The sequence below is a fragment of the Agelaius tricolor genome, unplaced genomic scaffold (assembly GCF_023055355.1).
Source record: "Agelaius tricolor isolate 1412-34295 unplaced genomic scaffold, bAgeTri1.0.p SCAF_14, whole genome shotgun sequence".
In the NCBI taxonomy this organism is placed as follows: Eukaryota; Metazoa; Chordata; class Aves; order Passeriformes; family Icteridae; genus Agelaius; species Agelaius tricolor.
Genome location: NW_027269274.1, coordinates 20406201 through 20528096, shown reverse-complemented (window position 1 = coordinate 20528096; position 121896 = coordinate 20406201). Strand labels below are relative to the sequence as shown.

The 121896-nt window shown below is 47.2% G+C and overlaps 1 protein-coding gene across 1 annotated transcript; it reads left to right on the top strand.

The window, feature by feature from the left end:
- Nucleotides 1-7498: 7498 nt before the first annotated feature.
- On the top strand, nucleotides 7499-44110 carry WNT7A (Wnt family member 7A). Its single transcript, XM_071440088.1, has 4 exons — nucleotides 7499-8072; nucleotides 8950-9176; nucleotides 20031-20302; nucleotides 41110-44110. The coding sequence occupies exons 1-4, from the start codon at nucleotides 8002-8004 to the stop codon at nucleotides 41587-41589; spliced, it is 1050 nt and encodes a 349-aa protein (XP_071296189.1). The 5' UTR covers nucleotides 7499-8001; the 3' UTR covers nucleotides 41590-44110.
- Nucleotides 44111-121896: the final 77786 nt, after the last annotated feature.

Here is a 121896-nt window from a genome sequence, read left to right as displayed (position 1 = left end):
GGTACAAGGTCTTTAAAGTATCCAATTAAGAACTGACACCTGGATTATTTCCCCTTTTAACCCAATAACTGATCCCAAAGAGCCTGCAATGGGGACTTTTCTGCCCAATTACAAAATGCCACCCAAACCCATGGAGAAGTAGGAAGAAGAAGCATGAAGAAGAAACCCAGGACAACACCCTGTGCCCTCCATCTTGCTTTCATCCACAACACACTAAAAACCCCAAAACCTAAATGTCTCACCAAGTGATGCACCTACACTGCTCTCTATAATCTGTTTCACACTTCTGTGGATTCCAGTCTATCTTGCAATCTGGGAAACTTTCTCCATGAGTGAGGGTCAAAGTCAGTGCTGCCCTGGGGGTCAGGGCACCCTGGAGCAGACAGAGAAATGTTCCCTGTGCCCTGGGTTTGCACATGGAAGTGTCTGCACAGGCAACCTCTCCAAAACCAGGAATCAGCCCAGTCAAGTGCTTCCCATGAAGGCATTTTTAACAAATTGGTTAATGCTGTTTACATCCTTTAAATGTTGAATGCAAGATTGTTTTGCCCTTCATCTGGACATGAATTTTTTCTCTGCACAGGTAGATAGGGAAATGTTCCAGCTTTGCAGGAGATAGAAGATTATTGATAAGAGCCCTGATACCTGCAATAAAAACCACTTTTATAGGGTTCACAGAATTGCCCCAAAGCTCTCCTATTAGCAAACTGTTTGGACAAACTTGGCTGGAAAACAAAACCCAGTTCAGTACTTTTCCCTTTTTTTTTTTTTTAACCAGCAGTGCTATTTTAAGATTAATTTTATGGTTCCAGTTTAGGCACTGGCCAAAACGGAAGGGAAAAAAATGACAATATTTCATAAAGTTTACGTGCGTTGCTCGTGACTCTCTCACACCATGATATCACCATGGCCTCGTGCATTTCTATTGACATTTGACATCAGCCTTGTAAAAGTGCATCCCAAATCTTTGAATAGATGTAAAAGGGAAGTTTTGTTTTGGAAAAAGACAGGGTTTGAGTTCTGTCATTTTAATTATAGTTATATAGAGATATTAATCTAGTCACAGTCTCAAAATGTCTTCTTCTGATTGTCAGATTTGTAAATATGCTTTAGCCCAAGGTCAGACTTCGTCACCACACAAAGTGGACCCGTGTCTTTCTGTGCCCTCCTCCCCATCATTCCACTTTCTCCACCCTTTCTCTCCTTCCTGCCATGAACATGAGTTTGCTTCCCCTCCTCTCCACATGATTTCCTCATGCTATTTGTTACCCCTTCCACACAGGGCTGTGGGACTCCTCCCTGCCATGGCCAGGGAATGGACACCACCCTTGTTGTCCAGGCTGGTCCCCACCCAGCCACACGTGCTGGGCACATCACCCGGCCAGCCTGGGCAGCCAGGGACAGATCAGGGTGCTGCAGTGCCCAGTGCCCAGCTCTGCAGTGCCCAGTGTCCCTGCAGCGCCCAGTGTTCCTGCAGTGCCCAGTGCCCAGCTCTGCAGTGCCCAGTGTCCAGGACAGCTCTGCCTCCCCTGCCCCCTGCTGGAGCAGCTGCCAGGGCTCAGCTTTTCCCGTGGCCAGTCCCTGGTTCCCAGCAGGTTTTGTCCCCAAAGGGCTCCTGCAGGAGTTCAGGGCTGGGCCCAGCTGGCCCAGCAGCAAGGATCCCATCCACAGCCAGTTGTGCAGCCCAGCTCCCTTCCCTCCACACGAGCTCTTGCTGCTCCACCTCCCTGTAGCCTTGGGGAGACCCTGATGGCTTTGGAACCTCTTTTAACAGCATCCACAGCTCTCTGGATCTTACACTGCCTGCAAGACTGTGTCATGTTTTCTGGATCAGACCCACGGTGTTTAAGACCTTTCTTTGGCAATGGGTAGTCTGCTTTGACAGTTCATCTTTTCATCCTTGTGTCCATTAATAAACATGTAAAGGAAATGTCATGTCTTAAAAAAAAAAGAAAAAAGCAAAAAAGCAAAAACATCGTTTGTCTAAGTGCATGTTGTGATAATGAAGGAATACTATTTTTGTGCAAATTCCAGATATTCCCCAGTGTGTTTGCAACAAGTAACACATTATGGGGTGGAATCAGGAAAGTCTCCCAAAGCAGCTGTGCAGGAAATGAATAATTAAAAAAGGTCTGGATGAGCATCATCCCTGTGAACAAATAGCTGAGTTTATGCCTGTCAGGGAATAAAGGGTAAACAAAAAGAAAGAAATGAGCCCCTGTAGATCTGGCAGTCACTGAGTGCAGTGGGCACCTGGTGACACTTGCACGTTGCTTGAGGGACAGACAGTGAAGACCAAATGACTGGCAAAAAGTTTATTTATCCAGTTCTGCTACTGATGTTGAGCATTACTGTTGGAGAGAGAAATTTCTTCACCAGTATTAATGATTAGCTCCTTCCCTGGTGTGTGCAGCAAGGCAGGGTCCAAACTCCAGGCGGTACCAGGGGAGGGGGACCCAGCCTGCAGGGCAGCAGGGCTGATCCCAATCCCAGTTTGGGATCCAGCCCCAGCACCAGCCCAGGGTGAGCCTGGATGTGCCACAGGAGCCAGGGAAACCAGGGGGTGCAGCCACAGCTGCTCCAGAGGCAGCACAGGGACAGACAGAGGGACTGGGAGAACAGCACAGCAACAACCTCCACATTCTCCTGTGGGTTTTGCCACTGGTTTTAGAATTGATGGTCATGGCTTCATACAGACATCCTCAGCTCTCAGACAGAACCACGTGATCCCTTCTGAGAAACCAGACTGGATGGAGCTCAGCAGCTCAGGCTTGGAATAGCTTCACAAGCCATGACTTTGGTTTGGATGTAAGGTATTCCTTTGTGGGTACTTGGATTAAAAAATCTGAGCAAACTCAAACCCAGGGAAACTCTGGACTCACAGACCATATTTTCAGGAGCTTCTGAGGCCATGTCCAGCTCCAAAAGCCACAAGATGTGTTGGAGGCTGTGGCAGAGGAGAGCCTGCCTGCTGCTGGACAGCCCTGCACCTCCCAGACCACAGAAGAGCCAGTAAAACCCTAACTGCTCCAATCAGAGCAGCTCTTTCTTCATCCCAAATCTTCTACTGGCTTCTGATCATCCATCCTCCTCCCCATCCTGCCCCCACAGCCCTCTGAGCCCATCAGTTGCTAATTAGATGAAGCTGCAAGTAATGAGGTGTCAAGCACCTGTGCTGCCCGAGCTCCTCCTCCTCCTCCCTGGGTGCAGTAACTGTGGGGGTGTCCCTGTGCCTGCCTCGGGGGCTCCCCTGGCTGGGATGGGGGTCACAGCTGCCCTCTCAGGGGGAGCCACCCTGTCCTGGGCCCTCTGACCACTGGCCTGGGCCCAGCAGCCTTTGTGTCACCAGAGCAGGCAGTGGGAGGAGATGGATCACAGTGGGCACTGGGCACTGCCACAGGGCTGCCAGGGGCAGGGCAGGAGCTGGGCTCATCCTGCCAGGGCTGGGCTCATCCTGCCAGGGCTGCTCTCACCCTGCCTGGCTCTGCCCCTCAGGGGCTTCACCAGGGAGCAGCTCTGCAGCCTTGGACGGCTCCTCCTGCAGCCCCACGGCTGAGCTGGGCGCTGAGCAGGCACCCGGCTGCTGATGGCGCAGGATCAGCAGTGGGCCAAGGAGAGCTCAGGAAATTACCTGGCTTTGTGAATGTTATTTATTTATTTATTGTATCTTTTGTTCCATGTGCTTTTAGGAGGCAGGAGATTCTTAATACAGGGAGAGTTGGTATATTAACCTCACATTTTTGCTACTGAAAGGACTCTCTGGTCTGGCTTCTACAGGAGATGTTTTGACGACAAAACAGTGCAGCTATGATTAGCCTGATAAAAGGGAGCCAGAGTTGGAGTATTGATGGTATGTGCATCTAGGATCTAGTTACAAAATGGGCTTTTAACCACATTTTCCCTTGTGAATTCCTGTTATCAAAGGCCATCTTAAAAGAAAAAAAAAAAGAGAAAAAGAAAAAGACAGGCAACCTTTCTTTTTCATTTTAGATGGGGATGTTTCTTGTATTTCTTTATGCTTATGAAAAATGAGCCATTAATAACCCTGACCAGAAGCATGCACAGAGCAGTGTGTGCTGTGCACATTTCCTCACCCAGCTCCATGGGAGCAGAGCAGCCCTGAGCAGCTCCTGGACCCAGCTGTGGCTTCACGAGGGAGCTCAGCACTCCCAAAGGATTGTATCCACACCAATGGACTTTCCAAGCTTTTTTTCTTTCTTTTTTTTTTTTTTTTTTTTTGATCTAATTTATTTTGAGAATACATTTTCAGAGCTGATTAGCTGCTGTACTAAATCACTGCACTGTCTAACCCCAAAAAGCTGCCCTGACAAACAATTAACAATAGAAACACCATTGTGGCAACAAGTGATGGATGGCTCCAGGGTGCAGCTTGGGCCCAGGCTTTGTTCAGAAGAACGTTGCTGCTGCTAAATAAAGACATGGGTAGTAAAAGGTGAGAGCAGAGAGATTGTATCTGGAATAAAACTATTTGCCCTGCTTGGGGTGTGTTTCTCACAGCACTGAACATCTCAGGAGAGGCAGGAGAGCCCCATGGCTCTGGGCATCATCAGAAACTGCCAGGCACCAGGGAATCATGGAATGTTTGGGTGGGAAGGGACCTTAATGATCACATTCCACCCCTGCCATGGCAGGGACACCTTCCACTGTCCCAGGTGCTCCCAGCCCCAGTGTCCAACCAGCCTTAGGCACTACCAGGGATCCAGGGGCTGCCCTGTGCCAGGGCCTGCCCAGCCTCACAGGGAAGAATTTCCTCCCAAAATCCCATCTAAAGCTGGGCTGCCCTTCTTCAGCTTAAAGCCATTCCCCCTGCCCTGTCACCCCCAGCCCTTGTGGAAAGGCCCCTCCAGCCTCCCCCTTTGGTCACTGGGAGGAGCAGCAGAGCCAAACCTCCTCCTGCCACGAGCTCTGGGATTTCTCTTAAATCCTTTTAAGAGCATGGTTTTGAGTTAATTTCTCTTGCCACAGGCAATTTCCTGATTGCTACTGTTCTGTCATTAATCTCTAACTGTTATTCTAAGTTTTGTGTTAATTTACCAACTTGCCTGTAACTTATTACTCTAAAGAGAAGTAGAATTAGTTATCACAATACCTCATATTGATTCTATTATGCAGGTATTAGAATCTATTTATTAGAAGTAATAAATATGAAGACACAGTGTAAAAAAGGAAGCTGGATATGCAGACCCTGTAATGGTAGGTAAGGATTAGTTACTACAGACCACTCAAAAGACATTGTGGTTGAAAGGATGATTTAAGGTCCACAGCATTTAAAAAATTATGAAAAAGCTTGAGAAACTTTGCCAAACAAGCCAAACTACCTCCTGTAATCTGCACAGGAATGTTATTTTATGTATGCTTCAAATGCATCTAGGTCACAACGTTTTTAGGAATGAACGGAGTCAAAGAAAGTCATTGATTAGTCCAGTAAGTTATTTTCTCAGGAAAGTTTGCCATGCTCCACTTTTCCTGAACCCCAAGAAAACAGTTTGCTCATCCTTGACCTGTCCCATAGCAGTGTGCTCTGCTAAACAGCTGAGGTTGAATTATAGTGATCATCACTAGCCTGCACATCAGAAATGAAGAAAAAAAATCAGAAAAATGAAGCATAAAAAGCTGTGGATATGTTTGCTGGAGGAGTCTGTGGTGTGTGGGCAGGGCAGCTCTCAGATTCCCAAAGCTCTGGCTGCTGCTCCCCTGTCCCTGTCGCCCCCTGCTCGCGGCACTGGAGCGAGCGCAGCTCTGTCAGCGCCCACGGCGTGTCCCGCTGCTGATGGAGGGGAGCGGGGCACGGCCTTTCTGCTGCCTTCTAATGGCACTTCACTCTGCTGGGGGGGTTCCCCTCCCAAAGAGAACCTGCTTCAAGCCTTGAATTTGTTCTCATCAATACCTGCTGCCCCCTACTCACCCTTGTAGACTCTGGCCCATCCCCTTGTCCCTGGTGCTGGGTGTGCTCCAGGGCTGGGAGCCTTTATTACATTGGAGGCTGCAAAAGCCTCGGAGCAGCTGCTCCGAGCGCCCCAAATGCCCTGGAGGTGCGGAGGGCTGCCCGCTGCTGCCCGCTTTTCCCTCTTCCCCTTTCCCCTTTCCCCTTTCCCGTCTCCTCCTTTTCCCCTCTCCCCGCCGCGCTGTCCGCGCCTGCAGTTCCGGCCGTGCCCGCCAGGTGCCGCTCTGACAAAGAGGTTGCGGCGGGCGCTGCCCGCGGGGCTCGGGGCTCCCCCGCACCCGAACCGAACCCAACCGAACCGAACCCCGAAGCCCCGAAATCCTGCGCTCCACACCCTGCACCCCCGAGCCCTGCACTCCCCGAACCCTGCACCCCTGCACTCCCACCCCCGCACCCCCCGCACCCCCCGCACCCCCCGCACCCCCCGCACCCCCGCATTTCGCTCCGGGCTCCGTTCCGGGCCGAGGCCGGGCCGCCCGCTGGCTCCAGTGGGAAGCACGGCCCGGCTGCACGGAGAGGCTGCGGGGATCCAAGGTGATGGGAATCATCCGCCGCACCGGGGGACGCGGAGCGATGGAGAGCTGGACTGGGACACTCCTTCCCTGCCCCGGGCAGCCGGCAGGGACGGACCGGCCCAAGCCCCAGGACCGGCTGCGCCCCGCTCGGGCCCCCCTGCGGTGGCTCGGGAGAGCGGGGGGTCCGTGCGGCCGCTGCCCCGCGAGAGGGGCTCCAGCCCGGCTCCTCGGGGGCCTCTGCTCTTGCCCGGCTCCTCCGAGGGACGCTGAGGAATCCTGTCATCGTGTTTCTGTCATCAGAAAAACATTATCAGCAGAACAATTCCCGCACCACACCCCTGTTATCATTTAGGTAACCTCCCTGTTTGAAATATTTTAAGTGGATAATAAAATAGTCACCATATCCGTGTAAATTCCCGCAACGAGGAGCCGGGATCCTCTTCCCGGCCGGGCCGGCGCCCCCGCCCGCGGCAGGCGGGCGGCTCCGCGGAGCTCCCGAGCGGCCGCAGCCCCCGGGCCGCCCTCAGCGTGGGCTCGGACCGCGGGCACGGACGTGCGCCTACGGCCACGGGGACCGAGCCCTGCCTTGTCACTGAAGGATCGCCCACAAAACCGGCGGGGAGGTCACTGCGGGCGCACGGGGCTCCCTCTCGGCCCCCCCCGGCACCTGCCGGTGCCGCCTCGCCCCCCGGTGCGGGCGGGGCGGCGCTCCGGAGATGCTGCGGCCGCCCGGGGCTCACCTCGGCGCGGGGACCGGGAGGCTGCGGGACAGCCCGCGACACGCGGGAGGCAGACCGGGGGGAGGAGCGTCGGGACAAACGCATAAAACCGGCCCCAGGTGCTCGGCGGCCCCGGCGAGCGGGCGGCGAGCGCGGAGTCAAAGCTGCGGCCCCGCTGCCGGCGCGGAGCAGCGCGGGGTGCGGGCCCCCGATGCCGCCCGGCGGGCCGGGGCCAGCCCCGGGGGCGTCCCCCGGTGACACCCCCCGGATCCCCCGCCGCGTTCCCCCGGGCCGTGCCCGCAGGAGGAGGATCGCGCTGAGCCTGCCCGCAGGCAGGTGATCCGTCTGCCGCTCCTGTTCCCCTCCTGCCCACCTCCCCGCCTCGCTTCCCCCCCCGGCTGGACAACTCCCTCCTTTGGAGAACACGCCCAAGTAGCTGAAAAAGAGAGAAAGAGAGAAAAAAAAAAAAAGGGGGGGGGGGGGGTTGTGTGAAGAAGAGAGAGAGCCAATTCACACCGAAGGTGGGGACGCGGCTGGCGCTCGCAGGACCCCGCAGCCCGCCCAGCCCCGCGCTCCCGGACAGCGCCCGCAGCGGGGCCGGCAGCGCGGGCGGAGCGCAGCCCCGGCGGGGCCATGCCCAGAGCCGGCGGGGGCTCGGCGCGGAGCCGCGGGCGCTGCGGGGCGCGGCGGGGGCTGCCCCGCTCGGCCGGGCGGCCGTGAGCGCCAGGGACGGAGCGGCCCCGGCCCCGAGCGCGCCGGGCATCGTTTCGCGTGTTGGTCTGAGCCACGGCAAGCAAGGAATATGAACAGGAAAACAAGGCGCTGGATCTTCCACATCTTCCTGAGCCTGGGGATTGTGTATATCAAGATTGGGTAAGTAACTTTTTTTTTTTTCCTTTCCTTTATAACAATCGCGCTCTCTTTCGCGCTCAGCCCAACCTGCCCAGACCTGTTACTATTTAACTCGAGAAGTCTCAAAAAAAAAAAAAAAAGGAAAAAAGTGATGATGGTGGAGATCACGATTATTTCTCAAAAGACAGGTACAGCGCACCTCGGAGCGACCCTCCAGGGGGGCGAGGCGGCGGCCCCGGCGATGTGCGGGGCTGCGAGGGGCTGGGCGGCGGTCCCTGCCGGGGAGGGACGCCGGGGCGATTCCCGGGCAGCCGGCCCTTCCCCAGCCCGGTGCGGGGTGCCCCGGCCGCTCCCTGGCCGGTACCTGCCCGCGCCTCCCGCAGGGACATCCCTCGGCCGCTGCTGCCCGGGGGGACAGCGCCGCCCGGCCCGGGAGGGGCGCAGGGAGGGCGGCGGCGCTCCGGACCCGCAGCATCCCCGGCCAGGTGCGCTGGGTGCGGGAGGAGGCGGCGCGGCCCCGGGGCAGGGAGCGTGGGTTGTCCCCCTCCCTTCCTTCCCTCCCTCCCTCTCTCCTTCTCTCCCTCTCTCCTCCAACTGCTCGGCAGGTTTGGGAAAAGCCTCCCAGCCCGCTGCCAGTGCGCGGCCCGGGCAGACAATGCCGCTGCACGCACTTTAATTCTGGAAGGAGGAAGTTTGGTCCTGTTTTGGCAGGAGCCCGCGCGCTGCCGATCTCTGCCTCGGCTTGGAGAGAGGGACGGGGAGAGGGCAGCGGCAGGGGAGAGGCGGGCGCTCCCCGGGGCACCGCCAGCGCCGGGGCCGGGCACGGGAAGGCAGCGGGTGCCGCTCTGCCTCCGGGACCCGCCTGCCCTCAGCCACCGCCGCTGTCTTGTCGTTGCAGGGGTTTCTCCTCTGTGGTGGCCCTGGGAGCCAGCATCATCTGTAACAAGATCCCGGGGCTCGCCCCCCGGCAGCGGGCGATCTGCCAGAGCAGGCCCGACGCGATCATTGTCATCGGGGAAGGGTCCCAGATGGGCATCAACGAGTGCCAGTTCCAGTTCCGCAACGGCCGCTGGAACTGCTCGGCCCTGGGCGAGCGGACGGTCTTCGGCAAGGAGCTCAAAGTGGGTACGTGCTCTGGGCTCTGCTCCGCCCGCCCGAGGGCAGGGGATGGTGGTGGCACGGGCACCGGGGGTGGCACGGGCACCGCGGGCACCGCGGGCACTGCGGGCACTGTGTGCACCTGGGCGCTGTGCTGGCACTGCCGACCTGCTCCCTCCCGGCAGGGCACCTGCCTGCGCTTCACTCCCATGTGTGCCAGCTCCCACCTGGGCGCTAATTCACAGCCCTGCTCTCAGAAATCCTCTCCAAAAAGCTTCCCGTTTGTGTGCACAGGACCCGATTCATGTACTTAGGGATGGGAGAAAAGGAGACTGGCTCTTGCTGAAGGCAGCGGTGAGAGCCAGAATGCTGAGCAGAGCTGGAACTGCACTTGTGGGGTGCAGGCACCCCCAGGGATACTGGGCTGATGTTCGTGCCTGGTGGGATCCAGGCACAGCCATCAGTCTCACTGTCAGAAATTCCCAGCACACAAAATCCTTCCACAGCAGCTGTGCCCCTGTGCCACGAGGAAGAGTGGGTGTGTTCTGCTTTGGGATGTCAGGGCATTCGCAAACGCTGGTCCAATCAACTGACAGAAGATCCCACTTCCATTTTCCATGTTTTCAGTTATTGCAACAGTACAAAATATATGCAAATTCTGAACTAAAGCAGCATTAATAATAACTAATGTAAATACCTGAAGAAATGGGGCTGAGATTAAAACTCTCATGCCCCCATTCTGCAAAACACTGTAGTGAAATTTACCCAACGTTTCTTTGATTCCACTTAAAATGCAAAGACCAAGGACTGTGTTTTCCAAATACAGGCTAGTCTTTTTTAGAGCCACCACAGAAAGCTCACAGCACTGCATTCCACGTCCAGAAGGATCTGTGGTTTCCAGTCTCTTCCCCATGTAAAATGAAGTTGCAAAAACCCAGAAACCCCATCAAGCAATACTTAGCATGGTAGAAAATGTGGATGTTTCATGAGGAGAGTAGGCAGCCCAGAGAACAGGGGCCAGGGGAGCCCTGAGCAGCCGTGGGGGAGCCCTGGATGGGCTGGCCCCAGGCACGGCTCAGTCCCATGGCAGGGTCTGTCCCAGGCCCTCATTGCTGGCACTGCCATGAAACACAGAGGTGCAGCCTTGCCACAGTGCTCTGGAGCCCCTGAGAACACTGAGTGTGTGTTTTACCACAGCCGTGCACACTGGTAGGTGTTCTCCAGAACTTTGGTAAGGCAGGAGCAGGAAGAGAGGAACTCGTCTCGGTTTGGAAACCCTGCCTTTCAAAACCTTTGATAATCACAGTGGCTCAAGTAGACGAAGTAAAAAGCTCCCTGCACAACACTGGGGATCATCTGAAAATGGAGCATTAATTCAGGTTAGCTCATTGTTTCTGTTCCTTGAGCTTAGCCCTTCCGGTCAGTGATGCAGGCAAGGCAAGTGTTTGCCACTTCTGTCAGTGAAGAGTCCATTTGGATGGCTGGCAGGTTTGGGCTCTTTTAGTCCAAGAGTAACATTTCCTAAAAGGAAAATGTGAGAAGGAGTTTTCTTCTCCCAGAAATTAGAAAATTGCGGAGTTGTTGTGGTCTGTTGTGTAAACATGCTCTCAGTTCCTTCCCTCCCTCCGAAAATTGAATTATTTAGCTAGCAGGTTATATTTAGGTCCTTTTAAAGAAAGTCAATATCAAAGGAAGTAGACTTTGATCTGTCTTTGAGGTGATAACTCTTAATATGTTCTATCTATCCATTATGAGGCTAAGATGGATAGGGCAAATTCTTCCTTGGTTTCAGAACACAGTCAAGAGTTGAATGGCATCCAAATTACAAAACTCCATAAAAATCGTTTAAGGAATAACAAACCCCTCAAATTTAAACAGGTTACACATGTTATTTTAAAGTAAACTTTGGTAAAAATCATAGGGGGTTGAAATCCAATGGTGATTTTTTCTTTTGCACAGACACTCCTGTGGCCTCAAGGATAAAACTACTTAGGCTCTCAAACACCACAAAATATTTATAACTGTTCCTGTTCAGGTGGTCTCCTTGCTTGGTCTCCTTTCTTCTGCTTCTTCCCTATCAGCGGGTACAGAAACTCTGAACATCTGACACAGCTCATCTTTCTATGGCTATGGGGAAAAGGCATCTCTTGCTCTTTCCCAAGGATCTCTGCCAGGGTGTGTTCCAGGTTACCATCCAGAGAAATAATATTTTCCTTGGTTAAAAAGGGTGCAACCTATGTGCCATAAAGCCGTAAGTCAAATTTGGTGCCCACAAACAAAAGGAGATCAGGTCTGAGTGCCTTACCCTGAATAGGAAAGAGAGATGTGGGACAAGAAGGACCATGAAGCCCTATAGGAAGGGTTTCAAGGTGACAGAGCCCCAGAACAGCCCAGGTTACCATTTGGTGAGGATAATGTACCCTCGGTGCTTTTTTAATTAGCCTTTGACGAGGTGTGTTCTAAAATACTGTTCCACAGCCCCGAGCACACCAGTCCCCTCCCTGGCATTTAAGAAGTGACTGTGCCTTTCAGGCAATGGCACCTGAAGTTATTGCCTGGGGAGTGCAGGGCACCTTTTGTCTGGCCACTTGCAATAAAGTCAGTGAGCCACACGTGAGCTCGTCCCTCTGTCTCTGCGAGGCTTCCTCTGCCTCTGGAGTGGCCCTGCTGGCCCTCTTGGCCCTCTGTGACGAGGAGGTATCTCCAGGGTGACAAAGGTGTGGCTGTCCTGGCCATGGCCCTGAGGGGTGGGTGCAGCCAGCAGGGGCTCACAGCAGCCTGGGAGGATGTGCCCGAGTTAACTCCTGTGGAAATGGGGTTTGTGTGTGTCAGTCCTTACAAACAAACTCCCTTGGGTACCAGAGCATCTTGTGATCTATTTCCCAGCCCACAGCTTTGATGGCACACCAAGCCACATCTTCAGTTCCAGCTTTCTTTGCTTTTACCCCTGCTGGGTAATCTATTCTATGAATGTTATGCAAATGTACTGCAATTATTTAAATTCTCTTATTGCCATTCAGGGCAATTCCCCTCCTGGCCCTGTTGTTGTGTACCTAAGGGTCATGGCACTCTCTTCTTTTTTTCTCTTTTCCTATCTTTAAAATGGCAACAGGAATATTAACCTTATTGAAACACTTGGAATTCTCTAGAAGGAAAGCATCAAACAATATTTCCTTGTTCTAACCTGTAGCATGTGAGTATTTTTAAAAATTCACATACAATCCATCATCCAGTGAAGTGATAGTTTTTTTGTGGAGTTTATTTATAGAGGTACAGTGAGCAACCCTTTGAATTCATCCTAGAGCATTTTTGTGCTCATGGGCTTGAGTTTCCCACTGGTGGCAGTGAGCTCCCACCAGTGCCCAGCACTGACTCTCCATTTCTTGGGTCATTTTATCTGCTTTGCCCTTCCAAAGAGAGGTGTCCCCTCCCGGCACCCTGTGGATGTAACCCCGTGCCAGCTGGTGACAGCAGTGCCAGGAGCACACAGAGAAGTCACAAAGTGCCATCAGACTGCTCTGCTCCAGTCCCAGAGAGAGCAATGGAGACCAGATCAGCACAGGGACGATTTTTCTAGACCATTCCACAGACACCTTATTAATAATGTAGAATGGCAGAGAGAATTTCTAAAATAACCATGGAGATGATGCAACGCTGCAATTATGGACACACTTAAAACCAAATATCTTTGCCACAGTGGTCAGCAGTTCTGTTCCTGAGGACGGCCACAATCAAAACCAACGTTTTTAAAGCAGGATAGGCCAAAACCCTCCTGCCTATCTGTCTTCAGGTGAAACATGGTTCAAGTCTGAGGATCTGAGATGCCTTTGATGGAGTCTGAAAATCAGATTTGGGCTCTGCTGGATCAAGGGAAGAGTGAGAGCTGTGGCAAAGGCTTTCCATCAGGTGCCTCAGGGGCCCATTTTGCAGGGTGCAACCTCGTGAGCAGGTGGCCAGCAGTGACGCTGCTGGTGTCCCAAAGGACTGCTTTGGGACACAACTACATTTCATGGGATCTGGAGGACACCACCACATTGGCATCATAGGGGGAAAAAACCCCATCTCCTTTTGCCACAAGTAAGCAGCACTGGCACTGTTAAAAAAGAAAGTGAAGTGGTACAAACTGTTTGACTGCATTTCCACAGAGGGACATGGCCAAGTGGAGACTCCTCAGGACAGAACTGAGAGAAGAGAGGCACAAGAGCCCTGCAAAGACTGCAAGGACACAGCAGGGGGGAGCATGGAGGGAGTCCTGAGGTGTGAGTGGTGGTCTGCAAGGAGCATTTCAGCAGAACCTTTCAGCCAGGTCCTCATCCTGGCCTTACTAAAATGCATCAATTCTTCGCTCTCTTCTACCCTGGAAAATGCTTCAGTACAATCACTTTGATACTTCACCCACCTGACATTACTCTTGGGAATAAGGAAAGCTGAAATCAGAAGAAGAGTCCCCATAGACAGGCTGGTCCCAAAGCTGATGAGCACAGCAGGGCAGCCCAGCAGCTCTGCAGGCTGTGCCCAATGCCTTTGGCTCAGGGATCATCCCGGGCTGCCCTGAGGCACACACTAAACCAGGAGAGCCTCCTGGCTTTCCTCTATCCACTGCACTCTTGGCTCTGCACTGGACTGAATTAGCACTGATTCATTTGCCAGGTACCAAAATCAACTTTTCTTCTCTGGCTTCAAACAATGTAAGGAAAGAGGGACATTCCCACTCCTGCCTATTGAAGCAAATGGCAACTGTCCTACAAGGCAAAGCCTTCACTAACCTGCTCAGAGCTGTCAGCTCTCCTGCTGGTATGGAAAAGAGAAGAAGATCTAGGACACTTTCCTCTCCAGCTGGGTAGATTTAACACAAAATTTAACAGGAAAGTTATGAGTAAATCTTCATATTGTCACTGTGTTATAGGCAAGCACTTGTGAAAACATCCCAGTAGAGGTGTGCTGAAGAACAGATTTAATCTTCAATCATTTCAGGGAGCATTTTGATTTTAAACACTGCTGTAGTCTCTCGTGCCAGGTTTTAAAGTCTGATTGTTTGAATTCCAGAATAACAGACCAAGTGAACAACCACTGGTGCAATCCCAGAATCCCAGAACCTCCTGAGCTGGAAGGGACCCTGAGGGATCATGGAGTCCAGCTCTGTCCCTGCACAGACACCCCAAAAATCCCACCCTGTGCATCCCTGAGAGTAGTGTCCAAACACTCCTGGAGCTCTGGCAAGAAAATCCTTCTTGTTTTTGTTTTGCATGGAAGATTACCTGCCCAGCTCTGTGGGAAACAAAGTTCTGAGTGCTGCTGCACTATGTGGTTTGGTGAATATTTAGAGGAAAGTTTGAGAAGTACTTTGTTTTCTCAACCACTGCTGTTAGGAAGCTCCCAAGATGCACAGAAAAAAAAATGTAATTAACGGGAGTCTTTCTATCCAGTCAGGTGAGGTCAGAGTTTGAATTTCTGTGCTAGGTTTCCAGCCCCTACAACCAGTTTTTACTGTCAATGTCTTGCAGGAGAACAGTTATTTGCAGGCAAAACAGAGGCCAGGCTGAAATATGGCCTGATCATCCAAAGCTGCTTTGTGCCAAAAAGTCAATCTTTCTCAGCAAGGACTGTCACTACAAGATAAAACACTGCCCCAAGGTCACTGCAGTTGGAATTCCCATCACAAGGTTTTCATACCTGCCTTCAGATGTGTCTTGTGAGTACTTGTTCCAGAGGAACAGAGAGATTGCATCTGACTGGGAAGCTGGGAGATCTGTGGCAGGGAAGGGTCCCCCAGGAGCGCTGGAGTCTGGGGGCTCAGAGCCCCTCAAAAGGGGAGACTTATTTGAATTCCAAAATAATGGCTCTGGGTTTTGCAGTGCACATGTCTTGAGTAGTAACTTTATGAATTTAAAGGGGGTATTTTCAGAAATAATCACTTTAGCTGGAGTGTTTCCTCTGCAAGAGTTTAATGTGTTGATGAAAGGAACTTTAGCTCATGAAAGTGGGCAGGGCCTAAACCCCCAGAGTCTTGAATGCCTCTTAAAGCCCCTCTGTACTTTATTTACTTGTACTAATCTTTGTAAAGCCACAGTGCTGTTTTATAGGGAACCATCCTTTTAAATCCAACTGAATACACTATTTTAAGGCACCAACCCCCCAAACTTTGTACAGAAGGGGAAGAAAAAATTAGGAAGAGAATACTTCTTTTTTTTTAAGCTACCATTCTTATTAATCACTTGTGCTAGATTAAAGAAAAATGAAAATAAAAAATCCTGGCAGACCATTTGTAGTCTACCAAAGAAGGAGGAGGCAAAGCCCGAAGCAGGCAGGGGATGGGTTCTGCTCTGCGTTTTTCCAGGCTGTGAATTATGGCCTCTATAGAGAGATGAGGAGTAATGTTTGCTGTGGCACATAATTGGCAAGGTATGCTGTGTTTTCCATCTTTATATTTTCCCAATCATATTTCAGCTCATGTCACTGCAGATAACTCCCTCTCTGACCCTTTGGCTTTAAATAGCAGAAAATACAACCCATGTTTTCCAGTGAGATAAACAGAAATTTGTCTCTCTTTTATTTCACAGCTTAGTCAATTTATGAGGGGGACTGATAGGGCAGGACAGGCTGTTTAGAAGCACCCTTAGATCCCAAACTGCTGAGCACCTACTGACTTCCTGCAAGTAAATCCACTCTGCATTTTGCAGGCTCAGGCTTTGTTTCCCAAAGGTATTGCACTCCTTTTAAAAAATAAGTTCCCATTTCTAATCTGTGTGAATGAAGTTTTTACAAAGTTTTCAAATGTAAAGATTAAACTTAAACCCAAGTGCCGTTAGCTAAATTAAAAGCAGAATGCAGACCAGTCTGTGCAGCTGGCAGACAGGCTGATCAGCCCAAACCCAGTCTAGCAAACATTCATATCCAAACTCAGGGGCATGCAGTGAGTGTTTGCAGAATGAAGGCTCCGAGGTGTGCGTGGGGTGTGTATAACTGTGCTCAGTGTTAGGAGAGAAGCTGCCCTGCTAATCCCTGAGTCTGCACCCACCTGGGACCCTCTCAGTGCTTCCCCTTGAGACAGCTGGCACCCCAGGGTGGTGCCTGACTGTGCAGAGCTCAGACACAGGTACAGAGAGCCTGGGAAGGTGCCCTGCCCAGGGCAGGGTCTGCAGCCAGGACTCCAGTGCTTTGAGAGAGGATCTGCATCAGCAGGTGGAGCTGCAGAAATTTTGGGAGCCATCAATGCCAAGCTCTCTGCCATCAGAGCAAATGGAGCTGCAGTGTGCTGCACACCTCACTGTAGTCCAAAAAACACTGGAAAAGCAGAAGGATGTTTCTGTCCAACACCTGGAGAGAAGCCCCCGTGGTCCCACAGCACTGAGGCACTGGCTGGGGCTGGGGAGAGCCCCAGGTGAGGCTGAGGGAGCAGAGCCATGGCTGGAACCTGTCAGGTCATCGGCCCTGTGAATGGCCAGAGCAAGCTCTGACTGCTGCCAGATCCTTCTCTGGAGGTTCCAGTGCTTGGAGTTGAGCTCTGGAGTGTTTACCATGGTTTGTCTGAGATAAGGAGAAGAATGTGTGATTTGGGAGCTGAAAGGAGGGCTTGCAATTCTTGTACACATCCAGGGCAGGTTGGACGGGGCTTGGATCACCCTGGAGTGCTGGAAATGCCCTGCCCATGGCAGGGGTGGAATGAGAGGAGCTTTAGGGTCTCTTCCAACCCAAATCCTTTGGGATTCCATGATTCTGTGACAGGTGACTCTCTACCTTTGCCCAACATCTGTAGGAGCAGCTGCCTGGCCATACCTTGGGAAAGCCACGTTTCCCCCTCAGATCCTCCAGGAATTTCAAGTCTGCTGAAATCCAAAGGAGAGGAGTAGAAATTCCACCTAAAAGTGGCAGGAGCACCCCCATGCTCAGGTTACCCTGTTTGGGCACAAACCCCTGGGATCTCAAGCACTGTCACAGAAGACACTCAGGCTGGTTTGAGCTTCCCCCCCATGCTGGCATTTCTGTGAGCCAGGCCAGGGTAATGAGACTTGAAAAGTCAATCATTTATGAGAAACAGGAACAGTTGGATGCAGACGTGACAAATCCACATCACTTTTTCACCACTGCACGAGTGCCAAGGCACTTTCTACTTAGGCCAATCCTTCTAGGCACTTACTTTGTTTACCTTGAAATCTCCAAAATTTGAGTTTTTAAAAGCTGCTAAGATTTTCTTCCAAATAAGACAAACTTATAATTTATGTAATGTAATTTATGATCAGGCTTGACACTGGTTTCTGACTCTGCTTGTACTAATTTTGTATTTTCTACATTGTATTTTTCTCCCCTCTAAAAAGCAAAAGAGATGCTCAGCCTCTACAATGCTGAGTGTGTCAGATTCAAGTGGTTTTTGTTCTAGAACTTGAAAATAACTTGTGCTGAACAAAAGTAATCTGATCAAAATCAAAGGGAACAAAGAACCACACGTAAATTCAACTCAGAAATATTTCTTTGACAGTGTCCTGTTTGCTGCTTTGTGGAGGAGAAACCTGGTGTGATGCACTGCTGCCCTCTCAGAGATAAAGTGGGACTTCTTATTGTACACTGTTTACCAGTGCCTTTTTCATGGTGTTGTGTTTAAAATAGTGAGGGTGTTGATGAGTGTAAACTGGAGGAGACGCTCAACTCCAAATACACCTAAAGCCTGGCATTTCTCTTCCACATTCAGGTTTTTATAAAAAGCCAAGAGTTCTAGAAAGCTTCATCTCCAATTTACATGGTCAAAACCAAAAAATTTTATGGGTTTTTTTTAAAGTAAGGAGAAACAAGGAATCCTTTGAGAAAGTCAGATAATTGACTGTTCCTTAATATTTATTAAGTTCCTTAATAAATGCAGCACTTTGCAGCATTAGGGAATACTGCCTTTGCTAATAGAGGGCACAAAGTTGACTATTAACAGATTGTGATAATGTCATCTTGTTTTCCATTTTACTTCCTCGATATAAGGAAGTGAACATTTGTCATTAAAAGAGACAAGCAGAGAAATCCAGATCATATTACACAAAAGGGATGCAGGCAAGGCTGAAGTATTGTAAGGTTTCTTTCCCAAATGATGGTATTTTTTTTTTGTGAAATGCAATGAGCAGCAGAAATGGGTTTGTTTCATGGGTAACAGACTCCTGCCAGCAGCTGAGGTCTGCCAGGACTCAGCTGAGGAGCACTTGGAGAAGGGAAGCAGATCTTCCCATCTGCACTCCCCTAATTAAGAGCCTGATTCTGATTCTATTGAACAAGGGTGCATTTTGTCATTGGAGAAGTAAGAGTAGGACAAGTTCTTGGTTTGGGAGATCCAAAAAATTTTAAGGGCTGTTTGACATACATGGGCAACCTCTGCAAACCTCCTCAGGCTGTGAAGGGCCCTCTCTCAGCTGACCTGGCCCCCAAAGCTTTGCAGATCCCGTAGGGTCCATGTGTGGGAAACACACACACCAGCATGCAACAAAACTTCAAAAAGAGAAATTAAATCTTAAAGTGAGAACCCCCCTCAGGAAACAGAAGCCTGTCATTATGGCCTTGTTACACAAAGTAATACTGGCCCAACCTCTGTCTCATAGCCCTCTGGTGAGGCTGTTACTTCACCTTGCTCTGGTCATGGTGCCTACAACAGGTCAGGATTTTTTCTTCATTTTATGAGAAATTTTGAAATCAAACCAAGACTTATTTCATTGAGTCAGCATAGATGTCAGTGTTGAAAATGTTTGACACCTACCATGTGAAAAAATCATCCCAGTTGAGTTAAAATGTTTTCAGAACACAAGTAAAACAGAAGTGGTTGTCCTGTAAAAATACAATTTAGTGTAGAATTAATTTTTTGAATAAAACCCTATTTCTGAGCTGAATTTTTAAAAGATTGAATACATGTGCTTTCAAAATTTAACCCCCAAGACCACCTATTTTGTTTTCCTTTCTTTATTTTTGAGCTCTAACATTTTCCACCCCATCCTTCTGGTTTAAGTTTAGTTTGCCTACTTCTAATAGCATCTGGAAATACAGAGATGAAGCTGTCTTGATGCCTTGGAGTGGCCCCCCTAGAACAGAGGCTAGGCAAGGTAAAGAGAATAAAGTGGGTATTTATTGAAGGCCTTTAACAGGGACACCTTGGGCAGCCAGAGGCCTCCCAGAGGCTGCACCCAGAATGGACGGTGGTCACGAGCTTTTCAGACAATTATAAGTTTGGCCCATTTATATATCAGGGGTTAATTCTTCAATTACAGCTGCAGATATTTAAGTCGTTTACCCCCAGTTTCCTCCTCCCCGTTCACTTTTGTTTATACTTTTCGTGGCCTGAGGCTGGAGGATGTCCTTGAGTTTCAGGCCTAGAGGGATTTTTTGTCTGACCAAAACGCAGAGATGGTAACTAACACTCTGTATGGCATTTAGAGTTATACATTGATCAGTACAGGATTTGAAACATATAAAAGTTAAACTCCAAAGGCATCAGCCTGAACAGCCCTTGACCTCCCCATGCCTCATGGAGAGCCATGGCTTTAGGGATGAGGACGCAGCAGGTCAGTCCCATGGAGCAGGCGGTGCTGTGTGCCCACAGCATTGCCGTTCATGGAGCAGGTTTCCAGCATTTCCAGGGTGCTGTGTGCCCACAGCATTGCCGTTCATGGAGCAGTTTCCAGCATTTCCAGGGTGCTGTGTGCCCACAGCATTGCCATTCATGGAGCAGTTTCCAGCATTTCCAGGGTGCTGTGTGCCCACAGCATTGCCGTTCATGGAGCAGTTTCCAGCATTTCCAGGGTGCTGTGTGCCCACAGCATTGCCGTTCATGGAGCAGGTTTCCAGCATTTCCAGGGTGCTGTGTGCCGTTCCCCTGCCGTTTCCCTGCCCGCCGCTCACGGCCGTTCTGCCTTGCAGGGAGCAGGGAGGCCGCCTTCACCTACGCCATCATCGCGGCCGGTGTGGCGCACGCCATCACGGCGGCCTGCACGCAGGGCAACCTCAGCGACTGCGGCTGCGACAAGGAGAAGCAGGGCCAGTACCACAAGGAGGAGGGCTGGAAATGGGGCGGCTGCTCCGCCGACATCCGCTACGGCATCGGCTTCGCCAAGGTCTTCGTGGACGCCCGGGAGATCAAGCAGAACGCCAGGACGCTCATGAACCTGCACAACAACGAGGCCGGGCGCAAGGTGAGTGCTCCGCTGTCCCCGTGCCCGCCCCGGGGCCGGACGGTGCCCTGCGCGGCGCTGCCGTGCTGCCATCGTTCACAGCACACAAGCAGGCACCTCGGCAGGTTGTTGGGCTGTCTGCTCGTCAAGCATTTGTCTAAATGTTACTCTTTGCAGCCGTAAGAAAGGAAAAAAAAATCAAACAAGTGTTTTATCTGGGAAGTCAAACGGTACTTCTGGTAACAAGCTGCCTGCTGCTGTGTGGGTGAGCAGGAGTCTTGTCAGGTTCAGACATGAATGTCTCACTCAGCTGAAAAGGGATCATTTTCAACCCCGCTGTTCAAACGTTGCTCTTTGTGTGAGAGCCGCCCCTGCAAAGGAGGGAAAGGCTTCAGCAGCGAGAGCCCGGCCTGAGCCCTTTGTCACTCCGTGTCCCACTGTGACTCGGATTTGGGTTCAGCACAGCAGCATTGCCACCCACCCCATCCTTTGGGACCGAGAGCAGCTGCTGCCGAGGCAGCGCTGGGGAAGGCAGGACCCCAGCAGCTCCCACAGCCAGGATTCCTGGGGATCCCAGGCGCTGAACACCGGATTTGCTGCCTTGGCCGTGTGTCCGATCTCCAGGGGCAGCTGGGCCAGGCTCAGGAGCCTGCTCTGAGCCCTGCTCCCAGGTCCCTGCGGGCCGGGCATTCCCACGCAGTCCCAGCGGGGCTGTGGCTCCAGTTCCAGCAGCTGGAATAGCCAGGGCTGTCTGTGTGCTCCCCACAGCCCGGGCACAGCCCAGCAGGGCTCTCCCTGCAGGAGTTCTGCTGATCCCATCTCTCAGGGATGTCAATCCTTGCTTCCTCAGCTCTCCTTTTACCTCCTCCTATGCAATAGTCCTGATTCCAGCATCATGTGAGTGTGACTTAGAGGCAAATAGGAGAAGGAAGTTGGGAGCAGCAGTTAATTTGTGGATGCTATTTTTGTTGTGGTAATTACCTGTAGGCTCTGAGACATCTCCAGTTATGCCGGAGCCAGGCAGATTGTATTGAAGAAAAGCCATTTCCACCCCAAACAAAAGCCTAACCCTTCTTTAATTTAATGCTACTGTAGGAGTTCTATAGGTGAGATTCTAGGTTTTACTCTGTGTAGTATCCCAAATGCCTTGTCTGGCTCTGTGGTGGCAAAACTTGTGCTTCAACACTGGCAAAATGAACCCTGAATTCTGAGAATAACTCAATAATTGAGCATTAATATTTGCAAAATGAATGGTTCTGAGATCTTTATTGCTTAGCTTCTGGTAGCATGAAGGCACATCCTGAAAAGCTTGGTGAAGCACCAACCCCCACAGTCTGTTCTGCTGTACAAGCACAGACCCAGTGAAACAAAAAATAGCAGAGGAGTTTCACCTTTGTGGCACAGCTACTTCCTTGAAAGGTCTGCTTGTATTTGATGGGTGCTGGCAGTAGAAGATTCCCAGGAAATGACACAGCAGCCTACACCAGACTGCAAACATGGCTGGAACTGCCTACTGGCCAGAAATTTTTCCCCAAAGCAAAGCTTAAAAATGCAGAGCAATAGAAAAGATGCATTTTTTACCTCGGTTATCCCCCAGGTATGGACCGTGGGCAGAGCAGGGCCATTGGTGCTGGAGGTGGCTGTGGGAAGGCCGGCTCCAGGAGCCTCCCCAGCCTCCCTGCCAGGCTCCTCGTGTTTCTCACCTTTCTGTGCACAATTTGCTGTCCTGGAAGCTTGTGCCTGGAAGGTTCAGCTCTCCACATTGTAATCTGGGAGAGCAGTGGTTTGTGCTATCTCTGGCCATCTGCCATTTTTCCAGCAGGCTCAGGAACTGCTCTGATCTAGAGATAGCTCTGCACTTCTTCCTGCATCCTCACAGAGCAAAATTACCCATCTTTGTTTGAACACATCTCTGCTTGAAATCTGCAGGGGAGAGAAAGAGTAACAGGACTGAGGAGAGGCTTGTTGCTCCACTGTCCCGTAGAGAATGAATAAATGATGTTTTTGCTAGAGAGATTTCTTTCAGGCTTTGCTCCTGTGTGAAAGATCACAGTATTTAAAGACAATTGGCAGGGGAGGCCATTACAGGTATTTGGCATGCCAGGACTCTCACAACCTGACTCTTCCACAACAAAGACAGCCTTGTTGTGAGGTGGAACTCCATCTTGGAGCAGTATGGATCTTATCAGCCTCCAAACAATCTATTCATGGTGGCTTTCCTCTGGGCTACAAATTCTTGTCTTGTTTCACTTGCCCATGGCTAGGTTTTGATGATATTTATGCACTTGGGAGACAGACTGGCACCTACCAGGCTTCCAAAAATAAATCAATTCTTATTGATTTCTTACCAGCACCTGTAGGCATTGCAATGCTGTTCAAAATTCAGTCCTTTCTACTTCTTTGGCTTGCAATGTGAAACTGTGCTGTGCCCACTCACCTGGTGCTCACCTGTGACAGGGTCCTTCTTCAAGGTGACACCTGATGCACGTGGTTCAGGATGCACTCTAGAAAGCACAGATCCATCAATATCGAATTGTCTTCTTGAGAACCACTGGTAAAATCATCCATTCTGTCTCAGTGGGTGAGAATGTTCTGCTGGGCTTAGTGGGAGCACTGGGCACAGAAGGGTCTGCAGGGTATGAACCCACAGAGAACCACCAGGGAAAGCCTGATCCAGGATTTGGGGAGACCTCAGGTCAAGGCTTTCCAGCCTCTCACAGTCCTGTTTTACCCAGGCAATGTCTCAGTGCTCCCTGGGGTGCCAGCAGCAGCCTCTGAACATCCTGAACACACAGCTCTGTCAGAGCAGGGGTACAGTTATCCAGGGAATGGGCACAGCCCCAGGGCTGCCAGAGCTCCAGGAGCCTTGGGACAAGGCTCTCAGGGATGCCCAGGGTGGGATTGTTGGATGTCTCTGCAGGGCCAGGGTTGACTGGGTGATCCCTGAGGGTCCCTTCCAGCTCAGGATACTCTGTAATTCCTCAATCTGTCAGCTCTTGCTGGAAATGAGACAACCAAGGGTGTCAGATGTGGAGGATTTCAAAGGTCAGGGGTAGAGAACATCCCTGTTCCTCTGCTGAACAGCTCGGGTTGTGCAGTGCTGGAAACCCCCAGGCACGCCCAGGATGCAGCCAGGAGCAGCCCTGGGAGCAGAGGGGGGACAGGAGCCATTCCCAGCTGCTCCCACCACAAATGCAGCCAGGGCTGCCCATGGCTCCTGCAGCCAGGCCAGCTTTCCCTACGCTGAAGGACAGGCTCTGACTCTGTTTGTCTGTCTGGGGACAATCCAGCAGGACTCACTTGTGTAGCACAAGTTCCTCGGGCTGCTGGAAGGGCAGGGGCAGAATTCTGAGCAGGGGTCACCAACACCCCCCCAAAGTGGCCCTGAGCAGCCCCAGAGCCTCACCTCATTTGTCAAACCTGCTGGAGAGCAGCGATTCCTGACCTTCAGAAGCAGAGTTTAGGGTGTCTTTCCTCTTTGAATTAGTGTTTCCTGAAGTGCTGATTCACTGCAGGAAGGAGCAAGCAGTACAGTGAGAACAGGAGGAGAATTCATAATAGCTGGGTCAGAAAAGGGAGATAAAGCTTCAATTAATTTAAAGGCATAATCCTTATTTGCCCTGCAAACTTCCATGTGAGGGGGTATAATTGCAAGACTGAATTGTCTGTTAGCAAATTTGTCTTCTCAAATATGAAGTTGATTAAATTACTGTAAGTAACACAATAATGTATGTCTGAGAAATATTTATACTCCAGGAAACAGAAATGTTATTCTCCAGGTTATCCTGCTAAAAAATAACGAAGTAGATACTGAAAGGCTCTACACATTCTGGCTGTAAGCATTTCATTCTGACAGCATGGCAAGGTACATGACCAGACTGCTCTCTCCTCTCTTTTTCCCTGTGACATTGAAATTCCACAAATGGCATCTTGCATCAGCGTTACATCATATTAAGTATAATGCAATATTATGAGTCATTGTTATAAATCATGGGCACAGGCTGCATTTAGAAGGCTTTTGCCTTCAAGAGCACATCAAGGTGGATTTTTATTCAGCATTTCTCTTTGGAGGCATGTGTAGGTGCACTAACTTTGCAATGTCTCTCCATGCTCTGCATCAGGAGTATTTCAGATTTCCCCTTCAGCTCTGAGGCTCCTGGGGGATGTGGAGGATGTGCCTGACAGAGCTGCTGCAAACAGCAAGCAAAGCTGGGAGCACCCAGGAGGTGTTCCTGACATGGATCATGCAGGGATCACAGCAGACTGGTGTGTTTAATGTTTTCTCCTGTAAAAACCTGCAGCAAGGCTGAAGTGACACAGTGGCATTAGGAAAGCAGGGAGCTCAGGGCCTCTCCGAGCTGTCCTGGGAAGCCACACTTACGGGACTCTTTACTTGCTGCTTCTCTGACCTCAGGAGGACATTGCTGCCCTGAGACTTCCTGAACATGTTCCTCTTCTTGTGGGGTGTGCAATCACCACTGCAATTAACTGTCTCTGGAGGGGACAGCTATTTCTACCTCTCTCAAAATACCTTTTTCTTTAACTACCCTTTCACCTGACTACCAGCAGCAGCACAGAACACAACCTCCTGCAGATGAATGACTTAAAAAGCTGTGAGCATCAGTTTGGAAAAAGACAGGGCTGATAAAAGAGGCTGCCAAACAATATAATATTTCTATTTTTCTGAATATAGGCCTGAAATTCTGGAGATGTAATAGTTCTGCCTGAGCTAAATCTTAAAGCACATGAAAAGATGCAGTGAAAGGGGAGTGCAGCTTGTGGGCTTGCAGCCCCACTGGAGTGGCCCTGCCTGGGATAGACCAGTGAGGGACCCCAGCATTCCAGCAGCTCCTGGCAGGAGCTCTGCTCCCAAAGATGACCAGGGATGCTGGTCTGCTTGGCAGGCACAGCTGGGTGCCAGGGGGACACAGAGGCACAGAGGAGCCAGGAGATGCCTTCCAGAGGGATGTGGCTGCTGTAAGCCAGCCCCTGCAGTGCCTGCACACAGCCCAGCTGCCTGAGAGAGCCACACCTGCCCTGCTGCCCCTCCATCAGCAGGAACTGCTCTCATGGCACCCACCAGAATAAAGATCCAGTGTCTGGAGCTGCTCACAGTTGCTGAAGACTCCAGAGAGTCTCAGAGAGCAGCTTTGAGCCAAGCAGGACTGGGAGAGGCTGCCCTGACACTCCTAGCACCAGCAATCAAAGGCTATTGGAGTTCCAGCAGCACAGCCACATTCCCTGGAGTTCGGGATTTAGCAGTGCCTTTGCAATTGCACTTCACATTTTCCAATGTGTTTTTGTTTGTGGTGGGATTTTTTTGGTTTGGTTTGGTTTTTAATTTGGTTTGGTTTGGTTTTTCTGGCATGGGCACAGATGTGTTCCTCATTTTCCTTTTCAGAAACTCCTATTCTTGATGTTAGGGATGCTCCTCAAACACTCAGCTGAATGGTGCCCCTTGGTGATAGTGGCAGTGACAATTCTGCCAGACCCCACTGTCACTGTCAGGGCTGTGACAGGGGAGGTTGGCAGATCTTGAGCTGCAGCCTGGCCATGGCACCCCTGTGCTGGAGACAGCCATGCCCAAAACATCCTGCAAGCCCTGCTCAGTCAGGACAGCACACAGCACTCCCATTCACAGAGCAGGAGTATTAATAGAGAAAAAATTGGCTCCACAAGCCCAGGAAACCTGGTGCTGGGTGCAGCAGATGTGCCTATGGAGGGTCTCCTAGGAGCTCTCCTGGGAGCTCTCCTGGTACAATATTTGGCCTAGATTAAAACCAGGCAGACAGAGAATGTTGAGGAGAAGATTTACACGCTGGGATTGTGTGTCACTGTGACCAGACAGAATGTGTAAAAGTATCTTCTGGCAAACCTCTGATGTGGCTGTGGAGGCAAAGAGGAGTGTCCACCCAAGGACCCAGACCCAGTTCCATCCATCCAAGGTACACCCAGTGCTCAGTGCCTGCCTTCCCTCCAAGCACTCTGGCCCCAGGGCCTGGCACCCCAGCTGTTCTTCAGTGCAGTTAGAAAAGGAGCCTTAAATGCCACAAAGTCTGTCCTGGCAGCTTCATTGGCTGGGGCAGCAGGATTCCCAGAAAGGCCAAGCTCTGAGTTTGGAGAAAATCCAGTTCACTGAATGGGAAAGCTCCCATTGAGGCTGGTGGGAGCACAGGGTGCAGCTGAGTGCTTCCAAAATCCCATCCAGCTCCATCCCAAGGCTCTGCTGGGCAGCCTCCTAGGTGTGAAAAGAAATACACATCCCTTGCAGCCTTAGAGCATTTTGTTTGTGTTTGAAAGGATCAAAGCACTATTTATGGCTTTCCTACTTTTTAGATAATAGTCTTAAAGCAAGTCTGAGCTTGACAGACAAGCTCTGCATCTTCTCAACAGCCCAGAGTAAGATAAAGGAAGCATTAATGTTGGTCTAAATTATGAGAGGGAATTGGACTGCACAAGAACTGTAATCCACAAAAATGAATTTTCATTCCACTTGTCCTCCACTTTCATCTAATCAGAAATGGTGATACATGGTCCTACCTGTATTTTGGCTTTCAGCTCCCTCCTATATCTCATGTAGTTGAAAACTGAATTCCTGATTTACACTGGAGATTAGGGAATGATAAATGCTATCACTCGCCTGGAGTCGCAGTTTTAGAGGATTCTGGCATTATGAGCAAAACATGCATTTCATGTGTGTGATTCCTGGAGCTGACAGTCTGTCATGCTGCTGACAGAGAGCTGGGACTGAGGGCCAGCCTCTCTTCATAAATAACAGAGATCTCAAATTCCAAATTTAATAGGGGGCACCTTTCTATTATGGCAATAATCAGATGCTTGCTTTGGTGATTAATTTGCTCAGCAAAGCCACTGGCTGGGTCACAGGTTTCTGGACAATTTCTGATTTAATCTGGCCTTTCTCTTTGGACAGTTAGCAACGCTTCCCATAGGATCACGCTTGTCATTCAGTGCTCAGAGGGGAATATCAGCTAGACAAAAATAGGTGCTGTGTAGATTATTCACTTCTCTCAGGCTTTTCAGCACCTTTGGAGCCTTGATAGAGTCCTTGGTGTCTCTGCTGTTGCAGAACAAAACATTAATGATTTGAAGCATATGCAGCCTTCACACAGCACAATCTTCCCACAGCAGATTCCTGCTGTGTTTGGGGGTTGTAAAACTTACCCTGGTCATGGAAAAAAAAAGCCTGAGAGGCTGGAACAGGATGGGCTTCAAGGTCTCTTCCAGCCATTCTATAACTCTATGAAAAGTTGCGAGAAAAAAACCAGCACCTGTTAACCTTAACTGTGACCTATGAGCTTGGCTGTCCTGTCTTGTAATGTTTTTATTAACCTGTGCTCCTTGATGTTTTGTTGAGATCAGAATCCAAGATTTTTGAGTTTCATACCTGAATTTTGGCCCAAGTTTTTGAAAAAATTTCAGAAACAGTGGTTGAGAACTGTTCTGTTTCTTCCAGTTGGCATTTGTCGCACTGGAAATTCAGGTTTCCAAACCCAAGACTGATTTCCTTGCCTGATATTGGGATCTTCCGTATCCACACTTTAGCAAAACTCAAAGAAGATTGGTGTTGGCCAAGTCAGCAGGAAACCAATGGTTAGGCCAGTTCACTGAGACCACTTTTAATGCAGAATCAGTCTGTGTTTATACATGAAGTGTTCACCAAATTCTGGTGGAGATCTCCCAGTGTGCAGCCTCATTCACTAAATCTCTGACAAATCAAAGCCAAGACTCAGATGTGGGGCAGGATCTCTGCTCCATGCTGTGTGAAACTGGAATCCTCTGCAGTTACAGCCCAGATCTCCTGAGCCTGAGCTGAAAGTATCTCCAGGAACATTTCCAGGAGCCTCAGTGATGAGTCAGGAACATGAACTCAGTTGCCTGAGCTAAGCCTGTAACTCAACAGAGGTTTTGGTAAAACTGAAAGTTAAACCAAAGTTTGGTTCAAACCTTGTCATTAACATGTGATGGCAGAAAACTCTGAGCTCATGAAGCCCTGAATGCTCACCAAGAGAAATAATTGCCAGCATGTGCTGTACAAATTGAACTAACTTTTGCTTTAATGGAAAGAGTTTCCAGGTATGTTGAAGTAAACAATTTAAAAAATCAATGAATGAAGAACAACCTTTTAGTCCAAGGACACAGTCAAGGCCTGTTGGTACTGGCAGGATGCAGAACTGAGCTATGGAAGGACAGAAAGGTTTCAAGGAACTGCAGGGAGGATGCTTGGCTCTCATGCCCAGTTAGTGCCAGAAAGCACCAGCATTAATTTGAATTAGGGCTGGTTATTGAAAGCAGCCCAAGCCTTCTGGTACTTGAAAGGGAGCTGCACCTAAAGGGTGTCCCTGGGCCAAGCAGCAGGAATGCCATGGCATGGGCTGGAACCCAGATGTGAGGCAGCTCCATCCTGGAGCTCCAGCCAGGCTCTCCTGGGAGCAGGCTGGTGCCTGCCCTGAGGGAACCAGCCTTGCCTACAGCATTCCAGATCCTGTACCAAAAATGAGCCCACCCACAGTTAAGGGACAGCCATACACCCTGGGACAGAGCTGCTCCCCCAGGAGACGTTCCTGAGCCCCAGAACACACTGTTGTGTTTGGGTGGATAAACCCTGCAAGCATGAAACAAATAGCCATCAAGAGGGCACAATAGCCTGTAAATAAAGAAGTGCAACAAGGAGTCAAAATAATGTGTCCAAAAAACATGGATTAAGACTTCACAGAAGTTTCTTTCAATATATCTACACTTTGTCATATTTAGCTGAATTTACTTTGAAATTTCCAGTGGGAAATGAGAAGGCAGAAGGAAGCCAGACACCAAGTGAGTGCTTAGGCTTTACTTCCCCAGGAATCAGCCTGAGAAGTCTGCCTTGCTATACTTCGTGCAAATTTAGACTGAAAGGTGTAGTCAAAGTCCTAAAATATTTTCTAGAAAACTGTAGATTTGAATAACTATGCTAAGGAATACCTTAGCATTAAGATATTTGTTTAATTTGATCCAACAGACTTCTGCTTTATATTAAGGTACCTTAATGAGAGATTTATAAAATTGAGATCAGATTAATACACTGAAGGTGCACTAGGGACATGCATGGTTTCTTCAGCTGATGCTTCATGTACTGGTGGGACTGGTGTTTAGCTCTGTTACAGGCATCTTGTGGCCTTCTGAACTGGAGACCTGGAGCAACTGGTTGACCCTTTGTTAAAAACATCCATCTCAAGGTGAAGACTCACTTGTGCATGGCTTATAAAGAGGAATCATCAATGGCATTGTAGGCTGCTGCTGCTGCTGAACTCGTGCATGAGTGGTGAGCAGGTAGATCAGTCAGGAAAAGCAGCAGCACTGGTGGTGTCAGGGTGAGCTGGCTCAGGGAACCCCATCCAACCACACAGCACACCTCAAGTGAATTCTGTTAGCATGTGATTCCTTTGTAAGACAAAAGCTTCAACTGTTGCTCAAAATGGTGCAATCACAGAATCACAGGGTGGTTGGGGTTGGAAAGGACCTTAAACCCACCCAGTCCCAGCCTGACCTTGGACACTTCCAGGGATGCAGGGGCAGCCACCCTGGGCACCCTGTGCTTAGGCTGCACTCAGCATTACACATAAATTTAGGAAATTCCACTTTCTTCTGCATAGGAGAAAATTTTCATTGAGAACAGGCCAGAAGATCCCTGTTAAAATTCTTGGCCTGGGTCTGGGCGTGCTGCTCTTGGCAGCTGTGGGGCTGCAGAGAGAGGCTCTGCTGGTAGGATCTTATCTCTGAGAAGTGGAAGCTATCTGAAAACGTGGAAGTGTGGACCTAGTGCCCCGACTGCAGCAGGAGGGGGAAAGCACTTATGGATTAAACTTAATTAGAAAGTCATCTTTGTAATATTACAATTAACACCAAAATCATGTTACTTTATGATAACATGAGTGTTTTGAATTGTAAACACAAAATGTGTGGAAGTCTGTGCCCAATATACACTCTGTCATTGTGATCCAGCTTCTGCTTTTCAATAACTAACATAATTGCATGGAGATTATTTGGAGGAATAATGAGACATTTCTTTTAAACTAACAGGAATGGCTCTCACTTCCCTGAGCAGCTGTGGCTTGATGTACCAATCTGGTGAGATCCCACCCAGGGTACAAGCACCCGTGGCAATGGGCTTGGAGCCTGTGCCACAGCCCAGGTTATCCCTGCTATCTCCAGGTGTTATCCCTGGAGAGCAGTGGGGCTGGGAGAAGGAAGGGAATGGGACTGGGGGTGAGGTAGCTCAGGTGCTCTACCCAGATCAACAAATGGCAGGTAGGCAAAGCAGGCCATGGGTGCCTCTCCAGTGCCATTTACTGAGCTGTGAACAGTGTTAGGACTGAAGTTTAAATATGTCTCTGTATCAAATACAAGCATAGCTCATGTTTTGTTCTAGACCAAAGGATTTAATGAAGAAGTTGAGGTAAGAAACTTTGTGTTTTTATAAAGGCAGTACTGCAAAATTGATGGAGAATTACTTTGACATTACCTAAAAAGGCCAGTAGAAAGGAAAAACATCCCTTTCAACTAAAAGTACTGTCTTGGAGAACTAAAATTTATAAACATTTTTCAGCATCATGAATAATGTCCTCTGTAGTATCATCTGCTGGGTACCCTAGGGTTAACTCTCACAGTTTGGTATGCAACCAAATGATCCTATAATTAACTGTGTGTGGCTATTGGTTGAAAATGTTTGGAAGCAATATGAAGTGATAATATTCTGCAGCTCATGCTCCTGCCAGTACCTGGTTTTGTTAGTTTAGCACAAGAGGTGTTTCCTGATTACTTGTCTGGAACCAGCCAGGCTGCTCTCTTGGTTTCCATCACTCTTTGGAAACTTTCCTCTCAACAACTTCAGCATTTGTCAAAATGCTCTACCTGGTGGCTCCCAGCTCTTTATACACAATCCTTTACTGCCAGCACCACTTCCCTGGAGAGCTTCCCCTCCACTGGGGAGGGTCCCACAGAAGGTGAATTTCAGGGGATGAGTCAGGCCTGGGTCATTCCTCTCCCTGTGAATCCACTGTGATGAGGACAAATTCCAGTTGTGTCATTTCTTGTTTTCCCTGCATGGTTTTTATGTGCAGAATGACTCAGGCTCCATGACAAAACCCAAAGCAAGGGGCAGCAGTGACGTCCTTGTCTGAATAACCCCAAGAGTTTAACTCATTGTGTACCCAGACTGAGGAACATAATTAAATTCAGCTCCTCTTACCTGGGGGTGTTTCCCATTTCTTCAGAAATATCATGCTAAAACATAAGCTACAAGCACAATTAGCTTCTTAATGCCATCTTAGTTCAGAGGCCCAGAGAATGGGGGAAGATCACTGTCCCCAGATGAAAACTTTGAGCAGACACTCTGGGTGTAGGATGCTGCAAGGATTGCATTGGCTTTGAAGGGGTCAGGGCCAGCAGACACGGCTCAGCTTGGCTTTCACTGACTTCACTGTCCTGATCCATCCATTGACTGCAGGGTGAGCTTGTGGGGTGAAGCAGGGATTAAGGAAAATGATGTTTTTAACAATGGACATCCACGACGTTTTAAATACATAGCAAAATACCACACAGATCACTATTTTAGAGAATCCTCATTGGAAGTGTCAGTCTTTTAGGGTGATTTTTAATTGGTGACCAGAATGTAAGGGAGGAACATATGACCTAAGAAGAAATGCTATGTGGGTAGCATGTCAAAGGGCAGAAAAATTGCTGCCTCATTTTCTTTCTAAACTTAGTGTCTTAGTGTCAGTGAGCACCATGCTGTTTCTTCATTTCCAAAACTCCTCAATCATCATCTTTTATTCACTTCTGGCATGAACCTTCTATCCAGTATCTTTTTGGAAAGGAAGATATGTACTGTGGAAAACTTATGTAGTGATAGGAAGGAAAGCTAGATAACATAACCAACAACTCTATCTGTAATTCTGTGCCACCACCCCCATTCCAGCCTATTTCAGCTTCATCCTACAAAGTGCTCAGGTGGGCCAGACAACAAGACTGTTCAGTATTTCACAAGCTAAAATCCATCATGTCCACAGTGTCAGTTTTGCTTGGACAGCAGCAAGTAATGATCCTAGATAAATTTTCACTTAATCTCACAATCCCATTTCAGTAAGGGGCTAGGAAATCCCATTTTCATTTAATTATAGAATATAAAATCACATGTTTAATGTCTTTAAGACAATTCAGCTATATTCTAATAATAACAAGTGAAATTACATTAAAAGAAATCAGATTTTTTTCTGAACTATTTTTTCCAAGTTCCTTTTTATGACAGATCTTCAAACTTCCTACATGATGACACTTACTTGGCACTGCATTGATCCAGTCTAATCTAGGTGATAATGTGTCTCACAAGAGTTACTTTTCAAAAACAAGTAGTTTATCAAACCCATTGAGAGTTACGTTTTCAAATTATTTCAATTTTTTTTTCTGTTAAAATATTTGCCTTTCTTTTAAATAGAAAACCCCTCAGAACCAAAAGGCAAATGGTGCTTCAGGCAGCTGTACCCAGGATCCAGAACAATAGTGACCCCTCAATAAACTGCCAGGCCACCTTTCAAATCGTGAGCCTTTGTCATCAGCAGCTGAGAAAGCACAAAGTGCCACACCAGGATCCCCCCATTTCCCAGCTACATCCAACAGATACCGGGAAAAGGCTGCTCTCAGACTCTGTCCTGATGTAAAACCTACCTAAGCATTAATTTGGAAATTTGCAGCTGAAATTTGTAGTTTTCTTACAGCATTTCCTGTGAAAGGGTGGGTGAGGAGGTTTTGCACTGAATGCACCACTGAAAACAGAGAAAACTTTGCAAAGCACGGGAAACCCAACCTGAGGCTCCAGCTGGGCATTAATGGCTTTGGTTTGCATTTTGATGGCCAAAGAGAGATGAGAGTGCAGGTCCTTCCTGTCTGGGGAGAGCTGGAATGGGACAGAGCTGAGCAGGAGAGGGGTCCCAGGGTCCTGCAGCTGTTATCAGATACAGGGAGAGGAGAGGAGAGGGAGAGGGAGAGGGAGAGGGAGAGGAGAGGAAGCACCTAGAGACACCTGAGGCAGGAGGGCCTGACCCCAGGGGCACAGGGGATTTTGGGGGTGTCACTCCTCTCAAACCCCTACAGATGCTGAGCTGTCAGCATCAGGGGCTGCCACATCATGGCCTCTACCTCAGCAGGCAGGACCCTGATGGAGGCAAACTCAAACTCCAGAGCCTCATTTGACTTCCATAAAGTGTGATCAGGTTTGCAGAGCAAACTCCTGAGGGCTGGGCAGGCTCAGAGCCCAAGCCACAGGCACAGGATCCCCTTGCACAGTTACTTTTGTCAAACCAAGAGGGCTTGGGTGGAAGTGTATCCCAAGAGCAGATAAGGTGCTCTCCTAAAAGGACCCCTCAGTGCCAGAAAGCTGAGGAAGAATTGAATTCTCAGGAGGAATTTCTTCATGGATGGCATTGTTAAACACCAGCAGGGGCTGCCCAGGGAGGGTTGGAGTCCCCATCCCTGGAGGTGTCCAAGGACACTCTGGATGTGGCACTCAGGCTCTGGGCTGGGGACAAGATGAGGATCAGACACAGCTTGGACTGGATGGTGTGGGAGGCTTTCTCCTCTAAATGCTTCTGTGGCCCTGAGGTTTTGTGACACCTTGTTTTATTGCACAGAGCAGCTCCTACAGCTTGAGAAAAGGCAAGGGCCAGGCCTTATGTTTGAGAAGAGCATTAATTAGGTGGTGTGAGAATCCATCTCATTAAATCTCACCTTTTGAAACCAGTTATGTCCTTTGTGTCCCAAGTTCAGCTATTCTTTAAAAATAACAACTATAAAAGCATTCTGTGAAATTTACTTTCTGGACCCAGAAGTGGTGATAAATTGATTTAGTCTACAGCAAGTCACAGAGGTTATCAGAAGTATAAGAAAAATATGCAGGAGAAAATATTTTTTGCTGCATTCCTCTCAGCTTTTACTGGTCCTGCTCTTGTTCATTTGCTATTCTGCTCAGTGTTAGGCAGTGGCTGAAGGGCTCCAGCTCTGTGATTTAAACAACACAACTTGCCCAGGGAGAGAGGATCACATCTCATTCTGTTTGCACGTGCTGGCGGCATTGTGTGAGCACTGTGACCATGCAGAAAGTACTTGTTCTTTACTTCTTTGACACACTGGGAAAACAGAAGCTGCTTTTCAAAGATAATTCCGGCAAATGATCATTTTTTTATAAAGATGAAGTAAAGGGCAACTAATATTTCAGGCAGAAAGTACAAAAATAAATATGAAATCCTGTAAAGGGCACACAAGAAATGAAAGGAATCTCCTGCTTTGGGTGGCATAGAGAAAGGTCAGAAATAGGACAAAAAAAGATTGAACTTATGAGAGTATAAAATTTCTGAAGCCTTCATTTTTCAGGGTGTCATGATTTCAAATCTGGAAAAAGTTTTTCTGCTCTTTAAAAGAGGATATCCCTTAGTGAAGGTAGATGGTGGTGAAATCCCAGCCAGCTGTGGTGTTTGCAGCAGGGTGTCATTTATCAGAATGCTCCCTGCATAATCAGCCCTCAGACCAGCAGGTTGCCCAATTTTCCTGAGACACCAATTCCAAGGAAAGTGCAAAGGTGGTTTGATTGATGTAGGTCACGTGCTGTGGTGATTCCCTGCTCATTTTTTATTTAAAACACAAAAATTCTTGTCATGAGGAAAAGGGTTCAGCCTGGGGTAGCAGGATTTCTGGGATAGTTACAGCTCGTGGTGTTCTGGAGCAAAGTTGTTTGATACTGACTTCAGATATTCTGTTGCACGGATTTACTTATCAAAAACATGAGAAAAACCATCTTTTGGCTGTGCTTAATAAGATCTTCATAAAATGTTCAAGTGAGGTGTCAAAGCCTGTCTGGAATGAGTCACTCTGCGGGACACAATCCTTTCCAAGCTCATCCCAGTCAGTTTGCCAGAGGAGTTAGTGCAAAATGTGCTCCTACAGAAGACATCTGACAGCAGCTCAGTGCTTATAACTAGTGACCATCCACTGATGGGAATATTTTCCATCTTTCCTGTTTAAGTATGCCTTTGCTAATTTTAAACTTGCATTTGAGTGGCTTTTACGCAGTTTCTCAATTTCTTAAAGATTCCATAGGATTTGTCTCTGACAGCAGGGTTTCTTTTTTTGTAGTCTCTCTTGTTCTTTCTTTTTCCCAGTCAAAAAGCACTAGGTATAACTTGTACTGCCCTCAGATTTCAGAGCTTTGGTGCTAGAACAGTCCTGCAAGTTACTTAAACAGTAGCATCCTTTTGAGATTAATCTCACACTTGGATAAAACAAGTGGCAGAGACATTTCCCAATAACTTTAAGAGACATGGTCCTTTTGCTGTCTGTCCAGTCAGTGCTACACATCCACCCAGTGCCCTTTCCAATTCCTGGGCTCACTCTGCACATGATTTGGTTCTCACGTTCTTTTGGTGAAAGACTAAATAAGACATGGCTTTATTTTATTAGCTTAAAGCATCCTTTTTATTCAATGAATCTTTCCAATAGCAAAACAAATGTATCTCAACATTATTCCCAAAGTTTGAGGAGCTTTGTCTTATTTAAGGAGCTACAATTGCCTCTGTAATAATATCAATCACCAGTCCTCACCTTCCACCAGCTGAAAGGGGCATCTCCCCATGGCCCTCTCCAAGCCCTGCCATATTCTTCTCTGGAGTGAAAATCTCACTAATTTTCCAATACTTACACTTTCCTTGACCTTTAGTGAAGGTGTGTGTGCAGACATTTGCAGGAGACAGTAATTGCCTGACTCAGGCAGTCTGATGTCAGGCAAAATTAGGCAAGACCATGGCCTTGGTGGGCAGGAGCCAGTATCTCACTAATTACTGATTACCTGGGCTGCAGATGCAGCCTGGGCTGGGGTTATTCTGGCTGCAGCACTGCACGGTGCCTGGCCCTGCACTGATCCCTTGGGAATCCTGCTGGAGGGGGAGTGAGCTGAAGGTGGGATGATCTCCAGATTTGAGGTGTAGGTCCTTGAGCACAGCTTTGGCATCAAGGGCTGCACAGCTCTGGCTGAGCTGGGGCTGGGCACACGTGTGGAGTCCTTGGGGAGCTCAGCTGCTTTGGTGCTGGGAGCCCAGGACTGGGGACAGACTGACACCACTGAGGGACTGGGGACAGACTCTGGGCTGGGAAAAGCCCTGTGTGGGTGTGAGTGCTGTGTCTGAGCATGCCAGGCACAGAACCAGCTCTCCATGGGCCCCCTAGCAGGGTGGGACAGCCCTGGCTGAGCCTGGAACAGAAGCTGGAACAGCCCCACCAGGCTGCAGGGCCATGGAGCTGGAACAGCCCCACCAGGCTGCAGGGCCATGGAGCTGGAACAGCCCCACCAGGCTGCAGGGTCACAGAGCTGGAACAGCCCCAGCCAGGCTGCAGGGTCACAGAGCTGGAACAGCCCCACCAGGCTGCAGGGTCACAGAGCTGGAACAGCCCCGCCAGGCTGCAGCGTCATGGAGCTGGAACAGCCCCACCAGGCTGCAGAACCATGGAGCTGGAACAGCCCCACCAGGCTGCAGGGCCATGGAGCTGGAACCGCCCCACCAGGCTGCAGGGCCATGGAGCTGGAACAGCCCCACCAGGCTCCAGAACCATGGAGCTGGAACAGCCCCACCAGGCTCCAGAACCATGGAGCTGGAACAGCCCCACCAGGCTGCAGGGCCATGGAGCTGGAACAGCCCCAGCCAGGCTGCAGGGCCACAGAGCTGGAACAGCCCCACCAGGCTGCAGGGTCACATGGAGCTGGAACAGCCCCACCAGGCTGCAGGGCCATGGAGCTGGAACAGCCCCAGCCAGGCTGCAGGGTCACATGGAGCTGGAACAGCCCCACCAGGCTGCAGGGCCATGGAGCTGGAACAGCCCCAGCCAGGCTGCAGGGCCATGGAGCTGGAACCACCCCACCAGGCTGCAGGGCCATGGAGCTGGAACAGCCCCACCAGGCTCCTGGACCATGGAGCTGGAACAGCCCCTGCAGCTCCTGGGCTGCTGCTGCCACCCTCCCATGGCCAACCCCACACATTCCCTGCAAAGCTAAAGGAGGAGAGCAAACACGTTGTGCTCCCAGTAGCACTGCCCAAAGGTGCTGCATCTGGAGATAACATCAGCAGGGAGAGCCAGCCCAGCTCTCCCCACACAAACTATTTCCCAGAGGCAAATGGCAAAGGGAGACAGAGGGAGAAACAAGTACTGACAGTTTGCTGTAGAAGCTCAAAGAAAAAGTGGACAAAGCTAAAAGAACTCCAGCTCTTTGTCTGTATTTGATCCAGTTCAGAGCACCCACTGGTGCATACAGATTTACTTCCCATGGCTGGTGGAGCTGGATATGGTCATTTGGTAAGAAAAATGGGGTCTGAAATTTTGTGAACTCCATGCTCTTACCTTTTAGGAAAAGTCAGTCTGTAACACACCTAAAGTTTAAATCTGACGTAAAAAGTATGAGCTGCTGGATAATTCCTTCAAAGAGACAAATCCTGAAATAAAAGGTGAAGAATGATTTCTGGTTTTAACACAGACAAAGTTTTTAATGGAAGGGCGCTGCTTTTGGCTCACAGAAACCAAGGAAAAGACTGGTCTGTGTCCCTACCCAAAGAATCCCACATTACAGGCACTGATTCATCAGAGGGTACTGGAACAATATAATAGTATTAAAATACCACCATGCACATATTTTAATGTAAAACAAATAGTCCAAGCACCTGCTATCAGAGTTCAACAGAACCACCAAATCATTACTGCAGGGTTTGCTTATGCTGAGGCCAGACAGTTCAAGTCCCATGCAGCCTCATTTGTACAGGCTGTGGAGCCAATTCAGCCTTGCTGAATTTGCAGGACACGGCCCTGAAAGCCCAAAGAGGAGGATGGATTTGTGTGCAAGGACAGAAGCAACAAAAGGGGTTGTGAGCCGCAGGTGGAGAGGATGGGTTAGAGGAGGCAGGGCTGGAGGGGACAGCTGAGCTGCAGAGGGCAGGGGACACAAATGAGGCAGATTTGCCAGAGAGATTCCAGCAGAGAGTTTGGAAGATCTGGCACCTCTGACAAGAGCAGAGAGAAAGGGAGAGAGAGCCAGTAAACCTTAGGAAAATACAGAAACAATAAATGGGAGAGAGAACAATAAAGCAGAACTTTCTTACCCATGTGCTCCTTCCCATCCCCTTCCAGGTGTTTTTGGACCTCTAGGAAGGACCCCTAGCACTGGGGCTCAGCTGGTGTTGCTCAAACTTCTGTTCAAAAGCCCTTTTAACCCTGAGTGCCTTTGGCCAGGCTTGGCTGAGAGCTGCAGAGCAGGGCCTGGCTGGGGCTGGGGCAGGAGCCCAGCCCAGGGCATGAGGCCACCCCGAGGAGCCCCCCTCCCTTCTCGAGGAGCCTCCATCCTTCCTGAGGAGCCCCGTCCCTTCCTGAGGAGCCCCATCCCTTCCCAAGGAGCCCCATCCCTTCCTGAGGAGCCCCATCCCTTCCCAAGGAGCCCCATCCCTTCCTGAGGAGCCCCATCCCTTCCTGAGCCCCCATCCCTTCCCAAGGAGCTCCCATCCCTTCCCAAGGAGCCCCATCCCTTCCCAAGGAGCCCCATCCCTTCCCAAGGAGCCCAATCCCTTCCCAAGGAGCCCCATCCCTTCCTGAGGAGCCCCATCCCTTCCCAAGGAGCTCCCATCCCTTCCTGAGCCCCATCCCTTCCCAAGGAGCCCCATCCCTTCCTGAGCCCCATCCCTTCCCAAGGAGCCCCATCCCTTCCCAAGGAGCTCCCATCCCTTCCCAAGGAGCCCCATCCCTTCCTGAGCCCCATCCCTTCCCAAGGAGCTCCCGTCCCTTCCTGAGCCCCATCCCTTCCCAAGGAGCTCCCATCCCTTCCTGAGCCCCATCCCTTCCCAATGAGCTCCCGTCCCTTCCTGAGCCCCATCCCTTCCCAAGGAGCCCCATCCCTTCCTGAGCCCCCTCCCTTCCCAAGGAGCCCCATCCCTTCCCAAGGAGCCCCATCCCTTCCTGAGGAGCCCCATCCCTTCCCAAGGAGCTCCCATCCCTCAGACCCTGCTGGCTCTAGATGGGATGGTAATGAAATAACCAAAAGGCAATTTAGGCTCCTTAGCTACACTTCAGGGCAAAGCCCTGCCTGGGTAGGTGGCACATGATGTGTTTTGTGTTCATGTTCCAAGCCAATTTGGCGGATCCCCGTGGCAGATTGGAAATACTTTGTTGCAAGTTTGAACATCTTACCAGGAGGTAAGGCCTTCTACAAGAGCAGTGATTGAATTAGGGTTGAGAAATGTATCCCTGGCTAGTTTCAATTTCAAAAAAGAGAGCTTTTAAAAAGGTACAAATGAGGCTAAAGGAATTTATGTTATTTTTCCGGTTTCTGTGCTATAACTCCTTTTCCATCTCCTCATCTATCTTCCAAGTGTCCTGCCTTATGAATGAGTGAGCAATAAAAGAAGTATGCAGTGGCTGAGAGAGAAACTCAAGATAACAAGATAAAGCCAAAGCTTGAGCAGAAGTTAAGATGTAGATCAGAATATGGAATTTTCTCACATCTGAGTTTTAGGGCAGTCATTAGATCGTTTGCATGAGAAGCTGATTTAATATCAGTAGCACAAAATGTGACCTAGCATGTGCTGAGTTCACTTGTGTCAAAGGCTTGGACCTGTGCTTTTGGGGGTTGTGATCCTGTCTTCAGACCACATGTGCTCCTAGACTAAAATAAAAATAAAGCTATTTCATAGAACAAAAGAATTACAGAACCACGGAATGATTTGCATAGGAAGAGATCTTAAAGTTCATCTAATTCTGACCCTCATTCCACGGGCAGGAACCTTCCTCTGGGTCAGTGCTCTGTCTGTCCTTGCCACCCCCAGCTCACAGTGAGGATTTAGGCTTGAGGTCCCCACACATGTCCAGCCTCAGAGCTGGACCTGGCTCCTTCAGTGCAGGCTGCTGTTTTCTGCTGAAAATGGCCAGTGACAGTGTCTGCTGTTTCCAAACACCCCAAGCTGAAGGGAGAAGCTGTAACAAAGGGTTAATTCCAATTTCCATATCACTGACTGGCTGCCCAGGTTTGGAGCTGCATGGATCAGCTGGGTTTTCTCAGGGGAAAAATGATGTGACCACTCCCTGAGCCCTGATAATCCCTCTGCCTGGGCTTTCCAGTGCTGGGCTCTGCCAGGTTAGGCAGAGTTTCATCATCAAAATTATTGTGGCCTCTTTCAAGTAAAAGACAGTGGGAAATTAATTGCTGGAATTAGGTGTGTGTGCTTGCGTTATCCCAACGTCACTGCTGCTTGGGGTCAGCTGCAGGGCCCAGGACTCAGAGCAGGGACTAAGCTGGACTCCAGTTTTATTTGGCAAAGACTGGGCTGGTAAACAGCAGGAGAAGATACAGGGACAGAGTTTCAGGGGATGTGAAGGCAGAAGGGAAGATGAGGCTTGTTAACTTCAAAAAGAAAGTGTCGGGCACTGGGCAATCCTGTTGAAGAAAAGCTGTGCCTGAGGAGGGTCCCATTCCAGCTTTGGTCCCTTGGCTGTGGAGTTAGGCACAGTTATCCTTCCTGCTGAACTCAAAGTGCAGAAGGGGAATCAGCTCTGCAGGCTGATGGGTCATACTGATGAGCATTTGACCCAGTATGACTGGGTCATACTGATGAGCATTTGCTGCCTGGGACAGCAGCGTGCCCTGTGTGTGGTGGCAGCTCCCAGTGCAGAGCAAACCCATCCCTGAGTGTCACCCAGCCAGTGTCCCTCTGACAGCCCTGCTATTAATGCATCCTTCTTTGTTCTTCTAACCACAGATCCTGGAGGAAAACATGAAGTTAGAGTGCAAGTGCCACGGGGTCTCGGGGTCCTGCACCACTAAAACCTGCTGGACAACGCTGCCCAAGTTCCGGGAGCTGGGCTACATCCTCAAGGACAAGTACAACGAGGCCGTGCAGGTGGAGCCCGTCAGGGCCAGCCGCAACAAGCGCCCCACCTTCCTCAAGATCAAGAAGCCCCTTTCGTACCGCAAGCCCATGGACACAGACCTGGTGTACATCGAGAAATCCCCCAACTACTGCGAGGAGGACCCGGTGACGGGCAGCGTGGGCACGCAGGGCCGCATGTGCAACAAGACGGCGCAGCAGTCCAACGGCTGCGACCTCATGTGCTGCGGCCGCGGCTACAACACCCACCAGTACTCCAGGGTGTGGCAGTGCAACTGCAAGTTCCACTGGTGCTGCTACGTGAAATGCAACACGTGCAGCGAGAGGACAGAGGTGTACACCTGTAAGTGAGCCTGCCCCGGCCGCTCCCGGCCTGGATACATTTGCACATGCACTCCACGGAGCTGAGCGGAACTGCGGCAAGAGCTGCTCTCCCCAGGAGATGCTCACCAACGGAGCCCTCTCTTCTCTCCTCACCTTTCGTTGCTTATGTGGATACACATTTCAGACTCTTATAAAGTCAGCCAAGAAACAAAAACAAGCAAACCCTTCCCCGGGCCACCAGAGACATGAAAGAGAGAGGAAAGGATCGCCTCAGTGAGCCTGCCCCTCGGGAGGAGGGAGCGCTGGCTGCCTTGCGGAAAGAACCGGCCAGGGAGGCATCTCTGGGGCTGGCAACAACTCTCGGTTTGGGAAAGGGGTGCTCAAACACCTCTGTGTACGAGGAGCAGGGAGGGGTAGGGGAGAAATCCCTAGAGAAGGGCTTTGCACAGGATGGGATGGACAGAGCCTCCCCGTGAATTGCCTGTGGGAGTGTGTGGATAACACAGATTTAGGCTCCCACACTCATGAAAAGCTTCTACTGGTCTTGCCCATATTTCCACGTCACAGCACTTGCTGCAGCAAGAAGAACTGTGGAAGGTTCTGTAGACACTGCTTTATCTGCCTTTCTCGTGTGTGTGTGAGCTGCAGATTTTAGCACAGGGATTTGGGACACTTGGGCATAATAATAACAATATTTAACAATTTATTCAGATAAAACTAATATTAATTTATTTAATTAAAAGAAGAACTTTACCAACCTTTCTGGAACTATTCTGCAATTAAAGTAGATAGCTGGCTTTCTTTGTGGAATAATTTTGTAGGATCAGCAAGGAAACACTGGAGCTGTACATATTATTCTTGACTAGGATATTTCTATTAGATGGACTTGCAGGATATGTTCTACAGTACTGGATGTTTAAGGACAAAAGCTGGAGTCTTTATATATATGTACATACACAAACACACTGTATTTGGGGGTTTTTGTTTGTTTGTTTCCTCCTGTTTGCTGCTAGTTGTCTGGAACAAAAGTGGAGTGGTAGGGGTTACAGATCTTTACCAGTTTTGCGTTTTGTTTTTTTTTTTTTTCTTCAATTAAAGAAAGAAACATTAATAAAATCCTGTTTGGAATATGTCTAAAAATAAGAAAATCCAGACAAAATTCCATCTTTTGGAAAAATCAACCATAGGATAAGAGAGTATATTTTGTAAGAGACTATTTTTATATAAATATTTTATTTATACTACGTCTGCTTGTTCAACCTGTACTTTTTCTCAAAACAGGCATACAATTTGTAATTCTTAGGCTATTTAACAGAGAAAGGGTAATTAGTTTGTGAACACAACAGCAGCAAGCTGGATGCATTCAGCTGCAATTGGTGGATGTGTCAGAAAGCAGGATGAACTTTCTCTCCTGGCTCTTTTCCTGCAGCTCAGTTTGCAGAATATGCAAAACAAGAACAGGGTATGTAGCATCAATTTTGTCACATGGCTTGAATTCATGATTGGTATTAACTGGATGCTCATTTATCCCATTCAAGAAAAAAAAATCCGAATTAGCTTCCCACATGCATCAGTCATTAAACTGTGGCGTTATGACTCGCAAATGTGCTGTGTGTGCTGTCAGTTAAACCTCTGCTTTGTGCTGCTGTCAAAGCTGATTCCCATCAGGGCAAGACTGTAGACTGGGACTGTAATAACTTGCATGACACACATCGTCTGATTCTCATAGATAGGATACAAAGCTTACTTTTTGTCCAGCTCCTTTTGGCATTTACATTATTCTTTCCCCCCCTCCGAAGGCCAGAGCCCAAAAATACAGAAAAACATTCGGGCGAGTTTAAAGAGGCAAATTTAAAGACTACTCACTTGTTTTCCTGAGCCCAACTAAGCTGTTTTGCATTCCCTTTGGGGTATTTCCTTTTTGTCACTGCTGATTTCTTCAGACATTGGAGTAGTAAATATTTCTCTGCATTTAGAATTGTTCTGTTCCTACTGCTTAACTCATTTGTGGCTGATAAAAAACCATGTCTAATTCTAACGTTGTTTTTCACTGGGTAAGAAACGTGGCCCAGCATTACAGATGATATTGCACATTGTCTGGGACAGATCAGGTTCTCTGCTCCTTCCAGACTGCAGGATCTCCCCAGTTAATGAGGTATCAGTGATGGGAATGTGTCACTGACTCCCTGCACAGCAGCAAGTGCCACCAGGGCTAGGTGAGACACCTCTGTCCTGTGTGCACTGGTCCTTCTCAGGCAAAACTCCCACCCAACACTGTGAAAACAGAGAATTTCTGAGAAGGGAAATAGAAGCATCACAAAAGATGCTGCAAAGTTTGACAACCTACCTGTTAGCACTTGGGTTTTAACTCATTCCTTGTATATATATTATTTAAGAACACAAGCCCATGCAGTACCTAATCCTAGCAATGTATATCAGGGGTTAATGCACAGTTTCTTTGCAGACCTGCCACTTAACATGAAATAGAATTTTTATTCAATTCAGGCACCAGAATGGGGTATCAAAATAAAGTTATTAATGTAATTTACTTCCAATCTTATGACTTGTCAATTCTCATTGAGTTATTGCTCTTAGTCCTCCTCAATTCCACACAACTAGATTTAAAATGCAGCCACATACCATAGGGATGTTCATTATAACTCTGTATTATAGTAAATAATTCAGATCTAACATTTAATATTGGAATCTCCCCTCCAGTTTGTAGTGGGCTTTGATTTAGTGAATACCATATCATAGTTAAAATTGTGTTTTCCTCACTAATTAGAGTTACTTTACAAGTTATTACTTTTGCAGCATGTTTTTACCGTAGAAAAGTAATGTGCAAAACTCCTGCTTCCTGTAAATTTCCATATGCAGTGATGTGCCATGTACAGCTAGTGGAATAATTATTGAAGGACAAATATCTTTAAACAGTTTTACTCACAATAATAAAAAACTGGATGCACAAGGAATTCAGTTTGGTACAAATTTTCCCTATATTTTACAGTATTGCTGATGAGAAAATGAAGAGAAGAAAAGGAAAAAAAAGCTGTCAATTTGTTCAATAACTGGAATGGCAGTTTGGGAACCATGAATTAAAGAGCAAGGAAAACCAAATGCTGCATTCAACTAGAAAGTATTTAGAAATTTGGCTGTGCCACCTTAGACAGGAGAAATCGGGCCCATCAGGATGTGCAATGAATGTGGAGTTAATTGGTCATTGGCTAAATGGGCTTGAATGGCCCGGAGAATAAACAGGAGAAGGGGGAAGATTTACGGGTTTGTGGATATTCCTCCTCCCACAACAGCTCGGTCTTTGTGCTCCGGGATAGAGGAGCTCTGTTTTTACGTGGGGAGGGAGCTCACAAAGGCACTGAAATGCACACAAGTGCAGGACAATGCAGCCCTCAAAGGAAAATCCATCTTTTCATGTGTGCTGCCAGGGCAGTGCTGGGCACAGGCACAGCCTGGTTGGGGCAGGGGAAACACAGCCCAGGAGCAGGGTCAGGGACAGCAGTGGGAAGCAGAAGGGGAAAAGCCTGGCTGCAAGTCAGGAACCTGTTAATTGTGGGATCTCCCTTCCCCATCCCATAGTGGAACCCCAGCTTGTGGAAATGAAGATGCTCTGCCTCAGGATTCCCAAGTAAGTTTTAAGGATTTTACCTCTCAGCCTTTGTAAAAGGACAATTAACCTGAATTCACTCAGCTTGACACTAGAAGCACTTACATAAAATGAATCAGTCTATGATTAAGTTTTCTTTGCCACGTATGCCCAAAGCTAATGGAGATATGTTTTTCAACAGTGATAATTAAACTTAAAACATCCTTAAAATATACTCTTAAGTGGTTTATTTGATAAAGTTATTGTAAGGGGACACAGTAACTTAGAAAAGGCAAATAATGGCTACTAACCATATTGCACAAGGCTCTCTCAACTCTCCTGTGGATTACAAAACTCTTTTTAACTGACCACACTTCAAAATCAATTTGTTAAACAGAGAAACATCACAGACTGCAGTTAGGACGCACAAATTCAAACTAGGATGCTGTATAACTATTTCTGACAATATTTTCACATTTGTCATTATAATAGACGAGGAAATATGCAATGTGAATATTAACCAATACTGCCCCTTGTCCCCAACCTGTAATCAAAGGAGTCCACGGAGCAAGAAGGTCTCAAGTCTGAGCTGCAGGGTGGCTGGAAAACTGGATGTGAGTCAGCCCAGCCTGGCAGCCAGGGGGGACATCCCTGTTCTGGGGGACGCCAGGCCCAGCATGGCCCGTTGGGCCAGGGGGGGATTGTCCCTCTCTGCTCTGCACTGGGCGGCCTCACCTCAAATATTGTCTGAAGTTTTGGTCACTGCAATGTAAAAAAGAGTGTTCAAAGGAGGGACACAGGATGGGCAAGGGTCTGGAGGGGCCCTACAAAGAGTGGCTGAGGGTGCTTGGTTTGCTCAGCTGGAGAAGGGAAGATTGAGGTCAGAGCTCCAGGGGCTGCAGCTCCTCCCGAGGGGCAGCTCCAACCTCTGCTCCCTGGGACAGGGACAGCACCCAGGGAACAGCTGGAGCTGGGCCAGGGCAGGGTTAGGGTGGACATCAGGGAAAGGTTCTTCCCCCAGAGGGTGCTGGGGCACTGAACAGACTCCCCTGGGTTTGGTCGTGTCCCCAAGGCTGCCAGAGCTCCAGGAGCATTTGGACAACACTCTCAGGGATAGCTGGGGTGGGATTGTTGGGGTGTCTGTACAGGGCCAGGGGCTGGACTCGATGACCCTTGCAGGTCCCTTCCAATTTAGGATGTTCCATGATTCTAACTAGGAGACAGAAAAAGACATTTGTAAGATAAAGAAACTAAAGGCCTGTAACAAACAGGGTGCACTCCAGAAATGCTTTGGAGTACAGAGGAAAAGCCTCAGAAGGAAAAGCCCTGGACAAATCAATGCATGGAAGGCACAGCCCTGAGTCCAGCAGAGAACAGAACGGGCTCAGCAGCATGGGCAGATTGCAGCAAAGCTGAGCCTGCCTGCTGCTGCACAGCCCATAGAGCAATTTCATTCACATCAAGCCAAATCCATAGTATCTGTTCCCTGGAACCAGCAAGAAACCTCTTTTATGAGTTGTTTCTCACACAAAAGTTTTTACCTAGCAACTTTTCTTGTACACATGGAAATATGCACTATGGACATCACATACAGTGTATTTTTTAGCATAAAATCCCACAGAGGATGTTAAATACTCATCACCTTGAGAAAGAAGTCAATGGAGAAAGACACAGAACCAATAAAGGCAGACATGTTAGACCATAATGTCATCACACAGGACTGGAAGATAGGTCAGTTATTAAAAAAAAAAAAAAGTATTTTCTACATATTAAAAAAACCTCAGGATAATTCCTCTTGGCCTTCTCTAATGCTGTGATGTCAAGTTGTACAAAAGTTCTGAGCTGAGCCTGGTCCCAGCCAGCCACTATTGTCCCTACAAACAGACAGGAAATCAGGAGACAGAGCCTGAGAGGGTTGGCCAGTGGGCACAAAGGCAGCCTGTGAGAGAAATAGGACTATGGCCCAGATTTCTCAGCTTCTGCCATCCCTTTTGTAAAGGAACTTGAGCAATGACTGATTTGTCTCCTTGTATAAAATACATATCCAGATTTGAGGGTTTGGGAAATGCATTCACTCGTGCAGTGATTTCCCTGTGTGTTCTGGGTAGCTGAAGAGAGGAGACTCCTTCCCAGGCTCATTAAATGCTGAGCACACAGTAATTAATATAACCTCCACATTAAGTATGAGTCATGCACCAGGGAAATGGAAGGAAGCTGCTCTCATGTTTTGTCTCCTTGAGTCAAGTGATCAGCAAAGCTGGGAGATAGCAAAGGAGATGGCAGAGCAGGCTTTTTGAGGGAGGGCATGTGGACAGCAGCTCCACAGAGGGAACAAACAGCCTCTGGCAAGCTGAAACTCAGCTCAAAGTCTCCACAAAGCAGGGGCACGTTGCTCTGATGCCTCAGCACTGGAGGCATAGAAAAAGTTAGGGAATATTCTACTGGAAAGGGTTTAATAGGACGGCGTTAAAGCACATGGTGTTTGCTGCCACCAAAAGAGGGGGATGTGAGATGACTCACTGGGGTCAACGAGTTGTACCAACTAAGTACAAATTATGAGAATTAGAACAGAAGCTAAAACAAAAAATAAATTGATTAAAGCCTTTCTGAGAAGTTAGAAAGGCAATTTATCTGCTGCTGCCTCTCCTTTTGTGCTCAGCTCGGGCACCTGTCAGAATATTTTGATGCCTGCCCATTTTTAGTAGTGAGCCACATGAGCTGAATTCAGATTAAACAGTAAAGAAAAAAAGCATCCCAGAATATATATTGTGTTTATTTAGGCCAGAGCAGCTTGGACGACAGTGCAAAATCAATCAGAGCCTAAAAGGAAGCTGGCAAACCGTCAGTGCCTCGGCACATCCAGGCTGCACTGGCTCAGAAAGACAAGGGAGAGGGGCTGGGAAACTCCTGGTGTTTGTAACATACCCTTGGTTGATATAATAACGAGATGAGATGAGGGGATACACAGACCTGAATTCATGGCTACACATCAAAGTTGTCATTTTGATGACTTGTTTGGGCAGGAGTGGCAGTGGCCGGGTGATAGATTATTCTCCCTTTATCCTGTCACAATGACATCTGCTTTATTCACAGATCAGCCACCAGTTGCTACAACAACGCCAGTGTGCTTTAGAAAATGTTGTTGAGCTGCTGAGAGAATCTTGGCTACCCATTAGCAAAATGTTAACTATGCAAAACCAAAGAGCGTTTGGTTTTGTTGTAGGAAAGAAGTCAATGCTCTGCAATAACTAAGAATGTCAAAAAGAATTTACATTCAAAAAGTAGAGAAGGGGTTTAACCCATGATATCACCATGATTCAAAAATCCCCCTGGAATTCATTAGTGAGACATTAGGTCTGAAGAATAGAGAAAATAAATAATGAGTTTTAAAAAGAAAGAACAAATACACTTTCCTCCGAGCAGCATTTTAACACGTCTGCTGCCCTTCACTTTTTCCTGTTCATTGTCTTGGAGTTTTACACAGTAAACCTTCACTAATAGGGGTTTATTTATTTTTATTTATTTCTTTCCTGCCTGCTTAGCACTTGGAGGAGACCCTGGGTGCTGGTAAACCATGCCAGGACACGGAGCTGGCTGCCAGCAAAGCCTCTTAGCCCCACTGCAGGACAGGCTGGGAGAACCTCAGCCACCTATTCCTTAGAAAGGCAATTCCAGGGGAGCATTTGCAGCAGGAATGGCTGTGTCCTGCAAGCAGACAAGGCAGAGGCAGCCCCGTGTTTGAGGGCTGTGCTGGGGGGCAGGTGAGCATCCCTGGAAACAGGAGCAGCCCTGGAGGGGACAGTGCAGAGCTGTGCCCAAAGGCACAGAAATCCCCAGCTGCTGAAGGGGCTGCTTGGAGGGAGAGGTGCCTGAGCTGCAACATTTGGAGTGAAATTCCTCTAATTTCTAGGAAAGCTCTGCCTGCCATGGCCCAGGTGATTGATGGGGGCTGCCTGCCACTGAGGGTGCTGCTAATCTGTGTCAGGCAGATCCTCCTCTCAGAGAGGATCCCTGCTCCCAGCCCTCTCTGCCTTTGGAATACAATGGCTCCATCCATCTTGGCCATAATTTTTCATCCACTTCAAAGTTAAGTGAATGTAATTCTTAATTTGTTTTCCAAATGACTCAAACAATTTTCTTCCCTTTGTCTCCCCAACAAGATCAGATCGATTTTACAATGTGTTGTACTTCAAATTTAACTTCATTAAATGTTTATAACATTAAGAGGCTAATGACATAAGCCTTGTCTGTGGTATTTATAGGCTTTACCAAGAGACTGAAGACCTGAGAGGGCTGAAGTTCAGGTTAATTCTTTGGGAATGAAATTCAACACCTTGTTGGAGCTGTAATACACAAACTACTAGTACTATGTCAAGACTATCACGTTAATTTAATTTATCAACCATATTTACTGTTGAAGTTGGAAATCTCAACCCAGCCCACAATAGATCATAGGTGTATTGTTTTCCTGTCACAGTAAATAGGTCCCAAATGCTGATCTAATGATCTTGTTAAATAACCAAGCTCAAGATTTGTTAAGCTACTTATTACTGGAAGAATATATGTGAAAAATTGCCAGGAGCCATTTTTTGCTACATTCTGAACACATGCTGGGGTCTCCTCCCCACAGTGATTTCCTGGGTTCTATCTGCCCCAGTTTCATGTTATTATTGCAAAGCCATATGGTTTAATGAAGGATTCAGCCACGTTTTGCTGCTCACCACTGCCCTGTCCAGCTGCCATCAGTCTGGTTTCCCCCTTGGTTCTGAGCCTGCTTCTCCCAGAGATTCTTCCTAGAGCTGGTGACCTTCAGTCCATGGGAGTTCAAGGGACATCACACAAACTAGTGTCAACGATGGAGTAGCATTAGTTGAATCACATTCCAATATTTTTCAATTATTTTCAATTATATTCAATTTCCAATAATTTCCAAGGAAGTGTAGGTGAGGAATAGTTTTGGGGTCTTTTGTGGGCATTTTTAGTGGGTTTTTTTTGCTTTGTTTAGCTGCTGCTACAAGCACTCAAGGCAGCAAGGAACAGGGAAACAGGGGTATAACAGGGGACTAATGGGTTGCCTGAAGCTTTTGAATATGTTGGATCATACAGCTTTACCCAGGAGCACTATTTCTGCGCAGATATTTCTGTGTAACCCTAAACTGGGATTTCAGCTACTCTCAGGTCTACCTGGAGTGAGCTTTTGGGACTGGGTGCTGTTCTTTGAGCCTTGGTGCAGTTCAAGACCAAGCTGAGAGCTCAGCACAGCCACCCAAAGCACCCCAGGGTTCATCTCCTCAGGGCCAAAGCTCACTCCCAGCTTTAAAGGACGAGCACAGCACAAGAGGCCATTTTTAAAAGGACCCTTGTGTCTCAGGTACAGCCAGCAGGGAACAGCAGCCCTCGCCAGCATCGTTGGCATGGCTACAAATGGCAATCTCTATCTTCCACATGCATGGAATGGAATCTGGGAAGAGTCCAAAGAGCATCCTTAAAAATCCACTGCCATGAGAAGGCAGCGGGTCCTGGAGCCCCAGCAGGCCACCAGCAGCCACCCTGTCATTGTCCCCAGGGGTCTGTGCAGCACTGGCTGCTCCTTTCCCAGCCATCCAGTTAATCCCACCAGGTACCCCCACTGCCCTAATGTCAGCCAATTTCAGCTAATTATACACTAGGAACTTTATTTCCTGAAAATGGATATTGCCTAAGCAAGAGGTATGGATAACATCTTCATCTGCCAGAAACAGGATTAGTTTTGACAGAGTTATGTTTACAAACATAAAATTTATCACCTTTTTTTTGTTTTAAATAGCACCTGTGTACACCTGGAACAAGACAGTAGCTGATGATTTATGTTGGATGGTAACAAGGGCTGGCTTTGCTGGAGCTCTGCCACAGCTGAGTGTCTGTCACTCTGCCCTGCTGGGTCAAGACAACACATCAGTCAAGTAAATCACTTAAGTAAATTATTGAGGACTTAAATTGACTTTTTCTACATAATATGTAATTACTTCCTTGAACCAACATTCCCTTACATCACCGATCTAAAAAGCTTTCTATTTGTTTTTTAACTGAATATTGATTGAATTTAAATGGCAGCCAGCGTGTACTATTCATCTGAAGTTTGGGTTCTAGGGAGCAAACTTGCAGCAGCTGTCAGCCCTGCAGGCCCTTCAGCCACACTCCCAGGGCACCAGCTCAGCTCTGCCCAGGGCAGGAGCAGCTCCTGCAGGGCCAGGGCACCTGGGGATGCTGAAGCAGAGCAGCAGCACAGGGAAAGATGAAAGACAGCTCTGCAACACCAAGCTCTCACCCTGACGTGCTGGAACAATGAGGATTTCTGCTGCAGCCAGCAAAGCTGTTAAAGCCAGAAGTGAGAATTACAAGTGTAAAATCTCCATGGGGACTACAGGGATTTAGAGCCCCACAAGGCTGCATCTGCTGCTGGCTGTGCCTGTGCTCCTGTCACAGCTCTAGAAGAAAAGCCAAATATGCAAAGATTCCTCATGTCATCACAGAAAGACGAGAGCTTTTGGCAGATCCCAGTCTGCCTCTGAGCTCTGTCCCTCACTCACACCCAGGGTGCTGCAGGGGAGTCAGAGCTCAGCAGCCCTGAGCCACAGGAACCTGCCCAGGCTCTGTGTGACAGCAGCTCAGCTCAGAGCACGGGGGCCTGTATCACTGCAATCATCTCAGATGGCAGGAAAAAATCCTCTGAGTGCAATAGCCTTCCTGTCAGAGAGTTTGTGTGTCCTGTCCTCAATCATCCTCCCCAAACCACCCTTCCAAATCCTATTAAACCCCTCCAGTCTGGGCAGTAATTTTCCTGCTTTAGGAGACAACCGAGGGGAAACAAATACCAATCATTTTCAGAAGTGTCTGCATGCAAGTTTGGTGGAGGGCAGGAGAGGCAGGAAGGAGACATTGAGCTCAAAGAAGGAAGTTTTAAAGTTGGAGAGGTCTTACACCCACAGGGATCACACACCCCCTCCTCCTTTGGGCATAAATGAAAACCTTTTAATTTGAGTTTGAAACTGGTCAAGTGACCCTGGGCTGCAAAGCATGTCTGGCTTTGAGAAAAGGCTGAGGAGGAGGCTGCTGACCCCAGCAATGATGAGCAGAGATCAGATTTGTCAATGTGCAACATTTAATATTCCTTAGTCAGAATCGTTTCCGGTTAAAATTGGCAGAAGTGGTGAATATCATTCTCTCAGTATTTTATTAGTGAGATGGGAAGTTAATGGGAAAGGGCAGCTAAAAGTAGTTTTGCTAAGGCTAGAAAATACATTAAAGTCAGCATTGTCATGGATTACACCCAAGGTCACAGGATTCAGTCACAGGAATTGATTGGTATTTACAACTCAACAAATTGCTTTAAGCAAGAGTGACATCATGGCCCACACTATTTACCACAGGAACTGCACACAGGGAGGCTGCAGGGCAGCACAGCAGCTGTGGGTGGGTTAATGCACTTGCTGTGGGCTCGGCTACAATCAGGAGAATTCTGCCCTCCCAGCCTCATGCTCTGCACAAAGCTGCACTCTGTGAACCCAGCAAAGTGAGGAGGCTGTTGTTGGGTGAGCACCTGAGCACTGCTGACCAACCAGAGCATCACCACAGCATTCCTTTTTATTCACATGGGAGATTGGAGAAAGCCACTTTCTGCTTCATGCAGCTAACTGCATTTTAATTAAGAATAATTTCAGCAAGCAAGGTCCTCCTTGCACCCGTTGCAAGAGCAGATGCTCTGCCCAGCAGGCAGAGGAGCAGGCTGTGGCCAGCCCTGTGCCCTGAGAACGCCTCCTCAGCCCTCACAGGCTCGTGGATGTTTCTTGCTTGGCTCTGTGCTGGGAGAGTTGAACAGGAGCTTTGGGGATGTGCATTCAGAATTGGCTCAGTGATCCGTGGAGGTCCCTTCCAGCTCAGGACAGTCCTGACACTGTGATTCCATGGCAGCCCAGACAGAGACCAGGGAATCCCAAACCAGGAGCCATTTCATAGGTCTGTGAAGTGTAGGAGCTGCAGGAGAAAATCCTTCAGCTGCCCTGCAGGGGTTATGCAGTGCTTATTTCTCTCCACATGATTAAATGTGGAAGTAGGAGTGCTACAAAACCCCATGGACAGCAGGGACATGGATCTGGCTTTGGCTCAGAGTACAGTGGCCAAGGGACCTGCTCCTCCCATGGGCTGTGTGACCCCCCCACCCTGTGCTGTCACAGCCCCAGGCCCCAGAGCAGCTCCTCATGCCCTCCCTTCCTCACTCAGCAGGGCACATTTGCTCTATAAAGTCCATTTTCTTCCATCACCAAAGCAGGCAAATCCCCTTTCATGTAATTGCATGTGCTTCAAGGTGCTTGTGGACTTTGACCAACTGGTTTGTACAATCAGACTTTCCCCCTCCCTGCTGGAATCTGTCATTCCCTAATGCATTACTTTACACAGCAAATTGAACGTGGGTTTGTGGGTATTTTTGCCAACCTTTATGAATCCTCTTGAGTGATCTGTGGATGGGATCAGCAAACAAATTTTGTTCTAGCTCTCCAAATCCTGACACATGAATTGATTTCAGCAGGACACATTAAGTGAATGATGGATCTCTGCCAAAAGGGCATGTAGGATTTTGCAGGGGGAGGAGGAAAGAAGAAGACTTTGCTTTCTGCCTTTTTTCTTCTTCTTAGCCAGTCTTGTTAAGAAAGGGCAAAAGCACTTAAATTCATTGCTCTCACATAAATTGGTTTTCTTTTCTACCCTCTCAGAAGTGTTTTTCCTCCCAGGCTTAGCCAGTTGTGCCTTCCTGGAGGCAAGAACAGGTGAGATCCTGCTCAGCCCTTCCGCCCTGGAGCGGCACCGCGGGCCCTTCCCTTGGCACCACCGCCCCTCCTGTCCCTGCCCGAGGCTCCTCTGACACTTTCTCAAGCACACTGAGGCTGGCAACAAGAGCAGGGCTGTTTTAGCAAATGCCAGTGGGCTTGGGAGCTGGAGGGAGCCTGTTCCTCTGGCTCCTGGGCCGCTCTCAGAGGCTGCTCTGTATGCCTGGCCAGGGCTCTGATGCTAATTTGTTGGCACTGCAAAGTCCCGCTGCAAACGAGAGACCCCATGACCTTCTTCAGTTACAGATAACACAAACTGCAGTTCTATTTAAGTGGCAGATTGGTTAACCTCAGGACTCCATTTCTATCATTAATAAAGGGTTACGTTACAAAGGCACCTTGGAGCTGTCCCAGGGAAATGTGGCCAACCTGCCCTTTCTTGTGAACACTTTTCTGCACTGAGCTCCTGCTTTGGGCAGGCTGTGCATTACAAATGCTCTGAAACTCCAGCAGCAATGAAGGCACTGCTTTAGGACAGGTGCTGTGGCAAAACACACTTTCTAAATCAGGTGTGCTCTGTAGTAACTGTTATTGCTGCTGTGATTTCCAAATCCTCCAAAAGGGTTTGTGCACAGAATCATCAGATGAAATCTCACCTGGGCTTTCAGTCATCTCTGGAAGAAGGCTGGTTTCAACCAAAAAAAGTCAAAATAGAGTTACAGAGATCTTTCTGTTTCTCAAAAAGACATTCAATACCTGAACAAAATACTCATTACCTCCTATATTATACTTCATATAGCTGTATCATATTTATAGATACTTTTACCTGTAACCACCTAAAAATCTACACAGGATTTCAGAAGACAGTGTAATTTTTGTCTTATTAAAAGAGGTGATGTGCAGCCATTGTAAATTTAGCCTTGTCTGTTGTAGACCCTTTATCTTGGACATTAAGAATGTCATCATATCCATCACAGAAACCTTATTCCACATCAGAGATGAATCCATGGCTCCAGATCTTGGGAAGTTGCTGCTCTTCTGTGCCCAGCAGGACCTGCAGTGTGTTTCCATCAAAGCATGCCAACTGCCAGGCTCCATCAATGTCTCAGGGTACCACCAACCTGTGTGAGCAAAAAGTGGTGGTGACAAGAGTCCAGAACTGGAAAAACTGGAGAGTTCCACACTTGGACAAGTTTCTTCAAGCAAGGCTGTTCTTGTGCAGCTGCTCAGGGTAAAGTTCTAGGTCCTTGTTTGAAGACAGCCAGAGGAGTCCAATGCTCAGTTGCACAGAACCAGGTGATTCAGCCCAGGGAGGCAAATCTGCTCCTTGCTGCTCATTTATCACTGCTGGGTCAGTTCTGTGCCAGAACTGTCTTAGACCTTCTAAAAGCTGATGTAGTTACACAAACACAAAGTCATTATTGCCTTGGCTCCAGATCTGCTCATTCATCTAACTCCTCAAGAGCTGGTTCAAGAATGCTAATTAATAGTAGTTTATCATTAACAACCTGGCTTTATTTACCAAGATTTGCCTTTGGTTTGCCAGGGACAAGACTGCTGGGGTTCTGTTCTGTTGTCTGACTTGCATCTTGTTGAACATTATAAACTGGATTTATATGTTATGAAATGATGAATGAGGGCTGAGTCATTTCATGGATTAGCATTTCACACTGCCTGAAATGAGACAATTTGTTAAGTTCTACAACCTGTGTAATTATTCCTCTACATCTCAGGTAAGGAAATGCTACAGCTCCACTCTGCCATAGTGAGTCTGAGAATCCAAATATCTTTTAAAGCATTCAGTGAGATTTATGATCATCTTCTACTTATTGCTAAAATGAGACTCTAGCATATGATGGAGGTGCATCTAGAACACCACTTAAACCCACCCAGCAGTGCACCCACACTCAGCACGTGCACTCTTACACAAGTGATCCTTACAGAAACCATTTTTCTCCTTTTTGTAGTTCCTGGAAATATTTATCATCAACTCAATAAAGTAAAGGAGAGCATCCTGCCTTTAAACCTGCTGGGTCAGATTATGCTGCCAGTAAAGGGGGGCCAGTGCTTGGGGCCAGTGAGACCCAGAAGGGGTAAATTCTGTCTCTGTTCCTCTGCCATGGCACAAGTGCAGATTGAGGGGGTGCATGTGTGAGGGACCACGCACTGGGAATGAGCCCTCCCACTCCCTTTCCCTTTCCTCCCAGCTGTTAAAGGTGATGAGCAGGATGCCAGTGAGATAGAGAGGTAAAAACCCTGAAATTAATAGAGGATCAGAGGCTCTTCCCAAAAGCTCAGTGCCAAGTGCTCCATTTCCAGCCTGCCGCACATGGGGATGGCTGCTGGCTCTCAGGAATGGCACAGGGATGCTGCTGGCTCCCAGCAGTGGCACAGGGACAGGGATGGCTCCCAGCAGTGGCCTAGGGATGGCTGCTGGCTCCCAGGAGGGGCACAGGGACAGGGATGGCTCCCAGCATGGCCCAGGGATGGCTGCTGGCTCCCAGCAGTGGCACAGGCACAGGGATGGCTGCTGGCTCCCAGCAGTGGCACAGGGACAGGGATGGCTCCCAGCAGTGGCACAAGGACAGGGATGGTTCCCAGGAGGGGCACAGGGACAGGGATGGCTCCCAGCAGTGGCACAGGGACAGGGATGGCTCCCAGCAGTGGCACAGGGACAGGGATGGCTCCCAGGAAGAGCACAGGGACAGGGATTGCTCCCAGCAGTGGCACAGGGACAGGGATGGTTCCCAGGAGGAGCACAGGGACAGGGATGGCTCCCAGCATGGCCCAGGGATGGTGCTGGCTCCCAGCAGTGGCACAGGGACAGGGATGGCTCCCAGCAGTGGCACAAGGACAGGGATGGTTCCCAGGAGGAGCACAGGGACAGGGATGGCTCCCAGGAATGGCACAGGGACAGGGATGGTTCCCAGCAGGGGCACAGGGACAGGGATGGCTCCCAGCAGTGGCACAGGGACAGGGATGGCTCCCAGGAGGAGCACAGGGACAGGGATGGCTCCCAGCAGTGGCACAGGGACAGGGATGGTTCCCAGGAGGAGCACAGGGACAGGGATGGCTCCCAGCAGTGGCACAAGGACAGGGATGGTTCCCAGGAGGAGCACAGGGGCAGGGATGGCTCCCAGCAGTGGCACAGGGACAGGGATGGCTCCCAGGAAGAGCACAGGGACAGGGATTGCTCCCAGCAGTGGCCCAGGGATGGTGCTGGCTCCAAGCATGGCCCAGGGATGCTGCTGGCTCCCAGGAGTCCCACACAGTGCCAGAGGCACTCGAGGCCCTGCTCAGCTGAGGGGGCAGTGGTGTCACCTCCCCAAGCAGGGTTCCAGCTGCTCCTGCTCTGGAGCAGTCCTCGAGGCCCTTGCCTGGCATTCAGAATTCCTGGCACACCCCAGCATCTCCTTCCTGGGCACACATTGCTTCCCTTCTTCACCTGATCCACCAAAGCACCTTGAACTCCTCCTGACTGACTCCATCTCCTCTCCACAGCCCCAGCAGGAGTGGGACCCCCTGGGATTGATATTCCTAGCACAGTATTTTGAGGTAATTACATTAGATTGGTGCTCTCCTTCCTTGCTTATTGCTTTGGCAATTAAAAAGCATTAACTAACAAAGTCAGAGATTGGTAGATTTACTGAATGACTGAATATTTACAAGTATATTTTACTTCAAATTATTCCTCAGCTTTCAAGAGAAACTATTATAATGTACATTAATTTATTACATTGAGCACTTCCTCCTATTAGGTTCTAATGTAATGAGATAATTTTCTTCCTTCAAGCGTACAATTCGTATCAGCAGAGGATAGAAAAACACTAATTCCTTTCTTCTGTGGGTTATTTGGGATAACTCTGCAGTCCATTCTTGCAACTGGTTATTAAAGCAGTTGGGAGTTCAACCCAGCTGAGTGGGCTGAAATCACACAAGTTTGAGCAACTTTGATCAAGTGATGCTCTGCTACATTTAATGATGCAACAAAGGGAGAACAAACAAACAAACAAATAAATAAATAAAAGAAATACCCAGACTCCAAATCCCTACAAAACACATGGTGTGAAAAATTACATTACAGTATGAGATTTTAAGGCATGTATTATTCAGGGCAGCTGAATTAACACAGCCAAATATCATTACATGATAATTATATTATTACTTAGATTTGCATTTTGTGGGGGCCCATATTTTCATGATTTAGAACACATTGTCTCTTTCTCTAAGCTATGAAGCATTACAAATAAGATTTGCAGGGTGGAGTTTGAGTTTTCAAATGAAAACTTTGCTCTAAGGCAAGTCAAACGAAGAACTGTACATCTGTGGGGAAAGAGGGGCAGCAGGAACAGTGCAACCACCACCAGCTGACTCCTACCACCTTTCTTCTTCAGGTTATTGAACTCCTTAGTAAAAAGTCAGTTCCTGAAAACAAATAAAAATCCCCTCCCCAGTGAAATGGAGCTCTGATGGAAGACTGCATGGGAAAATTATTGATATTCTCTGCACAGGCTGAGGTGATGCCTGGAGAGCACAGGAGAACCTTGGCTGCACCAGGACCACGTGCAGGATCTGACTCTGCCAGAGCCTCATGTTCACCTCAGCAGGGCTCCGTAATTGCTGGTGAGAGCCTTGTGCCAAAGGCCCAGTGTGCCCTGTCACAGAGATGTGCCACAGTCCCCATTAGTGCCAGGGATCTGAGCTGTGCTCTGGGGTGATGCACACTCCTGCGCTAGAGATTGCCCCACACTGACACCTAAAAACTTGCATTAGCTCTCCCTTCTGTGCTTGTGAGTTTGGATATAGGAGCCGAAAGATTCAAAAATAAGAAGCTCTTTGAAGTTTCCAATTTTTGCAGACCCAGATAATTTTGGCACAGGTCATGTCACAACCATCATTTGTCCTGAGGCTGAACTTTCTGAGCATTTCAGCACCAGCTCTGAGGCTGTGCTTTGAAACACAGATAAAGTCCTTGACTAATGCTGTTGTGAACTAAAGTAAATTCAGGTTCTGTCAGGGTGCTTTAAAATGCAGGATTTGGCTCAGAACAGATTATCTTCCAACTCTTCAACATTTCAGTCTTTTCTTGGATTTCATTGTCTTTCCTTTGCTGTGATTTAATCCAGGAACAGGGAAAGGCTGGGTCCTTTGGAACTGCCCCTCGCAGTGGCTTCTGTGCCACATCAGCCCCATTCACTCTGTCACTTGTGAGCCCATTAAAAACGGCTTTTGATGTCAGTGGCCTCAGGCATATCAATACCAGGGACCTCCTTCTCCTTGTTCCCCATATTCCATCCCACACCCGGATTTAAGCTGGTTTGCAGTTTATAAAACTGTTGAGAAGATTCAGGGGGCATGGACAAATTCCAGCTTCACAGATCCCACTGACAGTTTGAGTCCCAGAAAATAAAAACCCATAAAAACCCAAAACAGAAAATAAAAACCCATTAGGGTTTGTGACAAAACAGAATCATTCCTAAATTTCACAGGTTGTATGGCTTGTTGCCTCTTCTTCCAAATTCCTGAACTGCATCCCAATTTCCCCCAACACATCCACACTGTTTTTGCTGAAATCTTTAACCAGGAATCAAACCAGCAGCTGAGAAATGTCTTAGGTGCTCCTTGCACTCTCCATGGAATTATTCTGTTGGCTTGTCACCGTGTCTTGTCCCTGTTTAGGACTACATGGGTTTGGACACCAAAACTCTCTAATCTCAAATAGATCCAATTTCATGAAATGTACTACTTCTCTTCCCCATGGGAGAGGGAATGGTGTCAGGAAAGGGACTGCCAGGTCAGTGAGTGGTGACAGCATCCCCAGTGCAGGGCTGTGGGTCACCTCAAGTTCTCCCTGTTCCCCTGGTGCTGGAAAGATCACCCCAAATCCCAGGGTGAGATGTTGGGGTCCCCTCTAAAGTGAGTGATGTATGAAGCCTTAGCTGTAAGTTCTACTTTTCCTGAAACCATCAGAAATATTAATTTAGCACTTGAGGACAAAATGCTGATTACTGGAAGAAGGGAAGTGCTCACATCAGGCAAAAGTCCTACAGAAAATACATTTGTGCTGTCTGCAGAGTCCCACATGTCAAAATTTTGTTGGTGTTAATTGCAAGTCATGGCTGGAGTCAAAATGAATCTGCTGAGCTACCTTTCACATGTATTCCCAGTCTGTGCACCAATGATATCAAACTGTTTAGAGCTCTTCATGTGACCAGTAGTTAACTGACTTGGATTTGTAAACACTTGAAAAAATTCTTGCAACTTAAGTAAATCTTATTATGACTGGGGAAAATTCCTATCCTTTCTCCACATGCTAAACAGTCAGAAAACAAGGATGTTTTAAATTCCTTCAATTTAAAGGAGCTTGAGGTGTTCTTTGAAATGACAAATGCATTACCTCTTCCTGCCCCAATTTCCATTTACTGTCAATGGCTGACCGTTTCATATTTCATATAGCAGAAAAATGGATAGCAAACAGAAAAAACACAGACATTTCAGAGCTCAGAGTGTGTTTGTTTCTTTCCCTCCCCAGCTGCTTCTGTGTTGGTTATCAGACACAAATGGGGCCACTGTGTTGTGAACCAAGTCCAAACCCTGCTAAGCTTGCAGGTGTGTGTATGGGAAAGGAGAGGAACAGAGGAGAGGAAACACAGTTCTCATTCCTTCTGGGGGGATTTCTCCTTTCCTAAGTGTGGCAGCACCCGGCCTTGGTGCACGCAGGGAGTCTCCCATCCCCTGATCCTCCCCCTGCCCCTCTCTTTTCCTGACCACATGGTCATCCACAGGAAAATAGACCAGGAAATTCTTTTGGCTCTTCAGTTCAAATCAGTGTCCCAAATACTTTACACTCAAGTGGCACAAAGCACAGGTACAGCTGAGTTTTCCCAGCCCAGGCATGGCCGTGCCTGTGTTCCCACTGGGAGCTCCTTGCCTGGGCCAGGATCTCCGTGTCCAGAGGAACTCTCAGCTCTCATTCCTTGCATTTTTAAGGGAAGCAATTCCAGCACTTCACAGGAGCAGAACCAATGCTCAGTTGTTTTACCTCTTTTTTTCTACCAACAGGTGACTTTGAGCTGAATTAAAATGGGACTGGTAATGAAAATAGGCACTTTTGCTCTGCAGCCTCTAATTGCTCAAGTCATTACGCAGCCCCTGTAGAATGGAAAAGCTGCAGTGTTATTTTCATTTCTCTTTTCCCTTGTTGGTAACCCGTGCAGCATCCAAGGCACTGTCTTTGTGCACACTGAGCTGGGGCTGTAAAACAAAGTCTGTACTCCACACTCCATCCCACGAGGCTGTTTGAGGCAAAGAGCCCCCTGACACCCTTTGAGATTTTCCCTCCTCTTATTTCTTCTCCTTTTTAATTCCATCTCAGCAATCACCAGAGCTCTGGCTGAATGCAAGGCCCTTCCTCTTCAGAAGCTGACTGTAGCAAGACTTAGATTCTACCCCTTTCGAAGAAAAATGCTTCTTGACAGCTCTTTGGAAAGCAGGGGGAGTTACGTGCAGGGGTGACACTGGCAGAAAGAGTTGGCTCTCACCGTTCCTTGAAGCTGCATAATGAATGAAATGTTTAACAGAAGAGAGGATGTAGGCCTGGCAAAACCTATTAGTTAAAGGGCTTTTTGAAGCCATCTGTCCACCAGCTTTAGCCACCACTGAATGAAAATTGGTTTTGAAAGCAAAAGGGACAGACACTCTTAATCTTCCAGCTCCTCATCCTGCACCGCCAGCCAGCCAAAGGCACTTGCAGAGCTCAGGGAAGGAACGAGTTCCTCAGCTGAGGGAGGGGTGCTTTGCCCCTTTCAAATGGCTCTGCTCACAGTATTTTTATCAGTTAACAGCATTTACAAGTGCAACGTACCAATAAGGACTGAAACAACGAAAGCCAGCTATATAAAAATCTGCTATCCCTTATGTGAACTTCAGAGGGCAAATCAAAAGAATTTTAGACAAACCAAGGAGAGCTGCAGTCTCTTTTCCAAAAATAAAACTGTGCTTTAGTGCACCAGTCAGAAGCCCTGACTTTTGACTCCTCTCTTTAATCACTGAACCAAAATTTCTGTGCTAACACTGGCCCTGGCCCTGCTAATGCTCTTTTTGGGGGTGCCTGTCTTAATGGTTCATACTCACCTCTATTTCTGCAAAGATCAAAGGACAATTCCTATAACATGGGGATAATTTGTGATATTTACTCTTCACACAGCTTAGACCAAATGAAAAACTTCTAGTTCTCAGTGCAAAGCTGAGATTTGCTAAGGGCATACAAGCAGTTTATTCACAAGTTTATGAAAACACCCAGCAAGAGGATAAACTGCAGATTTTAGAACTCTACCACAGACTTGTAAGTAAAGAGTGAGAAACAGAGATGGTTTCCCACACAGCAACATGAAGACACAACAACTCTCTGATGAAGCTCATCCTACTTGAGACCTGCTGCTGATTCAGTACAAGAGCAAGAGAGAACAAATCCCTGCTGAACCACAAACCCTCCATCACCAAATGTGGGAACATGACGTGTTAATTTATGCAACAGGATCTGAAGAGCAATGCAAAGGAAAGAAAACCATCTCAGCAAATGTCTTGGGTGCGCCCTGGCCTACTGGATCCGTGCACCTGGCAGATCAGCAAACTAAAGCAAACAAAAGTGGGAAGTAAGTTCATGTTTCTGAAGAAAAGAAAATAAGACAATTTCCCTCACCCCCATTCCAAGTTTGCATTATTCTACTTTCCCAGGGCTATTCCATGTTGGTTGTTACCCTCCTTCCCAGCCGTTGTTTAGACAGCTTGAGCAGTGGCTGCAGAAGTGCAGTAGGTGTTTATGCAGTTGAAACTGTAGCATTCAAGGGCATCTTTGGTCCTAATTTCAGCAGGAAGACATTATATGGAGAGAGAGAGAGACTTAAAATAGATATAAAATCCAAGGAAGAATAAGTCCTTGAAAGCTTTGACTCAAAATGTTAAAAAGTAGCATTTGAACAGAGTGTTCCCTTAGTGGTACCTTGCTGTTGAGTTGCAGGGTTTGCTCTCTGGAGCCCAAACAGCTCCCTCAAAACTGCAGCCTGGAGAGGAGAGAGAGGAGCTCCAGCCCTGCTGACAGCACATTTTGCAATCAGCTTGCCAAGGCCCAATTTGTTAACGACAAAGTGTGTGTGTGCATGGCAGGAGCAAATCAGGTACATTTGGAAATATGTGGGCTCCTGGCAAGGCCCTGAGTCTGTGGCTGACCCACACCCCTGAGGGACAGCCCTGGCACTCAGCAGCCACCAGCATGGACCAGTGTCATCCCTCTTGGGTGGAACACGGAGGCAAAGCTGGAAGGAGCCCCAAGGAATTGAAAATTAAGACCCCCTAGTGAATGATTGACTTACATCCCAGGGGCCTGAAAGGCTGAGTCTGGGGCTCTGGCAGACCTAAACCCAGGCTTGGCTGGAAGAGCAGGCACAGGGAGAAGGACCAGGAGGGCTGGGGCTGTTCAGCATGCAGGGGAGAAGGGTTAGGAGAGATTTCTTTGCAAGATTCCAGGGAGAGCTCATGAAAAGGAGGAAGAGGGGCCTTTTATATTGGCAGATAGTACCAGGACAAAGGGGAACGGTTTTAAACTGTCAGAGGGTGGGGTTGGATTGGATATTAGGAAGAAATTCCTCCCTGAGGGTGGGCAGGCCCTGGCACAGGGTGCCCAGAGCAGCTGTGGCTGCCCCTGCATCCCTGGCAGTGCCCAAGGCCAGGCTGGACAGGGCTTGGAGCAGCCTGGGACAGTGGAAGGTGTCCCTGCCCACGGTAGGGGTGGCACTGGATGGGCTTTAAGGTCTCTCTAAACCAAACCATTCTGAGATTCTGTGATTCAGTGATCTTTAAAAACCTGGAGGAGTGGCCTTAGGGAGGGAGCTGGAGAGGTTCAGCACCAAGGAACAGCTCACAGACAGTGAGTTGTTTGCTATTGCTGTTGCTTCATTTATTACCATTGATCAAAATATTTATCTGCAAAGCACAGATTCATTGAAGAGCTCAGTCCTTTGCTGTACTCAGAGTACCAAATAATTACCAGCCTTTTCAAAAGAGCATATTGCAGAAAAATAAAGGAGTAAGCTGAAGGTAGAAGGTACCATCTACCAATTCAACACCAGCCTGAGCAGGTGCGTGTGTAGCAGACTGTAATTCACTGATGGGGGAAAATGGTCACTGGGACTTGTGTGCTACTTTCTGCCCTTTATTTAATTTAAACAGGGTTGGACAGAACAGATTAAAGCATAATATAATGAAATATAGAGAATGTGCTTTGTCCAGATGGAAGCAGCGTTTGAATGAACGGTTGTACAAAACAGAGTGTGTATTCTTGTTTATGTGAAATCAGTATCTGCAGACTAAAATGACTGAAAAGTATCTATATAGGTCTACTTAAAACTGGAAAGAGAGAGGCAATTTGGAAAATAACTATTTTATCTGCTAGCAAGCTGATAAGGGAAGCGGTGTGACTGAATGTCGCTTTTGTCTGAAAGCACCCGCAGAGATAAGAACCAGAATCCTTGCAGGGATGTGTGGCCAGGCTACATTACCCGCTGGACACGGCTTAAAAAACCCACCCCTGACTAAAATGGCAAATTACCGACTTGGCAAATAGAGCAACAGAGCCCCGGCCGGTGCCAGCTGCCGGCCCAGCCCGGCGAGGCACCTGAACAAAGGCGTCTCAGAGCGCCGTAACCGAGGATGCTCAGGTGGATGCGGGGCCTCCCGGAGCGCCAGACACAGACAAATTCACAGGCAGGCAGCACAGCAGCGCTCGGCTGGCATCAGGACGTGGGTTCCGGGGGCCATTCCCAGCACAGAAGACAATCACTGGCAGGTAATAAAGGAGGCATTTATGCGATATGTCAGCGGTTAGTGCAGAGCTTAAAAGAAATGAGATCATGTGGCGAGATAGCATTCTGTGCCTTCCCCCGGGGGAAGCGGCAGCGCTGTTATTACTGTGAGCCATTGTTACCGCTACTTCTTTGAAATAAAGCGTGCCACGGCAGCGTCAGCCGATACCTGTGCGAGCGCGGCCGTGCCGGGGCGGAGGGAGCTCTGCTCAGGGCTGCCACCCTCCTGCAGCCCCATGGGGACAGCGGGACCGGGCTGCCACCCTCCTGCAGCCCCATGGGGACAGCGGGACCGGGCTGCCACCCTCCTGCAGCCCCATGGGGACAGCGGGACCGGGCTGCCACCCTCCTGCAGCCCCATGGGGACAGCCGCCACCACCGGGCCCGGTTCTGTCCTGAGCCAGGGCCATCCCCGCGTCCTGCCCTATCCTGAGCCAGGGCCATCCCCGGCTCTATCCTGACCCCCAGTCCTGCTCTGTCCTGAGCCTTCACCCAGTCCTGCTCTGTCCCGAACCGCCATCCCCGGGTCCTGCCCCTCCTGCCCTATCCCGGACCTGCTGCCATTCCCCGGTCCTGCTCTGTCCCGGTCCTGCTCTGTCCTGGTCCTGCTGCCATTCCCCGGTCCTGCTCTGTCCTGGACCAGGTGCTGTGCCAGTCACAGTTTCATTCCCTCCTTTCCCTGAATTTTGCAGTTAGGTGAGAGATGAGCAGAGAACATTATGGTCCAACAGCTACTGGCTTTAGCTCATTACTCTCTGGGGAACAATTATTGCATGTGTAGAGAAGGTTTCATCCAGTAAGAGACCGTACAGCTGACAACCCGCACAGTGGCCCCAAAGTGAACTAAAGCTAAAGGTAAAGTGCACTAAAGCTCTTATTCCCATCAGTTTATATGCTGTGAAATATTTCACACCATAAACTCCACAGACTAAAACAACAGACTTTCATGTGCATTAGAATTAGCCCCATTTCTCTAATCACACGAGGTCACAGTTTTCTCTCAGGACAGTTTAGAACCCCACAGTCAGGTGTTAGTGCCCAGAAGGAATGAATTGAATAGCTGGAGACTTGCTTATGCCTCATTTATGATTAACAGTGTCAGTCTCCTTAGTCAGCTCCCTGCCCACTGTGTTCAGCTGCCGTTTTATTCAGACCTCAAAGAGGGCACAGAAGAAGACCCGGTGTGCTGCTCAAGCATGGAACATGTTCCCAAATCAAGGGCTGGCAGGTGCACAGGGGATTACTGAGGAAACAGGCTGGCTGTGGCTGGAAATCACAGTGATGCTGGGCCAGGAAAAGGACTTTTGGTGACCAAAAGTCTCGCATGACCAGCTTGAAATGGAATCACTGTAGGAAGCTGTGGGAGCACTTCACAGCAAGAGGAAGTCAAAGGTAGATTGCTGACAGAGAAAAGTACTCCATCTCCACTCTAGAGCAGTTTCCACCAATGACTTCACAAACTCCCAGGACCTCCAGGTAAGCAGGGAAAATGATACCACAGACTAGATTTATATTGAAAAGCAACACATTCCAGCGCACAGGAACCTCACATCTCAGTTTACTGAAACCTCTGTTCTTCCCTGCAGGCAGCTCATAAAATGAAGAGAGCAAGTAGGATTTTATTTCCAGTTTGTACTTAGCAACCAAATTACCATGCAGGCTTGGGCAGGAGAGCCAGGCTTTGCTCCATTCACACGGGGGCAGTGGGTGGGAAGAGCTAAAATCCACCTCAGTCCTGCGAGCTCATTTCTTTGTTGGTAGCACTGCAGAGGTGCTTCAAAATGCCACAGTCCTTCAAGTCCTCCAACCCACCCATTTTCCACTTTTGAATTTTTTGTTAAAACAGAAGTGAATGACACAGTCTTTCCTAACAGGACCTAATGACAGTCTTCTTCCACCCTCAGATTTATTTCTGGGGCATGGAATTGTAATTACACAGGGGATTCCACTAAGACAGTATTTCAGCCTTGAAACAAAAAATTAATTTTGCCCAGATTTTGCCAAGATAATTGTTCATGGTATTCCAGTGGCAGTTTTAGATTCCATCACTTGTCCTTGTGAATACAATTACCTGACCTATAGACAGGACTAGCAATTTGAAAAATGATGTGTTTAACTATATTAGATTGTAACTCTATAGACAGTGGCTACTTTTTCCCTTTGACAATATTAGATCAAGGAAATATAAAACACAATCCCTAGGGAAAAAAAACCAAAAAACAACAAAAAACAAACAAAGAAAAAGATTATGACCTCAAATTAAATGGATTTTTTTTGTTGATACAACACATACAGATACTTCTCTTGTCTGATCTGCCTCAACCCACAGCCTTATCTACAAGGAATCAAATAAGACCTCCTGGAACAGCAGCTCTGACACTGCCCAAAGATTTAGTCCCTCAAGGCTGATTGCCATAAATTATGAGATTTGCCAGAAATTCTCTCTACCTCCCTAGAATTCTGTGAGTAAGTCCCAATTGCTGGAAAACTGTTGAATAATGAATTAAAAGGATGTTCTTTCATTTGCTGCAACCCAGCTTCGGTGGGCTCTAAGAAATTTTTAAAAAACAGTGGATTAAAAATTAGTGTGAAGCCCACTCATTACGTAATGATAACAGATTTTAAACATTCTTTTTCCAAAATATTATTCTATTAAACATTAAAAACTGCAGTCTTAAAGGGGGTGGGAAACCTAATATGGGCTCCCACACAGAAGACTCCTCCTAGTCTCCTACACCAGGGCATCTGACCTTGATTTTCATTACATTTTCAGCCTGGGACAGATAACTCACTTTGTGGTTAATTATCCTGCACGGGGTCCATGGCAGTGGTTGGAGTGTATAGCTCTTGTGGGCACAGCCAGATCCATTAGAGCCTCACTGAGGACACGAGCAGACCCAAGCTGAAGAATTTACCAACTCACTCCATACAATTACTGCCAGCCTAAGACAGGCAGGTATGGAAGGAGGAAGAAAAAGGATTTTTTTCCCTTCCCTGCAAAGTGTCTGGTTATAAATGGATGGCAGTACTAAGGTGAGGACAACCTGAAATTCCTGTATAAGGAGACAGGATTCTGTAGGTTCCCAGCCTTCAATTTCTCGTTCATGTTTGTGATTTAATAAATACCTGAGCAGACCTGCAAGCAATTAGTTTAAGCAGGGATTGCTTTTGGAAGAGGTGGAAAGTTAAGGATGTGTTGTGTCAGAAAGGCAATGAGCAAATCACAGGGAAAGTGGTCAGAAGATGCAAAGAATACAATGGAAAGAGCTGAAAGGTATTTTGGAAGCAGCAATTGCAACACTGCAGACAAGTCTTGGCACAGAACTCATAAGCAATTAGAGAGAATCCTAATTGCATTTCAAGTATGTTGAAAACAGCCTTGCAGTTTCACGTACATGTGAAGTGGGGCTGAAGTGCAATTCCCTGCAGAGAAGAGCCAGCCTCTGCAGGGTGGCAAACACCCCAGCAAAGCTCACCTGGGCAAACCCCAGCAGAGCCAGGCACAGAGGGCACAGTCCCAACACAAGCTGTGCTGCTGCTGCTGCTCCTGACGTGCCACGCTCCAGCAGGGTGACAGTGACGCCAGGGTGGCACTTCAGGGCTCCTGGCCCTGCACAGGCAGCACTGCTGCAGGAGAGGCTCTGCCTTTGAGGGGTTTGGGGAGCCCAGCAGTGGTGGGAGCCTGGGGAAGAGCTGTGCAGGGCAGCAGCTGCGGGCTCGCTCCTGCTCCAGCAGCACCCCCTGCTCCCCCAGCCCCAGCACAAACCCTACAGTTGTGTTCAAAAGGAACTGCTGCCTTTCACTCCACAGTTCCCATGAGAACAGGGGCTGCCCTCCAAGGTCTGCCTCCTGTGCACCCCAGAGTGGCTCTGGGAACAGCCAGGACAATCAGGCTGCTGTCGAGTGTTCTGTTGTTAATGACTACAGACTTTCAAAATACATATTCCCTTAAAATAAATGAAAAAAAAAAAAAAAACCACCTTTTCATGGTGAAATATTTTCCAGCTGCTACATAATCTGCAGATTCTCTTTAGAGAAAATAGGCAGAATCTGATGGGTATTTCTTTTCAAGCAGATGTGGTCACCAAAGCCACTTGGGCAGCTGCCACCCTTTCAGTTCAACAGCAGAATTCTTGAATTTAATTTTGGGTTTTGGTAGCACCACTGTTCACCAGGATTTGCAATCTCAGAAGTTGGGGGTGGGAGGGAAGAGAAAAAATACTTCAGAATGGGATAATTCAGTCATTTTTGCCCACCAAGTGCTGAGCTGTCACAGGGAGATTGCACTTTTTGGTCCTTGCGCTCCTGCCTCCTTGCCTGTGCTGGCACTGTGAGGGAGGAACAGCTCCACTCTCTGTTACAAACATCCCCAAAAACTCTCTGTGAGAGAAGTGTTTGTGTTTGTGTCCCCAAAACCTCTCTGTGTTTCTCTCTGTGAGAACTCAGTACAAGGTAAGTACAATTACCTGGCTGCTATTTGTACCAGAATGGTATTTTCATTTATTTCACACGAGCTGAAGTTTTACAGGTCCTGGACAGATTAAATGCAATATTTTCCAGCAGGACAGACAGCTTGGGAGTTCTGGGAGAGGCTCTTTCTGGTGCTGCGGTAGGATCCTGACACTCTGAGCTGCTTTGCCAGTTCTGTGGCATAGCAGAGCCAGCCAAGCAGCTCCAGCCTCCTGGTCCCACCGAGCCCAGTCTGTTGTCTCCTAGGAGATCAAACCCCTTATTTTCCATGTACCTCACTCTACAGCCTCAAGAAGGATTCATTCAACACTGTCCTGCAAATACTTTGAATATTCAGTTTGCAGTAGATTTATCGAATGCTGAGATAAAGCTTTTCAGCATTTCAGTACTTGTTCAGTTTCACTTGGAATTTACTTAAGTATTAATAAAAATTAGTACAAACATGACCTGTGCCTATATAAATATTTGCCCATATTTGGTAAATGTTTATATATGTAATTTCTGAAAAGCACCTCTTACTATGACAATTTCCAGGTTTTAGAAAGAAAAAAAGGATCTTTCCTCCCTGCTTTATTCACACTGTTACAGGAAATTAGTGGTTAAGCAAACTTTTCTAAAAAGGCTTAAAAAAGCACGTTTTGCAAGTTCGTTTAGTTTTGAATGAACTTGACAAATTTTGAAAGCAAACATCACTCGAGGTTGGCTAATTTAAGAGGACCAGGGAAAACCTCCTTTGCTATTTGAATTTTAAAGATTGGCCAAACTCTTATGTCAGCTGCCTTGTTCTGCAGCCTGTCTTTGAATCCTCTTAGGAAAGTCAGGGATACCCACTAACAATAGAATTAAAATCTGTCTTTAGGACTGGCAAACCATTCAGAGCTGTCTGGCTGCTTAGCATAGACTGTGCTAGGCCTCAAGAAGAGAATAGGCCCCTAAAGAAGCAATAATTTTCAGATTGTTGTGTACAATGCAGTGATAAAGCTCCCTGTCACATTTTTCTTCCCAGTTACTGAAGTTCCCATTCAGACGAATTGTCACAGCTTCTTCAATCCAAACAAGCACCCTTCCGGCCTTGTTTGCATTAAAATGTGATAAAACTAAAGGTGACTTTAGCACAGCTGTGCAGAAAAGTGGATTAGGTCAAAGTGACAGCGTTTGTTAGGCCTTGCCACAAAGGTGGTTCAAGATTTGTCTAGAGCGCTGATGTGGGAGAAGCAGGAGCTTCTTAAACCCAGACATTGGTAATAAGGCCACAAACAACAAACAGCATTTCTTTCATCCCCACGCAGGTTCCCGATGGCCTCAGGCCATGCTGCTGACCTGCTGTCATGGGGGATTGGGGATTTGGGGTTCAGGCCGGCCCCACATGGGGAGGCCCTGCCGTGTCCCCATGCTGGGTCCTGCCGTGCCCCCATGCCCTGCCATCCCCCATGCCCTCCCGTGCCCCATGTCCTGCCGTGCCCCATGTCCAGCCCTGCCATCCCCCATGCCCTCCTGTGCCCCATGCCTTGCCGTGCCCCATGCCCTGCCATCCCCCATGCCCTCCCGTGCCCCATGTCCTGCCATGTCCCCATGCCCTGCCATCCCCCATGCCCTCCCGTGCCCCATGTCCTGCCGTGCCCCATGCCCTGCTGTGCCCCCATGCCCTCCCGTGCCCCATGCCCAGCCCTGCCGTGCCCCCATGCCCTGCCGTGCCCCATGCCCAGCCCTGCCATCCCCCATGCCCTCCTGTGCCCCATGCCCTGCCGTGCCCCATGTCCAGCCCTGCCATCCCCCATGCCCTCCTGTGCCCCATGCCCTCCCGTGCCCCATGCCCTGCCGTGCCCCCATGCCCTCCCTTGCCCCATGCCCAGCCCTGCCATGCCCCCATGCCCTGCCGTGCCCCATGCCCTCCCGTGCCCCATGCCGGGCCCTGCCGTGTCCCTGTGCCCAGCGCTGCCGTGCTCCATGCCCAGCCCTGCTGTGTCCCCATTCCCTGCCGTGCCTCCATGTCCCCATGTCCAGCCCTGCCGTGCCCCACGTCCAGCCCTGCCTTGTCCCCATGTCCGGCGCTGGCGGTGCCGGGGCTCGGAGCCCCCCGGAGCTGCCGGCTGGTCCCACGGAGCCGCAGCTCCAGGCTCCCCTGGGCACAGCTCGGAGCCGCAGCTCCAGGCTCCCCTGAGCACAGCTCGGAGCCGCAGCTCCAGGCTCCCCTGGGCACAGCACAGAGCCGCAGCTCCAGGCTCCCCTGGGCACAGCTCGGAGCCGCAGCTCCAGGCTCCCCTGGGCACCGCTCGGAGCCGCAGCTCCAGGCTCCCCTGAGCACAGCTCGGAGCCGCAGCTCCAGGCCCCTGGGCACAGCTCGGAGCCGCAGCTCCAGGCTCCCCTGGGCACCGCTCGGAGCCGCAGCTCCAGGCTCCCCTGGGCACAGCTCGAAGCCGCAGCTCCAGGCCCCCCTGGGCACAGCTCGGAGCCGCAGCTCCAGGCTCCCCTGGGCACAGCTCAGAGCCGCAGCTCCAGGCCCCCCTGGGCACAGCTCGGAGCCGCAGCTCCAGGCCCCCCTGGGCACAGCTCGAAGCCGCAGCTCCAGGCCCCCCTGGGCACAGCTCGAAGCCGCAGCTCCAGGCTCCCTGGGCACAGCACCCTCGGGGCAGGAGGGAGGCAGGGCTGGTGTCGGCAGTGCGGGGCAGCCGCCGCTCCTTCAGCCAGCAGGGCCCCTCCGCACCGTCCCTTCAACTCCTGCTCCCATTTTATTTGACTGCTGAGGGAAACCCCTCCGAGGCAAAAGCCCTGGGAAACCGTACCCTTTGCATGCCCCCTGCTGGAAATTCTTTGTATTTGTCCGAAGTGGGGGCAGAGCATCATTTTCTGCAGGACGAAAAGCGCTCCTTTTGCCAAAGGCTGGCAGAATGTCCACTGCGAGTCCCACCGGAGCACTTCGGGTTATCTGGGTGGAATCGGGGAGAGGCCACCAAAACCCACCTTCTCCCCACCACTCTTCAGTTCATTTATGGTTTCTAACCCAGAAGACAGAGATCTGCCATTAACCTTTACAGCCCACAAAAACTGCAGAAATGCACTAGACTGTTTTACAGGAACAGCATTTACACCTCAGCTTCTCCATGGTATACTTTTCCTGGTCAAGATAATAGAAGGCTTCCACACTTATGGGACTTCTTTCCAACCCAAATTTTACAAATAGTTGTCATCATTTCCATGTCCTGTGCTGGTGGAAATGTGCACCAGGAATTGTGGTCCTTCAGCAGGGGTGTCTGTGCCACAGGATGCTGCTCCATCCCATGGGACCAGCAACAATCACTGCATGAAGGAACTCTGTGAGGCTAAACTGAAAGAAAAATAATAGGGAACACTTTAAAGAATTTTGGATAAGTTATAAAAGTAAGAAAAGTATGAAAGATAAATCTCTGCATTGAGTATTTCTTATTAGCAGAAGAAAAAAATAAATTTAAACCTTTGTTGGAGCTTATTAAAGGTATTGATCTGCTCTTTTGATGTACATCACTCATTCTCCACTCCAGTGAAAGCCAAGCAGAAGCACATTCCTATTTTTGCATGTCTAACCAAAGTTAGCTGTCCACAGCTCTCCTCTAAGGTTTCCTCCAGCTGGTAAGAGCTGGAAGTGAGCGTATCCTACTGAAATGAACCCAAAACCAGACACAGCACCACTGCCAGAGAGCTGCAGCCCCAGAGAGCTGAGCACCAGGAAGGGTCAGGATTTGGGAGAGATACACTGGTTTATTGGAAACAGAGTGAAGTCAGGCAACTCTCAAAGACAGCATTGAATATAAACTTAGACCATCTACTGCACCTGCAAAACAGTGAGTGTCCTCTGTCTGCAGAGCGAGGCCCTGCAGGGACAGCCAGGCTGAGAAAGCCCAGGAAAGCCCTGAGCTGGAGAGCAGCAGTGCAGCCCCACAGCACAGGGCAGGGCAGAGCAAACCCACTCCTGGCTCACGGCAGGGCTGCACAAGCCTTCCTGCAGAACGGGCAGACCTGCCTGAAAGAGAGCTCTGGGGCGGGGCTGACATTTTTGGAAAGAGTTCAGGAATTCTAAAGGATAGAACCTCAAAACAGAGGGCAAAAACCTGACTTTGGAAATTAATACACCCTGGAAGCACGAGTGCCTGAAGCCCAGCCAGATAAGAGCCAGCTGACATCTGAAGAGCTCTGGAGCTGGCAGATGCTCTCTCTCAGAGCTCGCTGCATCCAGCACCCATCCAAAGGTGTAATCCCAGCACCTCCCCCTGGAGCTTCACACGGCCAGCTGGGCAACAAGGAAAGACAGGTGAGACAGATTTTAATGACTACATTGTCCACAGTTTGATTTATAAATGCATTCTCCATGGAAATTAACCCCAGAACTTCCAGTTAGGTAATTTTTCCCCCCAATTACTACTGAAGCAGTGCACAGTTAATTTTGCATTTTTCTTTAAATAATGCCTTACTTGCTACCATTCAAAGATTCCCTCTACAGGGAATTTTTGAAGTCTCAAACTTCAGGATCCACCTTGTTTGTGATATTATTCCTCACAGAAGATTCATTACTCCCTTTCCATCTCTTCAAATGTATTGAAGACTTGAGTTTGAGGTCATGTTCAATTACTATTAATTAACCTCAGCCCACTTGTGCCTTTGCAAACTCTAACTAGGCAGTCCACAAGTGCAAATATTTTTTATAAATTCCAGAATGGGTTGGGTTGGAGGGACCTTAAAACCCATCCAGTCCCACCCCTGCCATGGGCAGGGACACCTTCCACTGTCCCAGGGTGCTCCAAGCTCTGTCCAACCTGACCTTGGACACTGCCAGGGATCCAGGGAAGTCCTTCTAGAAACTACTGTGAAGGAAAGCAAGGGGAGGGCACAGAACATGGATGAGTAGTATATCAATGTGGAATCAGGTCTAGAGATTATTACAAGGATTCAGTCTTACTGTGGAAATATCACAATGTTGTTACTTTGATAATTAGCCTGGCCAGGCATAGGGCCAAGGTGTTAACACTACTGACTGACTTTAATAATTGATACTAGGATAGAGTTTCTGTAGTTTATAACCTGATTCTTCACACTTACACAGCTTAATTGAGGTGCAAACTCTGCAAGCCTGTAAGAGTGGTATAATTCCCTTAAACAAAGCCTCACTCCTAAGACTGACCTTTAATTTTATATTGATTAAATACAATTTATTTCTATACCCCTGCACACACCCCATACTCTGAGCACTGTAAGCACTGTAATGACACTCCCAAATGTTTTTATCCCTTGGTTTCTTAACAATTATGATGTTTACTATTCTTGTTGGAGGGATTTTCACCTTGCTACAGCCCCGTTCTCCAGAGGCAGAGAATGAGCTGGCTGTGCTGTGCCTGCTGCCTGTTGCTGCACGCCCCCAGGTCAGCAGTACACTCCAGCTCTAATCATGCCGAGATGACGTGAGCTTCAATTTCTCCCAACCTGAAGGCAAATGCCTTCTTCATCACCAGAGTGTACTTTCATTTCAAGGCACACAGAGTTAAACCTCCAGGCTTTGGATTCAAAGTAAAAGCATGAAGCACAATTTGGTGCCACAGTTAGAGGGTGCACACTGTTTAACCTGCAGTCAGGGCTTTTCCTTCTGCTTTTCCCAGGAAAAGAGAGAGAAAGAAATGCCACTCACTTTCAGAGATATGATAAATGAGACCAGCTCAGATTGGCATTCTGTTTCAAGAAGTGCATTTTTACAATCAAGTGAGACAACACTTCACTGTAGAATAAACATAGGAATATTTTACATGCAATTTACTTAAACCTTTCCTTAAGTTGGAAGCTAACACTTCAAAATGTCTTTAGTGTTAATGATTCAAGAGCCTAACGTATCCTGACTACTAAATACAACTTTCTGTGGTTCTTTTCATGTACCCACTTGCCTCAAACCAAATGCATGTGAAAATCCAAAGCCCAGAGAGAGAGATTTTATAGCTCCCAGTCCTGGCCTGTGTGCACTCTGACAGAACTTTGATTAGGTACCAGATATCACAGGGGCAAGATCATTATTCGTGTTAAAGCTTTCAATTAATGCAGTGATTTTTTTTCATTATCTTTTCACTTCTCCCTTCTGCATCTCCTCAGAATTCCTGGGCTGGAGGCTGTGGGGTGAATTGACAAATGACACTGTCTGTTAATAAAGTAGGGAACTATTTGGGCAGCTGTCCATGGGGGCAGAGTACCAGCCCCAGAACACATCCCTCCTCTCTGGTGGACCCCAGTGGGTTTTCTAGGGAGTCTGCAAAGACAGCTCCATGTCAGGATGGTGCACAGGTGACCTGTGAAGCTCAGGTCACCCACCTCCTCTCTGTCCAGCACTCCAGCCCTGTAGAGCTCTCCACGGCTCTGCTGCTGCCTCACATAGTTGCTAAATCAGAACAAACACACTCCAGTGCTGCCCAGGCACATCTCTGGGAGGGCTGGTATGTGGAGAGCAGCCCTGCTGGCTCTGGCACGCTGCAGGGAGCACGGGGAGAGCAAACTGGGCTGTTCCACAGAGCAGGGCTGGCAGCTGCTGCACCCGGGGCTCGCTGAGCAGCCACGCACCCCAGGGCAGCACAGCCAGCTCTGCTCTGCCTCTCTAGCATCCTCCTTGTTCAGCATTCCAACAATGACACTCAGGGATACTCCCAGGCCTCCATTCCCATCTCTTACATAAGAATAATTTATGTTATTCTTGTTAAAGAATGTTACAGTCAATGAAATCTAAACAAGTGCTGAGTAACTTCCACCAACTCTGAACATTGATTTGTGTGTCAGGAGCATCCCTGCAGGTACAAACACACTGAAATATCCATCCTGGAGTAACAACCTCTCAAACAACAGCCCCACAGCCTCCCTACCTGCTGGTTTTAATGAGAGATCACAGCTACAGGAACATCATCTCCATGGAAAGCTTTAGAGTGACTTCTTATCACTTCCAACAAAACCCAAAGCACCCTAAACTTTCCAGAGCACTTCCAGAAGTGACCACAGCTGACCTACCACTCTGATCCAGACACTCAAGCTGATAGCAGAGTTCTATTCTTAAGTCCCTTCACTGTTCTCCTCAAGGACTGTTCAGAGATGTTTCAGAGCTCAGTCAGATCCTACAAATGTTCACCACCATTTTTCCACCCTGCAGTGCCTCTCAGATTTTGTGGGAATGTAAACGATGGTGGAGGAAATCAAATCTGGACAGTGAAGCCCATTCTGGAATTTCAGTGCAGACATTGTGACAGTAAACTAAGACATTGTCAAAGTCCTAGTGAGATACATAAAAAATTGAAGCAACCTTTTAATTCCTGCGCTGATACTGTGAAGAAATCCCATGGGCTTGGAGCATCTTTCACTTGGTTTAATTTCCATTTCAAATTACAAAGGCTTTTCTGTGCCCTTACTTTATAGTGAGTGTGGCATAATGATTCCATCCCTGATCAGAGATTTGCATAACTTATGTTAATAGTAGTTGGGTTCATGTTACATTCTTCATCTTAAAATCTAGAATTGATCAGAGACACTCACTATTATGAGCCTTATTAAAACATTCTCCCCCTTTCTCACATTGAATTTTACTGCCCCATATGTTGTGTTATACAGTGAAGGCAAAGAACATTAAAGGAAGCCAGGGCTACACTCAATTTTCTATATAAGGAGATCACCCTATCTTTATTCTTTTTAACCTTTCTCTGGGTTTGAAGATGTAGGAGCATCAATGTTTGTATTTAAATAGACTTGAAAGTGATTATTGCAAAGCCAAGCAGCTGAAACCTGCTCAGTACTGGTGAGCAAATGCCAAAATAATTGCTAATAATTGCATACTAATTAAATAAAGGGAATATTATTTAAGCTCACTTGAATATAAAATCAATCAGAAATTAAGATAAAAGATGCCAATATTTTTAACAGCACTCCAGTGCACAGGTATTATTACAACTTTAAAGAAATATACATAAGAACCCAACAAGCAAAACCAAAACACCAAAATCTTCTTTGTATAGTCCATTGCATTGCTTATCTTTATTTAACAGAGTCTTCTTTATTTTTGAAAATTTGGTTGCTTAGTGCGTGGCTTCATCCTCTGTGCAGACCCATCAGAAAAAGTGAAGTGTTTGTTTTCTAAACACAACATTGTCCAGCATGGAATATGTTTACACCAAAACTTTCCTTCCTTTTCACTTTCAAAAACCTCTTCCTCCAAGCTCAGACCTACTGAAATGTCTCAATGTAAGGTTTTCTCATGGGCAGAAATATTGAATTCTTCCCAGACAAGACTGAGACATTTGCATGAATCACAGAACCATATCATGTCCTGAGCTGGAAGGAACACACAGGTATGGAAGTACACTAGGAAGAAAATATAATATAATAAATCCTTGAATCACACTAAAATGGCACAGTTATTTCCACCTTTGCAAATTGCTTTGGTCAAATTTTGACCAGGAGCACAGCCCTAGGATAAAGGCTGTGCTATTCACTGAGGGCTATTCCCTGTCACCTCCATAGGGAACTCCCACCCAAAAAGCTCAGAGCATTTCCTGAGTTACTTGTTTAACTTCAGCCTTCCACTGTTTGAACGTTAGTAAATAGACCGGTGAATTTTATTTTTTCTTATTCAAAAGAATCCCCAGGGCTCAGTTTTTAGCTCCTGCTGGCAAGATAGGAAGGTGAGCTTTGCACAGCCTGCTCACATTCCCCCCTGCACACAGGGAAAAACTTTCCCATGACAAAAAGGTACAGAAAATTACAATGACTTGTACAAAAATAAAAGCCAGTTGCTGGTATTTCGTGTGTTTGCAGGAGCTCACATGAAGATCTGTTGGGGCAGAGTTTGGCCCTCTGGTTACTGACACCCTGAGTGAGGCATTTTGTCATTCTTTTGGCTGAATATAAAGTGACATCTACATTGTTGCTGTCACAGTTTGCTTGCTTATCATTACTGTCACTATTACACACTGGAGATTTTACTCCCCAGTGATGACTCAGAGCAGAAAGCAAAGTTGTTGGCAATAGGGTTTCAAGAATTCCCTTTCAAAACACTGCTGAGACAAAGCTGGTCAGATGCTGGAACACAATCCAAGTGCACCCAAATGTAATAATTTATGTCTTATTTTGTTCTGCAGACACAGCCCATCATTACATCCTCCCAGCATGGGGGGTTCAGCTCTTAAAGGATTGATGGGATTTATCCCCAGTTTCCATTAACACCAGTGACCCCCCATCACCGCTTTGGGAGTTACCTGGGGCAGTTTTCCTCTCTGGCTGCACAGGGGTTTGTACCCCCAGCTCCCCCAAGGTGAGGAAGAATTAACTTTGTCTCTTTTCTGTTCCCTGATCAGAGAATAGTTTTTGTAACTTCTGACTGATAATCTTCTAAGTCCCAAACTTAGGTGGCTGTTTTGCTTTAGGGAAAGGAGGATCAACAGGCTCAAGGTTTTCCAGCCTTAATATCCCTGTTGTTAATGCTAAAGAGCACAGTACATATATTTTCAATCTTGCTGAGTTAAACCTTCATTTAATTAACTATATGTACATACACACAAACCAATTCTGTTTTACAGTCCTTAGCCAAAGCTGCATGTCAATCTAAAAATTAAATAATAGAAAACAGACATTTAGCTTAGTTTATATAACCTGACAGTGCTCCTATCCTTCCTCTGCTTCACCTAGTGTCATCTTTCAGTGTTCCTCTCTAATTTTATTTGGAACAAAATAAAAAGATTAAGATAAAATAATTCCCAAAAGATAATTGCAAAATGATTTATGTGCAGGTGTTAAATTATTTCTGGCATTGATGTTCCATAGAGTGCAACGTTACAACATTATGGTATTCAAAAGAGCATCTACATTTGATAATCCTGCTAATCATCAAAAGACGCTGGATCTGAATCCCGAAGGCAATGTTACATTTTGATTAAATTTTATCATCCGTGATTCTGTTTACGGTTCACTAAGGTATGAATTTCTTTCACATTCCATTGGGTTTATAGCTTATTGTGTTTGACTTGGAACACAGTCAGCTGGAGCTTGCCCTGAGCCACCAGCTCTCCAGCTACTGCTTTTGCACACTTCAGAGCCATCCTGGGCATGAGCAATTCCAGGATTTCCAGCACCTCCTGCTCCATCCCCACAGTGGTTAAAAGCTGAGCCCCCAGCACAGGCTGGGTCCCCCAGAGCTGGGTCTCTGCTGGCTCCCCAAGAGCCAGCCCAGGCAGCAGAGCACATTTCCAACCCCGAATTGCCAAATGGCAGAACAACTTGTAGGGCAGGCTGTTAGCACAGATTAGTGTTGTGTACACTGCTGCAAGTGGTGCAGTAATGCTTGAGAGAGCTTGTTGTAATTAAACTCTACTCCTAGGAATCTTAATCCCGAGGCTTTCTGATTTGTAATTCCAACTTCACGGCTGCACAACCAATTTTCTGTTCTCCAGATAGAGCCCCGGGCTGTGGGATCTTTCCACACCGGGGTGCACACGACAGCAGCTCCACTTTAAAACCATGTGCCTGGCTGGGAGAGCCACAGCTTCTGGAGAGCAGCTCCGTGCCCCCTTCACACTCATTGCACACCAGAGCACTGAGTGTCACAGCTCTGCCCCTCCTCTCCTGCAGGCTGCACTCAGCTGCATCTCACACCACCTCCCAGGGCATCCCTCCACCTCTACACACAGCTGAGAGCACACCTGGCAGCTCTGGGCACAACACTCGGATGTGGCCCTTCCCAGCCAGCTGGGAGCATTTGAGAGGCTGAAGGAGGGGATTGTTGCACTGGGAGGTGAGGGAGCACACCCAGACACGCACACTCTGGGGGAGTACAGCCCACACTGGCACTCAGCCTCTCACTGCAGCCATTCCTGTAAGTGGGACCACAGAAAAAACACCCCAGACCCCTCCTTGCCCTGCAGGGATTCTACCATCATTTGTGATAATAATAATAATGATGATGACGATGACGATGACGATGATGATGATGATGATGATGATAATAATAATAATAATAATAATAATAATAATAATAATAATAATAATAATAATAATAATAAAACCCCCACAAACTGCAAGAAGCCCTCCAGACTGCTGAGCCGGCTGCCAGCTGCAGGTGCCAGGCTGCTGTCCCTGTACCTGAGAGAAGTTCCCCCCTGTCCCATCATGGCCCTGGCTTTGGCTACTTCAAGGGCATTTGTGCCATGACAAGTAACCAGAGTGGCTCTGGCAATTCAGACCTTGGCACCAGAGCTTGTTTTTGATGTATCAAAGGCAGCAACTAAACCTCTGGCTGGGGGAAGGTGAGAGGAAAACAGGAAGATGGATGGTTCTTTCTATTCTTCAGTTTACACATTTCTTACATTTAGAGGAATAGTTTCGAGTTGCTTTTAGATACATTATAATGTCTTGCATCAAACAAATAAAGAATAAAAAGAAAGGAAAATGCTTAGAGAACAAAGAGAAATGCCTTTAGCACTACAGGTTAAAAAAATGAAAATATGACGATGAACGTTAACTTTATTTTCAACATTCCTCACATTTTTTTTGGTGATAAATGACTTCACATGTAGTTGCCTTCGGGGTTATATCCACAACTTCATTCTTCTTGTTATTCTGAATAAAATTTAAGGTGGACACTAGAAAGACTTTGCTAAAACCCAACTGGTGCATGCACACAGCCCCCATTTGGTTCACACAGGGTAGAAAAACACTGAGAAACAATCATGAAACACTTGTTGCAAACAAAGCTGGGATTTTCCTCTTGTCTACAAGTGCATTGTTGCAGGATTGGCCTTTCCTGTTGGATTCAGACAAACTTCAGGGACACACATGGAAAAGGTGAATGGTAACAGCAACCAGGCTACTGAGGGAGCACTGGAATTTGTGAAGTAGCCTGGAATCTTTCCTGCACACAAATAAATAATGATTTCTTGTAATGAATGGGCGGCTTTAGTTACAAGAATAAGGCAGAGGGAATGGTAAGAAATCCTCATATTTCATTGCAAGTAATGAAAAATACCAACTTAACGCCTGTAACTTTCTACCAGTCAATCAATGGGGGCACACAGCCAAGCAGTGTGGGGGACGTGTCATTAGTCTTTGTTTTATGAATTTGCTCAGCTCCACTTAATTGTTTCAGAGTTCAGTTTGAATTCAAACAAATATTTCTTTATTTATTTTCTTTTTCTGTGTAAACAAGGGTTTGGCAATGACAAAACTTCCAACTTGACTGCTGAGCACCTGCAGCTCCCCAGCACTGAGTGTTTCATGTGCAGTTACCCTGTTTAGGGTTGGGTTTGGGTGGTGACAGAGGACCTAGGATATGTTCACTTCATAGGAAATTCAACCTCTAAGAAATCTTGGGGCAGCAAGGGCAGTGGGAGGCTCCTGATCTTTCCCCTCTGTGGGAAGACTTAAGATTCCACAGAATCCCAGAATCATTAATGCTGGAAAAGGACTCCAAGATCACCAAGTCCATCCTGTGCCCGACCCCACCTGGTTGCCCAGTCCAGAGCACTGAGTGCCACATCCAGGGTGTCCTTGGACACCTCCAGGGATGGAGACTCCACCACTGCCCTGGATATCTCTGTTCAATGCCTGACAATGCTTTCCACTGGGAAATTCATCCTGATGTCCAACCTATACTTCTCCTTGTGCAGTTTGAGGCCTGCACCCTCCTGCCAGGGAGTTGGAGAGAGTAAGAAGATCCCCCCTGAGCCTCCTTTCCTCCAGACTGAACAACCCCAGCTGCTCCTCACAGGACTGACTCTCCAGACCCTTCACCAGCTTCGTTTTTCTTCTGTTACTGGAACCCCAATAACATCTTCTGACTCCAAGGGACAGTTGGTTCCTACCAAACCAGCTTTGTGCTTTACTTTGTGACCCAGCTCTGGCTCTTAATGCCCACTGCATTCATTGTCTGTCTGTAAAGCTGGCATTTTTCTCCTCTTTTTCTCCCTAAAAATTTTAAGGGAACATGAACACTTTACAGGACAAATAACTCAGCTGGGCATGAAGTGTCTGATTCAGCTGGAATTTGCTTTTCTTCCTGCCATCCTGAGATTGGATGCATGGGCTCCATTATACAGGGAGTCACAAAATCCTGGGGTGGGTTGGGTTAGAGGGACCCTAAAACTCATCCAGTGCCACCCCTGCCATGGCAGGGACACCTTCCCCTGTCCCAGGGTGCTTCAAGCCCCGTCCAACCTGGCCTTGGACACTGCCAAGGATGGGGAAGGCACAACCTCTCTGGGGAACATTGATACCAGCTCAGTTCCTGTTTGTCCATCAGATGTGAAAACAGATTAAAAACATCCTTCCTCCAGAGGGGCATTGCAAAGTGTTTCCCCAGGACTCCAAGATTATAGCTTGCCCTATGGGTTTTTAAAGATTTCTTTATTGTGTAACAATTAACCAAACCTTAGCATGGTTTGTCAGAAGAGAACTTCACCACAGCATGTTTTATTAGGAGCACTGTACTCTGAGGACTTAAAAGCTGAAGTAAAGGATGACAGAAACTCTTGACTGGATTCTTATCAAAACATCTTCCCTGTAAATACCTCGGCATTATTTCCTGCATGTAATGTGGCTTTTATATCAAAACGGGAAAAAAATCAAAAGGCAGAACAGAGAAAACAGTAACTAGAAGCTGACAGACAGTTCAATCTGCACTTGAGTGAGCTGTAATCAATTTATTCTTTCTCCATGCTCAGCTGGATCTTTCAGCCCCCATTGATGCTGTCTGCATTGCCAAATACTACTCCCAGAATTTCACTGTCAACCTCTAGGAGACACAGTCAGTGCAAGACCTTCCAAGTCAAGAAGAACCACTGGAATTAACCTTCTAACTGTAACCTCGAGGTTAGAGGGCAAAATGGGCTCATTTCTCTGTGAGTTAAATGTGTGGATGCACCCAGAAAGTCATGAGGTGGGGCTGAGCTTTCCAGCAGAATCACCATCTGAGTGGTTTTGTCAAGAGGCAAAAACTCTACGGGAAAGTGAGCACACCTGAAGGTGCAGCACCTTGGAATGAGCCATTTCCCTGCTGGGAGAAACAAAGTCTGAATTGTGAAGAGAGATGGCAAAGTCTCCTCTCTGCAGGCTGCAGGGGTGGGAGCCACTGCTGACAGTAGCAGAGCAAGTGTGATTGGTATCTTGGTAGTAATGGAAGGAACTGCATTCAGAGCAAGAAGTTTGGGAATTCAGAAGAATAAAATTCTTGGCTTACTTTTTTGTTAGTGACAAAAGGCAAAGAGGCAGAAATAGCTCCAGGAACAATGATCCTGGCTCTCTCCAAAAAGATTCCAGTCAGGTTATGGCCATTTTGACTCAGTTATCTAAAAACACCGGAGGGACAAAGATTATGGGGATGAAAGGTACACTATTATATTGTTTATATGATCTGTCTTCTAATAATCTATATTGAATTCTGTAGGTAATTTTCTGAAAGATGATGCTTACTTATTTGAACAAATTTGGGGAGCCATGAACTGCTTTCAGGCAGCAAAGATCTGTGCTACTGGATATTAGGATCCAGCTGAGTCTCCACTGCTGTGCTTATCTGAAATCATATTTTTTAAGATGCCCTACATAAGGATGTACTTCTCTAGGAATGGAGCCCTGCTCAGAGGAAAATCCCTGCTACTGGGTCATGTAACAAGAGGTCTAAAAACCCTCCTGGAAACAGCTGACAGCTCCTGGCTTTGGAATCCTAACAGTCTGTTAATGTAAAGGTGAGCAGAGAGAATCAAACTGCAAGGAACTTGTGAATAAAACTGCCATCTCTGTTTTTGTATGTCACTTTGTAAAACAAATACAATTTGTGTTCTTTGTGTAATTTATTTCTGAAGCCACTGTGACATCTTGTATTGGTAATAATCTTTTCAAGAAGCAGGTATGGATTTGGAAGCCTCCCTTGTTCTTTACATTTTTGGAAAGCTGGCTTTTGGTTTAGTGGTACTACAGCTCTGCCTTTTTTTAACAAGAAATTTTTATAAGCATAGAAGACTCCATATTAGCTTTTCCAGACTTGTTCTGGAAAAGCTAATATGCTAAATAATCACCAGACTTGCTCATTGCTTGTTCTGGAAAGTGAAAAATACTGCCCATGTTCCCAGATGACACTTCCAGTTAAAAGAATGTACTGGGACAAACCCAAGTGAATGGCAAAGATCAAAAATACCTAATCTCTTTCATTACATATTGTTATTAGTCTTTACAAGGGGAAGTAAGCCATAATTGGCCAATAATATCCTCTAGATAAACCTGTGTCTCTCATCCCTGTGCTCTCTATGCAGAAATGCAGTGTCAGTGGTGTCTCTTTAGTCCAAACTGCTGGGCAGATGCAAACCAGAGCGGCTGTGCAAGAGAGGGCAGTGCAGGGTGCTAGGGCTGCAGGAGGGCTGCTGTGGGAGCATCAGGGATGAGGGATGTGGGCACAGCTCCAGCAGGAGCCTCTCCAGCTGCTGCCCTGGCTCCAGCTCAGCAGGTTCTGCAGGAACTCAGCGCTTGGTCTGTGCCCTCTGCACAGACAGGGTGCCACTGAAGCTCAGTCCTGCTCTGCCAGGGGAGGCTGGAGCTCTTGGCCTCCTGAGGAGCCCTGGATCTGCAAAGGTGAAAATTGACTTCTGCTCTAAATGTGACATTGTATGGGTGGTTATTGCTTCATTTATTTATTTATTCATTTGGAGACGGCTTCATTTCATCCTCATAAAACAAAAGTGAAATATCATTTCTTGGAAAGGAAGCATTGTTATGAGCAATACAAAGGGAAGGTCTTTGTTCCTTTCAAGCACCAGTCAGATTTTCAGTTTACAATGCAAACAGCTGCAGATTTCAGTTTCAAATTCTTGAAATTCAGTTCAAACCTGGCTTGACTGAGGAGAGCTGCAGCTGCCTGGCTGAGGGCTGAGATGCAGACAAGCCTCAGCCACGCTCACCAGTGTCCATCCATATTCCAGGAGCAGCACCAGCAGATGCTGCTCCAGAATGGGCAGCACAGCCCAGTGAGCTGGGGCACTGCTGCAGCCCGTGCTCCACGAGGGGCTTCTGACACCTCTGGCCATGGAAGGCAGCAGGGCACAGAGCTTGTTCCAGCAGGGCACAGAGCTTGTTCCAGCAGTGTTTAGTGGACAGGGTTTGGACAGCAGCCCCCCATCCCCATGGACACCCCAAGGGCAGCAGATGCACACCTGGAGCACCTCCAGGTCCTGGGCTGGAGTGGAAGATGTAAACATGTCCACTGACTCGAGCTAAAGTATGGTGAGCCTGGAGCCAGGCATGTTTAAGGAATCTGATGAGGAGAAAAGGAGGATGGAAAGAAGTGAGACACAGAGAAACCTGCAATTATCAATAGGATGGATTTTCTTCCCTTTTTGACAGGGATAGAGTTACCCAACCTATTATTACATGTACGTAATTACATATCTCTGCAATAGATCACTCAGGTAAGGAGAAATATCTACTGCCTGGGAAACATCACTAATTGTTCCTTTTTTGTTGGCATACTTTCTGATTGGAGTAATTACAGAGCTGCTTCCCCATTCTCTTTTGCTCTGAAGATTTTGAAGATATATTTCTTCACAGATTCCATAAAATTAAGCACCTTGAACCTCTTAATTTTGGCTTTTTTGTTCCCCTTTCCTACCTTTTCTTCCCTTGTACAGAATATTTTGCTGTGTGTGAAGAAACCTAAAGCAACAGCTTCATCATCCCACCATGCTGTGCATTGTACATGCTACAAAAAGTCCTTGATTTCAACCATTATGAAATTCTTACACTAATTTTAGAAAAGCTTTTGACTTCCAAAATTATCACAAGTAGCAAAAAGGGAAAAAAAGTTTAGATCTATTAAGTAGCTTATCTCTAATATAAGTAGATAGCTAATTGGCTTTGGTACACTGAAATCAAGTTCTAACAGTCTGGGAGATGCCTATCTCAGGTGTGTCAGCAAGTTCTTTATCTGGCTGCAGACCCAGCCAGAGCTGCAGCAGCACCCCTCAGACAGGTCACAGAACATCCTGCAGCACAGGGTGTGAGCAGGAGAGCACAGGGACAGAGCAAGGCCCTTGAACAGGCAGAACTTACAGACTGTGGCTGATTCTTCACTCAGCTCCTCAGCCCGCGTTTCTAGCAGAGCTCAGGGGAGGACAGTGCACCATGGCTGAGGGACCCTGCAGTGATGAAGACTCACAACCTCTTTTGACAGGTCTTTCCCACCTAATCTGAGAGTTCTACATCCACCCTTTTTTGCTGTCTTGAAGATAAATTAAATCTCCTGACCTACAAAGATCTGCAGCTGCAGTCACCCTGGCTTGGACCCTGATGGTCCATTTTATTTCAGCTACAAACATTGATCTTCATTAATATCCTCAGGTCACTTTGGACCTAAGTCTTTGCTCTCCTGCCATGTTTTTTGCTTTTCTTAACTTTCTAAATCCATCAAAACAGGAGGAAAATATTTATGCCACACTTTTGGGTTTTGCTGTAGAAATGAATCAGTTAAAATCTCCAGCACTTTCAGGAGGTTGTAATCTCCTGACCATGGATCTCTGGAAGCCTCATTCCTCTATACAATGAGATGCTTCAAGGTTGAGTAACTCAAGTTCAGTTTTCCTGGCACAGGAGTGCACTTATTCCATGAAAAATCACCATGAAAAGCCAAAGCTCAGCAGTCCCCTTGCCTTTCCTTTAATCCTGGACCATGGACTTTACAATGGATTGAAAGACAAATCCTCACCTTGTTCTGCCCATCCCATGCCAAGTCTGCTCCTGCCTGGGGGCTTCTGCTCAGATCTACATGAATGGAACAGGCAGAAGAGAAATACAAGAGCTTAGTTTTATTAAGCAGATCTTAAAGCTAGATCCAAGCCCCAGTCCAGTCAGGGGGAAGATTTCTTATACCACACACAGGTTGTGGCTGAGCCTGAAGTATGGGATGATTTTGTTTATTTACTGGATCTATCTCCCAACCAAGAAATGTACTAAATTTTCCAAGCATCTGCATAACCTGATGATACAAAGCTCCTTTATGAAGATGTGTATCTTTGGTATAATTAATTTATCATGTGATGGAACTGTTGCCCTGGTTACTACAGAAATTATTCAATAACAGAGCAAATTGGTATGTAAACAGTAACAGTTAGATAACTTATTGGCACAAAAATAACTGCTGACAAGTGCATTCCACACACTCCAAAGGCTCTGTCCAGCTCCAATGTACTTCCTTTTTCAGACTCCTCCTTTATTCAGATCCCATTCCTTATTTCAGTGAAGGGCTCCTCAGCATCCCAAACCCCCTGAGAGCACCACTACCAATAGTCAGAACTGCTGAAGCACCTTTTCCTTGGCTTGGGGCTGAAAGCCCTGCAGACATCAAACACATGGAGCAGTGTCCAGTCCTTCATTGTTCAGCAGGGTGATGTCAGCAGCAGCTACTCCTCATCCTATTCCTTATTCTATTCCTCATCCTAATCTTTATTCTATTCCTCATCCTATTCCTTATCAGATTGAGTGCTAAACTGAGGAGACCATTGCTCACAAGGTCACAGAACCCAAGTGTGCTGCCCCTCCTGGCTGGCATTTCTAATAAAGGATTCCTGGTGTTGAAAACAAAGCTCAACAGGAGAACAGATTCCTTCCCTCCCCCAGAGGAGGCTGGAAGGGTCTCCAATGACAGGTCAGACCTCGTGTCCATATAAATAATAGGGTCCCACTATGTCCAGTGGGGCAAGAGTCACCAGAGGCCATAAACATGTGTAGTTGTGAATGCTTGAAACCTGCACAGGATAAATTACATAAAGAAGCAGCCCCAGAGCTGCAGACACACCTTTTTGTAGAGCTCCCTGTGCAAACACAGTGTGTGCTTCCAGCACTCTGCTCTCTGGGCTGCTGGGCAGCCATTCCCATGGAATGCTGAAGGCATGAGCACCTTGATAGTTTTTCTTCTTCAACTACATTGATTTTTTTTAATAGTCTGCAAAAACATGACCAACTACTGCCTTGGTAAACTATTGCATTCATATCATGCAACTACATGAGTATCACATATCATGCACTACAGAGTGCTTTTAACCCTTAAGCTAGCCTGGTTATTGGCTTCTTTTAAAGAAAATATCTCTAAAAGCAATTCCAAATGTTATGGCATGTTCAGTAGGAATTTCCACAAATGACTGGCCTGGATCAGCCACTGCTGTGCAGGGACACAGGGGCTGGCTGTGCTGCAGCTGAGGTGGTGATTTCTGCATTTTGTGATGGACAAGACCAAACTATTACCAAAGTGTGGGCCTTGGCTGTGTCTAAACATCCCTGTGCCCACCTGGCTGCTGCTCCTGTCCTAAAATGAGCCTGTGAAAAAGTTCCTACCTTTTAAATTTGCTAGAGGATTTAAGAAACACCATAGCATTGCATGGCAGGGTTTTTAACTATTATTTTGTGCACATAAAAGTAGCACAGAGAATTTAAAGGTGAATCCTAAGTTCAGACAAACTAAGATGTTTATTTCAACTGGATAAATTTAGACTGATGGGGTAATGAAAGGGGCATTGACAACCACTTGTGAGCTCCTTTAACATATCTATTTCCAGGAAATGTAACATCTGGTGTATACCACATCCATTATCCTATCTGTCCAACTTAAGTGCACACAAATAATATATGTGCATGACTGATTTCCCTGCTGATGTCTTTATTATTACTTTGAGCAGATGAAATCTAGACCAGTCTTTTACTGTTACATTTTGTTTTCTGCATTCCAATGTCAAATTGCTTAATTATGTGATATTTGGTCACACTCTGCAAATGTTTCTTGCTGTCATTTTAGTGCCCAGTAGTTAGAGCAACAGGTAGAAAAACCAGTCAAAGTGCAGAAACATGAATTATTTTGATTCAAAATGGTATAAGGTCATAACTACATCACTTATAAAAACCAGAAGCAGAGTCTTAAGTGATTTGTCAGACACAGTAGCTAAAACTAGAATTTGCTTCCTGTGATTCCATGCAGTCCAGCCCCTGGCCCTGCACAGGACCCCCCAACAATCCCACCCTGTGCCTGAGGGCATTGTCCACACTGAAGGGAGCACTTGTTTGGTTTTACAGAACTCTCAGAGGATCTAGACCTCCATAGGATAATGCTTTGCACACAATAAGACCTCAACAGTGAAAAAAATGATCCCAGGCTCATCTTGCCTTCCCCAGTAGATGCATGCTTCTATTTTGAGAGGAAAACAGCTCTTAGAGGAAGCAACTTGTAGATTTAGAATACTACTTTTAAAGTGCCCTGAAGGCCACACAGCAGCTTGGAAGCAGTACAATGCAAATGAAATGAGTGGGAGATGAAAGATTTTAACAAGCATTGAGAGCAAGATAATTTTGAATCAGTCACAGCAGTCATTTCTCGGCCACGGGACCGAGTGCCAGAAAAAGATTCAAGAGCCTGAATTCAGAATGTCTGCCACAGCCCCAGCACTTGCAGACCAATCCCTGGGGGCAGAGCTGGGCTGGTGACAGCAGTGGTGAAAGTGCAGGTGGACATGAGGTGCCAAAAGGCTCCTGGATTTGACTGCTGCCTTCTTTTTGCCATCGCTCCCTGGACTGCTGCCTCTCCAGAACTCAGGGAAGAATAAGGAGAAAATGTAGAGAGAGAAAAAAATAGCTGAGAAATGGTGGATGCAGAATCTCTGCCCCTTTTATCTGAGTTTTACCACGTTCCCATGCCTGGGGACATCTCAGGGGCTCTGTCCAGCTCTCAGCCCTCACCAATCCCTCCCTTTCTGTCAGTGGGAAAAGGAGCCATTCCCTGAAAGCAGCAGAGGAGCTGGGGATGTGGGCAGGGATGTGAGCAAGCCCTGAGTGCTGGGGCTCTGCTGTGCCAGGCTCTGCCCCAGAGCAGGGCAGGCAGGAGGAGAATCCTGGGCCCTGTGTGCAGAGAGGCTTTAAAATCCAGACAGAAAGTTAATACCTGCACAATGGGCCAGCTCAAAATACTCTGTCTTCCAAGGCTTGGGAGCTTGGAGTCAGGTTCATGGCAGCAAAGAAGGACCATGAACACCAGTCCTGTTCTTACTGCAGACTTACTGCACTTTGCTGCTTCCAAAAATCCCTCTACAACATTTCCTTCACTTGTCAGCTGCTGGGCTGCAAGTTACAGACTCTGTTTTGCCAGTCCTGAGCACTTGATCTCTCAAGAAGGTCAAAAAGTAGAAATGAACCTCAAATCACCCCTTTCTGAAGACTGAGAAAGCGAAGAAACAAGGACATGAGTACAGTTCAACACAACAGGCACATTTCTCACCCCCACCTCTGCAAACAGCACCTTGGAACAGCCCCAGCAGCCCCGAGGGACAGGGATGTCACTCCTCCTGTGACAAATCCACTCACCAAGATATTCATTACAGACCCTCCACATTGCAGACTGGCAGGATGAAACCATTCCTCACCCACCCACAAGACTGACCATCATAACCACCCCAAGTGAATCTGGCACTGGGAGGGGAAATCTCCATGGAAGAAGGAAAGAGGGAGAAAACTCCTTCTCTAGCACCACCAAACTGCTCAGCATCCAGTGTGGCACCACCAAGGAAGCATCAGAGACCTGGAATTCGTGGACAAAGTACTGGAATTCAGATTTTCAGGATGCCAGCCCCTGTCCTCAGCTCAGCCCTGCCTCACAGTCATTATTTTGGCAATGCCAAAGGGAACAGGTCCAACTGACTGTACCCTCAGGACTGGAAAGTTTTAGCACCATGCTGCAAACTTGCCACATACCTTAGATCTGTTCTTCTGGTTCCTCTAAAACACTGGATCTGGGCTACTGCTACCTTAACTCTTGGTGGGAGGAATTTGGAAACTTTGGTCAAGATATATTGATGTTTTGGAATATCATAAGTCCTCTTTATGAACTCATATAGCATAATCTTCACTTTATGAGTTGTTTTCATCATCTACTCAAACCATTAAAATGGCTACTCTGTGTGTTCACAAATGTCCAGGCCACCTGGTATTCCTCAAAATGTTATTTTTCATTTTAAAATAATCTGAAAGGTGCCTTTGAAACAGCATCACCTCTGCACAGGTGAAATGCTGCTGAAAGAAGAAATAAAAAAAAAAAAAAATCAACAAGCAATGAATTTTGCAAGAAATCCTGAGGGGTTTCAAAACAGAAATCATTCAAAACATTCTCCGAGCTCGGGGGCTCCAGGCTCTGCTTCCCAGCTCTCAGCCAAAGCAGGACCTGAATTAAAGTGCAGCCACAACTCTGGGGCTTTCATGCTGATGCAACACCCCCCATTTCCCTGCTGGATGCAGGAGCCAAAACAAACGTGGAGGATTTGCATTCATGTGTCGAGACCCAAAGAGAGGCACAGGAACATCCCAAATGAGCAAATCAAAGCTGCTCTCAAGGAGCCGTTCCACTCTGTCCCACCCCCAATCACTCTTTCCATATGAAGTTGCTATGGTGATGATAATTATTCTTGATCAGCAGGATACAGTAATTATTGCAATAAAAATCACATAAAGCTTGTCACTACATGTGTGAGACAGGGATTGTCTCTTCAATTATGCACCTTTCCTTGCCCTCCCCCTCCCTTTAAGGTAGGGTGTTGGGGCTTTTTTTTGTTGTTGTTGCAATTATGTAGTAAAAGACAAGAAATTCAATTATTTCTTGCTAATATCCACGTTGCAGGAGATGATGGCAGTTTCCAGCAGCTGTTTGGATGAACAAAGGAGGTAAACAGTATTTGAGAATTTATGGCAAAAATTAAATGTCTTAGTATTTCAAAACATATTCTGGACAGTTTTGAATAGTGGTCCAAAGGTTTGCAACCATTGGAGCCCCTCAGTTCTCCAGTGAGATGTTTAGTCCATGGGTCTGAGGCTGAGCAGAGGAGCCGCAGGTTCCCGTTCACAGCCTGGTTCCCTGCTGGTGCTGGTGGGCAGGACAGGGCCAGCACAGCAGGGCCCTGGCTCTGGAACAGCACAGAGCATCCCAGCCCAGGGCTGGTGCCTCTCACCTCCCCAGCTCTAAGGCAGCTTAAGCTGGTAAACTTGTTTACCCCCTGTTTGTCATTTTAATTCGTTGACCTTCATTTTCAAAGTAGTTGCAAGCACGCTGTGATGGATGGAGGGAGTAACCTGATATCGACATTCTGAGGACATCCATCATGAGCTCTAATCTCAGATAGAACTGTATGCTGAAGCCTTTCTAGAATTCAGTCTGCTCCTTTGTGTGCCTAAGTGCACATAAGAACTTACACACAAATTCAGACAAAACCATTCTGCTTTAGGACATCTGCTGGGAGAACACCCTGAGTCATTCCTGACTGGCTTTGGGCATTCGATGCTTTGGGTATTGCTTACAAACTGTGTCAGACACAGGGCCCAAACATCTCCATCTCCCCAGAGCCCACAAACAGCATCCCTTTCATTACCTGTGGATCAGGCAGAATCCATCGAAATTGCATTTTACAGTATCTTATTTCATCTCTACATTTTGTAACTGCTTCAAAAGAAGCAGGGGGAAAACAATATCACAGGATATTTTCAGCAGGTCGTAGATTGGACGTAACACAGCAGAAATCAATCAGCATTTCAGTAATGCAAATGGTTTAAAGAGCATAAAAAGTTGTTGATGTGAGTTTAAGATCTGCTGAACCAACAGGTTTTGAAGCACTGCCTTAGGAAGGTAACTGGGGTTTTTTAGTACCTATATGACACAATCTTTTGTTATACTCCTCTATGACATAACGTTCTGTAGTCATTAATATGGGACTAATCTCACAGGCATCTCATCTGCCCTCGATGGAATGGGAGAGAGGCCAGATCCTTAAGTATGCAAAAATCCAAGAAAAAGATTTATCTGTCTATCAGCATGTATTCATTCCACTTAAATTTTTATTTGTTCATTATCAGCTTAACCAGCACTTCACAATGTAGAGAAATCAGAGGGTCCCTATCAAAAGGCTGGGTGGGTTTAGGGGAAAACAAGAATTCTGCCTCCCTTGAACCGAGGCAAGAGTGAGAAGCTGCAGAGCAGAGTCAGTACAGGGAACAAAACTATCTTTTTGTCATGCTAGAGGAGACAACAGAAAAAGAAGATGGCAAATTACCTCTGATGCCTTTGACAGGTCTGTTTGGTTCGTGCATTCAGCCAGTTGTAATTTTAAATTGTCATAACTGCAAGTCTTAAAGCAATATAGACTGGAATTTGAGCTGAGGATCCTGGAGCCAGAATTCATGTTCTACTGCCCACTCACCCTGAGCTTTCTCTGTGAAATTTGCAATATCAATCAGCCTTAAATTTAATGTCCAATAGTTTGAAGGTTTTCAAATTTGGGAGGATTTAACAAAGCCCCAGATCTTAGTGCTGGCACCAGCTATCAAGTGAAATCATGTCTATGTCCTTCTTGCACATCACACATCTTAAACATAGAAACCACCATAAAATTCTTCAGAAAATACTTCAGAATCAGTGAACAGAGAGGGTGTCACAGCATGAATTCAGCATCATCTGAACCATCAGAACTTTTTATTTTGGGCAGGTTGACCACCAGGAGCTTCTGCTATGCTTTCAAATGACAATTCTCAGTTCCTTACTAAATCTAAACTTGCATACACAGCAAGTTTCTAAATTAAAGCCAAACACCACCTCGTGCTCAAGCCTTCCCATCATTTTGCTGTTTGTTTCCACCTCCAGTTAAACTCTGACTGTTCTGTTTTCTGATAGTCTCATTCAAGAAAACCAGTGTTTTCCTTGCCAAAGAAATCTCTAGAAGTTCTGCACACTCACCTGTGGGTGCCCTACCCACCATGGCCTGGGACTGACTGGCCAGTTCATTAACAGCATGTTGTTGTTTTCTTTTTCTTCCTGAAAAATTCCCATTTTTCCATCGAGCCCAGCACGCAGGAGGGGATGGGTGTTTTCCTGCCTAAGTGAGGTATGCAGACCTCTGTGCCCCCCAGGACAATGTTTCACTTGTTCCCCTTCCCAAGGGGGTGGCTGGAAGATGCTCCGGCCCCAAGGAGATCAAAGAGCTGCCAGGACAGGCTGGTCAAGAATTTCCCTTTCATCTGAATATATTGTTTGTGATTCTGAGCCATTCCCAAAGGTGAAGAAGGCTTCTAATCATTGCAGGAAGAGCCCTTGGAGATGACAGCAAGAGAAAAAAGAAGATTAAGGATTGCTTACAAGCACCAGGGAACAGCAGGTTACATATTTGGAGCAAACTGCATTTGTTGATTTTACTTAAACAGGTTTCTAACAAAGAGTTAGAAATTCAGGCAGCAAAAAGGAAACAATCACTTAACATTGGCACCTTATAATGGAACAGGGGCTGCTTTATTGCTAGGATATCTATTATACTGTAAGGTGTGCATTTTGTAATATTTTGCATTTCTAAGAATTATCACTGCACTACAATAAAAAGAACTTAAATTATTTTCATTACAATCAGGTAGTTTTTCAGAGATTCACCAAATTCACCAAATAAAGAAAAGCAGTTCTGTGACCTCATAAATCACACAGAGAAACTGAAAACAAGACAGAGCTCTCTAAAGTGCACAAAACCACCCCAGACCACAGAATTTTAAGTTTCTTTCAGCATAGCTTTTTCTCTTAGTTCAGCAATCTGTTTTTAAAACAGTGAACTGACATTTATCCAAATTTCACTTTGTTGTTGTCATCTCTCATAACAAAGCAGACCAAACTCCATCTACACCCTTCTGCTCTAAGGATGAGCCCATTATCCCTAGAAGGGATCTGATAAGGTTTCTGTAATTGAGCCAAAGGGAATAAAGATTTTTTAAATTTTATTTTTCACTTCTAATTTTCCCCACTGTGGCAGCACTGAAGGAAGAACCAGTGAGGGGCAGACCCCAGTCAGGGCTCTGTAAAACTGCTACCAGCAGCTCTCAGCTGGAGTGAGAGGGTGCAGGGATCCAGGAGCCTGACCCAAGCCCTGCCACTGCAGCTCCCATCTTTGACTGCCCAGGTAAGCAGAGGGCTGTGACATCACAGAATTTTCAGGACTCAAATATGTTTGACATCCAAGAATTCCAGCTCTGTCAGATCCATCAAGGGTTTTAAGTGCTGGATGAGGGCCCAGGGCTGCTGTGCTTGACCTCCCCAGGAAGGAAAGAGGCAAAATCCTGGTGCTGCCCAGTCCCTGAGCCCCTGCCAGGGAGATTCTGTGCCAGCAGCTCCTGCCAGGGGCTCCTCTGCACTGCTGCTGTCACAGGAGCTCCACAGTGAATCATCAGGGAAACATGTTCAGCCTCCAGGAGCAGATGGAGCTGCTCTGTGCAGAGGAGCTGCAGATATTCCTCTCCTGCTCTATTCTAACAGTAATATTTTCACTAGAGCAAAAGGAAAACAAGCAGTATTAAGTGCAAGTATCTCCTGTATAAATATTTATCTAAGGAAGAAAAAGTGTCCTTGTGTGCAGCCACAGGTGCACAGACAAACACTTCACCACCAAATTCCATAAAATAGCCTTCGGACAAGGAGCTGAGCAGTGTTTGGACAGATGGCCAGTTCTTCTAGAAATGCTTCATTTTACCCCCATTGTTTTAGTCAGGGCAGGCTGCTGTACTGGAAACAATATTCCAAAGTGCCCTTTTCATTCAGTAGTTTCCATGAATTATACAAATGAGAGTTTACCACAGCCTAGGAGTAAATTGCAGGGTCACTAAAACCTCGAAGGCACTTTGCACAGAATTCACAGAGTGCTCAGCACAGGCTGGGGCAGTCCTGCTGGCAGACAAGGAACTGGGAAAGCTGAGAGCCTGGAGGGTGCACAGCTGAAGACTAAAGAGTCCCATCAAAACTGAGAGAGGCATATTAATAAATTTTCTTAAATAAATAAATAAAGGAAAGAAACCCCAAAAAACAAACAAACAAAAAAACTCCAACCAAAAACGCTTCAGTGAGAAGTATCTGAAATCTGAATTAGAGGGGAAAATTCTTTCAACTCCTGCAGCTAGCTGAGGCAAGTTCCCTGGTATTTCTTCACTGGGAAGTTTCTTCCCTTTGGCTATACAGCAGCTCCTGCCTACAGGAGAGGAGAAGGCTGATAACCAGGATTAGGTGAACTGGTCTAGATAAAGAACTGACTTGAACCTCTGCCCAAGGTTTGAACCCAAGGCTTGCTCTTCAAATCAAGTATTAGGAGGCAGTTTTCCCCTTTCCTTTTTTCCTTGCTTCCCCTTGTCCAAAATCTCTTCTGTTCTGGGTGAAAGCAGGTGTTTTAGGATCTTGCATCCCAGAGAACCTTTTTCCTCAATGTGACAGTCCTGCACACCTTGTAGCTCCTTTCCAGTGAGCTGATTTCCCAGATTTGGGAGGACAGGGAGTGTGGAAGCCTCTCCTGTGTCACAGCCTCTCACTGCCCCTCATGCAGCTGGGGCAGCAGCAGCCCCTCCCAGTGCTCTGAATCCTGACACCCCTGAAGGAGCCCTGCTATTCAAAGATTGTTTAAATCACAGGGTCATGATGATATGCTGCATCCAAAAATTTTAAGCAACCTGGCATTTTTAGGGGCTCCTGCAGCCACAGCATCCTCTGACCTGTATGGGGGGGACACATCCATACAATGCTTGGAGCTGTTGCACATTTGAAAGCTTTCTTGGAAGCATTTCACCAAATAGTCAGTCCAGGAACTGCTGCTGGCCACCAAATCACATGCTGAATGCACTTTCAGAATATTCTCTTCTAAAGCAGCACTCTGTGTGTTCTGAGAAGAGAAAAACTTTCTTAGTACTTGAACATATGCTTAAAAGATCTATAGAGCTGCCAGTCAACATCAAATGTCTCTTTGCAGACAGTCTCTTTTCTACAGCCAGGGGATGGTATCAATAAAAAGAAAAAACAGAAGGCCTTCAATGCAGTAGTCATTCCTGCTCCCTTATTCTTTAACTATTTAGCCAATTTAGGAGAAATGCAAGATCAAAATGCAGGATAATCGATGTAAGCTGACACAAGGCCTAAATTTTATCTGCCTTTTCTTATTTCTCTTCCAAAACATCAGGAGATGAGGAAATATGATTTTTAAATGAGCTTAGTTAATATACCCTGGAATGAACAATAAACAGCTGAAATGAGCTCCTCAGCCCATTCTTTTAAAGTGTCTAATGTGTAATCCTGGTAACACTTAACATTCATTTGAACATGAAAAGGCTTCAGGCTAGAGGTGCTAATAAGAACACCCCACACTTCAGCTTTAAACAGACATGGCAATTTGTATTTCAATAAGGGGAAAAAAAATCAGTCTTGAGGAAAGAAATACCTGCACTCCTCCACTGTATCCATTTACAGCACTCACGTGCACACGTTTCAGCATCACTAATGCAAATCCAGCATCAGGGAGACAATTTAAATTGCCCTTCAAAACGCAGAAAAAGAAACATATCATTAGCATGACATCTCACTCCTCTGAAATGCATGAAAGGCTGCTTGTGCTGCATAAAGGTACAGGTAGGTGTAAATGAAAAAATGCATTCTTTGCTTGGTGATAAGGAAAATGTGGAAACAGAAATGCCAGGGTGACAGACTATCTTCTGCTTTTTCTCACTCTGCAGATCTGACAGCTTCACATTGAAGGCACATTATAATAAGGCTGGAATCCTTTACCTGTTGGGAATGTAGGACTCGTGCTTGCTCCTGCTTTAATCAGGAAAAAATAAAAATTCAATTCACCACCAGCACTGTGTCTTGTGCTCTCATTTCTTGGGAGCCTCATCAACATTTTCTGTCCTGTCAAAGTGAATTTTAATTGCTGCAGGATGACAGCGATTAAATGTTTTTTGGTGCCACCATTTTTGGAGCCAGGTCTGACTTCAGTTCCTGTATATAGAAGAATGTTCTGTAAGAAACCTGGAATAAGTCTTGAAAGCAAAATCCCCAAGAAAATTTAGTTTTAACTGCCTTGATTTTTTAATGTGATTAAACAATTGCCTGAGTTTTTGTGGAAGTCAGAAAGAAATAATTTTTATGAACTGCTTCTCTCACTTCTAACTCATCAAATCGAGTTTAAATGACAAGTAGTTACTTCTAAGAGCATGTTAGCAAAGCTGTCCCAGAAAAATCATGTGCCTGTGTATGGATGAACATTTGTCCTATATATTAGAAATTCACTAGTGGATACTGGAAGGCTGAGGGGAAAATCCAAAGCATAAATTGGAATGAAGAAATGAGCATTACTCGTGTTCTCATGCTAGAACAGAATTGATCTGCCTGAGCTGGTTTAGATTTGATCACTGGAGATCCAGGGCACATTTTTGCTGAGGCTGCTTGTGGAAGTCACACATTCCAGGGTGTTCTTTGGGAAAGAGGAGAACATTTGCTGTATGGAAATCAGTGCAGGCTGTTATGGGAACACCTTAAGCAATTCCATGGAAAACCTCAGGAGCTGCCAAGCCAAGTTTTAGGCTACAAAGGGGAATGAGAAAGATAAGTAGCTCTGAAAATATGTGGTGGAAATAAAAAGCTGCACAATAAACCCTGAACTTTTCTCTGTGACTTGAAATAAGGAAAATTTGAAGATTATAAATAAATCTAATATTAAGATTTCTGATATAAATTTCTGATATAAATTTCCTAAAGTACACAAGTTGCTAAAATCTTCCCTCTCTTCCCCATGCACACAAACTGATTTCATCAGCCCCACAAACATGAGACATAAGGTTGCTGCTGCGTTTTTTTGGGTTTTTTTTTTTGGTGAGCGTTTTCCCCTCTGCTTTTTATGCTTTTGCCACTGTTCAAAAATATCTTCTAAAATCTGATGTAATAAAGACAGAATTACATCCCTGGGCCCTCAGGAAGATCAATAAGTAAGCTAATTTCCTGAGCGCCATAGAGCTCCTGGTTTGTGAGAGAGGAAAAAAGACTAAAGGACACAGAAATGTGGGCTCAGAGAGAGCTCCAGCAACAATCCTGGCTCCCTGCAGGCTCAGACACCCCTGAGGTTTGTGCTTTGCTCTCTCCTCCCTTTGCACCCAGCCACAGCCCCAGCTCTCAGAAATAAGGAGAAGGTGTAACCCACTCCTGGGGCAGCATCCCTGGGGACCCAGGGCAGGGATGAGGGAAGGAGGGAGAGGGGCAGGGAGGGACAAGGCTCTGGGAGGGCTCTGTCCCATCCTGCCTTTGGCACAGGAGCAGCACAACCTCCCTGGGCAGCCTCAGGCCTGCTGGCCCTGCCTGCTGCTGGTTTCACTGCTGGAGCAGCAGCCACGGGGCAAACAGAGCTGAGCAGGAGGGACAGGTCCCCGTGGGGGCAGTCACTGCTCTGCCCTGCTCCAGCCACGAACAGGTGCACACAGGGACAGGAAAGGGGAAGACTGTCAGATCCTTCTGATGAAGAGAATCCTGAGCTTTCCCACCCCTGCAGAAGCAGCTCCTCTGCTCCCTCCTCAGCCAAGAGCCTGCTGATGCAGCCCTTGCATGACAAACTGCAGCCAGATTCATGACAAAGCCCAAAGCAGCCCAGCTCAGATTGCTCTGGAAACTCACCCACGAAATGATTACTCCCCAGTTTATAGTCAAAGGTCTCATTTGAGCAGATTTTAATCCATTTTGAATGCACAAGTTTCTTTCACTGTTCCAATTTAACCCAGGAACACCCAGCCCAAACCCAACCGACACCCTGGGCACTGCAGTAGCCAAGGGGAAAGAGAAGTGTTAGAGAAGTTAGAAAAGTGAAGCCACTCAGTCTTGTGGCTGGTGGAAATGAAGAAAGTTCATTTTCCTGGCACTGCAGTCCCTAAAGCTGGGTACCAGATAAAGACTCTGAGGTTCTCGCAGTTTGCACAGTACAGATCCCAGAGAGATGCTGCCATAGAAAAGTGCAAGAGTCTTGTCTCTTAATATTACTGCACATCCAGTCTCACCAAAACTCAGTTCTGACTTGAGGGCTGTCTGGAGCAGTTATTTCATCAGATTTGTCTGTGGGGGAGCTCTAGAAATTGCCACCTGTGAACATTTCCAGGAGGGAATGAATGAGTGCTGAAAAACCATCATGTTAAATTTAAGGTAATACATACAGCTTCTGCACTGTGGCCTCAGTTTTCAATCAGCCAGGTTCAAATGTAGCTTATCAAAAGCTCTAGGAGTAATCAAATCCACTTTCATGGGCCTTTGGTAAAAAGGGGAGCATGTATAAGCTTTCCTAAGCAGCCTCAAAAAAAAAAGCTTACATTAACAGATGTAACAGATACACAACTATGCTCAAATATTTTTATTTGTCTAACATAAGGAATAAAACAAGTTACAGCAAAGCATGAAATCTGATGAGGATTCTACCTTAAGGAAAAAAAAAATTGTCTTTTATAATAACAAATAGTTGGAACCAGCACATTGCTTTCGCGACATTGTTCCCTTCAAGACAAGTCCAAACTGTTCAACATTATGAAAACTCTGCCTATTGCTTTGTACCAGAAAATTTATTACCCCCAAATCATTTACAACAGACAGCATGCATTCCAAAACTGATTTGTTACTTTAGGCCACAACAACTCACTTTCAAAGCTTAAAGAATCCATTATCCTGTGCAAAGGAAAGCCCGTGAACAGGACACAGAGAAGCTTCAGGTGGAATTCCAGGAAGAAGTTTGGATGGAGGACGCCTGCAAACCCAGCCAAAGGATTCACTGGGAGCCTTCTGGGCACCGTGGATGGGGAAAGGATTGAATAGGATTTTTATTCTGTGAAGTGTGTGAGCATTTGTCACAATTTCAGCAAGCTGCTTGCTGGGCTGGGAGGAGGAAGCGAGGCAGTTGGAGAAGTCAAATATGATTAACACAGGAACTCTGCTCTGTGGGAGATGTCATTACCTGCTGACACAGAACGGGGCATTTGTCTCACTTTGCTGCAGCACAAAACACAATGTGTGTGTTCAGCACTACTCTGCTCCTCTGATTTTGTTATGAGCCACAACAGACACTTGGGCCAGTTTGATTTATTTGATTAAAATGCCTCAGACATTTTTCAGCTATGGAGGCTGCTGCAATTTAACAACTGCTGGTCTTAGAGCTTGCCTGAGAGCAGAGGAGTGTCCCAGCTCAGGAGGCAAACCCAGCTGCAGGAGAGCCAGAGCAGCCCCACAGAACCTGACCCACAAAGAGAATTCTGTGTAAGGGGCTCAGGAGCAGGGAGCAGCCCAGGGCACAGGGGAGGGCACTGAGCTGGTGGCACAGAGGGGACACAGGGCCTGGGGTGCCTGACTCTGCCCTGGCACCAGCCTGAACATCTGCATCTGAACATCAAAGACCTCAGCAAGCAAAGCAAGGCTTAGAAAGTTACCTACACACTTGATTTACAGCCTCTTTAATCACAAGGGACAATTCTCAGGAATTTTTTTTAAATCACTGCAAATTCACATCATTAAGAGTCTTTTTCTACTGAGTTATCACAAAATTTGAAAAGTGGCGTGGAAACAGCATCTAGAAGTCATACATGTTTGGTTAGCATTTGAAAGTCTGTATTTCTTTGAACTTGCATACTCAAACAGGTCAACCAGGGCTTTAAATTGTAATCCTATATGACCAAAATACAGGAAACTGCTTTGAAAAGAAAACAAAACCTCAGGGCACAAGTGTGAGTCACTGTGGTGACTCAGCCAGTGGCTCTGGGTGCTCAGCTGCCCCTGGGGTTTGCCCAGAGCAGGAGGAACTGAGTTCTTTGCAGGTAAAAATGTTGTTCTGAGTCCTTTGGAGGTGACAGTGTTCTAAGTTTAACACATGGTGATTGAATCTTGACTTTTAATTCAAAGTTGTGGGACCAAGGAGCCCCAGCAACCCTGAGCCCAGCTTGGTGCCCTCAGAGCTTCTCATGGCCTGCTCAGGGGACAAACTGGGCTCCTTTATCCGCTGTCTCTCCCTGGAGTCGTGTCCTAGTGGTCCATTTCATAATCACTACTGCTGGAAATTGATTGTTTTTATTTTTAAAGCTGTCAGACATCTGTTGTTCTGTTAATGTAAACAATTCTCTCTCTCTCTTTTAATCCCACACCTATTTTGCTTTTCATCTCTCTCTTGAAAATATTGACTGTAAGAAATCCAAACTGGCCAAATCCACTCCAAGCTATTCTGAGTACACTGCTGCAGAACGAAGCACAGAGTAAAAAAAGAGCATCATTATCTACCATTTAAATGATTTCCAAAGCTACCATTTAAGACATGGGGTTTTCTGTGATCTTTGTCCAAGGAAACTCACCAGTGAGCTCAGTGAGATTCTTTGGGCACACACAGCAGAGCAGGGAGTGACCAGGGGATTGCAGAGCACACAGAGCTGAGGCTGCTGCAGGTGATCATGGACAGCCAGAGGGGCTCCTGAGCCCTCAGCTGCTCTCCCTGTCCTCCAGTGATGCCACACCTGAGAGGAGGTGGCACATCCTCCAAGTGCACCTCCCATTTGCTCACAGCAACACAAGGACAGCTGGGAGAGCTGGGGGTGCTCACCTGGAGAGGAGAAGCTCCAGGGACACCTCAGAGCCCCTGGCAGGGCCTGAAGGGGCTCCAGGAGAGCTGCAGAGGGACTGGGGACAAGGATGGAGGGACAGGACACAGGCAATGGCTCCCACTGCCAGAGGGCAGGGATGGGTGGGATATTGGGGAGAAATCCTTCCCTGGGAGGGTGGACAAGCTGTGACTGCCCCTAGATCCCTGGCAGTGCCCAAGGCCAGGCTGGGCCGGGCTTGGAGCAGCCTGGGACAGTGGAAGGTGTCCCTGCCATGGCAGGGGGTTGGAATGAGATGGATTTAAGGCCCCTTCCAACCCAAACCATTCTGGGATCCTGGGATTTGTATTTTGGCACTTGGGTCCACTGGTCGTGTGTCTGTTCTAAAATCCATTTCCAAACACAGACAAGTTCTGAGCTGTAAATTGGCTCGGAACCAGGCAAGCAGACCAAGAGCAGGCCCAAAACAGATTCCCTGGGTTCTGAAAATCCAAACACTGCGGCTCAAGCACATGCAGCAACACAAAGCAGTCCTAGAAAGCACCCGAAGCCAGGTGAGTCCCCACCCCAGCCGGGCTCTGCAGCCAATCTCTGCCCCAAGGCCTCCATGAGGTGAGGTGAGGAAAATGCAGCCCCGCTTCCAATGGAAACACAGCTCCCTGTCCCTGCCTGCATTTGTGGTGTCAAGTGTTCCCCACACCCTGTGGTGAGCGCAGAGCCCCAGATGTGATCCCAGCTCCAAAGGCAGCCAGGTCTCCAGGGCTTTTGGCTCTCCTGGCAGCAGCAGTTTGCTGCAGGGAAGGTGGGATCAGCACATGCACTGCCCAGCATGGGCATCACTCCACAGCCTTTGTTCCACCAAAGCCCTGCTCGAGGCAGGTGTTGAAAAGATGGGTTAAAAGGTGAACTTTTAAAGTCCTGAAGGGTTTTTTTTTTTGTTTCCACCCTGGTTTTTCTACACATTTCTGGTCACTTAGTAGTGTAGCTGAATAGTGAAAACAAGCACTTTTGATTATTACTGTGTTGGAGAAGTTATTTAATCAGACAAATGAAAAACATTTGTAGTCATCACAGCCAGCTCTGGGTACCAGAAGCTTTTGACAGCTGGCTCTCCTGGCCCTCTGTGATAGTTTAGGGCCACATCCTCATTTAAAACAGATGCACAAAACAAAACTTCCAACTGCATGGACATGTGAGCACCCTGGTAGTAGAAGAGACTCATTTAGAGGATGCTGAAGTATAATTACATCATATTTCCATTAGAGGGATGGTCTCTGCAGCTCCCAGAGAACTTGGCAGGGCATTAAAAGCCCGTCAAGGCTGACCACACAATAACTGAAGGGGAGGAAGAAAAAAACACATCAAACCACAGAAAAAGCCTGAGAAAGGATTTCTGGTGTGCTACTGCACTTTTCTTTGATCTAAAACAGAAATAGTCTCCTGGAAGGGTACCTGAGGCACACCACTGAGAAAGTAGCCAGCACACCTCCACCATGACTTTGCTAACTGCCAAAACTCAAAGAGCTTCTTAGCAGAATCCTCTCTTTTCCAAGGACATCCCTGTGTCCTACCCCATCCCCAAGGACATCCCTGTGTCCTACCCCCTTTCCAAGGACACCTTCCACTGGAATATGGGAGACAAAAGTTCAAGAGTGGAAAAGTTCTGCAGAACTGCTACTGAAAACTTTTCCAAATAAGTCCCAACTGAGCATCCATCTTCATTTGAAATCTGCAGGTTTTTCCCAACTCCTGTTTAGGGCTGTTTTTAGGGGACAGGAAGAAAAAGTAAAACAGAAAGCAAAACCAAAAAAATGCAGAACCCCCAAAACTCAAAGAAAAAACCTTGAAACCCCTCTGAATCACACCTCTATTCATCCAATGCATCTCCTGGCCTAGGAAATCAGTTTTCTACCTCTGTGAAGGAAAAAATTACAAACTCAGAGTATTCCAACTTTCCTACTCCAAGCTGGTAAAGACACTAATGCAGGTACTGCTGCATGTTCCTGATTCCCAGTCCCCACAGGAACAAAACCCCACAAACCCACAAATCATCTCAGGGAGACAAGCAATCTTCAGAGAATCAATATAATATGCTGGAAATTAAACCAACAAATGCTCAGCCAAGATTCCTCCATTATCTTACAAATGTTTTTATTAGAACTGAAGTGAATTAGTATTACAGGAAGATGACAGAGAAAGTCAAAAAAAGAAAGCAAAATGATGGAAGGGGGGTCAGATGAGACTTTTGGACCCAGGCACAGTGACACAGAACCAGTTCCACCACATGGCAAATGCAGTGTGAGCACTGACACTGTGCCTTTCTGGCTCCCCCTTCTGCTCACTGTCAAATGAATATTGATCTTTTAGATGAAACACAAAAACTCTTCTTTAACTGTGTACTTTTCACAGATAAAAACATTGCCTGAAGCATCCTCTTGGCCTGATCCCATCGAGTTCCAGATCTGCAGTTCTCCTTCACCTCAGAGATTCACTCAACTCTCTGCAAACAGCCAAAAGGTGAGAAAGATGAACACTTTCAGCAGGCAATTCTGCAGGAGTGGGTGTAGGGACAGAGCAAGAAAACCCACCAGGTAAATGTTCCATACTCACACTCATCACACATGGCTTCAGAGAGAAGCACTGTGCACACCTCAGTAACGCTAAAGCAATCCTTTCTCACCCCTTTATATCAGTATTTTAATCTCCTTGCACTCCAAACATGGAAAGTTGCCTTCATGTGCCAGCTGCAGAGTGAGCCAGCCGAGCAGAATTGCCAACCACAACCTCAGCCCTGAGCCTGGGCAATGCAGGGATCTCAGCCTGTGTTTGGACCCTGCTCTAGCAAAACCTCCATCAGAAATGCCAAAGGCAGCTCTTCTTAAGAACTTAATCCACCTCCCACCATTCCCCTCATCCTCACTTGCAAAAATCCACAGGTGAGGTTTGCTTGTGCTACCAACACACCGAGAACAATTTGATGGAATTCAATAAAGCTCTCCTGCTTTCCATGCAGGCACTATTGCTTTATAGATTGTGCTGCTTTTGATGTCCTCTTTGATCAGATGTGCTCCTGAACTTCAATGGGGCTATTTCAGAGCAGCACCTGCCTGGCTGACAGCAGAACCAGCACCTTCCCATTTTTTATTTCAGCATTGACTAGGAATATTTGTTCTCGACTGCAACAACTGCAAATGAGCAGGCCAACAGCTTCCCAAAAATAGACAAAGTGAAGCATTAGCAGCATATCATGCCCACCTAGTGCATTTTTTTTCTTGTTAAAAATGTATGAAGTACAAAATTCCCTCAGCACAGTGTAGGACAAAGCAAGAGCCAGTCCCTGTCCCAGAGCTGATGTCCAGCACCTCCCACAAGCAGGACCTGTGGACATTGTTCATGTGCTCCATTTCCCTGGCACAGGGAGACGTGTTAGAGAAGATTTTACTCACCACAGAGAGATCAAATCCCTAAACAGAGCATAGGATTGGTAGAACAAGGAGGGGAATCAGATCTTGTTGCCATGCTGCCGTTTTAGCCTTGCGATGTCCCAAGGGAGTGACGCAGCCAGTGCCACCCCGCAGTGTCACCCCTGGGCTGAACTCTCCTCTTCTGGACACTTGCACAGAGGGCAAGACTGGGGCAAAAACAAACCCAAGGAATTTCCCAAACCCCAGCAAACCCACAATGTGTTCTTCAGTCAGAAACTCACAAAATGGTTGAGAGGCGAACACAGCAGTGCTGGGTTGACAGTTGGACTTGATGATCTTAAAGGTCTTTTCCTACCTTGATGAATCCATGATTCTGTGGTTCTAAAGCCTCACACAGAGCCAGGGAACAGTTTGCTTGGCAGCTGACTCCATCTGCTGCTTTTTTCCTGGGTGCCTGAGAGTTTTAGCTGGTGACAGGTTGTCATCTGCTGACAAAGGAGAGCAGGGATGCTCAGAACCTTGCGATGCCACTTGGCTTCACAGCCACCCAAATCCCCTGGGAAGAACTCAGCTTCCAGCCAAACAAAACCACAGTTCTGCTCATATCTGCACTGGAAGATCTGTAGGGCAGGAAGCCAAAGCTCCAAGGCTGGTAGGCAACAGAACCCTGAGATATTTGGCTGAAGCCTGCAGGAGAGGCATGGAGGAAAACTTGCTGTAACTTTTCAATATTTCTACACAAAGAAGGGGGCAGAAAAGGGAGCAGTTTCTAAAGCATTCTCCAAAACAAGGTGCAGGGGAAGGCAGATTATTTCTGTCTGTGTGGATGATGGCAACTGTTTAGTTTAATGCACGAACACAAGAAGAACATACAACTATTTTAACCATAACAGTTTGCTTTGCCTCACTCAATTTTACAAGCCTCTCTTACTCCTGTTCTATTTGCAGATGCACCTGGCTGTTACCCATAGATAACACAGTGCACAGTGCCCTGAAAGCCCCTCAGACAGATTTGTCCTAACTTCCCTTGCAGAAGGACAGAATGAAAGAGCTCTATAATTTCTAGACAAGGAAAAATTAATTTGTTTGCAGAATGACTCTCTGGACATGCAGTAAGCTGAGGCAAGACCAGGAAATCCTGAGGCAGGATTTCAACTTGGGGCAGAACCTCTACTGGAGAACTGCCAGATAAAGACTTTCTGGAAAGGGGAAAGGGATGGGGAAATATTAATTTAAAAACATAAGTTAAATCCAGGAAACCATAATTTATGGCTTAATGAAAAAAAAAAAAAAAAGAAAAAGGTCTAATTTGCCACAGTGTTAAAATAGGGTGATGATACAGAACAGGCTGAGAGCTGCAAGTGGCTAAGGAAGGGTTCAGGAGGTCCAGACAGAACTGGGAGGAAACACTCCACAGTTATCTCCTCTGGAGGCAGCAAAATAGTGATAAATCTGTTTACAAACACATTTCCTGAGTGTGTTCATTAAAAATACAGTTTTTAGATCAATAAAATTCCCAGAGAGAAGTGTCCTGCTGGGGAGCATGGTGTGGCTCTGCCTGTGCACAGGCAGCTCTGGAGGGAGGGCTGGGAATGCCACAGGAGAGCAGGCAGGGCAGCTGGCACACAGCTACCTCAGCCCTGCACAGCAAGGTGATAAATCATCCAGGGCTGCAGGGATGATGGACGCCTGCCAAACCCTCAAAAATGTTTGAAACTTGATAAGAAAGAAACAAACAAAGAAAAAGTCAATACTATTTAAGTGCTAGTTCTCTAACTTGGGTAACATTAATAAAAAAATTATCAGAGTATTTTATACAATTTATGCCAGAATTCATTACTCTGCACAACCTGAAAAAAACACCAAATAAGACTGAAATTAAATCCCAAATTTGTGCATCCACTTATTTTATTGAAGGCAAATGGTTTTATATGTAGAAGCAGCCCTTGATAATTTTCCTGCTGCTATGACAAGGGAAAGGGGGGGCTTATTAGCTACCTCTGGCATACATTTTAACCCCACTGAGATCCTTTTCAAAAACTGCTTTCAAAAGTGAAGTAAAGAAGAGCTCCTGAACTGGTTAAAGCATCAATAACTTGTTTTGCTAGGAAAACTATGAATTCTTTTTCTGCTAAAGGTGAGGAGTTACCCTGCAGGGTACCTGAGCAAAGCAATTCACTGTGGGTCAGATCCATGCTGTCCTGCTGGGGGGCAGGGACACTCCTGGCCCTCCAATCCTGCTGCTGTGGCTGCTGCAGTGCAGTGGGAGCTCCCAGTCTGGCAGTGCTGACCCTGCCCTTTAGGCTGCGGGCAGGTCCTGCTCAGCCCCGTGCTGGGCAGACCCCAAAGCACTGCAGGGCCCCTTGGCCGCCGAGGTTCACTCTGTGCAGGGGAACCACAGACATTCCCTCTCAGAGCCCCTGCAGGGAGCTGTGAATCCCTGCCCAGGGCTCTGGCCAGTGCTCCCTCCAGCTCAGTGCTGTCTCTGCAGCTGTGGCAAGGGGAAGCACTACTCAGACAAAAACTGAAGCCCAGGCACTCCCTGCAGCCCATCCCTGCACATCCCTGAGATCCCCAGGGTGGCACTGAGGCTGCCAAGGAGCCATCCCTGGCTCTGCACACAGCTGATGCTCTTTGTGCCCACCACTGCTTTGGGCAGCCAGTTCCAGGCAGTCCCAGCCCGTTCCACAGGGCAGCTCTTGCTGTGCACTGAAACATTTCCCTTCTTTCAGCTGTTTTAAGTCAGTCTTACAGCATTTCCTTCAGGTGTTTGCTAGCACTACTGTTGTAAGATTTGGTGCACAGTTCCACACTTGCTTCATCCACCACAGTTCAGATTGTCCTTCTGGGATGGCAAATCCCTCCTAAAGGAACCCACAGAAGGGCAGCACAGAACCTACAGAAGGGCAGCAGAACCCACAGAAGGGAAGCAGAACCCACAGAGGGGCAGCAGAACCCACAGAAGGGCAGCACAGAACCCACAGAGGGGCAGCAGAACCCACAGAAGGGCAGCACAGAACCCACAGAAGGGAAGCAGAACCCACAGAAGGGCAGCACAGAACCCACAGAAGGGCAGCACAGAACCCACAGAGGGGCAGCAGAACCCACAGAAGGGAAGCAGAACCCACAGAAGGGCAGCAGAACCCACAGAAGGGCAGCAGAACCCACAGAAGGGAAGCAGAACCCACAGAAGGGCAGCACAGAACCCACAGAAGGGAAGGAGAACCCACAGAAGGGCAGCACAGAACCCACAGAGGGGCAGCAGAACCCACAGAAGGGCAGCACAGAACCCACAGAGGGGCAGCAGAACCCACAGAAGGGCAGCACAGAACCCACAGAAGGGCAGCAGAACCCACAGAGGGGCAGCAGAACCCACAGAAGGGAAGCAGAACATGAAGTGACAGGAGCTTCTCCAATCCTTGCCCCAGCCACACACAGGATTACTCCTGCAGGATGTCCCAGCACAGCAAACACATACATTTCAGTTTTCCTGTGTGTGCTATTGTACAGTGGGAGCTCTGATCACAATCTACTGATACCTGGCCAAGAGATCAACTCCAAAACCCAGTGCTGTTGAAGAGGATTTACTGAACAGCAAGACCTCTGGTTCCAATAGAAATACTCAGCATATGGTTTTACACATTCTGGTATTAACTAAATAAAAACTGGCACAGCAGCCTTGGGCCCAGCCTGAGCTCTGCTCTGCAGAACAAGGGGTTAATCTTTTGTGTGTGAAGTACAGGTGCCTTCCATCAGAGCCAGGTGCTGGAGCCAAGCACCAGGATTTCCCCAGAGCCCTCCAGTGCAGGGCTGTGTCCCTCAGCCACTCAGGCTGGCACTGCCCGAGTGCCCAGCAGTGGGACAGAGGGATTGTCACCTGCCAATGCCCTGGCCCCCTTGTCTCTGGGGAAACTGCTCCATCTCCTCAAGGTAGTGATTTCCTCTGTCCCATGAAAGCAAAGAGAAAGTGAAGATGAAAAATAGCATTCAAAAGGTGGAAATCAGAACTGTAGCAGAGCAATTTTCTTTTGAAAACATGACAATTGCTCAAGGCACAGGAACAAAGTGGCAAATCCTATTCCCCAGTGTACTGGGATCAGCAGCAAAGTCATGATGCATCTCTGCACCTCTGAAACAGCTGCCTGGCAAGTGGAGACAGCTCCTGCTTGCTCTGCATGAGCCCTGCTCAGGTGCTCTCAGCTCAGACCCTGCTCCCACCTCTGCTCTGGGAACTCCGGGCATGGCTCAGGTCACGACGAGACCTCGGCTCCTGGGGTGAAAGCTCTTCACAACTCCCCTGATTTCCAGTGCGAAACCAGCTCCAGAGGCCCCTCCCTGGCTCACAGTGAGGATTTGTTCTGCTCCCAGGGGTTTGGGTTTCTCTGCTCTCCCCACAGCCGCACTCCCAGGCTGACCCAATGACCATGCCGAGCTCCACTGCAGCCCCACAGCACAGTGACCACAGATCTTTATTCCATTTAATCCAATAAAAGAACAAATTCCCCAGATCTCCTTCAACATCCTCTTCCTTAGAAAAGCACAGTGCAGCAGCCAAGACACTGGAGCACAGGTCTGTTTAGCCTCAGGAAAGTGTACACAATACCTGCCTGCCTCCCAACTTGCTGCAGCTTGTGCTGCTTTCCTCTGTGGTCATGAAATAAAATTAAAGATCAATTTAACCGCCTGGAAGAAACAAACCTATAAATAAGTAGTCATAAAACCTAGAGGACAAGACAGGAAGAAACAAAATCTAACGAACAAGAATAGAGGCTGAAAATTCAATTCCAGAACTCACGAAAGAAAAATGCAGAATTGAACAGTTCTGGGAAAGAAAGGAATTCACCATTTTTCCTGGAAGCACTTGTCAGTGATACATATGCTCTCAACAAGGCAGATTCGTGCATTTTATGGTTTTTGCACCTTTGTGCAAACTAGGAGTTGCTGCCCTGAAGATTTTACAGTCTGAGGGTGTGATCCCACTGCTGCTGTAGGTGTAACAATTTAAAAACAAACAGGATTTCATTAGCAAACATCTACATAAATAACCATTTTCTAGATGAGGATAACACGGCCCAAGACATTATAGCACAGTCTCAGAAATTATAACACACACTCCATATTTGCAAAGATGTGCAACTCCTGGAAGAATTTCCAATCCAGCCTTTTCTAGTTCAGAGTGTGAAACCATCACAGAAAAAGTACAGAGGAACCAACCTGAAACTCAGCCATTTGGGGGAGAAGTGCTGGATGGGGTATACTCAATTTTTGCATTGCATATCACAGAAAAGACACTTTGCCAAGCTAAAAGTTTCATCAAAACAGTGTCAAGGATCCTACTGACTGCTCTCCAAGCAAGATTCATCCTCACAAATGTGGCATAAGATCCTTGCCCAAAATCCAGATTATTAATAAACACTGACAAGTAATAGAGTCAGAAGGGCCCCTCTTTGCTGCTGTAAGGAAAACAGGCTGTGGAACCCAAAGGCATCCACAAGCACATCCTTCTTAAGGATGGTGATTACAGTCTTAGGACAGATTAAGCAATATATTCAAGAGGTGAGGAAGAGGGAAATCATAATATTACTCAATTCTTTCACAGAGCAATTTATTTTCTCTAGTTCTCAATGTTTATTTTAGAGATTTAATACCAGATATTTCAAACTGCAGTTCTGATGCTTCTGGTGCTTCATGGATAACTTATTAACCTGTTAGAGAGAGAATGTTTTACCCTCCAATCCAGGCCTGGAGTGTGTGATTCCTTGCTTGGCTCAGTGCCTGTGCTCCCAGTCAAGCTGAACTTGCACGCGCAGAGCTGGAGGTGTCTGCTGGGGCTGGGTGGGGATTGCAGAGCTCATATCCCAAGGGGTAAACATTTGTTTCTGCTTTTACTGCTTGCTGAGTGAGTTTTCTTCACTGCTGATTTGCAACATGACAAAAAACAAAGAGTAACTCAGAATAAGGAGTACCAAGACAAAAACAACTCTGTCTCTTTCCTTAGGGTAATAAAACATCTTGACTGTTCACCAAACACTGAGGTTGCAGAGCACGAGGATTTTATGTGTTAGGTGCTTTGCTGATTCAGAAGAGCCTTTTAATGTCACTTCCAAGTGACTCTGGAAACTCTTCTGCCTGATATGCTGATGCTGATCTTCTTCTCAGCAAGAAAAAAAAAGATTTTCACAAATAGATCAGAATGTTCTCTTAAGTGTTTCTCTTAATTGCTTTTAGGGGGAAAAAAAAAAAGTCAGGCAGTTTCCTTCACCTGAAAGAGAATCCACAGACCTGAGTAGGTGGCACTGTGCGGTAGCAACAGGAAGAGACAATTCAATAGGGTTCTTTCAGTTTCACCAGGAAAAAAACCCATAAAATGTGGGATTCTTCCTCCAAGTTTGTTGAATTGTGACTTTTAGCATCCCAGTATGAGATCCTTCCACCTAACAGAAAGCAGGGAATCAATACAAAGATTTTAAGTGCAATAAGAAATAACTGTTTGTGTGTGCCCCCTGTCTCATGTCTTACCAGGCTTGTGCTGTTGGTTGCAAACAATCAGAAATTTCTGAAGTATGAAGAGCCTGTTTTTCTTCACCAAACAAACAGATTTATCTTCACACAGAATATTTTGTGAGGCCTGGTTTTTTGGGGTGGGGTTTGGGGTTTTTTACTTGTTTTGGGGCTCTTTGCTGTGTTTTGTTTGGGCTTTTTTCCCCTTCACACTGCATCCCTCCCCCAGCCCTGCTGTTCCTCCTGCTGCCTCTCCAAGGAGTTGTATCCCTGCCACTGGGCTGAGCCAATTCTAATCCTTCCACCTGGGTACAAATGCAGTTTTACAAAGGCATCTTGAGACAGAAATTAAGCTACTTAGGACAGAAAAGTATTAAGTAATGAACGTCTTTTGGATATTTATTCAGCTATCTATCTGCATTTATGAAAGCTGAGGTGAGACTGAGGAGGGGCAGGGGAACTTCAAAGCCCCAAGCCACAGGTCTCTCTTGGAGATTTTTGCAAAAACACCTGAGGAAATATGTCAAGTGGTGGGTGTTATGCAGTGATTTTTCATTAATTTTAATTACTGTCATTCTGTAGGATAGTGAGCATCCTCAGACCTTCGCCTCCAAATTGCACTGGGATTGATGCCAAATTTCTTCTCCCTCTCTGGTTCCCTCCAGCAGTATTTAGTAATGGAATCGCTTAAACATGTTTAAATAAGAAAGGAAAATGCCAAACACTTCTGAATGAGGAGGAACGTGTATCTTAAATGGCACATGAAGCCTTTATTCATAATTCTATAAACTGAAAACCTGGGCTATTTGGGATCAAATAGAAGGCTTGATCAGGCTTGAGAAGAGACTAGATGGAACATCCCCATTTAAGGAAAAGCAAAACAAAACACAAAGTGACTCTTAACTTTTCATAAGCATTAGGAGTGCACACTGGGGGAGGAAGAGACAAAAACACAGAATCAATTCCCTTGATGGGACCTTAGTGGTTTACTTTTAAAAGAAAAAACAAACCAAACTATTTTCAGCACTAGATTTGCATTACAGGTGGCATCACCACCACCACAGTTATCATCATCATCATCACCAGCATCTCCTGCTGGCTCCCTTGAGCCATGATGACTCCAGACCCCATTCTCCCCTCACACCCCCAGCAGCCACAGGAGAGCTGCTTTTCAAACCTGGGCAGTTTTGGTGCAGAGCCCGTTTTCAGACAGGTTATTCTGACAGGCAGAGGCCCAGAGCTCCCAGCCTGCCCTGCCTGGAGCTGGCCACACACCAGCCATGGCCAGCACAGCTTGAGCCAGCTTGGCTGACCACCTCCTATGAAGCAAGGGCACAAAAGACGGAAAGGGAAACCAGAAAATTACAAATTTTGCCTTTGGAATGATCATTAATGGCTCGAGAGCAAGATCTCACTGGTTTGTGATGTAATTATTCCATTAAAGCCTGAATCCTAACTGGAAGCTTAGAGGCAGCAGCAGCATCACTCCAAATTTTCTATTTTTGGGTAGCAGATGGTGGGGCAGAGATAGCAAATCCACATTAATCAGAAGTATCTCATGAAAACTGTGCTGTATTTGCCAAACCAGAGTCTTTCTTTTCCACAAAGCCCTATTTGCAAGGATTCACTTGAATGAGACTTCCACACAGGTGTGCTGCATCCAGCATTGCAAATAAAAGGAATCCTCGCCCAAAAGCAGCTGTCAGACTGTGCTGCCCAAGGCAGTTCCCCTCCAGAGACATTCTGTTTGTGCAGTGACAAACAGCCACTCATTTTCCTGAGCTTTCCACAGTTAACCAAGGAGTAACTCACCATTTCCCCCCTGGTTTATATCCTTCCACACCCACAAATGGAGCTCAGCCACCAGCTCAGTTTTGTCACGTTTACAGTGCCAGCAGAAAGGGGAATACCTTCCACCCTGCCCACAAACAAATGCCAGCCTGGGGTGGTGAGTAAATACAGTCACCATTTCTTTCCAGATGCACCCACATTATCCTCTCCCAGCCATTCCAGTGGAAATCCTCCCCTCCCTTTGCAGGAAGGCTCCTGTCCCTGCCCCAGGCTTGCCTTGCCCCACCTTCCCCAGCTCTCCCATTCCATTCAGGTAAAGCCAGCTGTGTGCCAGGCCCTGGGCTTGCACAACACCTTTTACTCTATGTTTCCTACAAAAAGCCTCCTGAAGAGCTCCATCTGAAGAGGAGAGTTTGCTTGGGGTTTTCTTGGGATGGGTCTCTTGGTGTGTGTTTGGGGTTTCCCTGTGTTTGGGCTTTGTGTGTGTCACATCCCTCCAGCTGCAGATTTCTCTCTGCACCGTCCCCAGCCCAAGGAAATCTGCCATTCTGCAGTTCATAGTGTCCTTGAGGTACAATTTTCCTGCAACTACCAGTGAAATTTTGGGAGCAAATGAGTGCTGGAGACTCTCTAAAGACCTAAATTTAACAGACAGAACCAAGGCTGAGTTACAAGTAACAGAATTACCCTTCAATGTTCAGAATGAAAATGTTAGGAGGGATTTTCTCATTGTCTCTCCAATTAGTTTTTCCCCTACAAAATATATCTAGTTATCTTGAAGCTACATTCAGCTATTTTAAATTTAGTTTAAACTCATTAACCAGCACTGCACAGAAGACTGAAGCATTTTAGATACCAGAGAGAAGATACAAAATAGTGTGATCAAAAAGGGGAAATTCTTACAGGCACAGAGTACAGGAGACTCCTAAAGATCAGGAGAGGTGTGTGACAGCAACGTGTCTGAGAGGGGAGAGATAGAGCAGCAGAGCCTGCACTAGAAAGAAGAGCAGGAGTTCCTGAGGGGACACAGATGAGTGGGAGTTGTCCCTGCCCATGGCAGGAGCTTGGAACGAGGTGATCTTTAGGTCCCTTCCCACCCAAACCAGTCTGGAATCCTATGAGAAGGCAGCTTTGTGTTCTCTTTGGGTCACATTTGATAAAGCAAAGGTGAATTTCTGTGGGAGGGGATATTTCACTGTGCAAGTATTTCACATGAATAGATGGAGTCAGTGTAAGGCTTAAAATGCACCTGTGGACCCGAAATGCCTCTGCAGTCTCTTCCTTTTCAGAAGGCAAGGCAGAAGCAGCAGAGAGAACATCACTGCCTTCCCCATCCCCATGCTGCATTCTCTCCTGTAACAGATAAAGCATTAATGAGAACTCTTCATGTTCCCCTTACCAACAGCCTGAAACCTTGCACTGATGAGGAACACTGAGCCCTTTTTATATCAGGACATGATGTTTGTTTACTTTTGCATGACACATTGGAGCCCAACCTTCAAGAAATGTAACGAGGTCACTCCCTTACTGGAGCTCTCTGTGGCTGTTTGGCTCTGAGATTTGGACATGTGAAGAGCCACATCTTTCAGCATCAGCAGATTTACAGAAGACATGCTTTGCTTTGAAACATGGGAAATTGATCCTGCAGGGCTGTTTACTCCCTCAGCACACCTTGGAGTGCTCCACGGCACCTGTGGCTTGCGTAATTGCTTCTTCTCCCTCAACCAAACATCAGCAAAATTTGTAGTAGGCAAAGGTGTAATCACAGGGAGTGCTGCAGCCAATTTTCACAGCTCAGAGATAAAAAAAGAAAAAAGCTAATTAGGAACATCTATTCTGGACCTGCCTGCACTCTTTGTTTATCACCTGCCCCCTGGAGCAGCATTACTGGGGAGGGAGCTGGTTTGAGCACGTGTGATAACCTGGTACATGCACACACTTCCCTGAGTGACACTACATCCCATGAGACAACATTCAACAGAAATTCATCCAGTTCGAGTTGCCTGAGCTTTTAAAATTGTTTCTCTTACATGATTCATTGGCCTTATTTCATTTTTATGTTCACACATAGAATTAATGAGGATAATCCTCTATTCCCTGAGGTCTACAGACAAATCCTTCCCACCCCTGTGGGCTGCAGCTCCTTTTGCCCTGACAGAAGTCAGAGCTGTCCCCAGCAGCCCCTTGGCATGGAGTGACACATTTTCATCCACAGCAAGGTCTGGGCTGCCCCTGCTCTCTCAGCCTGCCCATCACCTCTCACCTTCCTCTGCAATCCCAGGCCATGGTTTGTTCTGGACTGATCCCCACATAATGAAATCTAGCAGAGCTCATCTAGGAATGCAAGGAAACTTCATCAAGAAGTTAATTTTTCAGGAAGTATGCAAACCTTGGAATTCTTCATTTAGCAGACTTCTTCCCTCATTTTTTGACTCACATTAACACAACTTCCTTGGCCTCACCTTGTCCACCTGCTCTTTTTAAAATAAACTGTGGTCAACTGCAACATGCAGCAGTGTTGTGGCTTCAAAAAAGGCCCCAATCTTCATCTGTGACAAGCTCATGCTGCATTTTCTGCACAACTAAGAAAAAATGTTTAGAAGAGAAAAACGTCAGAACATTAATTTGGACCAATAATATGAGCCTATTTTGTGAAGAGTTAAGAAATCTTTCACCATTTCCTTCTATTCCTCATGAAACTATTCTTAAAAACACCAAACCAAAACAACAACAAACCCCCAAATCTTGAAGATTAAGAACCAACAAGGCTGCTCCCATCACCACACTCCTGGCTGGGTGCTCTGATCCAGTCCATCAGGCTCTGAATTTGGGCTCAGCCGCTGGCTTTGGGTGCATCCTCAGTGGCACTTTGAGGAGGGGCTGCCTAACTCCCAAAATAACGAGCCCTGGCTGAGGTCTGTACATAAAATAATGGTGGAGAGGATGCAGAACTTGCCAGAATGCACATATGGGTGAATAAGGATGCTTAAGGGGATGCAGCAGTAAGGAGATACTTCTCATGTGACTGATCAGAGTGAAAACTATATTCCAGTTTATTACACTGCCTGCAGATATAAAATTCAGTGGTAATTGTTTGAACTAGATTCAGCAATACCTACCACGATCCTCTAATGAAAGAAACCTGTGTTGTCTTGCACTGTTGGATTAGGATTGTTGACTACATTGTATTTTTAGAACAGCAATAAGGATCTTTTACACTGCTCATGAAACACACAGCACAGGTTTAACCAGGCAGAACAACTTGTCTGGCTGGAGCAGAATGGCAGCAGGGAAAAAGCTGGGACTGCCTTCTGCAGGGCACGGGAGAGAGGGCTGCAGCCTTAACAATGCTAAAATTCAACTCTATTTTGTACCCTGATCAAGATTCTTTGGTGTTTGCAAAGTAAAAATGGTTCAGGTTTTGGCGTTTTGTAGGGGTTTTCCCTTCCCTTCCCTTCCCTTCCCTTCCCTTCCCTTCCCTTCCCTTCCCTTCCCTTCCCTTCCCTTCCCTTCCCTTCCCTTCCCTTCCCTTCCCTAAACAAGAACATAAAGCAATGTAAAATACATGGTTTTACTAAATTTCCCACATAAAGAAGCAGGGCTTGGAGCACAGCTGGTGAAGCTGGAATGTCACCACAATCCAGTGCACAATCCTTGCATGCAAATCAGCTACAGAAACCAGAGATTTTAGTCCCAGCTCTCCAGGATTTGACACTGATTGAGTGAATTTCAAGAAGCATGGATGAACACTTGCATTTTCTATATGCAGGAGCTGGGTTTAGTCTATTTAGGAAAACTTGATGTAAAACACTGTGAGTTGAAGGGTAATTTCTTAACTGCCAGCTCCCCTGTAAGGTTCTCACCCAGGGTAACAGGGCGTTGCACTTTTTCCCAATCCCATAGCAAGCACTGTGTCAGGTTTGTAAGGCTGAGCAGAGCTGATCTGGGTTCATCAGTGCTTGGGAGCAGGACCCACCTCAGCCCTCCCCAGCAGCAGCTGCTGGGAGATCTCCAGGGCAAACACCCTCTGATTGCAGTGGAAGCTGCTGGGAAGGAAACACAAGGAGGAGGAGATGGCTGAGGAGGAGGCTCCCTCCTCTCAGCACACTCGGTTTGCAATCATATCTCCCTGCTCTTTGGAAGGAAGCTGAGCACATCCACGCCCAGTTTGTCACAAATGTGGCCCTGGAGCTGCCGAGGACATTGCAGCTGGTGGCATTGGTCAGCAGCACCAGGAGCTGTGCTCAGGACAAGGCAAGCTGGACTCCAGCTCAGGAGCGGCTGGGATGGGAAGGAGAGCACCAGAGCATGGCAGAGGGAGCTGTGGTGCTGCTGCATTTCAGTGCTGACCTCAGGGAGGTCATTCCTGGCATTCTGATTCCCCTCTCTGCTAAGTCAGTTCTGTTATCAAGGAAGAAAATATATACCAGCCTCTTTTCTTTTGTTTGTTCTGGCTCTTACACTCCCCTGCCAGGGCCTGTCCCGTGTCAAACATCTGCTCCTCCCTGCCCAGCAATGCTGTTTGCTGCCACCTGGTCACAAATGTCACCACAGGGCACAGGGCGAGGGCAGGGCTCAGACAGCCCTGCCTGGGTGTCACACACAGGGACTGCAGAGGGCAGGGAGCGCCCTGGCTGTGCCCGGAGTACCTGCAAGGGCAGCGGTGCCAGCACCAGCGGGGTCCCACCAGAGCAAGGGCTGCAGAGCCCCAGCCCAGCACCCAGCAGTGCCTCCCCCAGCCCAGCCCAGCCCAGCTCAGGGAGTTCCTGCTGCAAGGGGGCAAGGAGAGCAGCACAGCTGGATGCAGCTGGCTCACACCACCGTGGCTCTGTGGCTGATGCTGAGCACGGCTCTCAGGGGGATTTGGCAGCCTGTGAGCTGGCTATGGTGATACCCACCTCTGCTGGGAGCAGGGCTCGGGGCGTAGCTTCATAATCTGCACTGGAATTTTCACAAAAGGCCTTTAGTACGTCAGCCACAATATTCCACTTATGTCTGGCTGCAAAGGGGGATATGGAAAAAAATCAAAAAAAGTGTTAATCAAGTGCTAATCTTGCTGCTAATTATTGTAACTGCTTACATTTGGAATTTCTGTATATGTCTCTCTTATTTTCCTTCTCTAAATGGGAGTAAAATGTACAAAAGGGCAGGTATTTCCTCCTTTCTGGTCCTACTCCACCTATTTATTGGGCCATACTACGTGCCTGGGAGTTTCATAATGGGAATTGGAAATGGAATTAAAGAAAAGGAAATTGCTACAAATGAAGCAATTTCCTGGGTGTAAACAGGGTTTGGAATTTTGAAGAACAGATTTCACATGAAAATATATTTTGTTCTGTCAAACAAATGTGACGATTTCTTGTTAGATACTATTTAGCTGAGAACACTAACAAATAACCTCGTTATGATTGCTGATGACATAAAAGAACAAGGACTGAGTGCTGAAGCCCTAATGTGGGCAGAACTCCAGAAGTTTAGTGATACTTTTGTCTCAGTAATCACATCAGGATCTGCTCTTGGCAGGTTCAACCCTAATGGATAACAATACACCCTGGACTAACTTCTCCGCAATTTGTTAATTTGCTTTACAAACATTGAGACTGGAGGAGCTAAATCCCATGGACTGCCACCAAGAGTGAAGCTTGGTGCCATTTTCTGACACCATTTGGATACCTGGGTGTCTGCACAAGGTACAGCCTGGCCTTGGACACTTCCAGGGGTGGGGCAGCCACAGACTCTCTGGGCAATCTATTAAATTATCTCAGAAATACCAGTCTGAGCTTTTACTCATTTAAACTTCTTAAATAATTTCCCTCCTCTTTCTTTCAGCACTGAGGGTTGGACATTGAGGGCTGATCTTCACATCAGTGAGTGGCTTTGAGTGCAAAAGATTCAGTTAACTTGCCTAAACTAAAAGAGATAGTTTAAAGTTTCTGTATGAACTGATATTTTCTGAACACCTTGTGGATAACCCTATGAGCAGCCTACAGACAGATGGTTGATTGGAAATCACATTGGTTTGGACACTCAGGGTGATTTCAGCCCTCTGAGGAGCCCACTGAAGTTACCTGCCTGCCATGAAGAATGCACGTGGTGGTGTTTGTTTTCTGCATGTTCTACAACTGAAAAGAGTGAAAGTATTACAAACACTGTAAACACTGTCTCCTGCCAGTGTGCATAATTTTGTTGTTTTTTTTGTTTGGTTGGTTTTTTTTTTTTTTTTTTGGTTGTTGTTGTTGTTGTTTTTTTGGAAACTCTTTGAAGGCTTTGAATCAAATTTAGAGGTAATAAATTCCATTTTGTCCCTCTCTCTTCCAAGTGTGGCCTGGTGATTGTGTGCACCATAAAACATCAGTATCAAAAACCATGAGAGAGCACACCCACTGCAAGGCATGAAATGGATTTCAGCACCACACACTGATGTTCCACTGAGGCAGAACGTGTGGTTAGCTGTCTGTCACAGCAGCAAAAGTAAACCCTGCATGTACCAGAGGTAAGAAAATCATTCATCCAAGGATAATCAACTTTTGGAAATCATTCACTGCTGCTATAACTGAGCACAATGCACCAGCAATTAGTTGTGCATCATTGCTTTTAAATTGCACAAAGCTGGCTGCAGTGGGGGTGGTGAATATTTGTTAAGCTGAGTTTATATGAAATAAGAGATCACCTGGAGGAGGAATATTACTGGAATTTACGTTTCAGGTCATATCTGGGAATTTACATTTCAGTTGTAGAATGTCTCCTCCTGGCTTCCACAACCAATGATGTCATAGATCAAAGATACTGGGTATCTTAGAAAGCCCTGCTGAAGACACCATGAATAATTCAAGGCTTGCAGACCAGCTCCTGCTCTTATTTGTACTGGAGTTAATAAGAAGTGATTCCACTGAAGCCAAGGGAAAGTTTGCTTCCAGTGTGAGTGATATGAAAATGGGAGAAACAGAGTGCACCCATGGCTTTGCTGCCTTCCAGAGGGTGTCAGACCCAGAGCCCACCCAAGTTAAGGGAAATTCCTGGGCTGCCCTCCATGGAGAGAGGCCCTTGGAGAGGGCAGAGCATGCAAACCTCCAACAGGAGCCAGGCAGCTGAACCCTGAGCCCAAGGATCTCCTGGAAGCGTTTGATGATAGACCACAAGAACTGATTGCACACACAGGAAGGACAGTGGGAACACAGATCTGAACAGGCACCAAGGAGAGCACTGCTCTTTGTATGAACGTTTGCAACAAGAGGGAAGAATCTGGTAATGTTTTGTAATCACTTGCATGCAGTCCTGGGAAGAACAGAGAAAAACCCAAACAAAAGCATGGAGATGTGGGTGTCAAACAGCCAGTGCCAGTCCCAGAGCAGCATCACCCCTGGCACTGCCAGAGTGGCACACAGCCTGGGGGCACACACTGCCCCTGGGCACCACCCTGTCCTGTCCCCCTGCTCTGCTGCCTCCTCCTAAGGTGCCCT

What these genes read in the sequence shown, in the direction of transcription:
- WNT7A (XM_071440088.1), top strand. Translation starts at nt 8,002, where the DNA reads ATGAACAGGAAAACAAGGCGCTGGATCTTCCACATCTTCCTGAGCCTG. An exon ending in ATTGTGTATATCAAGATTGG is followed by an intron (nt 8,073 to 8,949) that starts GTAAGTAACTTT and finishes TTGTCGTTGCAG; the next exon opens with GGGTTTCTCCTCTGTGGTGG. An exon ending in ACAACGAGGCCGGGCGCAAG is followed by an intron (nt 20,303 to 41,109) that starts GTGAGTGCTCCG and finishes TTCTAACCACAG; the next exon opens with ATCCTGGAGGAAAACATGAA.